Source organism: Erythrolamprus reginae, chromosome 1 (assembly GCF_031021105.1).
Source record: "Erythrolamprus reginae isolate rEryReg1 chromosome 1, rEryReg1.hap1, whole genome shotgun sequence".
Classification (NCBI taxonomy): Eukaryota; Metazoa; Chordata; class Lepidosauria; order Squamata; family Dipsadidae; genus Erythrolamprus; species Erythrolamprus reginae.
Genome location: NC_091950.1, coordinates 27552483 through 27666590, shown reverse-complemented (window position 1 = coordinate 27666590; position 114108 = coordinate 27552483). Strand labels below are relative to the sequence as shown.

Here is a 114108-nt window from a genome sequence, read left to right as displayed (position 1 = left end):
CAACCACGTCTGCTGGAAGTTTGTTCCAAGGATCTACAGTACTACTCTTTCAGTAAACTAATATTTTCTCACGTTGCTTTTGATCTTTCCCCCAACTAACTTCAGATTGTGCCCCCCTTGTTCTTGTGTTCACTTTCCTATTAAAAACACTTCCCTCCTGAACCTTATTTAACCCTGTAACATATTTAAATGTTTCGATCATGTCCCCCCTTTTCCTTCTGTCCTCCAGACTATACAGATTGGGTTAATTAAGTCTTTCCTGATACGTTTTATGCTTAAGACCTGGAAGTGACTTATAACTGCAATTGAGCCCAAAATTTCTGTTGCTAAGTGGGTAACTGAGTTTTTGTCCTATTTTTCAACCTTCCGTGTTATTAAGTGAATCACAGCTGTTAATAACATGATTGAAATTTGTCAAAAGATTATATGATACCGTTGCAACCATCATAAATATGACACAGTTGCCAAGCATCCAATTTTGATCATGTGTCTCTGGAGAGGCTGTAGCAGTTGTAGGTGTGAAAAATGGTCATCAATCACTTTTTCAGTGCCGTTGTAACTTTGAATCATCACTAAACGAATGGTTGTAAGTCAAGAACTACCTGTATATAGATTTTTCGCCAAAGCTGATTCCCAGAAATTGTACAGGGAAGAAATAAATAAGCATTTGATAGATGTAAACATCTGGAAAGAGCTTGAGGAGAACATAACCCGTAATTCACTGGGAAATGACCAAGTAATCAATAAAACATAATTTTGGCAAAAATCTACTGTCCTTATCTTCCCCTCCCTCCCTTCCCCTCTCTCACACTCACACCTACACACCACCACCATGCTACACTTTATCACAGAGCTCTTCAAACTTGGCAACTTTAAGGCTTGTGGACTTCAACTCCCAGAATTCTCCAGCCAGCCATGGGAATTCTGGGAGTTGAAGTCCACACATAAAGATGCCAAGGTTGAGAAATACACTGGTGTAGGTGATGGAATTTCCATCTTGATTGAAATATGGGTTACAGTACAGTGGTACCTCTAGCTAAGAATGCCTCTACTTACAAACTTTTCTAGATAAGATCCGGATGTTCAAGATTTTTTTGCCTCTTCTCAAGAACCATTTTCTACTTGCAATCTCGAGCCTCCGAAACTGTAACTGGAAAAGGCAGGGAGAAGCCTCAATGGGGCCTCTCTAGGAATCTCCTGGGAGCAAACAGGACCTCCACTCTCCCTGTGGTTTCCCCAATCCAGGAGTAGGCAAAGTTGGCTCTTCTATGACTTGTAGACTTCAACTCCCAGAATTCCTCAGCCAATCATGCTAGCTTAGGAATTCTGGGAGTTGAAGTCCACATGGCATAGAAGAGCCGACTTTGCCTACCCCTGCCCCAATCACATGCATTATTTGCCTTTACATTGATTCCAATGGGAAAAATTGCTTCTTCATAAAAACCTTTCTACTTAAGAACTTGGTCACCGAACGAATTAAGTTCGTAAGTAGAGGTACCACTGTATTAGCGACAAACTGCATTGTGATCTCAAAGCTAATGTGTAGCAGATTATTATTATTATTATTATTATTATTATTATTATTATTATTATTATTTATTAAATTTGTATGCCGCCCCTCTCTGCAAACTTGGGGCGGCTCACAGCAGTAACAGAAAAACAATGTACAATACAAATCCAATAATTAAAACTAAAAACCCATAATTTAAAAACATGCACACAACGTGGACCATCCCTGTCCTCCAGCAACGCTACACATGTGGGATGAGCCTCCCACAATGGCTAACCTAACCCTTGGACCATGGAGAAACAGGAAATGTAACAGCTAGCACTAGGGAAGGAGAAGGAACAGGGAAAAGAAAGACGGAAAGTAGCTTTTTCCTTCCCTCATGTCAGTGCAGCACCCAGGATTCACTTCGATAGCGGGGTGGCGGTGATTAACAACTGTCTCACAACAGCTGAATGCCACCCCTGTCTATGATGATGCATTTCACCCAATTGAAAGTTGCAAAGTATCAAATAGTCACAAGAGTTTTAATAGCATATACTAGCTTTATTTTAAAAATAAATAATAATAGAATAGCTTAAAAACAGGGCATGAAATGACAATAACAGAACCAATAAAATCCCTGCCATTTATATTGCTATTTTCATCCTCAAAACCCCTTTTTATTTACTTTTCCGGATCAAGTGAAAAAGACAGAAGAAATGGGTGAAATGGAGAGCAGATTGCAAATGATAAAACAGGTTTGTTTCCAAAACAGGGTCACAAGGCTTCTTGTTGATTTAGAAAAAAAAACAAAACAACCCATCAGAGTGGATCCTGGATCTCACAATAAGCCTGGGTTACAGGAGTGGTAGCTCCCATCAGGCCTCCCTCTAACCCAGCACAGCTTGGGACCTGCATCATTGGCTCCATCTCTTCTCCAGCCCTACACAAGGCTTTTGTTTTGTCTGAATCATGAGTTTGTCCTGTTGTTTATTTTATTCTTAGGGGCCTGGCATTCCTAGAGCGCCCATCCCTGTGGCCCATGAGCTGTACGAGGGCGCCCTCTAGTGACCATGTGACTCTCCACTCCCCAGAGAGGGTAGGTAATCTACCATGAGAAACCTCACTAAGTTGGGATGAATCCTCTCTTCCGTGATGCCATAATTCATAAAGCTCTGTTCCATTCTGGAATGTTAGAACTCATCAGAAAACAAAGCCATGTCGGATTGACTCCAGCAGCATCCAAGAGAGAGTGCAAAGATTGGATTCGTGATTCCTTACTGCCCTCTACACCACACACACATTCCTAGAAGAAAGCTATTTTTCTTCTACACATTTTTTAAAGAGAGATGTATAGCTTTTACTTACCTAAACAAAAATCCAGAAGCGATAGACATTCTAAATTTGTGCCTCCTCGCCAAAAATAGAGATTTTTAGGCTTCTAGTTTTATCTTTCCTCCTGTTGCCCTTGGCTGCTACCTGGTGGATTGTACAATGGCCTTGCCGTCCTTCCAAAAAATCCAAACTCCCCTGGCCTCCGAGTCCTTCCTGAAGGCTTCCCATTTCAAGCTGGGCTATGACCACAGGCCCGAGGGTAGCACAGTAATCTCCCCTTATCGTATCGATTACCCTCCGAGATGGGGGTCCTACCAGCGAGAACCCATTATGCCTCCGAAATGTGCGGATGTCCTCAACCAAGAGATGGGCGATGCCTGGGACACTTGCTCAGAGACGTATCTTTCCTATCCGGCCTGGCCTTTGGGGGTGAAATCTGCTATTATTCCAGATATAACCAACTTCAAAATGCACGCGGATCCCCGCCACAGCATCCTGACTTCCATCACCCGAGAAAGCTATTCTTATCCGCCTAGCCTCCCGCATGCCACTCCCAACCGTGTAGACAAGTGGGACGACAGTTTTCCCAGCGGGGACAAAGAGAAGGAGCCCCTGCCAGAGACCCTTTACCAGGAGTCCTACCCAGCCTACAAAGAGGTGGTACCTGCGGTCAAGGCTCCAAGCCAACACCTGGGTGCGTTTGCCAAACCTACCTGCAAGTTCAAACCTTCTAAACAGTGGCTCACTAAGGCAGTTTACGTCCACGAAGACATATCCCAATGGTGATATTCCCCTAGAACTGCACCTGGATAGTTTTGGAAATTGCTTTTAATTTTCTAAATACGAGGGTCACCCAGAAAGCAATGCACCACATATTTTTTCTCAGCCTACAGCAGTGATGGCGAACCTATGGCACGGGTGCTACAAGTGGCACGCGGAGCCATAACTGCTGGCACATGAGCCGTTGCCCTAGCTCAGCTCCAACGTGCATGTGTGTGCTGGCCAACTGATTTTTGGCTTGCAGAGGCTCTGGGAGGGTGTTTTTGGCTTCCAGAGAACCTCCAAGGGGATGGGGGAGGACGTTTTTACCCTCCCCTGACTCCAGGGAAACCTTTGGAGCCTCAGGAGGGCAAAACACGAGCCTACTGGGCCCATCAGAAATTGGGAAACAAGCCGTTTCCAGCCTCCAGAGAGCCTCCAGTGGTGGGGGAAGCTGTTTTCGCCCTCCCCAGGCATTGAATTATGGGTGTGGGCACTTGAGCATGCGTGATAGTGTACGCACATGCTCTTTCGCCACCCGAGGAAAAAAAGGTTCGCCATCACTGGGCTACAGTAATGGTACGAATGCAAAACTTTAGATATACGTTATTTGAATTGTCAGGAGTGCATGTGTAAATTTTGCATTTCTTCAGACAGATTGCGTAGCTGCAGCAGAGTTCTGAAATGGTGTCTGTAAGTGATGTATGTTATAAGCAGCATGTCATTGTATTTCTCACTGTGGAGAAAGAAACTGTTGGCAACATTCACAAATGTTTGTGTATGGAGAATCTGCAGTCGACAGAAGTACGGTTAGTCGCTGGGCACAGAGAGTGAGGCCATCAGAAGAACAGAACAGAAAAATAGAGAGTGAGGCCATTAGAACAAGGTGCTTGTGTCTTGCTGGAGGAAGGTCATAGAACAGGACGGAGATTATGTCGAAAAAATAGGGAGTGTAGAAGAAACATCATTCTTTCTTGTGTGTAAGTTTCATTGTGTTCAGTAAATAATTGTTGAAGAAAAAAAATGTGGTGCATTACTTTTTGGGCGACCCTCATACTTAAAGAGTGTTTCCACATTTCTGCAGTGGGCTTAGACTGAATCTTTAGACCTGGGCTACCAGCCAAGTGCCACTGATCATATCAATAGGTAAAATGGGCAGGCAAAGTTCAATCTCTGAGCTGTAGCATCCTTTTTGGCATGCGGGCGACCTCAGGTTCTTCAATTAAAATATTGGGGAAAAGGAATCCTCAATCTGAGTATTGCATTGGCAGTTCTGTGTTAGCAAAAATGTCAGAAGAGGAGGATTTAGGGGTAGTGATTTCTGACAGTCTAAAAATGGGTGAGTAGTGTGGTCAGGCGGTAGGAAAAGCAAGTAGGATGCTTGGCTGCATAGCTAGAGGTATAACAAGCAGGAAGAGGGAGATTGTGATCCTGCTATATAGAGCGCTGGTGAGACCACATTTGGAATACTGTGTTCAGTTCTGGAGACCTCACCTACAAAAAGATATTGACGAAATTGAACGGGTCCAAAGACCGGCTACAAGAATGGTGGAAGGTCTTGAGCATAAAACGTATCAGGAAAGACTTAATGAACTCAATCTGTATAGTCTGGAGGACAGAAGGAAAAGGGGGGACATGATCGAAACATTTAAATATGTTAAAGGGTTAAATAAGGTCCAGGAGCATAGTTCCCTCTAAACTGAGCAGTGAGCAATCGCTCACTTAAAAATCATCATCAACTCAGTGTTTTCCAAACCTGCCCAGAAGCCGAGAGGGAAAGAGTGAGAGGGAAGGAGAGAGAGTGGAAGAGAGGAAGAGAGAGAAACAGATAGGAAAAAGAGAGGAAGGAAAAGAGAAAGAAAAAGAATGGAAGTAAGGAAGAGAGAAAGAAAATCAAAATCTAGTTTGAAACTAGCTCAAGTATTTAAGTGGCATTTTGATATTGATAGAGTTGCCCTATTATGAGCTCACTGTTATAGACACACAGTACAGTATTTTATTTTGAAATTCTCTGAGGCAAAATAGGGTGGGTTTTTTATTTATTTGTTTGTTTGTTTGTTTGTTTATTTATTTATTATTTCTGTGCCGCCCAGTCCCGAAGGGACTGCCGCTCAGACACTATATTTTTCCGCCCCCCCCCCAAAAAAAAATTAGAGGGAACACTGTCCAGGAGGGAAGTGTTTTTAATAGGAAAGTGAACACAAGAACAAGGGGATACAATCTGAAGTTAGTTGGGGGAAAGATCAAAAGCAACATGAGAAAATATTATTGTACTGAAAGAGTAGTAGATCCTTGGAACAAACTTCCAGCAGACGTGGTTGGTAAATCCACAGTAACTGAATTTAAACATGCCTGGGATAAACATATATCCATTGTAAGATAAAACACAGGAAATAGTATAAGGGCAGACTAGATGGACCATGAGGTCTTTTTCTGCCGTCAGTCTTCTATGTTTCTATGTTTCTATTCTCGGCCAAGTTTGGAAAAGCTGCCGCCAAGGAAAATAAATAATATTAAGCTAGATGGAGCAGTGATGTGCAAAAACAGTGCCGGAGTTCAATCTCTGTTAATATTGGCAGAAGCTTCCTTCTTCCAGACAGATTGTGAAGCTATTGCTGGTGGGTTGGCTGTACGGTTGGATGGTTAAATGGCTGGATGGATTTTAGCATATGGTAGTTGACTCAACCACACTGGAAGAAGACTTCACTTGCTGAAGTATAATGTATATTTGTGCCACACAAACATTCATATAAGGATCTGTTGCCTTTATCCTTCTGATCTGGCAAAGGGAGAGTGGAATAAAAGCCTGGTTAGTGTTGTGGTTCAGCCTGAGTCAGATGAAAGACCAGCTGCGTCTCTGCTGGCTCCATGCCCGGGGGAGGATGAGAGCGGAGAGGAAAGTGACGAGGAAGAAAGGCCTGGGAGCCCTGGAGTGGGGCTCTCTCAAGCCAGTAGCTTGGACTCTCTGGAGTCATTGGATGACGAAGCGCAAGCTGTCATTAGTATCCGACAGAGACGCATAGATCAAAGGAGGAATCAATTGAAGAAATATTATCAGCATTGAATGAGGAACACCAGGGGGTTGGGTGTGGTCCTCATTAGCAGGGAAGGGTTTATAAGGCAGGCAAACTCTTTCAGCAGTGTGGAGTGTTATCAGAGTGGAGTTGCTGTTATCTGCCTTGTCTCTCAGCGTTTCTGTTCCTGGCTCGTGGCCCAGCAGTCTTGAAGACCCATGAGAGGTGTATGTCTGTTATCTACAGCCTCATCTTGGCATTAAGGATCCTGTGTTTCTGTATGAACAATTGCCTTCATGTATCTATTTGGAGTTCCAGTGTTTTCTTGATTTCTAAGGAGATTTTCTGTCGGCTTCTTTTCTCTTTACCATTATAAAACTGTGTTTGGATTCTACCGGTGTGTCTGGCTTATCTTTTTGGGTTGGTCATAGCTTCCGGAGTGACCCAGACAGAACAGTTAGATACCTTTTCTGATTGATCCACCATGATGGACTTTCCTATCTTCTTTGGCAGGAGGCCGCTTTACCCTGAAAGGCGATGGCCAAAACTATTTCAAATCTTGTTACCAAGCAAACTTCACAGGTGAGTGGGCACCTCCAATCAAGTGCTGCAATGAGGTAAGTGTATGTCGGGTCTCTTGACCTCTGACCTGTATTTCCTAGCTACCAATTTAGGCTTAGCTAATGGAGGGGATGTACAAAGTTTTCACTCCCACATCAGGAGGAAAGGGGAAAATGCGGCTAAATTAGACAGAAATGCTCCATGAATAATCAAACAGGGAACACAGCCAAAAAAAAAAAAAAAAAAGGTGAGGTAAAGATGCATTATGAGGAATTACTTTATTTTATTTTATTTATTTATTTATTTTTGTCCAATACACAATGAGAGTTTTAGTGGGTATATATATCTATATACACATAGTAAAATACATGATGAAGGTTATAGAGGAGACACTCATAGTAAAATACATCTAAGAAATAATAGAAAAGAAGATATAGTAATAGAACATATCAATGAAAGAATAGAAGAAGAGATATAGGAATAGAAGAAAGGTACAGGAGATATAGGAGAGCAATAGGACAGGGGACGGAAGGCACTCTAGTGCACTTGTACTCGCCCCTTACTGACCTCTTAGGAATCTGGATAGGTCAACCGTAGATAATCTAAGGGTAAAGTGTTGGGGGTTTGGGGATGACACTATGGAGTCCAGTAATGAGTTCCACGCTTCGACAACTCGGTTACTGAAGTCATATTTTTTACAGTCAAGTTTGGAGCAGTTAATATTAAGTTTAAATCTGTTGTGTGCTCTTGTGTTGTTGTGGTTGAAGTTGAAGTAGTCGCCGACGGGCAGGACCTTGCAGCATATGATCTTGTGGCCAATACGTAGATCATGTTTAAGGCATCTTAGTTCTAAACTTTCTAGGCCCAGGATTGAAAGTCTAGTCTTGTAGGGTATTCTGTTTCGAGTGGAGGAGTGAAGGGCTCTTCTGGTGAAGTATCTTTGGATATTTTCAAGGGTGTTAATGTCTGAGATGCGATATGGGTTCCAAACAGATGAGCTGTATTCGAGGATGGGTCTGGCAAAAGTTTTGTAAACTCTGGTAAGTAGTGTGAGATTGCCAGAGCAGAAGCTACGTAGGATTAGGTTTACAACTCTTGAAGCCTTCTTGGCTATGTTGTTGCAGTGGGCTTTGGCACTTAAATCTTTTGTTATTACCGTAGTATACCGAGGTCTTTAACCGAGTGGGGATTATCTGTGATAATTTGATTATTCAGTTTGTATTTGAAGTTCAGATTCTTCTTCCCAATGTGTAGGACAGAGCATTTGCTAGTTGAGATTTGGAGTTGCCATGTGTTAACAGTTGTAACAGATCCTGAGAAATATCGATGAACAAACTGGCCTGTACAAAGTAGGGTGGTGGTGGCTTATATTAAACCAGAATTGGACGAGATTGCATTTTTAATGTCAAAAAATTAATAACGAAAATGTTCATCTGAGCACTGGTAGAAAATCAACAGAAGCTGAAAATGTTCTGAATTAAGTGTTCCTAGGCAAAGACGGAGGAAAAATGTTGACCCCCAAACTGTGGATAAAATACATCTTTACAAAACCTCACAGAACCCAGAATTAATCTAAGAAAGATGGAGAAATGTCCAGTCTTCTTTGACAGATGAGAAATGACCGTAACTGTTAGTTAGAAAAACTAACTAGGACAGACTGTCAGAACAGAGAGAGTGCTTCAGGCTCGTAGTTAATTATTATTTATTTTTATTTAGTTATTTGCCAAACGATTACAGGATGGTAATTTGTACAAAAAAGAATTAGATAAGTAATGGTAAAAGTAATGATAGAGGACAATAGGACAGGGATGGTAGGCACAATGGTGCACTTATGCACCATAAAAAGCCATCCAGGATAGTGAAACAGTGCTATAGTTATTTTTTTATTTATTCATTTGTCCAATACACAAATACATAGGAAGAAAAATAGACATGTGGTAATATATATAAGGGTACAAGTGAACTTAGAGGAGAGGATATATGAAAGAAAGAGAATATATATGATAAGTGAGAGAAAGGAAAGACAATTGGACAGGGGACGAAAGGCACACCAGTGCACTTATGTACGCCCCTTACTGGCCTCTTAGGAACCTGGAGAAGTCAATCGTGGAGAGTCTAAGGGAGAAGTGTTGGGGGTTAGGGGTTGACACAATTGAGTCCGGCAATGAGTTCCATGCTTCGATAACTCGATTGTTGAAATCATATTTTTTACAGTCAAGTTTGGAGCGGTTCGTATTAAGTTTGAATCTGTTACGTGCTCTTGTGTTGTTGCGGTTGAAGCTGAAGTAGTCATTGACCGGTAGGATGTTGCAGCATATGATCTTGTGGGTGATACTCAAATCGTGTTTTAGGCGCCGTAGTTCTAGGCTTTCTAGGCCCAGGATTGTTAGTCTGTTTTCGTAGGATATTCTGTTTCAAGTGGAGGAGTGAAGAGCTCTTCTGGTGAAATATCTTTGGACATTTTCAAGGGTGTTGATGTCTGAGATGTGGTATGGGTTCCAGACAGAGGAGCAGTAGTCTAGGATGGGTCTGGCAAAAGTTTTGTAGGCTCTTGTGAGTAGTGTGTGATTGCCTGAGCAGAAGCTGCGTAGGATCAGGTTAACAACTCTAGAAGCTTTTTTGGTGATATTGTTGCAGTGGGCTTTAGCACTTAGGTCATTCAATATTAGTATTCCAAGGTCTTTTACTGAGTGTGGGTTGGCAGTGAGAGATTGTTTATTCAGTTCGTATGTGCGGTTTGGATTCTTTTTGCCGATGTGGAGGGTAGAACATTTGTTGGTTGATATTTGAAGTTGCCAGGTGTTAGACCAGTCTGAGACAAAGTCCAGGTCTTTTTGGAGAGTCAGTGTGTTATCAGTGGTGTTGAAAAGTTTCACATCGTCGGCAAAAAGAACACAGTTGCTTTCGATATGGTCACAGAGATCATTGATGTAGAGAATGAAGAGAGTAGGGTTATAGATTTATAGATATCAAACAATCCAAAGCTCTTTTGGGATCTAAATTGACATTACCCCTGCCTTGTCCACCTAAGCCATACCACTTCTAACCTGGCTATATAATTTTAGTTCCAATTTTATATACCGTACTTGGCTTTTGTGGGCTAAGGACTTCACTCAGTCTATTAAAGATAGCATTAAAATTTTACAAACCCAGTAGTCCATTTTCTCCAATTTGAAGATTGCCTAATGGTGGGGCAATTTGTATTTCAGTATCATTGTAAAGAAAGACACGTTATTATATTACAGATGTAAATACCAAAAAGAGAGAGAGACAGAAAGAGAAACATAGAAACATAGAAGATTGATGTAGAAAAAGACCTCATGGTCCATCTAGTCAGCCCTTATACTATTTCCTGTATTTTTATCTTAGGATGGATATATGTTTATCCCGGGCATGTTTAAATCCAGTTACTCTGGATTTACCAACCACGTCTGCTGGAACTTTGTTCCAAGCATCTACTACTCTTTCAGTAGAATAATATTTTCTCATGTTGCTTTTGATCTTTCCCCCAACTAACTTCAGATTGTGTCCCCTTGTTCTTGTGTTCACTTTCCTATTAAAAACACTTCCCTCCTGAACCTTATTTAACCCTTTAACATATTTAAATGTTTCCATCATGTTACATCATATCAATGACTGTAACACTCTATTATCAGGATAGATTAAAACGTGGAGGGCTTTTTAACTTAGAAATGAGGGGGACATGATAAGAGAGCTAGTAAAGCATGTGTAGGGTAGACGTTGTGGATAAGGGCAAAGTTTTCTCTCTGTCTCACTATATTGAGTTACTTGCATAGCGAGATAGGTGCCATACAAATTTAATAATAAACAGATAAACAAGAGCATTGGCAGCAAAAAGCCCTTGATTACACAGCATAAAGTATGAAATTGATTGTGGTCAAACACCGCCACCAGGGTTGGGTTCTGGTTTTCTTCACTGCCGCTTGGCTCAGCGATGCAACGCACAGGCTAATGGGCGCGTCACACATGCACAGCACTTTTAAAAAGCTTCTGCGCATGCGCCAAAGCAAAAAACAAATTGGCGGAAGAACTAGTGTTGGGACATGGCAGGCCTGGGTCGCTGCTGGTTCTAGCAACCCAGGCTGCCAGGTTACTACTGGATCTATAGAACTGGCCCGAACTAGGAGGAGCACCATCTGCTAATGGCACTGGACCAGAATATCTCCGGGACTGCCTTCTGCCACACGGATCCCAGTGACCGATTAGGTCCCACAGAGTTGGCCTTCTCCAGGTTTTGTCGACGAAACAATGTCATCTGGCGGGACCCAGGGGAAGAGCCTTCTCTGTGGCGGCCCCGACCCTATGGAATCAACTCCCGGAGATCAGGACTTCCCCCACCCTCCTGGCCTTTCACAAATTCCTAAAAACCCACCTCTGCCACTAGGCAACGGGAAATTGATTCCCCCTGGCCGTTCCGTTTTATGTATGGTATGTATGGTTTATTTGGGAGGTATGACTGTTTTATATTAAGGGGTTTTAACCATTTTAATCATTGGATTTGTACTGTGCTTTGCTGTTGTGAGCCGCTCCGAGTCTTCAGAGAGGGATGGCATACAAATCTAATTAATAATAATAATAATAATAATGGCACCACTATACAAGATGGAAAGACATTACTTGTAACATTGGGTCACTTCACGCATTTTCCTATTTCAGAATGTGGTATCTATAGTTTTTGGTGACCCTCGGCACGCCAAGGCAGTGAGTGAACAGAGGCATGCATATATTGCCCATAAACCTGAAGGTCAACGGTAAGCGATGTAACACTTGTCTCAGAAAGGGATGGCTGAATGGACAAAGCAATAGTCTCTTGTGTGTCGTGCTGATATAATGCATCTCAAACCTCCTAGAGCCGTGATAGTGAACCTGCGGTATGTGTACCGCAGGTGGCACACGGAGCCATATCTGCCAGCACATGAGCTGTTGTCTTAGTTCAGCTCCAGTGCGCATGTGCATGTTGGCCAGCTAATTTTCTGCTTGCGCAGAGGCTCTGGGCATTTTCGGCCTCTGGAGGGCCATTTTTGCCCTCCTGAGGCTCCAGGGAATCCTCTGGAGCCTGGGGAGGTGAAAAATGAGCCTACCTGGCCCACCTGAAGTCGGGCAATGGGGGAGCAGGGGAGTGGGGGTTAAGGCTGTTACCTGTCCACTCTGGTTTTTTTTTTTAAAAAAAATCCATTTGCAAAATTACAAAGGAAAATTATTTTTGACTCAAGCTTGACTACTGGGGATTGATTGATTGATTGATTGATTTGATTTGTATGCCGCACCTCTCCGTAGACTTGGGGCGGCTAATAACAGTAATAAAAACAGCATATAAGAATCCAATATTAAAACAGTTAAAAACCCTTATTATAAAACCAAACATATTTGTTTAGATTTACATGGATGTTTTCTTAAACAATATGGAAATAATTTACCTTTGCCTTTTTCCTGGCATGTATGTTGGGGGTGCATATATACAGTGGTACCTCTACTTAAGAACTTAATTTGTTCCGTGACCAGGTTGTTAAGCAGAAAAGTTTGTAAGTAGAAGCAATTTTTCCCATAGGAATCAATGTAAAAGCAAATAATGCGTGCAAACCCATTAGGAAAGAAATAAAAGCTCGGAATTTGGGTGGGAGGAGGAGGAAGAAGAGGAGGACACTCGCTGCCAAAGGAAGGAGGTGAGGTGAGGGGAATCAAAAAAATCCAAAACTTTAAGGCTTAAAAAAAAAGAGGGACTCTGAGGCGGCGAGGAGGAGCACGCGCCTCCCATACACCTGGCGCGTGGCTGCCTCCCATACACTGCACCAGAGAGAGAAACCCAGGGGAAATGGCAGGAAACTGGCCGGGCCTTTGTGCCACTCTCAAATTTCCTGGGAAATTTTTTCGGGCTCTGGTTCTTAAGTAGAAAATGGTTCTTAAGAAGAAGCAAAAAAATCTTGAACACCCGGTTCTTATCTAGAAAAGTTCTTAAGTAGAGATGTTCTTAGGTAGAAGTACCACTGTATCTGGCCTAAAGTCTAAAATCTATTCATTTTATCAAATAGCCTTTGGTGTCCCAGATACTTATGGTACTATAGTCTGGTTATAGTATCTCCCACCTTAACCAAGGTCAGCTAAATGGTGCCACCTACTGGTAATTAAATCATCATTATTATAATATCACCATTGTCATTATTATCATCATAATCATCATCATTTGTTTTTATAGAGCCTAGCATCTCTTGAGATTTGGCCTTTTAAAATTTATACAATTAAAAGACTTTGCTGTAGCCGTTGATTACGATTATACCAGCTTTCCCCCATTCTCAAATGCATTGGGATCTCATTATATAAAATTCCCTGCCAGCAAAATTAACTGGAACTGTTGTTCTTAATTTGTTAAAGCCTGTTTTAGATTGAAACATGTTTAAGGATTTAACCAAGTCTGGTTTTTTTAATTAGTTCCTTTTGGAAAATAATGTACAGTATATATTTGGAGAATGCTATTGAAGTTATAGTTAAACTAATTTGTACTGTATATGTACGTTTTGTTGTGTCATTATGATAGATTGCGGGGGAACAGTTTTGTGTAGAAAGATTCATCCCTTATTCTAGTATTTCTCAAATGTGGCAAATTTAAGATGGGGGGGGGCTTCAGATCCCAGAATTCCTCAGCCCATAGTAACATCTTAAAATTGCCAAGATGGACAAACACAGCCTTCTTCAATGCTTAATAGCCATTTGTGACACTCCAGGTCTGTGTAAGCTTTGTCTATCTTGCAGATTTCACAACTGCAAGTGTATGATACATAAATCAATTGACTGAAAAAATTATTGAAGTCACAAAGTATACTTAGCAAACAATTGCCCATTTTAGAGTAAATGTTTATCTGCTATGCAAACAACTGGAAATGATCTTTCCACGCACCACATCCCATCTTTAAGTCTTCCTCTTTGAAGCTGCAAGTAATACAGAGCTATAAAATAAACCTATCCCAGTTATATCAAGTCCTTTAGCAATGTTAAATATTAGGATTCAGAATATAATTACAGTAATTATGATTTCAATTTTTGTGTACTATCTTGATTTTTCTTTGATTTGCAAGCTTAGTAATCTAATAGGTATTAAGTTCATTATTTTTAATCACTGGTAATTCAAGTTTTATCCCACAGCTATGACTCACATATTGCTTCTGCGATGATGCACCGTTCAAACATTCAGCCTGGAGATGGACAGCAAAGGTTTTCTACTATCATGTCTGAATCCTACCCATGGAAGCAATCTGGTATGGTGAGAGGGAGGAAACCAAGTTTACAACGACTCAGGCCATGTCTCCAACTCTGTTAAATATGCAATAGAATAGAATTCTTTATTGGCCAAGTGTAATTGGACACACAAGGAATTTGTCATTGGCGCATATGCTCTCAGTGTACATAAAAGAAAAGATGTATTTGTCACGAATCTTGAGGTAGAACACTTAATGATTGTCATAGGGGGTCAAATAAGCAATCAGGAAACAATATTAATAAAAATCTTAAGGGTACAAGCAACAGACTCAAACTCAACCCTGATAAGACGGAGTGGCTGTGGGTTTTGCCTCCCAAGGACAATTCCATCTGTCCGTCCATTACCCTGGGGGAGGGAATCACTAACCCCCTCAGAGAGGGTCCGCAACTTGGGTGTCCTCCTCGATCCACAGCTCACATTAGAGAAACATCTTTCAGCTGTGGCGAGGGGGGTGTTTGCCCAGGTTCGCCTGGTGCACCAGTTGCGGCCCTATTTGGACTGGGAGTCACTGCTCACAGTCACTCATGCCCTTATCACCTCGAAGTTCGACTACTGTAACGCTCTCTACATGGGACTACCTTTGAAAAGTGTTCGGAAACTTCAGATCGTGCAGAATGCAGCTGCGAGAGCAATCATGGGCTTTCCTAAATATGCCCAACACTCCGCAGTCTGCATTGGTTGCCGATCAGTTTCTGGTCACAATTCAAATTGTTGGTTATGACCTATAAAGCCCTTCATGGCATCGAACCAGAATATCTCCGGGACCGCCTTCTGCCACACGAATCCCAGCGACCAGTTAGGTTCCACAGAGTTGGCCTTCTCCGGGTCCCGTCGATTAAACAATGTCATCTGGCGGGACCCAGGGGAAGAGCCTTCTCTGTGGTGGCCCCAACCCTCTGGAACCAACTCTTCCCAGAGATCAGAGTTGCCCCCACCCTCCTTGCCTTTCGTAAGGTCCTTAAAACCCACCTCCGTCGTCAGGCATGGGGGAATTGAGATATTCCCTTTCCCCTAGGCTTATAAAATTTATGCTTGGTATGTCTGTATGTATGATTGGTTTCTCAAATTAGGGTTTTTAAATTTAACTTAAACTTAAATATTAGATTTGTTATTATTGTTGTTAGCCGTCCCGAGTCTACGGAGAGGGGTGGCATACAAATCAAATCAAACCAAACCAAACCAAACCAAACCAAACCAAACCAAATCAATCAATCAATCAATCAATCAATAAATAAATAAATAAATAAATAAATAGTAAGTAATTTACAGTCATAAAGTCATAAGTGCGAGGAGATGGGTGATAGGAATGTTGAGAAAAAACTAGTAGTAATGGTACCCATTAAAACCCTCATTGTGTATTAGACAAATAAATAAATAAAATAAATAAATAGTGCAGACTTAGTAAATAATTTGACAGTGTTGAGGGAATGTTTTTTTTGGTTAACCCTGCACAATGTATATATTAGAGATCTAAATTCAGCAGAATCCCTGTAATAAAATAAGTGAAATGTAGATATTCCTCAGCTTATTGCTACAGCTAAGCACAACATTTCTGTCACTAAGCGACAGATAGTTGTTAAGTGAGTGGCCTTACTTGCCACAATTGTTAAGTGAATCCTTGCATTTTTAAAGTTGGTAACAGTTGTTAGAAACATAGAAACATAGAAAACTGATGGCAGAAAAAGACCTCATGGTCCATCTAGTCTGCCCTTATACTATTTTCTATATTTTATCAGAGGAAATAGTATAAGTGCAGACTAGATGGACCATGAGGTTTTTTCCTGCTGTCAATCTTCTTTGTTTCTGTTTGTTAAGTAAATCTGACTTGATTTTCTTGTCAAAAGGTTGCAAATGATGATCATGTGACCACGGGACAGTGGCCACGAGTCATTTGTCAAGCGTCCAAATTTTGACCCCTGGAGACGTTACAATGGCCGTAAATGTGAAAACAGTTGTAAGTCCCTTTTTTCAGTGCTGTTATAACTTTGAATAGTCACTAAACGAGCTGTTGTAAGCCGAGAACTCCCTGTAATACTGAATAGCACAGCGTACCATGTGTGTGTGTGTGTGTGTTGTGTGTGTGTGTGCATACAATACACGTGGGTGGGTGGATGGATGACATAGACGGATCTCGAATGCAAAGCGTGCTCGTCGCCCATCTGTTAATGAATGCTAAAAGAACATTTGTGCCATTTGAAGGGAAAGGAACATTAGATGTAATTGAAATCATACATTAAGACATTCTATGCATCTGGATGAAGCCCATGAAAGCTTATGCTTTTTACTAAACCTTGTACAAGTGACTTATGATCACAATTGGGACCAGGAGTTTCCATTGCTAAGTGAGGCAGTTGTTGTGAACGACCTCCCAATTTTATTAACTTTTTCCTGCGTCCATCCATGAATCATGAAGTTGTTGCATGAGTCCAGCTTATTTATTTATTTTATTTATTGGATTTGTATGCCGCCCCTCTCCGTAGACTCGGGACGGCTAACAACAGCAATAAAAACAGCATATAACAATCCAATATTAAAACAGTTAAAAAACCCTTATTATAAAACCAAACATACAGACAGACAGACATACCATGCATAAAATTGTAAAGGCCTAGGGGGAAAGAGTATCTCAGTTCCCCCATGCCTGGCGGCAGAGGTGGGTTTTAAGAAGCTTACGAAAGGCAAGGAGGGTGGGGGCAATTCTAATCTCTGGGGGGAGTTGGTTCCAGAGGGCCGGGGCTGCCACAGAGAAGGCTCTTCCCCTGGGTCCCGCCAAGCGACACTGTTTAGTTGATGGGACCCGGAGAAGACCCACTCTGTGGGACCTAACTGGTTGCTGGGATTCGTGCAGCAGAAGGCGGTCCCTGAGATAATCCCCCTCGCTGACCTCTCTTATCATCTGGGAAGGTCACACAAATAATGATAATGTGACCCTGGGAGCAGTAAAGGGCTACCAAACTTTTTACTACCACGCTGTGGGCGTGGTTTATGCAGGGCGCCCTGCATTTTCTTTCAACATCTTTCAGTGCAAATTGGGTGCTCTGGGTCGGAGCTCCATTTTTGCTAGCCCACTGCGTTCCCTCCCATTCGGGCAGCAGCCTGGGAGGCTGCAACTCCCTGCCTGGGAGGCTGCAACTGTTATGTCCTCGGAAGCTGGGAAGTTTTCACTCCAGTCCGACAAGGAAGTGGAGCAGGGAAATTCTGATTGGCTCCTTCCCAAAAGGGCTCCCTATTTAAACCCAGCCCAAAGCAGGCAGAGGCTGATGTTTGCTCAATATAACCCATAAAGAGCTGAAGTCTTGGGTTCCTACCTGGATGGGGTGGGTGGGCATTACAGTAGGGAAAATGGCAATGCACGGGCAGCTCCGGGGGACCAATGGGTACATGCATTGGAGCGAGATATGGCTTCTGCACATGTGCAGGAAGCAAAATCTTGCGAGAGGCTCATTTCATCCCCAGCGCTTGGATGAGGCCAATGTAAGTCATCCTTAGCTTACTGGTATTAAACCCTGGTGTTCTGTTCGGGTCTGTGAAACCCGAAATCAAAGTTTGAGACCCTGTAAAAAATTTTCCCTGCATATCTGAAACTTGAAATTTCATGACTTTGCATCATTTCAGGGGTGGGGGGCTTCTTTCTTGCTGAAAAAAAAAGTCCCTAAAATTCTGTTCCTGGGTCACCCTGACCCAGACCGAAAATCCTTCATTTTAGGTGCTTATGTTTGGTCAATTTGAAAACGTTTTTCGCTGGAAGGTAGCCTGAACATTTCTGCACACAATGATATGAAAATTGAACTGACAAAAATGATGCTTATTGGTTTTTTTAATCAGAAAAAAGGCCTCCCCCCAACTGCTTGCAACCATTTTCACTTTACATTTTTTTGAGTATAAGCCTATTTGAGTATAAGCATGGGGGCCCTTTTAAGAGCAAAATAAACCATAAGCATCATTTTTTTCAGTTCAATTTTCATTTCATTGTGTGCAGAAATGTTCAAACTAGTTTCCAAGTGAAAAAAGCTTTCAAAAAGACCAAATATGAGTACAGAAGATTAGTGAGGTTTTTTGAACAGCAGGGTTTTTAAAGAGGGTATTTTCTTTAAGTGGAGAGCATCCAACAGTGGCCTCAAGCTTGTAACCTTGGAATGAGGTCAGGTGATTGGGAAGAAATGTAATGGTAGAAGGAGAGAAACCAACAAGAGGATCTGCTGATCGTGCCTCTGAACAAACCAACACTTTTATTTATTTTTTTATTGATTGATTGATTTTGTCCAATACACAATGAGAGTTTTAGTGGGTATACACATAGTAAAATACATGATGAAGGTTGTAGAGGAGATACTCATAGTAAAATATATCTAAGAAATAATAGAAAAGAAGATATAGTAATAGAACATATCAATGAAAGAAGAAATAGAAGAAGAGATATAGGAATAGAAGAAAGATATATGAGATATAGGAGAGCAATAGGACAGGGGACGGAAGGCACTCTAGTGCACTTGTACTCGCCCCTTACTGACCTCTTAGGACTTCCTCTGAAGGAGCAGATTTGTGACAATTGTACTAATATGATTACAATTCACAGTGTTGGCATTAGAACCTAAGAACCTAATCATGCTGAATCAGGGCAAAGCCCATCAAGTCCAGCATTCTGTGTCCCACAGTGGCCCACCAATTGTCCATGGGGATCTTGAGCAGAAAGAGAAGGCAAAACCCTCCCTTTCCCTTGACCCCCAAGAAATGGTACCCAAGGGAATCCTACCTGCCTCAACCAACATATTTATTTATTTATTTATTTATTTATTTATTTATTTATTTATTTATTTGTTTGTTTATTTGTTTGTTTGTTTATTTATTTATTTATTTATTTATTTATTTATTAGATTTGTATGCCGCCCCTCTCCGTAGACTCAGAGGCGGCACATGGACAGCTGTTTCAATAACCACCGATACACTTGGCATCCATGAATCTGTCTAATCCTGCCTTGAACCTATCCAGGCTGACAGCTGTCACGACCTCTTCTGGAAGTGAATTCCATAAACCAAGGACCATCTGCATGAAAAAATATTTCACTTGATTTGTCCTCGCTTTCTTACCTATGAGCTTTAGGGAGTGCCCCGTTGTCCTAGTATTGTGTGATAGAGAAAATAATATTTCTCTATCCACCTTTTCTATCCCATGCATGATTTTATACACTTCGATCAAGTCACCCCTTAAACGCCGTCTTTCAAGGCTGAAGAGTCCAAGGCGTTGCAACCTGGTTTCATAAGGGAGGGGCTCCATTCCCTTGATTGCCCTTTTCTGCACCTTTTCCAGTTCCAGTATGATTAGCAATGGAAATTTGGGGTTCTGTTGTGGCCATACATTGAGGACTACCTGAACTACATTTTTCATCCAGGTGGGCACGAGTGGGATCAGGGGAGACTGTGGAAGGGTCAAAACATCAGGAAATTGTGATCAAAATCCTGCAGGTGAAATAGCTTGCCTTCTTGGCTCCTCCTCTCTATGTACACACCTGAGTGAGGAATGGGATGATTGCAATGGAAAGATGTGTGTGGGAAAGGTGAGATAGGGATCAACAGACTTTGGATCCTGGCTGCTTACCATTTACATTTTTTAACTCCTCGGACACTAAAAAAAAACCAGGCCTGACCACAGTTCTGATTAAGTCTTCATCTATTATTTGTCTTTGTGGATTTTGCAGGCCCTCCATTCTATTCTACCTCCAGAAAGAATGAGTCCTTTGTTGTCATAGGAGAACACAGTGAGGACAAAAAATGCACCGGTATGACCAACAGCCAAGCTTCCTACAAAGAGGTAATTCCCAACTCTTCTTCTCATTGCTAAGAACTTAATCTAGAGTCTAACTTAGTCTAGCTGTGGAATTCAGCTCCCAGAATTCCCCAGCCAACCATCATGATGTGTGTAAACTTCAATTCCCAGAATTCTCCAGGTGGCCATGATGACATGTGTAGACTTCAGCTCCCAGAATTCCCCAGCCAACCATCATGATGTGTGTAAACTTCAATTCCCAGAATTCTCCAGGTGGCCATGATGACATGTGTGGACTTCAGCTCCCAGAATTCCCCAGCCAACCATCATGTTGTCTGAGGAATTCCAGGAATTGAAGTCAACACATTTTCAAATGGTCAAGGTTGAAAAACACTGCTCTAGGAAAGATCAAAAGCAATGTGAGGAAATATTATTTCACTGAAAGAGTAGTAGATCCTTGGAACAAACTTCCAGCAGACGTGGTTGGTAAATCCACAGTAACTGAATTTAAACATGCCTGGGATAAACATATATCCATCCTAAGATAAAACACAGGAAATAGTATAAGGGCAGACTACATGGACCATGAGGTCTTTTTCTGCCGTCAGTCTTCTAAGTTTCTATGTTTCTATTTTATTTTTATATATGTTTTATCTTACAACTTCATATTTTTAGGCTATTTTTTATCCCCAGCTGCTGTCAAGGAAAAGAGGTACCTCACACAACCCAGCGACTGGTCAGAGCCCATAGGGTTGGCCTTCTCCAAGTCCCGTCAGCCAAACAATGTCGGCTGACGGGGCCACAGGGAAGGGCCTTCTCTGTGATGGCTCCAGTCCTCTGAAACCAACAACCGCTGGAAATTTGCATGTCCTCTACCCTCATGGCCTTTCAAAAGGCCTTAAAAATATGGCTTTGCTGGCAGGCCTGGGGCCATTGAACGTTATACTCTGCTCTGGTCTGTAGCTATGAATGAATGATGTATGAATGTTCATATTGGGGTTTAAAGCTATATTTTTATTAATTGTATTTTAATTGTTGTATGCTGTCCTGAGTCTATTTGAAGAAGGGCGGCCTACAAATCTAATTAAAGAAATAAATAAAAATAAATGTATAAGTTAAGAGCCTAAAGAAATTCCTCTGGGTCAAACTTAAAAGCTATCTAAACAGTAAATCCTATAGCAATGAAATTCACGTTTTTACTATGACATCTGCAATGTTAAGAAAACAAAGAGAAGAAAATAGTTTTCTTAACGTGCTTTTAAATTCAGGATTATTGAACGGAGCTCAATGGGGAGAGATTAAAACGCATAAAAATATTTGTGTCTCCTCTCTACTCAGCCAACCGCTAAGGACTTTGTGACCCAGCCACGGATTCCCCCAGCAAGAGAGCTGTGCTTGGGAGATAAAAAATTGACGTCATTTCAAAGTGTCCAACATTCTGACTATCAGCCACCTCCCGAAATACACAAATTGGATTCCAAACACAAAACTTCAGCTGGTAGCCACGCTTTCTTCGACTATGAAGGTACAATCCTATTCATTTCAGGTGGGGTCATGAGCTAAGTCTTGCAGGATTCTCATTCACACACAATTAGTCCTCGACTTACAACCATAGTTCCCTCTAAGCTGAGCAGTGAGCAATCGCTCACTTAAAAATCATCATCAACTCAGAGTTTTCCAAACCTGCCCAGAAGCCGAGAGGGAAAGTGTGAGAGGGAAGGAGAGAGAGAGGAAGAGAGGAAGAGAGGAAGAGAGAGAGAAACAGATAGAAAAAAGAGAGGAAGGAAAAGAGAAAGAAAAAGAATGGGAGTAAGGAAGAGAGAAAGAAAATCAAAATCTAGTTTGAAACTAGCTCAACTATTTAAGTGGCATTTTGATATTGATAGAGTTGCCCTATTATGAGCTCACTGTTATAGACACACAGTACGGTATTTTATTTTGAAATTCTCTGAGGCAAAACAGGGCGGGTTTTTTATTTGTTTGTTTGTGTGTTTGTTTATTTATTTATTTAATATTTCTGTGCCGCCCAGTCCCGAAAGGACTGCCGCTCAGACACTATACTTTTCCGCCCACCCCCCAAAAAAAATTAGAGGGAACACTGCTTACAACCCGTCAATCTTGGAGCTGATCTGACCGAAGCCATATTGGAGCTTCAGTGCTACCATATTGGAGTTGAGGGATAGGGAGGGGGGATTAAAGAGAGATGGGTTTGTGTCAAACTGGATATCTTTTTGAGGGCTGGATCAGCATTGAAGTTCTCTGTGGGCCAGCTGGCCGGTGGGAAGATGGGATGGATGCCTCTTGCAGCACCCTGCTGGCCAAAATTTATTAACTGGACTTTTATACCGCCCCTCTCTGAGGACTCGGGGGCCAAGTGTGGCTCTGTGTGCCCTGCTTTCAACCTGGATGGCCTCTGCAACACTTTGCCAGCCAAAATGGAGCACCATGGGCCTGTCCTTTGCTATTTCCGGGCCAGATTTCAACCCTCCCCCAGGCCTTGAGTTTGACACCCCTGGTATAGTCGAAACAAAATACTTTCTCTTGAGAACCAAGGACATTCCCACACATGGACTGTGGAAGGACAGCATCTTGATTGGGCCACGTGACTCATTGTTTGGGCTTGTGGGAAAACTTTCTCTTTTAACTAGATGAAAACTGTGGGAACCTTTAGAGTCGGTTTTCACCAGCTATGTGCCAATATGATCTTTCCAATAAAGCTGCTCCTTGAGGAATCTACCTGCCTTGGAGTTTTGCTTGTTATGGTTCTATTACTTGGGAACCTGACATTAAACCGACTCTAAAGTTTCCTGCAGTTTTCACCGAGTTAAAAAAGAAACGTTGATTAGTAGCAGAAGTTACAAGAGCAAAAAAGTGACTTACGAGGATTTTTCACAATTACGGCCAATGCACAGCACATGATCTAAATTCTGATGCTTGACAACTGGTTCATACTTATGATGATTGTCCAGAGATCATGTGATCACCTTTTGTTACCTTTTGACAAGCAAAGATAATGGAGAAGCTAGATTCATTTAGCATTTGTCTTGCTAAGGTAGCAACCGCAGTGAGTCACTGTATTCCTTAGTAGTACAAATTTGGGGCTCAGTTGTAGTTGTAAGTGGAAGGCTACCTGTAATCAGCACGTAGAAATTGCCAGGGAAGAAATTGGCTGCTAGACCTCCCTTTGAAAAACATGAGATGAAATACATAAATACTTACGTTTAACAACATACAGTGATACCTCATCTTACAAACGCCTCGTCATACAAACTTTTCGAGATACAAACCCGGGGTTTAAGATTTTTTTGCCTCTTCTTACAAACTATTTTCACCTTACAAACCCACCACCGCCGCTGGGATGCCCCACCTCTGGACTTCCGTTGCCAGCGAAGCACCTGTTCTTGAGCTGCTGGGATTCCCCTATTCGGATTCCCCTACAGCATTGCAAAAACACAGAAGTCCAGAGGTGGGGTTTCCTATGGAGGGGAGCCTCAAGGGAATCCCAGCAGCGCAAAAACGGGCGCTTCGGCTGGCAAAAGGAGTGAATTTTGGGCTTGCACGCATTAATCGCTTTTCCATTGATTCCTATGGGAAACATTGTTTCATCTTACAAACTTTTCACCTTAAGAACCTTGTCCCGGAACCAATTAAGTTTGTAAGACAAGCTATCACTGTAATTTCATTTTATTTTTTCATTGATGAAAGTAACTAACCAAACTTGAAATTGTTGCATATTGATTCAGAAATGGGTTATGATTTGCATGTGTATATGTTTTCTCTTTTTATTGTATTGCAAAATTTAAATAAAGGGTTTTTTTTTTAAAAAAGAAAAACATGAGATGGCACCACATTTAGTTTTACAGATATGAAGAATGATGAAGTTGCAAAGTTGTCTTCCAATACTTGACGGGCTGGCGTAGCAAAGAGGAAACTGACTTATTTTCCAAAACACCAGAGGGCAAGACAGGAAGTCAGGGTGGAAGCTTGTTAGAGAGATCTAACCTAGAAATAAGGATATATTTTCTGGCCATGAGAACAATTAAACAATGCAATAGCTTGACTGCGATGGTATAAGGTCTCCTACACTTCCGGTTTTCCCATTGTGCTGTTTTTTGCACTCCGGGGCTTAAGGAAGCTTCCCTGAACCCTCTGGATTACAAAAAACAGCAAAACAGGCAAACCAGAAGTTCAGAAAATGCACAGAAACAATTGTTTTCTAAGGGGGGAGGAGAAAATTAACAGGAAATACATGTCCCTAATATTTCCATATGAAAAAGATAAAGGTGATATTTATCATGACCTCATAATAATGACCTAGGTATTCTTATGTATAGTTGTGGTTTAGAATTATTGTAGGAGAAGAATTCATGAGATTCCCCCGGGCATGTACAATTTATGTTTGGTATGTTTGTGTGTGTGCTTGTTAGTATATTGGGGTTCTTTTTTAAAACTTTTTTAAATATTTAAATTTATTTGAATCTATTTGGATTTGTACGATTTGTTTATGCCTTGTTGTGAGCCGCCCCGAGTTCGCGGAGAGGGGCGGCATGCAAAGCTAAATAATAAATAAATAAATAAATAAATAAATAAATAAATAAATAAATAAATAAATAAATAAATAAATAAGAAAAATAACTAGTAAGCATGCTTACATAATGCATTTATTCAGGTCAAACCTAGTGACTGCATTCATTCAACAGATTAAGTTCAGCTATTTTTAACCTGTATTTTGTGTGGCTGCGTGTGTTCCTTGTTTGCTTGGGCAACGAACCGTAAGTCAGTTTATGTGTGTGAACATGACAATTTGTTCTGAGAGGAGATAATTTTCATCCCGTTTTGGTTCCATTCTAGATGTATCTTGGCATAACCCTTATGTAATCTTTGGGAGTTTTTGTAGGAGGAAAAGCAATGTTTGATTCTCAAATACAGTGTTCCCTCGATTTTCGCGGGTTCGAACTTCGCGAAAAGTCTATACCACGGTTTTTCAAAGATATTAATTAAAAAATACTTCGCGGTTTCCCCCCCTATACCACGGTTTTTCCTGCCCGATGACGTCATATGCCATCACCAAACTTTCGTCCGCCTTTAATAAATATTTTTTTAAATAAACTTTAATAAATAAACATGATGAGCAATAATCTAAATGGTTGCTAAGGGAATGCAAAATTGTAATTTAAGGGTTTAAATTGTTAAGGGAAGGCTTGTGATACTGTCCATACCCAAAAATAGTGTATTTACTTCTGCATCTCTACTTCGCGGAAATTCGACTTTCGCGAGCGGTCTCGGAGTGCATCCCCCACGAAAGTCGAGGGAACACTGTATTCTGTTTTCTAAGAGGCTGGACAACCGCTTCTCTGGAATGGACTCCTGCTTGACTAGAAGACCTCTAAGGCCCCTTCCAACTGTTATTCTGGTATTCTGTTTTTCTGTTTTTCATTCAGGATCTGGAGTGTCCAACGTCAACACCACTGCAACTCAAGATATGCTTGTTCCCCACCAAGGGAGGAAGTATGAGCTGACAGAAGAAGAACTGCAAAGGGTTAGGAAGATTCTTATTGTTTTGAACGCCCTACAGAAGCATGTGATATCTCTCCCACCCACTTTGGCATTGTCAAGTGGGCCAGGTCATGTTAAATCAGTACACCGGAGACAGCTTCAACTCGATCCTTAAATTTGCATTTGGTTAGAACGGTGCGGAGACGGGTGGCGAAATCGTTTGTGGATTCGCCTTCGGCTTCTCACATGAGCGCGAACTGATGGCAGTAGACACACACTGGAGTCGTGGGTTGGAAGTGAGTGGCTAGCTTTGCTTGGAGAGTGGACCAGGTGATGGTTTCTACGGTGTCAGGGTCAACCAACGTGGAAGCTAAACTGTAGATTGTCGGGCCGCAGTAATTGAGGAATATGGCTCCTTTTCTGTCGTCTTTAGCGTCATGGAGGTTGCTGGCTTGCAAGAATATGTGGAATTTTGACATGTACAATATCCATGGTTTGGTATCAGGATTGTAAAAAGCGGGCGCCTGAGCCATGACCGAGTTCATGTTTGCTCAGCGGGAGTTTGACCTCCTCGCCGCCACTATTAAATCAGTACACCGGAGACAGCTTTAACTCGAACAGGTTTTGTTCGTAACAATAGAATGACAGCGAACAGTTCCTCTCTAGCTCTAAATCTCAACAAGGGCAATGGCTAGTCCGTTGCCCTATTTATACTTTTTCTTTAAGCGGGAATATTTTGACAATCGTTTATTTTTGGCGGCATTCTCAGGCTAGTCGCGTCTAAACAATCAGCGATTCTTTATTCCCTTCAAGCAGACATGACAGGTCAGATGAAAAAAAAACACCCTTTCTCATTGATGCTATACTTCCTCTAATCCTCTTTCAAATCACACATTATATCTGATGATTCCAACTACATACACATCAGTGTAGGTTTTTTGACCATAGTACAAACCCTTCCTAGTCTATTCTACTTTTCTGAATTCTTGTAAGACTTCTGTCCAAATACTAAGCAATTTGGGTGCTGCCTAGCTTTTTGAGGCCAACCGGAGTTGACTAACTACTTGAGTTAGGTGATAGCAACTGGTCCCAACTACAGCAGAGGTCTCCAAACTTGGCAACTTTAAGATTTGTGGATTTTAACTCCCAAAACTCCTCAGCCAGGCATTGAAGAACACTGGGGGTTGAAGTCCATAAGTCTTAAAAGTTCCTGTGTTTGCAGATCCCTCTTCTACAGGATAATAGATCTCCATCTTTAGTAACATCCTTTTTCTCTCTCCATCTTTTCAACTTGTATCTCTGTCTCCAAATTCAAAACTAGCCAGCTCTTCTTTTTCTGCCTCCCTTCCCTTCCCTTGATAGCTCTGTTGGATATTTCAGATCGTGTGATCAGGAACTCACTTTTAAGCAAGAACTTCCATTGAAGAAATATTAATTGGATATTAACCAAGGCCCAAACGACCCAAAGAACAATCTCATTTCCTATTAACCAATCGCTCCAAACTAATTAACTAATTAACTAATTGCTCCAAACTATCAGTTTTCAGTCACAATTCAAAGTGTTGGTCATGACCTTTAAAGCCCTTCATGGCATTGGACCAGAATCCCTCCAGAACCGCCTTCCACCGCACGAATCCCAGCGTCCGATAAGGTCCCACATAGTTGGCTTTCTCCGGGTCCCGTCGACCAAACAATGTCGTTTGGCGGGCCCCGGGGGAAGAGCCTTTTCTGTGGCGGCCCCGGCCATCTGGAATCAACTCCCCCTGGAGATTAGAATGGCCCCCACCCTCATCTTTCACAAGTTATTCAAGACCCACCTATATCACCAGGAATGGGGGAATTAAGATATCTCCCCCAGGCTTTCTTATATTTTATGTTTGGTATGTATGTGCTGTATGGTTTTTAAATTGTTGGGAGGTTTTATATAATTTTATTATTAGATTTGTTCCATTGTTATACTGTTTTTTATTACTGTTGTGAGCCGCCCCGAGTCTTCGGAGAGGGGCGGCATACAAATCTAATAAATTGAATTGAATTAAATATAACAAATACTAACTAGGTTGGGGGTCTCCCTTTTTGAACATAGGGATAACCATGGCTAGTAACTATAGTTTGGGCAAGGAGCTGGTCCTGAAAGATTTTGAAAGATTATGCTTAGTCATTCTGCTATGGCGGTTGACCTGCCCATCCTGTAGGCTGCAAATATAACAAGGAGGGCAGGATTCGAATAACCAACCACGTTGTAAAAGATTTCTTCTTTGACTTTCTTTCTGCCTTTCCAGATTAAATATTCCCATTTGGTCCACCCATGGCAGGAGAAACGTTGGTTCAGCACCGAAAACAGAGATGCCTACACAAACAAGTACAGTGGACCAATCACACTTGCAACAGCAGACTTCCAAGGAAGCAGTATTCCCCTTGGCACCATGACCAAGTATCTACCCAGAAAGAAGCCTGGTTCTTGAAAAAGGTCTCTGTAACTGAGATGTTTGAATGAATAAATCAGATGCCTGTTGGTTGACTATTGAAAAATATCCATGTGGTGTGGAAGTCATCAAGATCTTCCCTCCCTCCTTTAAGTCCCATCAATCTTCACAGTCTTGGCTTCATGATAGAGTTGGTTTCACAAATTATTGATGGAATAGAATAGAATAGAATAATCTTCTACATTAACAGAATCTTGTAAATCTTGAAGATAGAATAGAGTAGTGTAGAATAGAATAGAACAGTACAGAAGAGAAGAGAATATTCTTCTACGTGAACAGAATCTTGTAAATCTTGAAGATAGAGTATAGAGTAGAATCAAGTAGAGTAGAATAGAACAGAACAAAACAGAACAGAATATTCTTCTACATGAACAGAATCTTGTAAATCTTGAAGATAGAGTATAGAGTAGAATCAAGTAGAGTAGAATAGAACAGAACAAAACAGAACAGAATATTCTTCTACGTGATCAGAATCTTGTAAATCTTGAAGATAGAGTATAGAGTAGAATCAAGTAGAGTAGAATAGAACAGAACAAAACAGAACAGAATATTCTTCTACGTGATCAGAATCTTGTAAATCTTGAAGATAGAGTATAGAGTAGAATCAAGTAGAGTAGAATAGAACAGAACAAAACAGAACAGAATATTCTTCTACGTGAACAGAATCTTGTAAATCTTGAAGATAGAGTATAGAGTAGAATCAAGTAGAGTAGAATAGAACAGAACAAAACAGAACAGAATATTCTTCTACATGATCAGAATCTTGTAAATCTTGAAGATAGAGTATAGAGTAGAATCAAGTAGAATAGAATAGAACAGAACAGAACAAAACAGAACAGAACAGAATATTCTTCTACATGAACAGAATCTTGTAAAACGTGAAGGTAGAGAAGAGCAGAACAGAACAGAATTATTTATTGGCCAAGTGTGATTGGACACACAAGGAATTTCTCAACCAATTTTAAGTCATTTCTAGCTCTGTCCTTTCTGATAATGGTCACAGTGTTTCTCAACTTTGGCAGCTTGAAGATGGGTGTATTTCAGCTGCCAGAATTCCCCAGACAGCCATGCTGCCTGAAAAATTCTGAGAACTGAAGTCCACCCACCTTACAGTGGCCAAGATTGAGAAGCACTGCCTCTAACACATACATAGCTAGACCACAGCAGAAACATCTGTGGTTTGAAGACAACATCGTTGGCTTAATTACTAATGAGAACTGTTAAATCAGAGGCTGGAGGCCGATGAAGAGGATAACAGCTCTTTATTTAATAATCAGGAACATCTAAAGTGACCAGCTCGCAGGCAGGTAGCGACTTAAAGAAACAAGCGGCCAAAACAGCACCTTATATACATTGTTACTAGCGCAGGGATTGGTGACAATGTTTCAAGACTTCGCGCTGGAGCTTCCTATTGGTTGAGCCCGGAGGCTCCTTATTGGTCGCGCCCAAGCTTCCCATTGGTTGCGCTAGCAGGCTTCTTATTGGTTGCCCTGCTCCAATCAGCGATCACCTTTATTCTAACAACTTGCAAACATAGCAAGAACTTTAAAAAAAAGCTTTAGTCTCTTCAGAATTTCTGAGATTTCATTTCATTTCATTTTATTTTTTACTTTATTTAAAACATTTATGTAGCTTCCCATCTTGGAACAGCTGTGAGTGGCTCCCAATGAAACAAGATAGGTAATATGTCATATTAAAGCTCTAAAACTCAACTGAGAACAACATTAAAACCAACAAGAGCCTGGCACAAATCCACTCTAAAGCGTGGTGATCTAGTTTTCTCCCAATGCTTGGGGGGAAAGACTGGTCTTCAAAGCTTTATGGAAAGCTAAAAAGGTGGAGGCCAACTGAACTTCATAGGAAAGAGTGATGATCTGTAAGGCAAGGACTGCCACAGAAAAGGCCCACTTCTTAGAAACATAGAAACATAGAAGACTGACGGCAGAAAACTTAGCTTCTATCAGGAGACAATATTTGGAGGAAGAAGCCAGGAACATGCCTACCCTATCTGACTTGATAAGACAAGGTTTTTTTCCAAATAGAAATTTTATTTTTCTTCAACATAGAATAAAAAACAATACAAAAGTACAAACACTAAAACCATGCTTAAAGTAAAACATAAATAAACATTTCCTTTTTCTTTTTCTATTAATCATTCAGTGGAGGCTTATTTTATTCCAATATAAAAAACATCCTGTAGAACTTATGTAATACAGTGTTCCCTCGCTTTTCGCGGGGGGATGCGTTCCAAGACCGCCCGCGAAAGTCAAATTTCCGCGAAGTAGAGATGCGGAAGTAAATACACTATTTTTGGCTATGAACAGTATCACAAACCTTCCCTTAACACTTTAAAACCCCTAAATTGCAATTTTCCATTCCCTTAGCAACCATTTAGATTATTACTCACCATGTTTATTTATTAAAGTTTATTTTTTAAAAAAATTATTAAAAGCAGACGAAAGTTTGGCGATGACATATGACGTCATTGGGTGGGAAAAACTGTGGTATAGGGAAAAAACCCGCAAAGTATTTTTTTAATTAATATTTTTGAAAAACCATGGTATGGACTTTTCATGAAGTTCGAACCCGCGAAAACCGAGGGAACACTGTATTATCAAAATAAGGAAAACCTCAAAAGACAACAATCTTTTTCCTGCCTTACATTGAAAAATTACATTACATCAGTGTAAACAATATCAAACTTTATATTATGCCCATCTTAATTCAAACTTTCATTTCTACATTAGATTAATTAATTCAATATCAACTCATCCAGTAATTACCAGAGGTTCTATATACATAGAACAAAAATACTTCTTTTCATATATCACATAAACTATATTAGAAAATTCTAATAAATTCTTATTAATAAAATTAATTTGTGTTATATCATTATATAGTGCTACTACCAATTCTTATCTTGCCATCTGGCTAACAATATTTGATTCCATTTTCATATCTCATCTTTCCCCAGAATAACTAAGTATTTAGCTTTTAATTTTCCATCCAGTCATAAAATTTTCCCCAAATTTTATAATAATCAGAGTCCTGTCTATCTTTCATTTTCAAAGGACAGGTTGATGTCCTTAGAGAAAGGTGGTCCTGTAGATAGCCGGTTGGCAACTCTTCATCAACAGCAAAGATCTTTCCCTGGATCTCCCAAAGGTCTTTTCAAAAAGTCAACTGCACTTTCTTGATTTTTCTCAAAGATGTTTCAGGTCTTATCCACGAAGCCTTGTTGAACTCTTGAACTGCAAAAACCTCTGGGATGGGAAGTGAAACATCTTCAAGAAAAAAACCAAGGAAGTTCAGTTGGTTTTTGCAAAAACATCTTTGGGACAAACATGACCTGGATGACTGAGAATCTCCATAGAAAATTTGCCCTAGAGATTGTGCTCATTGTCCCAATTACCATAGAAAAGGGCTGTACCAATGACCTCTTAGGTGCAAAATTGGCAGCCAGAGTAGCATTTTGTCTTATATCAGCAGAATAATAATATAATCCTTTTCCTCACTATTTCCCTTAATATTAACACCATATGACCTGCTGAACAAAGTAATTAATATTGTTGCATACTTTCTCATTTGCTTTATGCTTTTTTAAAAAAAATCAGCAAAATAATGCAATTTCAAGGGTTGCAAGCTTTGTATTATTTTATGTCATAGTTGAGAAACTAAACTCTTTTTCTCATCCATAGTCCTGGTATGATGCATTTGTCTGAAATTAGTAGGAATATAGAATAACAGAGTTGGAAGATATCCTAGAGATCTTCTAGTCCAACCTCTGCTCAACAACCCTCTCAACAAATTATTATTTTTATTTTATTTTATTTATTTGTCAAACAATTATAGGGTGATAATTTGTACATATTTAACATTAGATAAGTAATGATAAAAAGTAAAAAAAGAAGACAATAGGACAGGGACGGTAGGCACAATGGTGTGCTTATGCACACCCCTTACAGACCTCTTAGAAAGGAGGAGAGGTCAATTGTAGATAGTCTATAAGGTTAAACATAGAAACATAGAAACATAGAAGTCTGACGGCAGAAAAAGACCTCATGGTCCATCTAGTCTGCCCTTATACTATTTTCTGTATTTTATCTTAGGATGGATATATGTTTATCCCAGGCATGTTTAAATTCAGTTACTGTGGATTTATCTACCACATCTGCTGGAAGTTTGTTCCAAGGATCTACTACTCTTTCAGTAAAATAATATTTTCTCATGTTGCTTTTGATCTTTCCCCCAACTAACTTCAGATTGTGTCCCCTTGTTCTTGTGTTCACTTTCCTATTAAAAACACTTCCCTCCTGGACCTTATTTAACCCTTTAATATATTTAAATGTTTCGATCATGTCCCCCCTTTTCCTTCTGTCCTCCAGACTATACAGATTGAGTTCATTAAGTCTTTCCTGATACGTTTTATGCTTAAGACCTTCCACCATTCTTGTAGCCCGTCTTTGGACCCGTTCAATTTTGTCAATATCTTTTTGTAGGTGAGGTCTCCAGAACTGAACACATTATTCCAAATGTGGTCTCACCAGCATTCTATATAGTGGGATCATAATCTCCCTCTTCCTGCTTGTTATACCTCTAGCTATGCAGCCAAGCATCCTACTTGCTTTCCCTACCGCCTGACTGCACTGTTCACCCATTTTGAGACTGTCAGAAATCACTACCCCTAAATCCTTTTCTTTTGAAGTATTTGCCAACACTGAACTGCCAATACAATACTCAGATTGAGGATTCCTTTTCCCCAAGTGCATTATTTTACATTTGGAAACATTAAACTGCAGTTTCCATTGCTTAGACCATTTATCTAGTAAAGCTAAATCATTTACCATATTACAGACGCCTCCAGGAATATCAACCCTATTGCACACTTTAGAGTCATCGGCAAATAGGCAAACCTTCCCTACCAAACCTTCCCCTATGTCACTCACAAATATATTAAAAAGAATAGGACCCAGAACAGATCCTTGTGGCACACCGCTTGTAACCTGACTCTGCTCAGAATACTCGCCATTAACAAGAACTCTCTGATGTCTACGCTTCAGCCAGCTGCAAATCCATTGAACTATCCAGGGATTAAGTCCAATCTTCACTAATTTATCTATCAGCTCTTTATGTGGAACCGTATCAAAGGCTTTGCTGAAGTCCAGGTAGGCAATATCCACGGCACCACCTTCATCCAACACCTTTGTGACATAGTCAAAGAAATCAATGAGATTAGTCTGACATGATTTGCCTTCAGTAAAGCCATGCTGATTTGGGTCTAATAAGTTATTGTTTTTTAGGTGCTGATTTATCCTCTTTTTGAGTAGAGTCTCCATCATTTTAACTACAACTGATGTCAAGCTAACTGGCCTGTAGTTACCAGCTTCTTCTCTACTGCCCTTCTTGTGAATAGGCACAACACTGGCCATTCTCCAATCCTCAGGAACTTCTCCTGTTAACAAGGATTGGTTAAACAAATCAGTCAGGGGGGTAGCAATGACAGATCTGAGTTCTTTAAGAACTCTGGGGTGGATGCCATCTGGACCCATTGCCTTATTTATCTTTAATCGTTCAAGTTCTTCTAAGACATCGGTTAAAGGTTTTGGGGTTAGGAGTAGAAACCACAGAATCAGGTAGTGCATTCCAGGCGTTGATTACTCTGTTGCTGAAGTCGTATCTTTGCAGTCAAGTTTGGAGCGGTTGACATTTAGTTTAAATCGATTTCGTGCTCGTGTGTTGTTGCGATTGAAGGTGAAGTAGTTGTTAACAGGGAGGACATTTTGATATATGATTTTATGAACTATAATTAAGTCGGAACGGAGACGATGGAGTTGCAAGTTGTCTAAACCAAGAATTTCAAGTCTGGTGGAGTAAGGTATTTTGTTGTGAGAAGAGGAATGAAGGACTCTTCTTGTGAAATATTTCTGGACTCTCTCAATTGTCTTGATGTCAGATATGCAATGTGGGTTGCAGACACTTGGCTACTTTGCTACCAAATGAGATCCAATCCCATAATTTATCTAGTAATCTATCTAATTTTGTGTTGTCTACTTGGATAAATTCTCCAGAAGGATTCTGGCAACCTTTTCTCACTAACCAAGTTTATTCAGAGGATTAATTAGCTGTAGCTGCTTTCACTAGATGCACTGAATGGCTAAACTCAAGTAGGATTTGCACTTGGATGAACTGCTAAATTAGACAACTGCTGGATTAAATCTAGATTCCATTACATCCCAAGTACCTAATCTTACATTTACAAGTGCCACAATTTGTTTAGGGACACACAACAAATGTCAGCTTTTCAACAGTCAATATCCTTTTTTCTTATAACTTATCCCTTTTCACTTATGACTGTATGACTGTCACTTGTTGCTTGTATCCTTACAATTTATATTAATATTAATATCCTTACAGTTTATATTAATATTGTTTCCTGGTTGCCTATTTGTACCTTATGATAATCATTAAGTGTTGTACTTCATGATTCTTGACAAAAGTATCTTTTCTTTTATGTACACTGAGAGCATATGCACCAAAGACAAATTCCTGGTGTGTCCAATCATACTTGGCCAATAAAACATTCTATTCTATTCTATTCTATTCTATTCTATTCTATTCCATTCCATTCCATTCTTCTTCTCCCTCTCTACTTCAGTTCTAATCCTAACTCTTAGGCTTTGAATGGAATCATAGGGAGAATTCCTGAGGGCTCTTTTTCCACTCAGAAAAATGAGGATACCCAATAAAATCCTCATCATATACATGGAGCATTGAGGCTGACCCTTGGGTTCAAGAATTGAATGTGAGCCCAAGCAACACTTTTGATACACAAAACAGATCTGCACTGTAATTAGACAATGCTGCCATAAGCATACAATTTCTAAATTAAGTTGTTTCTAAACCATTCAATCATCTCTAAAATAAGTGTAAGAGCAATTGTACTAATTCAAAACCTATAGATAAAAGTGCAACAATCAAATCACAAACCGTGGGTAACATGGGTATGCGATTCAAATTAAAATAGGTTTCTTTATACCGTAATACTTACAATAGCTGGTAATTACAATCTTACTTTTTTTATTTTGGCAGCCATATCAATTATTTAAATCAGGCATCTCCAACCCATAGGTTGCACATGACCCTCAACAACAACCAGCCTCACAAAATTGTAAACTTTTAAATATATTGTGTGATTTATATACACTAACTATATTTTATACTTTATATGTGGTCCATGCCAAATTCTGTCCACTCAGTGTGGCCCAGCTAAACCAAAAGGTTGGATCTCTATGTTTTAAATAAATATATACAAACATGCATATATACTTTGTGGAGTTGGTTGGTGATATATATGAATCTTCTCAATAGATAAAACTGCAATCTTCCAAATAGAAAAATGCACACAAACACACACATATGCAAATACAAATAAATGCACAGGAACACACCATGTGTACAACTGGGCATATCCCTCCGTGTCCAATTAACAGTTTTCTGCTCAACTTTTCCAAATCAAACCCAATGATCAATGAATAAACAATGGAAAATTAAATTAGTGGAAAAAGATTCATGACTGGTTACAACAGATTACAGAAAGACAAATAGAATACACGCCAGAATTCTTCCTATTAGGATAATAAGGAAAGAGCAGCCAATGGATATACAATACCTATCACTACATAGAAGCATAGAAACATAGAAGACTGACGGCAGAAAAAGACTTCATGATCCATCTAGTCTGCCCTTATAATATTTTCTGTATTTTATCTTAGGATGGATATATGTTTACACCCAGGCATGTTTAAATTCAGTTATTGTGGATTTATCAACCACGTCTGCTGGAAGTTTGTTCCAAGGATCTACTACTCTTTCAGTAAAATAATATTTTCTCATGTTGCTTTTGATCTTTCCCCCAACTAACTTCAGATTGTGTCCCCTTGTTCTTGTGTTCACTTTCCTATTAAAAACACTTCCCTCCTGGACCTTATTTAACCCTTTAACATATCATCATAGCAGCAAGAATCGCTTATGCTCAATATTGGAAAGATGACATACAGTATATAGATGTGCAGAAATGGACAAATTGACAATAGAATTAAAGGGACATAAATGATTCGAATCATTATAAAGTTTGGACTAAATGGTACAAATGGACCAAAGACACAGAGAGAGAGGGAGAGAAAGACTGAGACAATGTGGAAAAAAGACCAAGAAATGAAATAATGAAAACATACAAAATATTGTAAATAGAGATGTAAATAACAATGTATGAGATTTGAGTATAGATCTGTGTAAAAATGATATGATGTTTAAAGACAAAAAATCATTTTAAAAACTTGAAAAAAAGTGGGGGGGGGGAATAATTAAGCACCCCAAACAACTTAAAAATATTAAATAAGTTAGGTAAATGTGACTGTCAAGTGTGCAGATGCATGCAAACACCCACCCACCCACAAGTATAATTAGCAGCATTTTATATACAATATCAGCTTTGAATAGCATCATAAAAACCCTAGAAATAGTTATTAATTGGTAATGAACAAAATATCCAGAATGGGAGCACTTTGCCCACTCCAAATATTTTATTATTTATTTGTTTGTTTTGTCAAGTATCTATTGGTGGTATGCAAAGATATAAAATGTATTATTATTATTTTATTATTTATTAGATTTGTATGCCGCTCCTCTCCGAGGACTCAGAGAGTATAAACATGATACTAGAAAAAGAGAAACATTAGGACAAGGGATGGAAGCCACTCAGCTGCACTTATGCATGCCCCTTACTGACCTCTTAGGAATCGGGAGAGGTCAACAGTGGATAATCTAAAGGTAAAATTTTGGGGGTTAGGAGATGATACTACAGAGTCTGGTAGTGAGTTCCATGCATCAACTACTTGGTTACTAAAGTCGTATTTCCTGCAGTTGAGTTTAGAGCAGTTTACTTTAAGTTTGTATCTGTTGTGTGCTCCTGTGTTGTTGTGGTTGAAGCTGAAGTAGTCGTTGACAGGAAGGACGTTGTAGCAGATGATTTTATGGGCTATGCTTAGATCATATTTAAGACGATGTAGTTCTAAGCTTTCTAAACCTTGAATTGTGAGTCTAGTTGCGTAGAGTATTCTGTTGCAAGTGGAGGAGTGGAGGGCACTTCTAGTAAAGTATCTGTGGACATTTTCTAGAGTGTTTATGTCAGAAATGCCGTGCGGCTTCCAGACAGATGAGCTATATTCAAGGATTGGTCTGGTGAAAGTTTTGTATGCTCTGTTTAGTGGTGTGAGATTACCGTAGCAGAAGCTACGTAGGATTAGGTTAACAATTCTTGAAGCCAATTTTTGGTCATGTTGTTGCAGTGGGCTTTGGCACTTAGGTCATTTGATATGAGTATTCCAAGGTCTTTTACAGAGTGGGGGTTGTCTGCAAGGTCTGGTTTATTCAGCTTGTGTTTGGTGTTGCATTCATATACGATACCAGCTTTTAACATCATCATAAAAACCCTAGAAATAGTTATTCATTGGTAATGAACAAAACATCCAGAATGGGAGCAATTTGCCCACTCCAAATCATTCCACTCGTCCAACAAACCAAACTCACCACCAGATTCTGTAGTATCATCTCCTAACCCCCAAAACTTTTCCCTTAGACTATCTACTGTTGACTTCTCCCGATTCCTAAGAGGTCAGTAAGGGGCGTGCATAAGTGCACCAGCCTGATTCACCTGGGCCGTTTCCACTTTATGTATGGTCTGTATGAGATGTATGATTGTTTTTATGTTAAGGATTTTAAACTGTTTTAAATATTGGATTTGTACTGTTTTCTTGTTGTGAGCCACTCCGAGTCCTCAGAGAGGGGCGGCATACAAATATAATTTAAATAATTTAAATAATAATAATAACAACAACAACAACAACAATAAGTGTTGTACCACATGATTCTTGACAAATGTATCTTTTTCTTTTATATACACAAAACAAATTCTTTGTTTGTCCAATCACACTTGGCCAATAAATTATTCTATTCTATTCTAAATAAATTCAAAAGCGGGCCATCCCTAATCGCAAAAGGGGTAAAACGCAAATATGCAAAGTATCCAAACAAATGCACAGCGGGGAAACCACCGGCTCGAAGTTCTCCACCTCCAGCCCGCGCGTATTGTTATCTGCGCGCAATGGGCAGAACGGCGTCTTTTTTTTTTTTTTTGCACGCTGCACTTGCAAGACGCTCCCTTAAAAGAAAGAGTGGCGGGTGTGTGTGTGTTGAGAAGCAGGAGAGGGAGGCGTCTCTTGCTGGTGACGCTCCTCGCCTGTTGCTGTCAGTTGTTGCAGTTGAGGCCAAGCGCGATGCACCTAATAAAGTCAACAGGAAAGAGCTTCGGCCAGCCAGTCGCCCCTCGTGCCATGGCAGATAGCGGTTGGAGGCAAAGCTCGGCTCTTCCCTCTCCAAACCCTGGGCCCTTCGACTGAGATCGGGACGGGAGCATCATCTCCACACCCGCGGATCCTGCACCACACCTGCATAGCGCGAGGCCTGATCTTTCTCACACACACACATCAGTTGTGGCTGTGTGGAGCACAGCTCGGGGCTACGTGCCTGAAGAGCAGTTGCGCGCACACGCACACAAAAGAGACACCCTGCTATCCACACCGCGCTCCTGCTTCCCAAGCAGCCGCCTCCGACCTGCCGCGCTCTCCGGCTTGGAATCGGAGGTCCCCGCAGCTCGAAATGCAGCATTTCAGCAGGATCCGGACTTTCGTGCTGGAGCTGGACGCGGGACTCGGTCCCGGAGTGGCCTACCGGGGTGGAGAGCTGCTTTCCGGCCGAGTAGTGTTGGATGTAGCCAAAGGACTCAAAGTCAGAGCTTTGGCCGTCTGCGCGCGAGGCTTGGCTGCTACGCACTGGTTGGAAAGCAAGAGTTTTGGCATGAACACGGTCTACAGCGACTACACCGCCTACGAGACCTACCTGCGAAGACGGCAGCACCTGATCAGAGGTGAGGGGGGGTCTTTTTCCCCCCACCCACGCCCCTGTTTTCCTCCTGGTGTTGACTTTCTGGCTCGCCCTGGGCGAAGTAGCAGCTTCATGATCTTGTCTCTTTGGTCCACTCCCACTATTTGGGGAGGGGGTCGGGGTCCGAGGCGTGGAATGTGCACCAAAGCACCCCTTATCTAAGCAGGTGACCATTCTGCTAACTAAAACAGAACTTAATGATTGACAGCAATTTAACCGTTTGCCTAATCTATCCAATCCCTGACCTTATGTGGGAGGAGAAGAAAAGAAATACATATCTTACTTTCAGAGACATACTACAGGGTGAGTTCCAGAAGTAATGCAATTTTTTTTAAAAAAGTAATTTATTGAACAGATTTGCACAAACACTTAAAATTCTTCAAAGTACTGTCCTTGGGCCTGTACACATTTTTTCTAGCGACTCTGACATGACCGGTAGGCGCCTTGGAAGGCGTCTTCGGGGACCTCTCGCAAAGCCTTCGTCACGGCTGATTGGATCTCTTCTATGGACGAAAAATGGGTTCCTTTCAGGGCTGGGAACAAAAATAAGTCTTCTAAGGCGACATCAGGACTATAGGGGGGTGGGGCAGCGTTGGCACCTGGTGCCTGGCCAGGAACTCGCGGACTTGTAGTGCACTGTGGCTTGGCACATTTTTCGTCCATAGAAGAGATCCAATCAGCCGTGACAAAGACCTTGCAAGAGGTCCCCGAAGATCCTTCCAGGGCACGTACCGGTCATGGAAGAGTCGCTGGAAAAAATGTGTAGAGGCCCAAGGACAGTACTTTGAAGAATTTTAAGTGTTTGTGCAAATCTGTTCCATAAATTAGTTTTTAAAAAATTGCATTACTTTTGGAACGCACCCTGTATAAGGAATTCGTTATTGGCAATTTGGGAAAAGGTAAAAGAGAAATGTTATTCAAAAGTTCCATTTTGGATTTCGACAATAGAAGCTTTATTCACCCCAACAGACTAGACTGGTCTAATATCTTAAGGTATAAAGATATATTGACACAGTCATTGAAGTTAGTCGTTTCAAGAGATAGAAAGGCAAGGCATAAAAATAATCTGTCTAATCCCTGATCTACCCCAAAGAAACAACCCTGCCTTTTTTTTAAAGATAAAATGTGCATCAAAGACTTTATTACAATATTCCCAAAACTGGGCAGGTTTCTTTTTCTCAGGATTTTGGACCAAAAAAAAATCCGGGTGAAGAGTGTCCCATTGATGTCCAGGTTTTCCACTTCCTTTTGTTTATGGTTATGCATGTTAAGCACTTTGCAAGGGAAATGTTGCTTCATAACCGGTACATTTCAGGAAACCATTTGTCAAATGTCAGCAAAACACAGAAACTAGGTTTCCAAGATACTGCAGGGACTTGAGAAGAGTTGACATTTAAATGTCTGAGAGGTTATTGTGAAAACTAGTGCAGGCATAATCTTGTCAGTTTTACAGTGGGATTTGTTTGCGTGGGTTGTTTTGATTTTGTTGCATTGACGTTGTTTTTCCTTAACTACTTCAGGTTTGAGCTGGAAGAGTAGAATGTAGAAATAGGAAGGAAAGGAGGGAGGGTGGGCAGAAGGGAGAAAGGAAGGAAGGGTTTCTTCTGGCCAAAGCAGCGCAAAAGCAAGAATTCCATTGGGAGAATTAATTAATTCTTACATTGATGCCAACAGGCTGCTACACAGGAGTGGCAGCAATTCTTTGTAGTTAATGAGGACTACAGACAAGCAGAGAATTTGTAGGCAGCTGGGTTCGCTAATGTGCTGGAAGCGCAACAGGGCTTTGAAACACCCATGTGCATGCTGGAAAGTGCCTTGGCGCAACTGGTTTGTCATTTTTGCTGATGAATACTGAAACATTCATTGTTCTTTGCTCCCAAAGTTGTCAAAATAGCTAGACTAAATAGCTATATTTTATGCTTTAATGGTGGCTGAATACCAAAGGAATTTCTATTCTTCACATTTCATTTAAAATATTTGAATCTTTGGGTCCCACCTATTGACCAAAGCAACTGGTAAAAACATAAAAAGACTTTGCAAAGATTTTTCACCGATAAAAGCCAAGAGAAGTGGAAGGGGAAAAAAGATAAATGCAAGGGAAAGAGAAGGTGAAAAAGGCTTTATTTTGTTTGAAAATGTGCCAGATCTTTAACTTTTCCAGTGTTGTTTCTGTTTAAATTTGGATGAGAAAGGTTTCTGTATTTCTCTCCTCATTTCTATGAGAAAGTTTAAAAAAATGTGCAATGATGAAAAATATGACATAGATAGTTCCAGAGTTCTGGGTTCTCTTAAGGCAAAAAAAATATTTCCTTTTTATACAGTTCCAGGCTCTAGGCCAGTGCATGGCTGGTTGAGGAATTCTGGGAGTTGGCATCCATACATTTTAAGTTGGCCTAGGTTGGGAGACACTGTTCTAGACAGTGACAGTATAAGCAGCTGAAAATGGCAACTACACACCTCTGTATCAGAATCATCATGGTCACGGAGGTAACTTTCTCCAAAGTTTCTAATAAGCCTCTAGTAGGTTGAAACACTTAAAATTTGTCCTTTGCTGGATTTCTCTGTTGGGTTCTTTGCTTTGGTAAATAAATGGAACTTCCATGTTCAGAAGGAAGTTGATACATTCAACTGAATAACAACAGAAATGGCAACTGCCTTTCATTTTCTGTTTGTAGACTTCCTGAAGACATCTTGCTGGTCTAGATGGACTTGATTTGGACTCAGCATAGCTTGTTTTCTTCTTAGGGTTAAGAAGGGTGCTTAAGAACAAAGGGACCATAAGCACTCTTAATAAGCAAGGGAATTTACACAAGGATTGATTGCTCCAGGTTTTGTACACAAAGCATAAATGCAAGATGAATGCAAGTTCTGTTTTGGTGAAGAAAAGGCCAGACCTTATCTGTTTATTATCGGTACACAGCCTGGTTTGCAAAACAATGAACAATCAATGAAATAACTCCCCAATCATTGTAAACTACAGGGTATATATTTATGTTTATTATTCATAAATGTGTATCACAAAATACAATGTGATTGAGTCTTAAAACAGCAATAAGGCGATTGCAAAAGAATGTACAGTACATTCAAATCAATCAAATTTAAATCACATTCTATAAAAAAAGGTGGAAGAAAACAAAAACAATTTTTTTCACTTTAACATTTAAACACTGTTAACATAAGAACAAGTTGGAAGATTGCCTGGAGAAATATCAACAACCTCAGATATGCAGATGATAACCACTCTAATGGCAGAATGGCAGGATGGAGTCAGCTTAAATGGACTCCAGGGGATGATAGAGGATGATAGAGGATAGGAAGGCCTGGAGGGATGTTGTCCATGGGGTCACTATAGGTCGGATATGACTTACAACATAATTAACAACAACAACATAAGAACCTCCCAGTGTAAAGATCTGTTCCAAAGACATGTTCCATCATAGACAAGATTCTGTCTGTAGTTTTTGCCCTCCATAGCAGATGCAAAATTGGGGACAATTAGAGAAGGAACTTAACAGTAGTAGAGTGGCTGAACAAACACTCCTGAAATTGCTGCATTCAAAAATTAAAAAAAATTTAGAAATCTTTAGGAAGAGCATGAAACCAGAGAGTGAGAACGGCTTCTAATTCAGCACTCCTCCATTGTGTTTGCAGAATCTCCTGGTGCATTTCTTATTTTCTTTAGTTACAATTTTCAGAAATCTTCCTGGCACCCAGGATATCAAGCCTGGAGTTATTTGCACAAGGATGTGTAAACATCAAAAGCTTTTTCTAAGATTTGACTAGGAGCAATTAACTAGCTTGGTAAACAACACCCCTCCTTAAGCAATTCATATCTTGCCTCAGTTTATGAATCAGCAAGGCAACAGCATCCAGGAGCTCATGATAGGTAACCTTCTTTTCTCTCAAAACAGCTGATTAATCTTCCTACTTTATATATTGGCAATGCAGCTCATGTAGAAACATGCCTAATCTAGTTTCGCTGCCTAAAATCCATTAGCTGGAGGTCTGGTAGAACTAGGCCTAATATTTGCATACAAATCAATGGCTCAGTCACTATAACTTCTTGTGTCTTACTGATTCTGCTAAGTGGTCCATCTAATCCACTCAAGACCAGGCAATCTTTGGGGGCCTATTTATAATATTAAAACACATTCCTAAAATGGCTGTTGTGGGAGATTACCTCATTTACAAAATGGCTGCCACAATACACGCAAAAACAGCCATAAAGCCTCCATTTTCCATGAAGCTAACGAATCCTAATACAGTATACTCTGTTTTGCACAAGCTGATATTGCATGGAATCCAAAGATATTTCTAAAAAGAAACACGATGGTAAAGATTGGAGATTTGCCTGGCAATTAATTTGTTTTAATTTATCAAATCATTGTAAAATTTCGGATGGACAGAGAGTTAGGGTAGAACATAGAATCATAGGGCGGGAAGGAACCTCCGAGATCTTCTATCCCAGTGATGGCGAAGCTGTGGCACGGGTGCCACAGGTGCCACACGGAGCCAAATCTGCTGACACGTGAGCCGTTGCCCTAGCTCAGCTCCAACATGCACGTGTGTGCCGGCCAGCTGATTTTTGTCTCTCACAGAGGCCCTGGGAGAGTATTTTTGGCTTCCAGAGAGCCTCCATGTGGATGGGGAGGCTGTTTTTACCCTCCTCTGGCTCCAGGGAAGCCTTTGGAGCCTGGGAGGGTGAAACACAAGCCTACTGGGCCCACCAGAAGTTGGGAAACAGGCCGTTCCCAGCGTCCAGAGGGCCTCCGGGGGGGGGGAGGTATTTTTGCCCTACCCAGGGATTGAATAATGAGTGTGGGCACTTGCACATTTGCGATAGCGCATGCCCACGTTCTTTCAGCACCCGAGGGGGAAAAAGGTTCGCCATCACTGTTCTAGCCTAACCATCTGCTCAAGGCAGAAGACTTTATACCATCTCTATCAAATTGTTATCCACTCTATTTGAAAACCTCTAATGATGAAGCACCCGCAACTCCATCACTAGAGGTATCCAATAAATTCTGATTTCTAATTACGAGATGCTAGTCTATTAGTGATTCCAGAACAAAAATTACTGCACCATCAAGATATCCCTCAATGCAGGGGTCCCCCAACTTGGCAACTTTAAGACTTGTAGACTTGTAACTATGCTGGCTGGAGAATTTTGGGAGTTAAACTCCACAAGTCCTAAAGTTGCCAAGTTTGAAGATTTCTACCTTAATGGATGCCATCATTATCATCTCTATAGGAGTTTTGAAGGGCCTAAAAGATCCCCCCTTTTTATTTTTCATTCTTTCTCTAAGAATACTTGGCCTTAATAAAAAGGCTAGCATATTCCTTTTTTTTTTGGCATTTATTATATTTTTGTAATAACAAACCCCTTTTGTGGTTTAACAAAAAGCATACGACTTAAAAAAAATTCAACTGGAATCATACATGATTCATTAAGCGCCAATTGCTGATTTCCAACCAGCCCCTTATTCCCAAAGAATTGGCTCATTTCCATTAAGTGATGTGCAACAGGACTGAATTTCCATCGTAATGTAAGCTTGATTGGAAATTTAGTTTTAATCCAAAACATTTAGAGGATGTACTACATTTTTATGTTTATAAAATAAATTAGAGGAGACTCCCTTCAAATATTAAATATTAACAGAGTGGTAACCAACCTTTGTTTTTTTTTCAGGCATCAAGGGGGAAATAAAAGCAACTCTGTACTTTTAATCTGGCAGAAAATTCTCATTAAACAGTCTTTGATTGGCTGTTATCTTTAAGGGACCACAAGGAAGTACATATTTACAGGGGGCCTTGTTCTTTGGAATTTGTGCTCAACTTGGATCCATTTAGGAATCTATTTTATAGGAGGGCCCTCAGTTGGATTCCTGCATTGGGAGATTCTGTTCATTACATATGAAATAATTTGCTGGATGATCTACAAGGCTACAAGAATGGTGGAAGGTCTTAAGCATAAAACGTATCAGGAAAGACTTAATGAACTCAATCTGTATAGTCTGGAGGACAGAAGGGAAAGGGGAGACATGATCGAAACATTTAAATATGTTAAAGGGTTAAATAAGGTTCAGGAGGGAAGTGTTTTAAATAGGAAAGTGAACACAAAAACAAGGGGACACAATCTGAAGTTAGTTGGGGGAAAGATCAAAAGCAACATGAGAAAATATTATTTTACTGAAAGAGTAGTAGATCCTTGGAACAAACTTCCAGCAGACGTGGTTGGTAAATCCACAGTAACTGAATTTAAACATGCCTGGGATAAACATATATCCATCCTAAGATAAAATACAGAAAATAGTATAAGGGCAGACTAGATGGATCATGAGGTCTTTTTCTTCCGTCAGTCTTCTATGTTTCTATCTACCAGTGTTGCCCCTTTATTGAAAAAAAGTGCAGTTTATGAATGCGCATAAGAGCATAATTCAATTCAATTTATTAGATTTGTATGCCGCCCCTCTCCTCATTAATCCATTCCCAGAATTGTTTTGCTTACTTATGATTATTTATTTCTGGGCCATTAAATATAACCCAACCAAAAAAAATAATTACCTCATGAAAAGCACACTTGTTATTCCCCCTGGTCCCCATATGATGGCAGTGCATGCCAAAAGTTGCAAGACGTTTCTTTTTTCTCTGGCATGACCATGCCTTGTGAGCAAAATATGGGTGTTTTTATGCTCATCAAGTGACTGCTTTGCCAGAACGCTTGTAATTTTTCCTGGTATTCAGGAACCTCCGTGTCCTTAGGTTGTTTACTTCTGAATACCAGATGTCCAAGATGAGAAGATTGTCGCCTTCCCTTTTTTATTGCTAAAGTTCTATAAAAATATGGACCAAAATTATTAAGAAGGGAAAAAAAATAGGGGAAGGAAGGAACAAAGAAAATTGAAAAGAAATAAAGTGAGAGTAACGTCCAACTTTCTTTGACGTAAATATAAAATATATTAACTTTTTGATCGAAAATTCAACAATACCCAGTATTTCTATAATCATGAACATTTTTAATTGTAAAATTCGCAAAATCAATGCTCTGTTTCTTTTGGTCTCTATCAAAAACTCTTGGTTTCCACCTAGAAATAAAGTCACAGAAGGTTTTTTCTTTAATCAAAGTAGTCAAATTTGCAATCTCAACCAGTTCCTTTAATCAAAGTACTGTAGTCAAATTTGCAATCTCAGCCAGTTCCTTTAACTTCACCTATTTTTCCACTGTGGGAATCTTTCTGTCTCTGTGAATACAAAAATCTCATTGTATATTGTATATAACCTCTGGTTTTCATTGTTCATTTTTTATAAGAATTCTCTGAGTTAAAGCACATGTTTGAGCCCAATAACTCTTAGCCTTCTTATATGTCCCCCTCAAGGGGATAAAAGATGTCCTCAGAATGTTACCCTCCCCTTTTCCTTCTAATCCTCCACTGGCAATTTTTCAGTTCTTCTTAGACATAGAAGCTAAGCAGGAGGAAATCTCTAGTATTCTTGCCATCCCTCTCTATTACAATTCTATACACTGCTTTTAAGTTGCAGGTATCTTCATAGCCCAGGTGAGCCTGCCAAAATTTTGAAGTGAGAGAGAGAGAGATTGTACCATTCGGCATACAAATCTAATAAATTATTATTAATTATAATAATAATAATAATAATAATAATAATTATTATTATTATTATTATTATTTACTTTTTTTACTGGGGAAAAGTGTATAGGAACAATAGTGCCAAATTTCCAAAAGGTAATGATGATTTTTATTTTTATTATTTATTATTATTATTATTATTTATTGGATTTGTATGCCGCCCCTCTCTGCAGACTTTACCTGAAATCTATGGCTGTGTGAATGAAAAGACACCCTTTTGTCCCAGATTCAGAGCTAGGTTTGATACCGTACCTTGCAAAAAAAAAAAAAAATTATTTCCTTGGATCAGGCAGCCATTTCTATTTTTTCAAGTCCTTGGATTTCTCAAACTAGTGCTGGAAAACCCCTGGCTGCACCTGGGAGCTTAGAAGGAAGGCAGGCTCCAAAAAAATCAGTGATGGAAAAAAGGTGTATCCAGCCTTTTTCTACAGGGACCAGAGTCCAATTCTTCCCCAGCCAACTAAGGTTATTACCCAGAGAATGAAAGAAATGACATTTGCCGGGGAAACTAGATTTAAGTCAGTTCTGAAATGGAAAAGCAGATAGAGAAAGGACTTTCCAAAGTTAATTTCTCCTGGCAAGAAAAGGAAGTATCCATAAAGGTATGTGTATTGGTTCAGCCTCAGGGCAAGATAGGGCACTACAGTTGCACTTTCGGTTGACTGAAATAGAAATTCCAGTCAGATCTGGTCTAGAGAATGTCCACTGTAATGATAGAAAGATGCCGAGAAAAACAAGGCACCGGCATTTAAGGGGAAAATCAACGGGGAGGGTGCCAGAGAGAGGGGAAAAAATCCCAGATCCAGGAGCACAGTGGCATTTAATTGAACGCCACCTTCCTTCCTTCCATATCCTGAGACAGATGCATTGTGAGAGAGGGGAGAAGGCGGAAAGTCATAACAATAAAACAACCCATGATACTTGACAAACAAACTTATCTTTTCTTTTATGTACACTGAGAGCATGAGATGAGTGATGGACGAATGCCTTTTAATAGTTTGGGGTTTTATAGTGTATCTTCGTTTTATCTTTGTACGCCGGCCTGAGTCTACTGGAGAAGGGCGGTTTCTAAACTCACATAATAAATAAATAAATAATAAATAGATATGCACCAAAGACAAATTCCTTATGTGTCCAATCACACTTATAATTATTATTATTATTATTATAACAACAACAACAGGAAGGGACCTTGGAGGTTTTCTAGTCCAATCCCGTTTGGGTAGGAGATCCTAATAAAGAATTTATGAGAATAAAAATCAATAAAGAATTCTGTTGTTCTGTTCTGTTCTATTCTGTTCTGGTTTGTAGGTTAGAATAGAATAGAATATCTATTCTATTCTAACCTACAGTGTTGTTTTTCTGGCATGGAGCCATTTCAATTCTCCTTGGTTCTATTCTATTCTATTTTCTATTCTAAACCACAGTGTTGTTTTTTCTGGCATGGAGCTCTTTCAATTCTCCTCAGGTTTCCTAAAATCGCAAGGCATTTTTATTTTTTTATTTTTAAACCTGGCCGGTTTACCAAGCTAACTCTTGCCCAGTGGAGGAAAGTTTATCTCTCTCTGGAAATTTCAGCCCCCCCCCCCCCCAAATACACACACCCGTTTGCAAACTTGAGAGGAAAGCGAGGAGGGGGGGCGAGGAGAGGGGGGCGAGTCAAACGGGCAGCCGAGCGGCCCCGTCATGCCAAACTTTTTCAAAAGGAGCAGCTTGTTGACTTGTTTTTCCAAGGGCTTCTCCTCGCCCCGCCTTCCGACAGCCAAATCTTCCCCGGATTGGCCGCTCGGCTGCTGGGGGCGCGGCTATCACCCGCGGAGGGGCGCCGGGGGGGTGGCGACTGAAACCATTTAAAGGGGCCGTGCGCTGAGGAAGAGCCAAAAGTGCTACTTGTGCCTCGCTTGATCGCACGGTCTGTTTTCCTTCCGAGCGAGTTCTTAATTTTTATTTTTTCCCTCCGACCATGCTGTTCGATCGGCTGAAGCGCTTCTCCATCGCGCTGGACTGCCCGGAGTTGGCGTCCCCGCCGGTCTTCAGCTCGGGTGAGAGCGTGACCGGCCGCGTCGTGCTGGAGCTGTCCGGCGAGGCGCGCTTGGGCTCCCTCCACATCCACGCCGAGGGCTGCGCCAAGGTCCACTGGACCGAGTCCCGCAGCGCCGGCTCCAGCACAGCCTACACGCAGAGCTACGGCGACCAGGTGGACTTCCTCAACCACCGCGAGACCCTCCTCGCCCCGCCAGGTAGGGACGGAGCGGACCCCGATCGCAGCCTCCTCCCCGGGCTTCTTCATCTCTTTCTCTCGGGAAAGCGGCGGAGCTGCGCGACACGCCTGCCCAGCTTCGGGCTACTTGCTTGCGAGAAAGAAGGAAGCGGACCGGGTGCCGCGGTTTGTTTTGGAGCAGCCGGGCTCGGTCTGATGGGGAAGGCTAATTTGCCCGAGAGAGAGCTGGGTTTTATTTTATCCGCATTTGTTCAAATCCCAGGAAGGAGACGGCTACCCCATGACAGCAAAATAATAATGATAATAATAATAATTTATTAGACTTGTATGCCACCACTCTCCGAAGACTCGGAGGGGCTTGAAAATAGATCTATACTAGTCTCCTAGTCTCCCTTCCTTTTCATTGTCAGCAGAAATATGTCTCTCTCTCTCACACACACACACACATACACATATGTATACATGTAACATTTTTGCTGATAATGAAAAGGAAGGAAGGAAAATTTGTCAGAAAATGTGTATGTCTTTAATAGGAAAGGGAACACAAGAAAGAGGGGGCACAATCTGAGGTTAGTTGGAAAGATCAGAAGCCAAGTGAGAAAATATTATTTTGCTGAAAGAGTAGTAGATGCTTGGAACAAACTTCCAGCAGACGTGGTTGGTAAATCCACATTAACTGAATTTAAACATGCCTGGGATAAACATAGATCCATCCTAAGATAAAATACAGGAAATAGCATAAGGGCAGACTAGATGGACCATGAGGTGTTTTCTGCAGTCAATCTTCTATGTTTCTATATAAGTATATATATGTGTGTGTGTGTGTGTGTGAGACATGTTTTTGCTGATAAGGGAAAATAAGTGAAAGGTTTTGACAGAAAAACAAGTATACAAACATACACACATGCATACTATATATATATATAGTTACATATTTTTGCAGATAAGTGAAAAGGAAAAGGAATCCCCATATTTGGAAATACCAGAGTTATTTTGTCAGAAAATTAGCTCTGTTTGTGTGTATGTGTGTGTGTTTTTGTAGATTTTCACAGGCATAGATATGTAGGTCTTGGCATATTCAGGTCTTTTCCCGTATAAGGTTGATAGAATCTGAATCTGAACCTGAAGATGACGAGTGGGACCTCATCAAAACGTCGCCAAGATTCTATCACCCTTACACAGGAAAAGACCCGAATATGCCAAGACCTACATACATATAAATTCATATACCTTGGCTTAAAATATATCAATAGCAAACATAATTATATAGTTTTATCCAGTCAGTCATAATTCAACATCCTGTTTTGCACCTAATTTATGCTGTGGCTTGTCCGATCTGTGTGCAGCTGCCCTCTCCAGAATTCTTCCATCGGGACTGGTTGTCCGAGCTCCATGCCAGATGGGAGAGGAGGCAACTGGCAAATTTGGATCAGCCAAGTTGTCTTCTTGGAAATAACATTTGGGGAAGTGGGGACAGCGGGGAAGAGAAGGGCCACAGTGACTGGGATTTTAGGCACTGCTTTCTTTGAGGAGCGAGTGACTTGCTCTTGAAGTCTGTAGTTTTATGAAGCAAGTGAAACACGAGTTTCGCAAATGCCTCTTCTTGTAAGCCGGTAAGAATTCCGGTTGTAGCTTCGACCTGCTCCATTGACAGGTATATCAAAATATTTCCCTTGGGTGTTTTGATGTTGAAAGCGGACTGATACGTTTATTGTGGAAAAAAATTGTAAATAACCCTGTTCTGTAATCTCTTTGATGACTTGAGGCTTTGTTTGCCTTTAAAAAAAACCCGTTGTGGTTAATGTACCTGGACGATTCTTGGTTGCCTTTCTCCAGGTTGCTATCTCTTGGATTATTATTATTATTATTTATTGGATTTGTATGCCGCCCCTCTCCGGAGACTCGGGACGGCTAACAGCAATAATAAGACAGCGTATAACAGTAATCCAATACTAAAAACAATTAAAACCCATTATAATAAAAAACCAAACATACCGACAGACATACCATGCATAAAATTGTAAAGGCCTAGGGGGAAAGGGAATCTCAATTCCCCCATGCCTGGCGGCAGAGGTGGGTTTTAAGTAGCTTACGAAAGGCAAGGAGGGTGGGGGCAATTCTAATCTCTGGGGAGAGTTGGTTCCAGAGGGCCGGGGCCGCCACAGAGAAGGCTCTTCCCCTGGGTCCCGCCAAGCGGCATTATTTAGTTGAGGGGACCCGGAGAAGACCCACTCTGTGGGACCTAATTGGTCGCTGGGATTCGTGCAGCAGAAGGCGGTCCCTGAGATAATCTGGTCCGGTGCCATGAAGGGCTTTATACTCTTGTGTTTAATTTCACTTAATTTCTGTTGGCTTGGCAGAACTTTATACCAAATATATACTGTGTGTGTATATATATATATATATTGAAAAGGGCTTTTGTTCTTTCTTCTGTTCCCTAACAGACAATGGAGATGTCACTGTCCTTCAGGCAGGAAGGCATGAATTCCCTTTTACTTTCCAGCTCCCAGGGTAAGTCCTTGTCTCTTGCAGATACATTATGGGTTCATAATAGTGACTATTTTAGGCTTTTTCTAGCTGGAGCGGGTGACACCGGCCTTGTTCTAAGTCGCAATATTTCTTTCCCCCCCCAAAACAGGACCTTGGCCACCTCCTTTGAAGGCAAACATGGCAGTGTCCGCTACTGGGTGAAGGCCAAATTACACCGGCCTTGGTCTTCCATCAAACGAGCCAAGAAGGAGTTCACCGTCATTGAACCCATTGATATCAACACACCAGCCTTACTGGTAAGCTGAGATAGGATGTCGAAGGACAGGCATTCATTCCAGATTATTCCCAGGAAGCTAACCTGGATCACACTAGCATTTTACAATGGATGAAAGGTCATCTTAGTTAGGAGGTAGTTTGGTCGCAGGTAGTCCCATATAGTTTCGGCATGCATACAGCAGTGGTTTGCAGCTGCCTTTTCCCAGGCTGTTGTTAAAGGTTTCCTGTCTTGGTACAGCCATAGAATTCTTTGGCGATACTTAAACAGGCCTAATCTAGATCAATCAGGAGCAATCTTAAACTCTGCTTAAAAACTACAGCTGCTTAATGGCCTTGTCCAATATCACCAGCTGTTCTATTCTCGTGCCCCAAATAGTAGGTTATAATTGTCTATAACTTATTACTTAAATACTAGAAAGTATAAATGTTTCTTTTTTAATCAGGGCAAACTGGTCTCCCCAAATATGGGACGGGACATACTATTTCTGCTTTTGCCTTCCAGCCCCAATCCAGGAGCTTTCTTTACAGGCAGTTGCTTTCACAACAAACAATTCTTATGCTAAATATTTACCGACAAAGAAATAAATTAAATTAATATTCACCGAGAAAGCTCTCGCCAGCTAGACATACCTTTCTGGGATTCAAACCCGGGTGTTGTGGTGTTAAATATAAATTTAACACCAGAATGTGTAGTATTTAATTCAGTAGCATTAAATACAGGCTATTTAATTGAGGTGTCTCGTTTATCAAAACCATTCCCATTATATTTGCCTCTTGTGATTCTCTGCAATATCCTGGTGAAATGTTGAGGGTGAATGGTGACAATATGAACAAACTGAAGTCTTTTCAAGATTTCTGTCATGGCAAAACTTATTGCCATGCTTTTATTGAATATCATCTTGACTATCATAACCCTGCCTTCCCGAACTTAGAGCTGTCCAGAATTTGCAGCCTTAACACATTTGTCAAGTATGTCTGAGCTGCTTATTTCATCACCATGGTTTGTATCTCCTAATACCATAGGCGATAGTTCCTAGGTAACCCAATCATAACCTTGTCTAATTCATGCTGTAGGATTAGCAGACTCTAATTTGTCACACAGTGGTTCATTTATTTTTAAACTTCTGAGGGTCTAGAAATAGGGATTTATCCAGTACCCGAAAAAAACATTAAAAAAATATAATTCTTTATTGGCCAAATGTGATTGGACCCACAAGGAATTTGTTTTTGGTGCATATGATCTCAGTATACATAAAATAAAAAATATATTTGTCAAGAATCAAGAGGCAGAACACAATGATTGCCATAGGGTACAAATAAGCAACCAGGAAACAATCAATATAAATTGTAAAGATACAAGCAACAAGTTGTCCTACAGTCTTAAGTGGTAGGAGACAGGTGATAGGAACAATGAGAAAACCCCATCATTCTCAAGGTGCTTTGCTAGAAATAATCTGCTATTGCCTGTGAACCTTTCTTCAAGTTTATTCTCTTCCTCATTGAAACATTTTTTGATTTGGGAAAAGCAACTCCGGATTTTTCTTCTCCTGCTGCTAACGTGTCTGTCTCCTTTTTATATTTCCCCTCAGACTCCTCAGGCTGGTGCCAAAGAAAAACTGGCGAGAGCGTGGTACTGTAACCGTGGCCAGGTTTCCGTGTCGGCCAAAATTGATCGGAAAGGCTACACACCAGGTGATCTTTTAGGCAATTGTTTAGAAGGGGGCTGCAATATGTTTATACGTTGTGAGCTGCCCCGAGTCCAATAAACAAGGAAGGAAGGAAGGAAGGAAGGAAGGAAGGAAGGAAGGAAGGAAGGAAGGAAGGAAGGAAGGAACAAGGAAGGGAAAGAAGGAAGAAAGGAAGGAAGGAAGAACAAGGAAGGAGGAAGGAAGGAAGGAAGGAAGAACAAGGAAGGAAGGAACAAGGAAGGAAGGAAGGAAGGAACAAGGAAGGAAGGAACAAGGAAGGGAAAGAAGGAAGGAAGGAAGAACAAGGAAGGAAGGAAGGAAGGAACAAGGAAGGGAAAGAAGGAAGGAAGGAAGGAACAAGGAAGGGAAAGAAGGAAGAAAGGAAGGAAGGAAGGAAGAACAAGGAAGGAGGAAGGAGGAAGGAAGGAAGGAAGAACAAGGAACAAGGAAGGAAGAACAAGGAAGGAAGGAAGGAAGGAAGGAACAAGGAAGGAAGAACAAGGAAGGAAGGAAGGAACAAGGAAGGAAGGAAGGAACAAGGAAGGAAGGAAGGAAGAACAAGGAAGGAAGGAAGGAACAAGGAAGGAAGGAATAAGGAAGGAAGGAAGGAACAAGGAAGGAAGGAAGGAAGGAACAAGGAAGGAAGGAAGGAACAAGGAAGGAAGGAAGGAAGAACAAGGAAGGAAGGAAGGAACAAGGAAGGAAGAACAAGGAAGGAAGGAGAGGGAGGGAGGGACAATTCCATTTTTTGTCTTTACCTCAGACGTGTGCCCCAAAATGCAGAATTTTGGGGAGTAGCTTGTTTTTATACAACTGCAGTCACTCAAATGCCAAAGCTGACATGGGGATTTGAAAGTGACCTGCAACCCTAGGGGTGGTTACTGGTTTTATGGTATTCCTTCCACATTTTTTATCATCTAATCCTATTTTTATTCTCCGTTTGTGTCTTTTGTATATGGTGGTATGGGTTATTTGTTTATTTGTATTCAAGCTTTTATTATTTTTTACAAATAACCCAATACACCTTCCTCCTCCTCATTTTCCCCACAATTCTGTGAGGAGAGAGTGACTGGCCCAGTGTTACCCAGTGGCTATCATGGCTAAAGTGGGACTTAAATTTGTGGTCTCCCACCTTCTAACTAGTGTCCTAATCACTGGACCAAATTGAGTCTCTTTCTTTTTACTTGTAAACCACCCAAAGTCGCTTATATGAGACGGGAAGTGTATACATTTGACAGCTATATGAATATAGCATTAGGTAAAATGTTCTCAAAGCTCCCTCATGAAGAACTAGGCCAGAGGCCTTCAAACTGGGCAACTTTAAGACTTGTGGACTTCAACTCCCAGAATTCTCCAGCCAGCTATGCTGGCTGGAGAATTCTGGGAGTTGAAGTCCACAAGTCTTAAAGTTGCCCAGTTTGGGGACCCCTGAACTAGGCCATCAAAATTCTTGGGGTGAGGGGAAGGGAGAAGTATTGCCATCAAACACACGCATGCCCTTGCCAAAAATTTCAAAGAGCAGCAAAAGGTTAGAGAAAAAGATTAAAAGAGCAGACGAGTAACTCTCGTCTAATACCCGCCCCTCTTCCATTCTCTTGTGCAGGTGAGGTCATTCCCATCTTTGCTGAAATCGACAACTGCACCAACCGTTCCATCGTACCAAAGGCTGCCATCATCCAGACACAGACATTCATTGCCCGGGGCACTAAAAAACAGAAGAAATGTGTAGTGGCAAGCATTGCGGGAGACTCCATTATCGCAGGGACGAGAGAGGTGTGGCACGGCCGTGCGCTCAAGATCCCACCGGTTGGGCCCTCCATCCTGCAGTGTCGCATCATCCACGTTGAATATGCATTGAAGGTGAGGTGAAGGAGGGCTTCCATGTAACAATAACAGTGTTTAGAGGTTTGGGGATTGTCTGGTGGATGAACACTCCTCATCCCAGAAAAACCTCGTTTTTATTTGTATTTGTATTTATTAGATTTGTATGCCACCCGTCTCCGAGGACTGGGGGCGGCTAACAACAATATAAAAAAACAATGTAAACAAATCTAATATTAAAAATAATCTTAAAAAACCCAATTCAAATAACCACTCATACATACAAGCATACCATGTATAAATTCTATAAGCCTAGGGGGAAGGGAAAATTTCAATTCCCCCATGCCTGACGACAGAGGTGGGTTTTAAGGAGCTTGCGAAAGGCAAGGAGGGTGGGGGCAACTCTGATATCTGGGGGGAGCTGGTTCCAGAGGGTCGGGGCCGCCACAGAGAAGGCTCTTCTCCTGGGTCCCGCCAGACGACGTTGCTTAGTCGACGGGACCCGGAGAAGGCCAACTCTGTGGGACCTAACTGGTCGCTGGGATTCGTGCGGCAGAAGGCGGTCCCGGAGATATTCTGGGACCGCGGTACCGGAGATATTCTGGAGATACAGTATTATTTGCTCATCCATTTAGCCTTCCTCTTCTTTAAAGAGCTCAGGCTATTCATGTGAACTATACCACTTCAAAAAATAAAGGGAACACTCTAAAGAACACATCCTGGATCTGAATGAATGAAATATTCTCATTGAATACTTGGTTCAAAGTTCAATGTGCACAACAGCAGGTGAAATTGATTGTCCATCAGCGTTGCTTCCTAAGTGGACAGTTTGATTTCACAGAAGTTTGATTTACTTGGAATTATATTGTGTTATTTAAGTGTTCCCTTAATTTTTTTTGAGCAGTGTATTTCAAACCATTTGTTTTAATCTGGTACTTGAACAGCAGCCAAAGTTAATCATTTACAAGCTGGATAGAGTCAGTGAAATTAACAAAACAAATGGAACGGCCAAAATCAGTTGGGTGAAATATTTCTTTTTTTCCCCCCTTCACCTAAACATGTCTTGAAACGAGATCTAATCCTGCCTCGGACGCTACTGCATCAGTTGCCTTTTACTGTATGTAGCTGACATTGGGCCAACCTTCATTTCTCAGCTCGGGAAAAACACAAAGGCAAACCACTTTCCCCAAAAAAGTGTGGCCAAGAAAACTGCATGAACTTGTCCATATAATCTCCAGAAGTCAAATTCCAGACTTGAAGGCACATTATCTAAATGAGATTTCTCCTATCTCAGACCTGGCCATTTTAAAACTTTAACATCCAACCTTGCCCACTTTAAAATTTGCAGCATGGGGAATTCTGGGAGTTGAAGTCTACATGTCTTAAAATTGTCACGGTTGGACAATCATAGTCTAGACTCCTTTTAGGGCAATAAAAAGAGCTTCCCCAGGGAGAATATTCCAGTCTTTGCCAGCCACACTATCAGTTCAGCTGTGGGTTACTTCTGGGTCAACCCAGTTATAAGAACCGGTAACGCCGCTGGCCGGAAGCTCCCGCCCACTTGCCTGGCATGCTTTTCAGTTGCCTTTTACTGTATGCAAATATGCTTGAGTGTTCATTGATCCATTTGGGAAAAATAGAAGCCAAACATCCTCACTCTCAGACACATAGGATTTGCCCCATATTATTATTATTATTATTTATTATTATTTATTAGATTTGTATGCCGCCCCTCTCCGTAGACTCGGGGCGGCTTGCAGCAATGATAAAAACCATATATAATGACAAATCTAATAGTTAGAATCTAAAATAACAATAATACATTTAAAAAGTCTAAAAAACAAGAAACTCCAATATATAAAAAACGTACATACAGTCATTTCATACACAAAAAACTACATAGGCAGGGGGAGATGTTTCAGTTCCCCCACGCTTGACGACAGAGGTGGGTTTTAAGGAGTTTACGAAAGGCAAGGAGGGTGGGGGCAGTTCTAATCTCTGGAGGGAGCTGATTCCAGAGGGTCGGAGCCGCCACAGAGAAGGCTCTTCCTCTGGGTCCCGCCAAACGACATTGTTTAGTTGACGGGACCCAGAGGAGACCAACTCTGTGGGACCCGGAGGAGACCAACTCTGTGGGACCTAACCGGTCGCTGGGATTCGTGCGGCAGAAGGCGGTCCCGGAGATACCCTGGTCCGGTGCCATGAAGGGCTTTATAGGTGATGACCATAATATTTCTCGTTGCCTTTTCCCCTGTTGCAATTAAAATCCTATTTAAGGCATAGTGTCCAGAACTAATATATATATGTGTGTTATATATAGAAATGCAGTCTTAGCTTTTGAAATGTAGAACAAAGGAGCCCGGATTTGCTTTATTTAGGGCAAACTGGAAATGTTGGATGAGATAGTGTCTTTTCCTCTCTCTCTCTCTCTCTCTCTTTCCCCTAAAAGCTAATGGTGGACTTTTTTTTTTTAATGGCAGGTCTGTGTTGACATCCCAGGGACTTCCAAGCTGCTCCTGGAGTTGCCACTAGTGATAGGCACAATTCCTTTGCACCCATTTGGCAGCCGCACTTCCAGCATCAGCAGCCAGTACAGCCTCAATATGGATTGGCTACAGTTGGGGATCTCGGAACGCCCCGAGGGTAAGCGGCTTAAGGTTGAAATAAAGAGTGAAATGAATTGGGAGATCTATGGCAGAGGTCTTCCATAGGTCTCTATGGATTGAGAGTCCATGGCAGAGGTCTTCAAACCTGGTAACTTTAAAGACCATAGTTGGCTGGAGAATTCTGGGAGTTGAAGTCTTAAAACTTGCCAAATTTGGGGACCTCTGGTCTATGGAGATTTTCAATCATCCCGATTCCAGGTCATGGTTATCCCAAAGGTGCATGGTTATCCCAAAAGGCAACTGGATTTTCTTGGGGGGGTTTTCCTTTGAAAATGTTTTTACTTCTTACCCAAGAAGCGTCTTCAGTTCTAATTCATCTAGAACTGAAGAAGTTTCTTCCAGGAGAAACAATACTTTTTCAAAGTATTAAGCAATAACATTTAGACTTACCGGTATGTACCGCTTCACAGTGCTTTACAGCCCTCTCTAAGTGGTTTACAAAGAGTAAACATATTGCCCCCAACAATCTGGGTCCTCGTTTTACCGATCTTGGAAGGATGGAAGGCTGAGTCAACCTTGACCCTACTGAGATTCAATTTGCCAAGCTCCTGGCAGCGGGTGATCAGCGGAAGTAGCTTGCACTCTAACCACTCCACTACTGAGCTTCTTGGAAAAGGGGGGAAAAAATTCCAGTAGCGTGCTGGAAAAAGCATCTTTTGGGACCTAGTGATTGAAAATAGGGAAAGGAATTCTCTTGTTAATGGTCCTTGAATTAGTAGCATCTCTACTAAGAAGGCCTGCCTCAAGCAGAATTCCAAAAATTGTGCTTTTGTAAAAAAAAAACACAAAATATTTCTAAAATATTAAAGTTTGTAATAGCTTATCGTGTGTGTGTGTTAGTTAAAGGTGGGTGAATTCCTGAGGTCCGTGGCTAGAGCATGCATTTGTGACATTAAAGTTTTCTCAGTGTAGCAAGTTGCAATCTTCTGTAATTTTAAAACTAGATACCATCTTTCTTGGGATGTTTAAAATAATAATAAGTTTGCTAAGTTATGACAAATGTTGTCCTTAGATAATGTTTGGGATAATTTATGTAAAAACATAGTGAGGGGCTGCTGATAGCATCATCTAGATTTTAAGCCTAGAAATCATGTTAAGAGGCACTCAGGTTAATCTACTGTGTTTCTCCTTAGCTCCCCCAGAGTACTCTTCGGTAGTGTCTGGTGAAGAAACCACTGAGAACTTGTCTCCTCCTCGGGATGAATGTCCTGCCTTACTTGAAGGACCTTTCTTTGCCTACATCCAGGAATTTCGTTTCCGACCACCTCCTCTCTACTCTGAGGTGAGCACAAGAGAGTAGTACACGACATATTGTTTTGGTGGAAAAGTTGTACTTTTTGTTGCCCTTCTTATCCTAGCTCGGGGGTTGGCAACCTTAAACGCTGAAAGAGCCACAAAGGCCCCAACCAAAAGCCCCCCCCCCCTTCAATTCTGGACCCACCGGAAGTTCAGTTCCCTCCCCCCCACCATCCCAATACCATAGAGCCGTGATGGCAAACCTATGGCACGAGTGCCACAGGTGGCACGCAGAGCCATATTGGCCGGCACCAAGTCGTTACCCTAGTTCAGCTCCAGCTGATTTTTGGCTTGTGCTGAGGCTCTGGGAGGGGGGTTTTGGCCTCCAGGAGGGCGGGGGAGGCCGTTTTCACCACCACCCAGGTTCCAAGAAAGTCTCTGAGCCCACTGGAAGTTGGGAAACGGGAGCAGGAGATGTTCTGCACAGAGGCAGGGCAGTGAGGGTTAAGCATGCATGGGTGCAGTTTGGGGGCATTGAATTATGGGTGTGGGCACGCAGACAAGTGCGATAGCGCCAGGGGCGCACGCTTTCGGCACTCGAGGAAAAAAAGGTTCACCATCACTGCCATAGAGTCTTTTTACCTCTGCCGACCGGAAGTCCACTTCCTCCACCATAGAGCCTCCTTCTAGTGCAGTCCTTTTTCCTCTACCGACCGGAAGTCCACCTCCACCATAGAGTCTCCTTCTAGTACAGTCCTTTTTCCTCTACCGACCAGAAATCCACTTCCTCCACCATAGATTCTCCTTCTAGTGCAGTCCTTTTTCCTCTACCGACCGGAGGTCCACCTCCACCATAGAGTCTCCTTCTAGTGCAGTCCTTTTTCCTCTACCGACCAGAAGTCCACTTCCTCCACCATAGAGTCTCCTTCTAGTGCAGTCCTTTTTCCTCTACCGACCGGAAGTCCACCTCCACCATAGAGTCTCCTTCTAGTACAGTCCTTTTTCCTCTACCGACCAGAAATCCACTTCCTCCACCATAGAGTCTCCTTCTAGTGCAGTCCTTTTTCCTCTACCGACTGGAGGTCCACCTCCACCATAGAGTCTCCTTCTAGTGCAGTCCTTTTTCCTCTACCGACCAGAAGTCCACTTCCTCCACCATAGAGTCTCCTTCTAGTGCAGTCCTTTTTCGTCTACCGACCGGAAGTCCACTTCCTCCACCATAGAGTCTCCTTCTAGTGCAGTCCTTTTTCCTCTACCGACCAGAAGTCCACTTCCTCCACCATAGAGCCTCCTTCTAGTGCAGTCCTTTTTCCTCTACCGACCGGAAGTCCACCTCCACCATAGAGTCTCCTTCTAGTACAGTCCTTTTTCCTCTACCGACCAGAAATCCACTTCCTCCACCATAGATTCTCCTTCTAGTGCAGTCCTTTTTCCTCTACCGACCGGAGGTCCACCTCCACCATAGAGTCTCCTTCTAGTGCAGTCCTTTTTCCTCTACCGACCAGAAGTCCACTTCCTCCACCATAGAGTCTCCTTCTAGTGCAGTCCTTTTTCCTCTACCGACCGGAAGTCCACCTCCACCATAGAGTCTCCTTCTAGTACAGTCCTTTTTCCTCTACCGACCAGAAATCCACTTCCTCCACCATAGAGTCTCCTTCTAGTGCAGTCCTTTTTCCTCTACCGACTGGAGGTCCACCTCCACCATAGAGTCTCCTTCTAGTGCAGTCCTTTTTCCTCTACCGACCAGAAGTCCACTTCCTCCACCATAGAGTCTCCTTCTAGTGCAGTCCTTTTTCCTCTACCGACCAGAAGTCCACTTCCTCCACCATAGAGTCTCCTTCTAGTGCAGTCCTTTTTCCTCTACTGACCAGAAGTCCACTTCCTCCACCATAGAGTCTCCTTCTAGTGCAGTCCTTTTTCCTCTACCGACCAGAAGTCCACTTCCTCCACCATAGAGTCTCCTTCTAGTGCAGTCCTTTTACCTCTACCAACCAGAAGTCCACTTCCTCCACCATAGAGTCTCCTTCTAGTGCAGTCCTTTTACCTCTACCAACCAGAAGTCCACTTCCTCCACCATAGAGTCTCCTTCTAGTGCAGTCCTTTTTCCTCTACCGACCAGAAATCCACTTCCTCCACCATAGAGTCTCCTTCTAGTGCAGTCCTTTTTCCTCTACCGACCGGAGGTCCACCTCCACCATAGAGTCTCCTTCTAGTGCAGTCCTTTTTCCTCTACCGACTGGAGGTCCACCTCCACCATAGAGTCTCCTTCTAGTGCAGTCCTTTTTCGTCTACCGACCAGAAGTCCACTTCCTCCACCATAGAGTCTCCTTCTAGTGCAGTCCTTTTTCGTCTACCGACCAGAAGTCCACTTCCTCCACCATAGAGTCTCCTTCTAGTGCAGTCCTTTTTCCTCTACTGACCAGAAGTCCACTTCCTCCACCATAGAGTCTCCTTCTAGTGCAGTCCTTTTTCCTCTACCGACCAGAAGTCCACTTCCTCCACCATAGAGTCTCCTTCTAGTGCAGTCCTTTTACCTCTACCAACCAGAAGTCCACTTCCTCCACCATAGAGTCTCCTTCTAGTGCAGTCCTTTTACCTCTACCAACCAGAAATCCACTTCCTCCACCATAGAGTCTCCTTCTAGTGCAGTCCTTTTTCCTCTACCAACCAGAAGTCCACTTCCTCCACCATAGAGTCTCCTTCTAGTGCAGTCCTTTTACCTCTACCAACCAGAAGTCCACTTCCTCCACCATAGAGTCTCCTTCTAGTGCAGTCCTTTTTCCTCTACCGACCAGAAATCCACTTCCTCCACCATAGAGTCTCCTTCTAGTGCAGTCCTTTTTCCTCTACCGACCGGAGGTCCACCTCCACCATAGAGTCTCCTTCTAGTGCAGTCCTTTTTCCTCTACCGACCAGACGTCCACTTCCTCCACCATAGAGTCTCCTCCTAGTGCAGTCCTTTTTCCTCTACCGACCAGAAGTCCACTTCCTCCACCATAGAGTCTCCTTCTAGTGCAGTCCTTTTTCCTCTACCGACCGGAGGTCCACCTCCACCATAGAGTCTCCTTCTAGTGCAGTCCTTTTTCCTCTACCGACCAGACGTCCACTTCCTCCACCATAGAGTCTCCTTCTAGTGCAGTCCTTTTTCCTCTACCGACCAGAAGTCCACTTCCTCCACCATAGAGTCTCCTTCTAGTGCAGTCCTTTTTCCTCTACCAACCAGAAGTCCACTTCCTCCACCATAGAGTCTCCTTCTAGTGCAGTCCTTTTACCTCTACCAACCAGAAATCCACTTCCTCCACCATAGAGTCTCCTTCTAGTGCAGTCCTTTTACCTCTACCAACCAGAAGTCCACTTCCTCCACCATAGAGTCTCCTTCTAGTGCAGTCCTTTTACCTCTACCAACCAGAAGTCCACTTCCTCCACCATAGAGTCTCCTTCTAGTGCAGTCCTTTTTCCTCTACCGACCAGAAATCCACTTCCTCCACCATAGAGTCTCCTTCTAGTGCAGTCCTTTTTCCTCTACCGACCAGAAATCCACTTCCTCCACCATAGAGTCTCCTTCTAGTGCAGTCCTTTTTCCTCTACCGACCAGAAATCCACTTCCTCCACCATAGAGTCTCCTTCTAGTGCAGTCCTTTTTCCTCTACCGACCAGAAATCCACTTCCTCCACCATAGAGTCTCCTTCTAGTGCAGTCCTTTTTCCTCTACCGACCAGAAATCCACTTCCTCCACCATAGAGTCTCCTTCTAGTGCAGTCCTTTTTCCTCTACCGACCAGAAATCCACTTCCTCCACCATAGAGTCTCCTTCTAGTGCAGTCCTTTTTCCTCTACCGACCGGAGGTCCACCTCCACCATAGAGTCTCCTTCTAGTGCAGTCCTTTTTCCTCTACCGACCAGACGTCCACTTCCTCCACCATAGAGTCTCCTCCTAGTGCAGTCCTTTTTCCTCTACCGACCAGAAGTCCACTTCCTCCACCATAGAGTCTCCTTCTAGTGCAGTCCTTTTTCCTCTACCGACCGGAGGTCCACCTCCACCATAGAGTCTCCTTCTAGTGCAGTCCTTTTTCCTCTACCGACCAGACGTCCACTTCCTCCACCATAGAGTCTCCTTCTAGTGCAGTCCTTTTTCCTCTACCGACCAGAAGTCCACTTCCTCCACCATAGAGTCTCCTTCTAGTGCAGTCCTTTTTCCTCTACCAACCAGAAGTCCACTTCCTCCACCATAGAGTCTCCTTCTAGTGCAGTCCTTTTTCCTCTACCAACCAGAAGTCCACTTCCTCCACCATAGAGTCTCCTTCTAGTGCAGTCCTTTTTCCTCTACCGACCAGAAATCCACTTCCTCCACCATAGAGTCTCCTTCTAGTGCAGTCCTTTTTCCTCTACCGACCGGAGGTCCACCTCCACCATAGAGTCTCCTTCTAGTGCAGTCCTTTTTCCTCTACCGACCAGACGTCCACTTCCTCCACCATAGAGTCTCCTCCTAGTGCAGTCCTTTTTCCTCTACCGACCAGAAGTCCACTTCCTCCACCATAGAGTCTCCTTCTAGTGCAGTCCTTTTTCCTCTACCGACCGGAGGTCCACCTCCACCATAGAGTCTCCTTCTAGTGCAGTCCTTTTACCTCTACCAACCAGAAGTCCACTTCCTCCACCATAGAGTCTCCTTCTAGTGCAGTCCTTTTACCTCTACCAACCAGAAGTCCACTTCCTCCACCATAGAGTCTCCTTCTAGTGCAGTCCTTTTTCCTCTACCGACCAGAAATCCACTTCCTCCACCATAGAGTCTCCTTCTAGTGCAGTCCTTTTTCCTCTACCGACCGGAGGTCCACCTCCACCATAGAGTCTCCTTCTAGTGCAGTCCTTTTTCCTCTACCAACCAGAAGTCCACTTCCTCCACCATAGAGTCTCCTTCTAGTGCAGTCCTTTTTCCTCTACCGACCAGAAATCCACTTCCTCCACCATAGAGTCTCCTTCTAGTGCAGTCCTTTTTCCTCTACCGACCGGAGGTCCACCTCCACCATAGAGTCTCCTTCTAGTGCAGTCCTTTTTCCTCTACCGACCAGACGTCCACTTCCTCCACCATAGAGTCTCCTCCTAGTGCAGTCCTTTTTCCTCTACCGACCAGAAGTCCACTTCCTCCACCATAGAGTCTCCTTCTAGTGCAGTCCTTTTTCCTCTACCGACCGGAGGTCCACCTCCACCATAGAGTCTCCTTCTAGTGCAGTCCTTTTACCTCTACCAACCAGAAGTCCACTTCCTCCACCATAGAGTCTCCTTCTAGTGCAGTCCTTTTACCTCTACCAACCAGAAGTCCACTTCCTCCACCATAGAGTCTCCTTCTAGTGCAGTCCTTTTTCCTCTACCGACCAGAAATCCACTTCCTCCACCATAGAGTCTCCTTCTAGTGCAGTCCTTTTTCCTCTACCGACCGGAGGTCCACCTCCACCATAGAGTCTCCTTCTAGTGCAGTCCTTTTTCCTCTACCGACCAGACGTCCACTTCCTCCACCATAGAGTCTCCTCCTAGTGCAGTCCTTTTTCCTCTACCGACCAGAAGTCCACTTCCTCCACCATAGAGTCTCCTTCTAGTGCAGTCCTTTTACCTCTACCAACCAGAAATCCACTTCCTCCACCATAGAGTCTCCTTCTAGTGCAGTCCTTTTACCTCTACCAACCAGAAGTCCACTTCCTCCACCATAGAGTCTCCTTCTAGTGCAGTCCTTTTACCTCTACCAACCAGAAGTCCACTTCCTCCACCATAGAGTCTCCTTCTAGTGCAGTCCTTTTTCCTCTACCGACCAGAAATCCACTTCCTCCACCATAGAGTCTCCTTCTAGTGCAGTCCTTTTTCCTCTACCGACCGGAGGTCCACCTCCACCATAGAGTCTCCTTCTAGTGCAGTCCTTTTTCCTCTACCGACCAGACGTCCACTTCCTCCACCATAGAGTCTCCTCCTAGTGCAGTCCTTTTTCCTCTACCGACCAGAAGTCCACTTCCTCCACCATAGAGTCTCCTTCTAGTGCAGTCCTTTTTCCTCTACCGACCGGAGGTCCACCTCCACCATAGAGTCTCCTTCTAGTGCAGTCCTTTTTCCTCTACCGACCAGACGTCCACTTCCTCCACCATAGAGTCTCCTTCTAGTGCAGTCCTTTTTCCTCTACCGACCAGAAGTCCACTTCCTCCACCATAGAGTCTCCTTCTAGTGCAGTCCTTTTTCCTCTACCAACCAGAAGTCCACTTCCTCCACCATAGAGTCTCCTTCTAGTGCAGTCCTTTTTCCTCTACCAACCAGAAGTCCACTTCCTCCACCATAGAGTCTCCTTCTAGTGCAGTCCTTTTTCCTCTACCGACCAGAAGTCCACTTCCTCCACCATAGAGTCTCCTTCTAGTGCAGTCCTTTTTCCTCTACCAACCAGAAGTCCACTTCCTCCACCATAGAGTCTCCTTCTAGTGCAGTCCTTTTTCCTCTACCAACCAGAAGTCCACTTCCTCCACCATAGAGTCTCCTTCTAGTGCAGTCCTTTTTCCTCTACCGACCAGAAATCCACTTCCTCCACCATAGAGTCTCCTTCTAGTGCAGTCCTTTTTCCTCTACCGACCGGAGGTCCACCTCCACCATAGAGTCTCCTTCTAGTGCAGTCCTTTTTCCTCTACCGACCAGACGTCCACTTCCTCCACCATAGAGTCTCCTCCTAGTGCAGTCCTTTTTCCTCTACCGACCAGAAGTCCACTTCCTCCACCATAGATTCTCCTTCTAGTGCAGTCCTTTTTCCTCTACCGACCAGAAGTCCACTTCCTCCACCATAGAGTCTCCTCCTAGTGCAGTCCTTTTTCCTCTACCGACCAGAAGTCCACTTCCTCCACCATAGAGTCTCCTCCTAGTGCAGTCCTTTTTCCTCTACCGACCAGAAGTCCACTTCCTCCACCATAGAGTCTCCTCCTAGTGCAGTCCTTTTTCCTCTACCGACCAGAAGTCCACTTCCTCCACCATAGAGTCTCCTTCTAGTGCAGTCCTTTTTCCTCTACCGACCGGAGGTCCACCTCCACCATAGAGTCTCCTTCTAGTGCAGTCCTTTTTCCTCTACCGACCAGACGTCCACTTCCTCCACCATAGAGTCTCCTCCTAGTGCAGTCCTTTTTCCTCTACCGACCAGAAGTCCACTTCCTCCACCATAGAGTCTCCTTCTAGTGCAGTCCTTTTTCCTCTACCGACCAGAAATCCACTTCCTCCACCATAGAGTCTCCTTCTAGTGCAGTCCTTTTTCCTCTACCGACCGGAGGTCCACCTCCACCATAGAGTCTCCTTCTAGTGCAGTCCTTTTTCCTCTACCGACCAGACGTCCACTTCCTCCACCATAGAGTCTCCTCCTAGTGCAGTCCTTTTTCCTCTACCGACCAGAAGTCCACTTCCTCCACCATAGAGTCTCCTTCTAGTGCAGTCCTTTTTCCTCTACCGACCGGAGGTCCACCTCCACCATAGAGTCTCCTTCTAGTGCAGTCCTTTTTCCTCTACCGACCAGACGTCCACTTCCTCCACCATAGAGTCTCCTTCTAGTGCAGTCCTTTTTCCTCTACCGACCAGAAGTCCACTTCCTCCACCATAGAGTCTCCTTCTAGTGCAGTCCTTTTTCCTCTACCAACCAGAAGTCCACTTCCTCCACCATAGAGTCTCCTTCTAGTGCAGTCCTTTTTCCTCTACCAACCAGAAGTCCACTTCCTCCACCATAGAGTCTCCTTCTAGTGCAGTCCTTTTTCCTCTACCGACCAGAAGTCCACTTCCTCCACCATAGAGTCTCCTTCTAGTGCAGTCCTTTTTCCTCTACCAACCAGAAGTCCACTTCCTCCACCATAGAGTCTCCTTCTAGTGCAGTCCTTTTTCCTCTACCAACCAGAAGTCCACTTCCTCCACCATAGAGTCTCCTTCTAGTGCAGTCCTTTTTCCTCTACCGACCAGAAATCCACTTCCTCCACCATAGAGTCTCCTTCTAGTGCAGTCCTTTTTCCTCTACCGACCGGAGGTCCACCTCCACCATAGAGTCTCCTTCTAGTGCAGTCCTTTTTCCTCTACCGACCAGACGTCCACTTCCTCCACCATAGAGTCTCCTCCTAGTGCAGTCCTTTTTCCTCTACCGACCAGAAGTCCACTTCCTCCACCATAGATTCTCCTTCTAGTGCAGTCCTTTTTCCTCTACCGACCAGAAGTCCACTTCCTCCACCATAGAGTCTCCTCCTAGTGCAGTCCTTTTTCCTCTACCGACCAGAAGTCCACTTCCTCCACCATAGAGTCTCCTCCTAGTGCAGTCCTTTTTCCTCTACCGACCAGAAGTCCACTTCCTCCACCATAGAGTCTCCTCCTAGTGCAGTCCTTTTTCCTCTACCGACCAGAAGTCCACTTCCTCCACCATAGAGTCTCCTTCTAGTGCAGTCCTTTTTCCTCTACCGACCGGAGGTCCACCTCCACCATAGAGTCTCCTTCTAGTGCAGTCCTTTTTCCTCTACCGACCAGACGTCCACTTCCTCCACCATAGAGTCTCCTCCTAGTGCAGTCCTTTTTCCTCTACCGACCAGAAGTCCACTTCCTCCACCATAGAGTCTCCTTCTAGTGCAGTCCTTTTTCCTCTACCGACCAGAAATCCACTTCCTCCACCATAGAGTCTCCTTCTAGTGCAGTCCTTTTTCCTCTACCGACCGGAGGTCCACCTCCACCATAGAGTCTCCTTCTAGTGCAGTCCTTTTTCCTCTACCGACCAGACGTCCACTTCCTCCACCATAGAGTCTCCTCCTAGTGCAGTCCTTTTTCCTCTACCGACCAGAAGTCCACTTCCTCCACCATAGAGTCTCCTTCTAGTGCAGTCCTTTTTCCTCTACCGACCGGAGGTCCACCTCCACCATAGAGTCTCCTTCTAGTGCAGTCCTTTTTCCTCTACCGACCAGACGTCCACTTCCTCCACCATAGAGTCTCCTTCTAGTGCAGTCCTTTTTCCTCTACCAACCAGAAGTCCACTTCCTCCACCATAGAGTCTCCTTCTAGTGCAGTCCTTTTTCCTCTACCGACCGGAGGTCCACCTCCACCATAGAGTCTCCTTCTAGTGCAGTCCTTTTTCCTCTACCGACCAGACGTCCACTTCCTCCACCATAGAGTCTCCTTCTAGTGCAGTCCTTTTTCCTCTACCAACCAGAAGTCCACTTCCTCCACCATAGAGTCTCCTTCTAGTGCAGTCCTTTTTCCTCTACCGACCAGAAGTCCACTTCCTCCACCATAGAGTCTCCTTCTAGTGCAGTCCTTTTTCCTCTACCAACCAGAAGTCCACTTCCTCCACCATAGAGTCTCCTTCTAGTGCAGTCCTTTTTCCTCTACCAACCAGAAGTCCACTTCCTCCACCATAGAGTCTCCTTCTAGTGCAGTCCTTTTTCCTCTACCAACCAGAAGTCCACTTCCTCCACCATAGAGTCTCCTTCTAGTGCAGTCCTTTTTCCTCTACCGACCAGAAATCCACTTCCTCCACCATAGAGTCTCCTTCTAGTGCAGTCCTTTTTCCTCTACCGACCGGAGGTCCACCTCCACCATAGAGTCTCCTTCTAGTGCAGTCCTTTTTCCTCTACCGACCAGACGTCCACTTCCTCCACCATAGAGTCTCCTCCTAGTGCAGTCCTTTTTCCTCTACCGACCAGAAGTCCACTTCCTCCACCATAGATTCTCCTTCTAGTGCAGTCCTTTTTCCTCTACCGACCAGAAGTCCACTTCCTCCACCATAGAGTCTCCTCCTAGTGCAGTCCTTTTTCCTCTACCGACCAGAAGTCCACTTCCTCCACCATAGAGTCTCCTCCTAGTGCAGTCCTTTTTCCTCTACCGACCAGAAGTCCACTTCCTCCACCATAGAGTCTCCTCCTAGTGCAGTCCTTTTTCCTCTACCGACCAGAAGTCCACTTCCTCCACCATAGAGTCTCCTTCTAGTGCAGTCCTTTTTCCTCTACCGACCGGAGGTCCACCTCCACCATAGAGTCTCCTTCTAGTGCAGTCCTTTTTCCTCTACCGACCAGACGTCCACTTCCTCCACCATAGAGTCTCCTCCTAGTGCAGTCCTTTTTCCTCTACCGACCAGAAGTCCACTTCCTCCACCATAGAGTCTCCTTCTAGTGCAGTCCTTTTTCCTCTACCGACCGGAGGTCCACCTCCACCATAGAGTCTCCTTCTAGTGCAGTCCTTTTTCCTCTACCGACCAGACGTCCACTTCCTCCACCATAGAGTCTCCTTCTAGTGCAGTCCTTTTTCCTCTACCGACCAGAAGTCCACTTCCTCCACCATAGAGTCTCCTTCTAGTGCAGTCCTTTTTCCTCTACCAACCAGAAGTCCACTTCCTCCACCATAGAGTCTCCTTCTAGTGCAGTCCTTTTTCCTCTACCGACCAGAAATCCACTTCCTCCACCATAGAGTCTCCTTCTAGTGCAGTCCTTTTTCCTCTACCGACCGGAGGTCCACCTCCACCATAGAGTCTCCTTCTAGTGCAGTCCTTTTTCCTCTACCGACCAGACGTCCACTTCCTCCACCATAGAGTCTCCTCCTAGTGCAGTCCTTTTTCCTCTACCGACCAGAAGTCCACTTCCTCCACCATAGATTCTCCTTCTAGTGCAGTCCTTTTTCCTCTACCGACCAGAAGTCCACTTCCTCCACCATAGAGTCTCCTCCTAGTGCAGTCCTTTTTCCTCTACCGACCAGAAGTCCACTTCCTCCACCATAGAGTCTCCTCCTAGTGCAGTCCTTTTTCCTCTACCGACCAGAAGTCCACTTCCTCCACCATAGAGTCTCCTCCTAGTGCAGTCCTTTTTCCTCTACCGACCAGAAGTCCACTTCCTCCACCATAGAGTCTCCTCCTAGTATAGTCCTTTTTCCTCTACCAACCAGAAGTCCACTTCCTCCACCATAGAGTCTCCTTCTAGTGCAGTCCTTTTTCCTCTACCGACCAGAAGTCCACTTCCTCCACCATAGAGTCTCCTCCTAGTGCAGTCCTTTTTCCTCTACCGACCAGAAGTCCACTTCCTCCACCATAGAGTCTCCTCCTAGTATAGTCCTTTTTCCTCTACCTCTCCTAACCAAAAGCCCTATCAAGTGTGGAGACGACCGGCGACAGGAAGAGGCAGCAGGGGGATGAAAGAGCCACATGCGGCTCCAGAGCCGCGGGTTGCCAACTCCTGTCCTAGCCGCTATCAAGATCTTGCTAGTAAATGTATTTTATCCAATCAAATTTCCTGGAGGATCTGTGGGTAACTTTTCTCCGTTCTTGCTCTCCTTGAAATCTAGGTGGACCCCAACCCTCCATCCGACAACAGCATCCGTCCACGTTGCATGACTTGCTGAAGGAAGCACTTGCCTGGCTTGAGATGAAAGGAAATCCTTTAAATGAGAGAGATTACCGCAGCGGAAGCTCAATAGTGGGGCGAGGAAGGAGATCTTTGCCCCAGGAGAAACGCAGGTGCCCATTCTTCTTCGGCGCGCTACACAAAACGCCTTCGTTGGACTCTCTCCGCAACAGAGCGAGCGAGCTCGGCGTTGGTGAGGAAGAGCGAGCAGAGAGCTCTTCCTTTAGCGCATAAAGTGGTGACTGCTCAGGATCAGCACAAAAGCCTTTTGAACTGTAAAACGATCTCTGTGCTTTCCTTGAATGCGTTTCACTATGTCCTTCCAACACCTACAGAGGGGTTTTTCATTCTGTGTAGACTGAAGCTGCAGAAGGAACCCATTCACCCCGAGAATCTGGGAAGACGCTTCTCCTCCATTGCCTAGAATTCCACAAATGAGACAGAAGGTGGCTGAAAGAATTCCTCACCTTATGACACTGTGTCACTGTTAACACTTCTGACATTTTTTGGGATTTACCCAGCTGGGTTTCACTTCTAATTTCATCCAAAAAGCAGACCCATGTGGGAATGGTCAAGGGGTTGAGTGGATAAGAGTCTCCAGTCTAAAAAATATTGTTGATAAAGGGCAAAAGGGCTGCACATCTGTTTCTCCCTAACATCAGGGGAGAGATTTGTTTTTTGATTAATGCAACAGAATTGCAATTTGTACTATCAGGGAATAGCAGTGACGTGGTTGTAAACAGGTGGTTGATTTTGCAACTTCATTTATTAGTGGGTCTAAATTTCTCAAAACTAACACTTTGAGTTATGGAATTTAGAAAAATATATATATATATATATATATTTGGATTTTGCTGGCTGTATGAATTCCACCGAAATGGAGAATAGAAATGGATTGTATGAAACGTTATTGGGAGCCTGCTTTCCCCCATTTCAAAATGGGTCTTAATTAGACTCCCAAGAGAGGTGGGGCGGGGGCAGTGAACCCCCCCCTCCCTCAAATGCATTCCGGATGCTTCTAAGCATGTAAACATCCTGCTTCTGCCCCACGTGGGGCTGGTGGCCTTGTTTTTGTACCTCTTTTCTGTTACTGTATACTCTGGTTTGATAATGACATAAACCTATTTCTAGGTTTGCATTTTATAACCGTGGTCGCCTTTAACTGTTGAAAAGCAATGTTCCTAGTTTTGTATGAGGTTTGCAATTAAATTACTCAAAACTTTTTAATCGCTGGGATTTTCTTTCCTTTTTTTTTCATTCAAGCCGTCTTAACTTGCTTAGCTTTCACCTGTCTCCCAAGTAGAATGCCAGAGTTTATGTGCCAGTGAGGGTGAACTTTTATTCTCTCATGTGCTGAAAAATCATGCACATGTGCTATCACGCATGCACGAATGCCCACACCCATAATTTAGTGCCTGGGGAGGGCAAACACAGCGCCACCCACCCCCTGGAGGCTCTCTGGCGGCCGGAAATGGCCTGTTTCTCAACTTATGGTGGGCCCAGTAGGCTCATGTTTTGACCTTCCCCAGGCCACAAAGCAGACCTGGGCAAAGTGCGGCCCAGGGACTGGATGCGGCCCGCACGCTGTCTGTGATCGGCCCGCGGAGGTAAGAAGGAAGGAAGGAAGGAAGGAAGGAAGGAAGGAAGGAAGGAAGGAAGGAAGGAAGGAAGGAGTCCAATAAATGCTCATTTTTTAACTGTTCATTGGTTTCATCGGCCTTTCCAAGAAATTTAAAGCAAACCCCCACCCCACCCCACCTCTCAGAGGGAAAAAAGGGAGGAGGAAGAAGAAGAGGAATCCAAAGCTACTTTCAGGCAAAGTCTCCACTATGTTTTCTCAACTGACATCGTAGGTCAGTTGAAGAGAGGCAGCTGAAAGGAATATTTTGAAAGAGAAGTAAAGAACTGCCCAAAAGCAGAAATAAAAGGCAGAGAAAATCAGAGAGACAGAAGCTTCTCTCCATCTGGAGAAGGAAGGAAGGAGAAATGGAGGGAACAAGGAAAGAAGGGGTGGGCAATTAATTTATAATTATATAATTAATTATATATTATAATTGTAATATAATTATAATATATAATTTTATATATATATATATATATATATATATATATATATATAAATATATATATAAATATAATTATAATTTATAATTATAATATACTTAACTCAGTTCTACCCAATAATATATAGTATTGGGTAGAACTGAGTTAATTATATTAATCCGGCCCTCTAAAACAATCTCAATTTCTCATGCAGCCCCATGGCAAAATTATTTATTTATTTATTTATTTATTTTATTTATTAGATTTGTATGCCGCCCCTCTCCGCAGACTGGGGGGCGGCTAACAACAGTGATAAAAACAGCATGTAGCAATCCAATTAATAAAACAACTAAAAACCCTTATAATAAAACCAAACATACACACAAACATACCATGCATAACTTGTAATGGCCTAGGGGGAAGGAATATCCTACATATTATTGGGTAGAACTGAGTTAATTATATTGGCGGCATAAATGAGTCTTGAGTAGTTTACAAAAGACAGGGAGGGTGGGGGCAGTTCTAATCTCTGGGGGGAGTTGGTTCCAGAGGGCCAGGGCCACCACAGAGAAGGCTCTTCCCCTGGGGCCCGCCAAACGACATTGTTTAGTCGACGGGACCCGGAGAAGGCCAACTCTGTGGGACCTTATCGGTTGCTGGGATTCATGCTGGGATAATTGCCCACCCCTGCTCCAAAGGCTTCCCTGGAATCGAGAGAGGGTATAAACACCCCCTCCACCCCCCGGAGGCTCTCTGGAAGCCAAAAACGCCCTCCCAGTGCCTCTGTGTCAGCCAAAAATCAGCTGACCAGCACACGCATACACGTTGGAGCTGATCTAGGGCATCGGCTCGCGTGCCAGCAGATACGGCTCTGAGTGCCACCTGTAGCACCCATGCCATAGGTTCGCCATTGCTGTTATATGCCATGCTTCAGATTGCTAACTGAATCCAATAAATGGAACTTCTGTGTCGAATTCAGAGGGTCAGGAATCTGTGTCTTATGCCCTCTCGAACACCAAGGAGAGCACAAAGCCAAAATGCTACCATAAATGGACAATGTTATGACATATCCATGTGCTCTCTCTCTCTCTCCAGAAATAAGGGTGGGGATGGGAACACCACAAAACTTTCTCACCTAATTGCAGGCGTGAGAATTGGGCTGCCTGATGTCCCAAAAGGCTTCAGACGGGTCTCGGCTATGACCAAGCACTTGCTATTTAGGGAAGGCTTACACAGGCACGAATTACAGTTTTGACATTCTGAGCTTTCCAATCATTGAGGCCTGGGTGTCCCTGCCTAGTTACTCCCATCTCTGCTCTGCCTTAACATTTGAGGAAGGGAATATCTTCTATTGAGTGGATTGGTCAGACGTCCAGACATCTGGCGCATGCCTGCTTCCAAATGGGAACATATATATATATATAAAGAACAGCAGTCCTAGGACAGGAAGTCTCGCCTCCATAATCGCTTACATTGTCCTGCCAGATTGCAACCTTAATCCTCCACTGTACTGCTACTCAGTGTGTTCAGAAAATGGGACGTTCCCCTGATTGCGTCAGACACCTCCATTCATGGTTGTCAAAGTCCACCCCTCCTCCAAACTCATGGGGCTCAAACTACAGGGTCAATTTGGAGAAGATGCATTCTCCCTTTTCACTATAAGCTGTTCTGTCTGGGTCACTCCGGAAGCCAAGACCAACCCAAAAAGAGAAGCCAGACACACCGGTAAAAGGCAAAGGCAGTTTATATAATTCAAGAAAAACACAGGTAACAGAAAATGTCCTTACAAACAGGAAAATGCTGTATCTTCAAATATATCCACGAAGGCAAAAGTCCATGCAGCAATACAGGATTCTTGCTGCCAAGACGAGGCTGTAGATAGCAGACCTACACCTCCCCCGGATCTTCCAAACTGCTGGGCCACAAGAGACATCGAGAACAAAGCAGGACACTGTAACTCCAACTGATAACAGTGCACATGGCTTCAAGGGCTTGCCTGCCTTTTAAACCCTGCTAAGGAGGACCACACCCAAGCCCAGCTGTTCCTAATTCAGTGCTGATAATACTTCTTTAATTGCTCTTTTCTTTGATCTGAACATCTCTGTCGCATGTCAATGACGGCTTGTGGCTTCATCACCTAATGACTCCAAGCTACTGGCTGGGGAGAGCTCCCCCCCCCCCGGGCTCTCATGCTGTTCTCCTTCGTCCCATTCCTGACTTTCCTCTCCCCCGTCCGACTGCTCAGCCCCCTCCTCTTCGCTGTCCTCCTCCTCCGGGCATGGAGCCAGCAGAGACACAGCTGGTCCCTGAGCAGCCTCAGGCTGAACCACAACAATAAGCGTTACAATTTATTTATTTAGTTGTTAGTTGGTTAGTTAGTAAGTTAGTGAGTGAGTTAGTTTGAATAGAATAGAATAGAATTTTATTGGCCAAGTGTGATTGGACACACAAGGAATTTGTCTTGGTGCATATGCTCTCAGCGTACATAAAAGAAAAAGATACATTTGTCAAGAATCATGGGGTACAACACTTAATGATCGTCACAGGGGTCAAATAAGCAATGAAGAAACAATCAATATTAGTAAAAATCTTAGGATACAAGCAACAAGTTACAGTCATACAGTCCTAAGTGGGAGGAAAAGGATGATAGGAATGATGAGAAAAACTAGTAGAATAGAAGTGCAGATTTAGTAAAACATCTGACAGTATCGAGGGAGTTATTTGTTTAGTATAGAATGATGGCGTTTGGGGAAAAATGTTCTTGTGTCTAGTTGTCTTGGTGTTAGTTAGTTAGTTAGTTTAGTTAGTTAGTTGGATTTCTATACCGCCCTTTTCTGCAGTCTCAGAACGGCTTACAAAAATGGGAGCACCTACAACTTCTGAAGGCAATCTCTTCCAGTGTGACTTGTTTTAGAAACATAGAAGACTGACGGCAGAAAAAGACCTCATGATCCATCTAGTCTGCCCTTATACTATTTTCTGTATTTTATCTTAGGATGGATATATGTTTATCCCAGGCATGTTTAAATTCAGTTACTGTGGATTTATCAACCACGTCTGCTGGAAGTTTGTTCCAAGGATCTACATTACTCTTTCAGTACAATAATATTTTCTCATGTTGCTTTTGATCTTCCCCCCAACTAACTTCAGATTGTTGTTGTGTTCACTTTCCTATTAAAAACACTTCCCTCCTGGACCTTATTTAACTCTTTAACATATTTAAATGTTTCAATCATGTCTCCCCTTTTCCTTCTGTCCTCCAGACCAGTGTTTCCCAACCTTGGCAACTTGAAGATATTGGGACTTCAACTCCCAGAATTCCCCAGCCAGCAAATGCTGGCTGGGGAATTCTGGGAGTTGAAGTCCAAATATCTTCAAGTTGCCAAGGTTGGGAAACACTGCTCCAGACTATACAGATTGAGTTCATGAAGTCTTTCCTGATACGTTTTAGGCTTAAGACCTTCCACCATTCTTGTAGCCCGTCTTTGGACCCGTTCAATTTTGTCAATATCTTTTTGTAAGTGAGGTCTCCAGAACTGAACACAGTATTCCAAATGGGGTCTCACCAGCGCTCTATATAGCGGGATCACAATCTCCCTCTTCCTGCTTGTTATACCTCTAGCTATGCAGCCAAGCATCCTACTTGCTTTCCCTACCGCCGTTTTCACTGCCAGGAAATTTCTCCTTAGTTCTAGATTGCGTCCCTCCTTGATCATTTTTTATCCATTGTTTCTTGTCTTGCCTTCTGGTGTTTTGGGAAGCCAGCAGCTGCTATCGCCCCCACATCAAATTCACAAGCTGTTAGTTGGAATGGCCCAAGTATGTTGAACATGCGCTTCTGTGTGTTTCTGAATTGCTGTTTCAAGGATTAGAAAAAGAGCAAAACATGGATTCTAATAATGTTAGGGAAAGGGAAAGGGCGGTAGGGAAAGCAAGTAGGATGCTTGGCTGCATAGCTAGAGGTATAACAAGCAGGAAGAGGGAGATTATGATCCCCTTATATAGAGTGCTGGTGAGACCACATTTGGAATACTGTGTTCAGTTCTGGAGGCCTCACCTACAAAAAGATATTGACAAAATTGAACGGGTCCAAAGACGGGCTACAAGAATGGTGGAAGGTCTTAAGCATAAAACGTATCAGGAAAAACTTAATGAACTCAATCTGTATAGTCTGGAGGACAGAAGGAAAAGGGGGGACATGATCGAAACATTTAAATATGTTAAAGGGTTAAATAAGGTCCAGGAGCGAAGTGTTTTTAATAGGAAAGTGAACACAAGAACAAGGGGACACAATCTGAAGTTAGTTGGGGGAAAGATCAAAAGCAACATGAGAAAATATTATTTTACTGAAAGAGTAGTAGATCCTTGGAACAAACTTCCAGCAGATGTGGTAGATAAATCCACAGTAACTGAATTTAAACATGCCTGGGATAAACACATATCCATCCTAAGATAAAATACAGAAAATAGTATAAGAGCAGACTAGATGGACCATGAGGTCTTTTTCTGCCGTCAGACTTCTATGTTTCTAATGTTGGAGCACATGTTTCTACTTGAAAAACAGAATGTAAGTCTGGGTTAACCTGCTTTGTAGAGTTACATGTGGAAAAGTACCAGGGAAATTATATCTTCAAGTCTGAAAGCAAAGATACCACTTGGGGATGTGACATCCACTTAATCCAGTTTTGGCCCACTCGGCAGATTACTGCCTTGGCTGGGTTGCCTATTTTGTTTGCTATTTTTGTGATCACAAGGCAAGGTAGGACCTAGCCAAGGGACATATTTGGAATTTCAGAGAAGTGGTAGATTACCAGGCAGGAACACAGGTGGAGAGGAAAGGCAATATTTATTCAATATTTCCTTTGCTGATAGGAATGTAGGTAGGCCAAAATTCCATCCAGAGTCGAAAATTCCCAGTCTTAAAATATATACAACCCTTGAACTAAGCAAACATTTGAGAGATCCAGGGCAGATGTAAAGAAATACTTCTTCTTACAATGTGTAACTAATGTTGGGATTTAATTTTAAGCCCCATGGAGCATCAGTTTGAAATCAATTAAAATTTGCTGTTACCACCTACATGATTGGCTTTAAAAGGTAACAGGCAAGTTTCGTAAATGAAAGTAATTCAGTAGTTACTAGGCTTGATGAATGTGTAACTATATCGGAGGCAATCTAAAATGAAAAAAAAATAGCCTTTCAGGTGTTGTGGTTAGCTCTGGCCCAGCTCCTGCCCCAAGGACTGTGGATGTGGGGGAGACATCCACATGCTGCAGGCCTGTTTTGCCCCCGGTGGAATCTGTTGATGAAGGCTCCTCTGACCAAGAAGACATGAGTGACAGGAAGGAGGAGAGTGGGGCAGACAGCTCAGAAGGAGATCAATTATCTAGCTCCTCCTTGGATTCAGAACAAGAGTTAATGATACAGCCACGCATGCGGAGAGCGATGCATAGGCAACAACAACTGAGAGATTATTATCAAAGAAAATGAGGCCACCTGTGGTTGGGTGGGGCTGTGGTAATTAGTGAGGCTGCTATAAATAGCAGCCTGTGGGTTTGTCCATTGTGGAGGATTATCTGATCCTTGTGTTTCATGACTGCTTTGCTGACTTTGACTTTTTGTGTGCTGATTTTTCCCCGCTTTGAAACTAAACCAGGGCAAAGTGTGTTTCACTTTGTGAAAGAAGAAGGACTGTGAATGGCCTCACAGCTGCAAGCTAAGTATCACAGAACTGATAAGGGACTTGTACAAATTACCAGTTTGTTTGGAGACGAGTGCTCTTTGCTATACCAAAAGAGGGCTTGGTTTAAGTGCATTTTCATTATAAAGAACATTGTTTTCAATTTTTAAACATGTGTGTGTCTGAAATTTGTACCTGTGAATTTTTGGGATGATTCTACCAGAGAGCCCGACAGAACAGGATGATAATTCAGGAATGGGCTCCTATGGGTACGGTCAGGCACACAGAACTGGTAGAAAAATTTTGATTTTTTTTTCTTTGAGAGATTGATGGGATTGAATGTGTATAATTTTAGAAGAGCTGTGTATGTGTGTGTGTACATACACATACAGTTTATATAGTAGATAATGTATAGTTTTGTGTGCCTGTGTGTAATACCTATGTACACATATGGCATATAGATATAGAATTAAATAGTATATTTTGGTTGTTCAGTAATAGTAAATAGAGAGGGAAATTGGATCTCTTTGAGGGAAGGAGAGGCCAGGCACCCTAACCCAAACACTTGATGTGAGTGACGTCAAGTTGGCCACCTTTCAGCCAGTCACATGATCTTTAAGCCACCCCCTTACATGATTGTCAAACCACTCCCACCTGGTCACATGGCTGGCAAGCCACACCCACAAAATAAGCCACACCCACAGTGTGGTAGTAAAAAAATTTGCCGCCCTTCACTGTTAGAGTTTGAATTTGAATTTTATTAAATGTATAGGCCACCCAACTCCTGACGGACTCTGGCTGGTGAACAACAGTAAAGCAACAATACAACAGTTTAAAACCCAATATAAAAGCATTCATCACTTCTAGGCCAGAGCAGAGTGTTATGGCTCAATGACCTCACTCTCGGCGGCAGAGCCATGTTTTTAAGGCTTTCTGGAAGGCCAGGAGGGTGAGGGCGGTGCGTATCTCCAGGGATAGTTTGTTCCAGACTGCCGGTGCCGCCACAGAGAAGGCCCTCACACATGGTCCTGTCAGTCAACATTATTTGGCCGAACGGATCTGGGAAAGGCCAACCCTGGTCACAAGACATGTAAGGCTTTATAGGTCATAACCAACACCTTAAATTGCATCCAGAGACCGATTGAAACCCAGTGCAGCTCACAGAGTGTCGGAGTTGAGTGGGTGTGCGTTCTGGACTAATTGTAGCCTCTGAATGTTCTTTAAGGACAGCCCCATGTAGAGGGCATTATAGTAGTTGAGCCACGAGGTGACAAGGGCATGAGTGACTGTGAGAATATCATAGAGTGACTGTGAGAATATGAATATGTGAGTCTACGGAGAGGTGCGGCATACAAATCTAATAAATGAAATAAATGAAATCTGTCTGATGTCTTCCCCTCGTTGATTAGTTCGCTATCTATCTATCTATCTATCTATCTATCTATCTATCTATCTATCTATCCATCCATCCATCCATACATACATACATACATACATACATACATACATACATACATACATACATACATACATCTCGGGGCGGCTTACAACAGTTCAATAAAAAATACAATATATAAAATACTTCTGAATCCAATTAACAAAACTATTAATTTAAAATAATTTTTTTAAAGCTAAGCGTTAAAAAACCAATCCGGTTGTTGGCTGGGGAATTCTGGGAGTTGAAGTCCACACACTTTCAAACTGCCAAAGTTGAGAAACACTGCGAAGGGGCTGAAATCCAGAGGCGTTTTAAATTGCACCTGGAAAGACATTTTCTCGCGTGTTTCAGAAGAAGACAAAAACAGTCCCCTTTTAAGAGAGCATTTGGATTCATTTTATATTTGCTAAGGCTTTCCTTACAGTTGTAAAAGCTCCGATTAATTATCGGTTTTACAAATGGATCTTCCGAGTTTATTAATTGCCTGCGTTTTAAACCTCCCGGAATTGGAAAAAAGTAAGGGGCGTATCTATTTTGGCAAATAAATAAAAAGCTTGAGAAAAGAAAGCCAGTACTTCTTTTAGGAACTTTTGAGGAGCAGCTGTTCTTAATATGGTTGTGGGATTTGCCTGCAGATGCAACTGAAAATATAGTATAAAACAGAATTCCAAGTACAGTAGAAACTGTTATTGTCCAGCTTAGCTCACTTGAGTGACTTTGGGCTTTTTTGGCAAAAGGGCAGTGTTTGTGGTCAGCTACCTCTAAGTAAACTTTGCCAACTCTAGGAAAAAGGGAGGTATTGTCATTTTGTAAGAGGCCTCCAGATACACACGATAAGGCTAGAGCCAAATAGGATCCATGCTGAGAACCTTTGTGCTTTAGGACACATCCACAGCCTTTGGCCTGGATAGAGAACTGATTTGGGACAAGGTTCACTGATGCAGGAGTGGGGATTTAGTCAAAAATAGTACAGTGGTACCTTTACCTACAAACGCCTCTGCTTATGAACTTTTCTAGATAAGAACCGGGTGTTCAAAAACCATTTTCCACTTACAAACCCGAGGGATCTCCTGGGAGGAAACAGGGCCGGAAATGTCAGGGAGAAGCCTCCGTGGGGCCTCTCTAGGAATCTCCTGGGAGGAAACAGGGCCGGAAAAGTCAGGGAGAAGCCTCCGTGGGGCCTCTCTAGGAATCTCCTGGGAGGAAACAGGGCTGGAAAAGTCAGGGAGAAGCCTCCGTGGGGCCTCTCTAGGAATCTCCTGGGCCGGAAAAGTCAGGGAGAAGCCTCCGTGGGGCCTCTCTAGGAATGTCCTGGGAGGAAACAGGGCCGGAAAAGTCATGGAGAAGCCTCCGTGGGGCCTCTCTAGGAATCTCCTGAGAGGAAACAGGGCCTCCACCCTCCCTGTGGTTTCCCCAATCGCACACATCATTTGCTTTTACATTGATTCCTATGGGAAAAATTGCTTCTTCTTACAAACTTTTCCACTTAAGAACCTGGTCACAGAACGAATTAAGTTCATAAGTAGAGGTACCACTGTACCTCTGAACATGTGTAATGTATAGCCCAAACTTACTCAACCTGGGAGTAAAGGTGAAGAACTCAGGTGGATATGAAACCCAATCCAAGTGGTTCTCGACTTACAACATCACTCGAGCCCAACATTTTTGTTGCTAAGGAAAACAGTCGTTAAGAGAGTTTTGCCCCATTTTATGACCTTTCTTGCCACAGTTGTTAAGTGAATCACTGTAATTGTTAAATTAGTTGTATGGTTGTTAACTAAATCTGGATTCCCTGTTGACTTTTCTTGGTTAAAAAAGATGATCAAATAACCTTGGGAGCAGTACTGGGTCTCTGCCTGGATGGGGGAGGATGGCGTTCTGGTAGCGAAAATGGAGCTTCGCGCACAGCTCCGAGTGACTGGCAGGCACCCGGGCATGCCTGAACAAGATTTGCTTCTGCACATGCGCAGGAAGCAAAAACTGGCGAGGGAATGTGCGGGCGTGTGAGAATCTGGTGATTTTGGGTGATCTGAAATCTGCTCGTGTTCCCTTTGCCAGATTTTGCTCCTTGCGTATGCGCAGAAGCGAAATCTTACTTGGGTGCACCCACCCGCCGTAGACACAGAACAGCGCATGGAGCACACCAATAGCAGTGGGAGCCGGCAACTCTTCACTGCTCAGGACCCTGTTACTGTCATAATCCCATGAAGAGATTCCGGGGGCAGAGCTTTGACATCACGTATACCAGAGGTTGCTAAGGACGCCAAGGTGATCACTTCCTGGATTCCGGGAGCGGCCCTAGAATAATGGAGAGAGGATGGAATCCAGGAAGTGATCACCTTGGCGTCCTTAGCAACCTGCCGGTATACGTGATGTCAAAGCTTCGCCCCCAGAATCTCTTCGTGGCATTCCCCAGCTCCTTTTGCTTGCGACGCCGGAAGCAAAGGGAGGTCTTTTCATGTAAAAATAAAAAAAAATATTTTTACATGAAAGGACGCCGCAGCAGCACCGCAAGCAAAGGGAGGTCATGAAAGGACCTCCCTTTGCTTGTGGCGCCGCTGCGGCATCCTTTTTCGTAAAAGTAAAAATAAATAAAAATAAAACATCTGTAAAACCGATGGGATTCCGGGCGCAGAGCTTTGGCGCCATGGACCGTTCAGGTTCAGGTTCGGCCGAACTTTGCATAAAGTTCGTCCGAACTTGCTGAACCTGAACACCGTTGCGTTCGCCCATCACTATCTATAAACCTAATAAATAATAATAATAATAATAATAATAATAATAATAATAATAATAATAATAAATACTTAATTGTCATTGTATGTATATTCACAGTATACCCATGCAACAAAATTCACATGACGCCAAAGACCAATCTCAACATACATAACAATCCGAAAGAACATGCTCAACTCGTCACAATTTCCCACCTGAACCATCCAACATCCACACAACAGACCAAGTAGTATTGCCCAGCAGTTCATTGATGGTGACCCCCTAGTACATTGTTAAGTGCAATTATAGCTCTGGGATAAAAACTGTTCAGAAAATGTGTGGTGCGAGTTTTAACTGTTCTGTATCTTCTGCCAGAAGGCAGCAGTCCAAATAGATTGTAAGCAGGATGAGAAGAGTCTCTGAGAATGTTAGGCACCTTCCTAGAACAGCGAGATGTGAAGATATTATCCAGGGCTGGTAGCTGGAGCCCATTGATATTCTGGGCAGTCCTTCGGGATTGAGTGACATAGAAGTCGAATAAATAAATAAATAAATAAATAAATAATGATGCTCTCTAAAGCTTTTTTATCTGTTACGGAGCTGCTCCCACACCATGTGAGAATGCCATATGTAATAGTAATAGTAATAGTAATAGTAATAGTAATAGTAATAGTAATAGTAATTACGAGTTCACGGAGAGGGGCAGCATACAAATCCAATAAATAAATAAATAAATAAATAAATAGTAATAGTAATAGTAATAGTAATTACGAGTTCACGGAGAGGGGCAGCATACAAATCCAATAAATAAATAAATAGTAATACTGTAGTAATAAACCAGTACAGATGGTTCCAGTAGCAATTGGCACATTGGGTGCTGTGCCAAAAGACCCCATTTAAAAACAGTAACAAAATCACGATTTGTCAGTTGCAAAAGGCCACCGTATTTGGATCTACGTGCATCATACGAAAATATACAACACAGTCCCAGACACTTGGGAACTGTTCGACTTATGATATTGTGATACGAAATTCAGCATATGAATCTCATTTGTTGTGTATTATTGTTTTGGTGAATAAAATAATAATGATAATGATGATGATGATGATGATCATGATGATGATGATGATGATAATTATTATTATTATTATTATTATTATTTTATATAATTATAAATATTATAAATATAGTTATAATTATAACAACAACAACAACAACAACAACAACAACAACAACCTCAACAACAATAACAAAGCCTCTGGCCTTTCCCTTCTCATTCCATCCATCACAATTTCAGATTCTTTGAGCATCTCCAGTTGAGACACTTTCCTTATCTTTAAGCCGGAGGTGCTGAATAATATTATCCCTTAGATCAGCAGCCCCCAAACCTCTGTGTGGTTTCACAGACTGCCTGGATCCCACACATGCGTGGATGGGTTTTGCTCGCTTATGTGGCCCAATTTCTGGTGAGAAGCAACCCTGTGCTGGTCCACTGCCCAGGGGAGGGGGTTGGAGACTTCTGTCTTATTTGGTTTTCCAAAGCTGCTGGCCCTGGACTTCAACATCTTCTATTCTAGAGGTACTACTTACAGCTGTGTCTTCAGCAGTAGCGGGTTGCTACTGGTACGGGCCACACCATAGCTCCGGTAGTGAAAATGGAACTGCGTGTGCAGCTCTGTGTGACCGGCGCGTGTCCAAGTGAGATTTTGCTTCTGCACATGCACAAGAAGCAAAATTTTGCAAGGGGACACACACGCATGTGAGATTTCAGTGGTTTTTTGATACCACACATGCTGAAATCATGCTCAGACGTGCAGGCAGACACCGGTCATGTCGGAACTGAACGCAGAGCACACCGATAGCGGCAGTAAATAGGAACCTTCGCCTGCTCTGCAGGGGTAGAATGAATAGAAACATAGAAACATAGAAGTCTGATGGCAGAAAAAGACCTCCTGGTCCATTTGGTCTGCCCTTATACTATTTCCTGTATTTTATCTTAGGATGGATCTATGTTTATCCCAGGCATGTTTAAATTCAGTTACTGTGGATTTATCAACCATGTCTGCTGGAAGTTTGTTCCAAGGATCTACTACTCTTTCAGTAAAATAATATTTTCTCATGTTGCTTTTGATCTTTCCCCAAACTAACTTCAGATTGTGTCCCCTTGTTCTTGTGTTCACTTTCCTATTAAAAACACTTCCCTCCTGAACCTTATTTAACCCTTTGACATATTTAAATGTTTCAATCATGTCCCCCCTTTTCCTTCTGTCCTCCAGACTACACAGATTGAGTTCATGAAGTCTTTCCTGATACGCTTTATGCTTAAGACCTTCCACCATTCTTGTAGCCCGTCTTTGGACCCGTTCAATTTTGTCAATATCTTTTTGTAGGTGAGGTCTCCAGAACTGAACACAGTACTCCAAATGTGGTCTCACCAGCGCTCTATATAAGGGGATCACAAACTCCCTCTTCCTGCTTGTTATACCTCTAGCTATGCAGCCAAGCATCCTACTTGCTTTTCCTACTGCCCGACCACACTGCTCACCCATTTTTAGACTGTCAGAAATCACTACCCCTAAATCCTTCTCTTCTGAAGTTTTTGCTAACACAGAACTGCCAATGCAATACTCAGATTGAGGATTCCTTTTCCCCAAGTGCATTATTTTACATTTGGAAACATTAAACTGCAGTTTCCATTGCTTTGACCAATTATCTAGTAAAGCTAAATCATTTACCATATTACAGACCCCTCCAGGAATATCAACCCTATTGCACACTTATAAATAAATGGCAAGAGGGCAAACAGCTACATCTGCGAATACAAAACAAGATCCTTTTACGCAAAGTAGGCAGCTTGCACGGATTTCATTAATCGAATTGAAATCCAAAGGAAATGAATTTGTTTTCTCCAACTCCATCCATATCCTTGGACCGTTGCCCTGAGTAGCAAAAGCAAAAATACTGAAAAGCGAAACACTTGGCTTGGGAGCGGGGAAAAAAATTGCAAACATCTGTCGTCTCGCCAACTGTAGATTTAAAGAGCTGCTGGAAGAATCTGAAGGGGGGGGGATACTCCCTTTTCCCCCAGCCACAAGTTTTTCCCACAGCTTTTGAAATGAAAAGATCCAGGTTCTTCCACAGTTGGAAGTCGTAGCCGATTCTCCAGGGAAAGACGGGGAAAATAAGTAACAAACAACCTTTTGCTTCCAAAAGAGGCTGAGTCCTTAAGGAGAAATGACAGCTACAAGAGAAAAAGAGAGTTGTTTGCACACTGGATGTGGAGAGACAACCGACAGCATCATAGCTGGACCAGAATAATCAGCGTCATTTACCCTGGGCGTGTTTCCTGTTGTTGTTTTTTTCAACTGTTTTCTTTGCAAAAAGTCTGTTTATAGAGAAAACATGTCAGACTCGAAGAAATGTTTTTCAGTGTATGAAGGTGCCTTTACAGTAGGCCAGGCTACTAACCCTTGTAACACAACACAGAGGGTTTTCCCAGTCTTCACTTTGTATTGTTGTAGGCTCAGTGAAGAGCTACCATTTTTTTTACTACCACACTGTGGGCGGGGCTTATGCAGGACGCCCTCCATTTTCTTTCAGCATCTTTCAGTGCGAATTGGGTGCTCTGGGGTGGAGCTCCATTTTTGCTACCCCATTGCGTTTCCCGCAATCCGGGCAGCAGCCCACCCCTGCGTACGCTCGTATTACAAGGGTTCGTTTAGCAACCGTTCAATGTTACAACGGCACCGAAAAAAAGTGTTTTTCACACTTACAGCACGAGCATTGTGCGTCCCCAAGTTCACGTCATCAAAAATCATAAATATAAGCTACTGTAATAATAATAATAATAATAATAATAATAATTAATAATAATAATTTATTAGATTTGTGTGCCGCCCCTCTCCGAGGACTTGGAGCGGCTCACAACAAATAATATATGAGATACAAATCCAATATTAAAAACAATTAAAAAAACCCTTATAAAAAACAATCATACAGTTCAGACAAACCATACATGTATGTCAGTTTCCACAAGCTTGGTGAAAAAGGTGGTTTTTCAGAAGTTTGCGAAAGGCAAGGAGGGTGGGGGCAGTCCTGATCTCTGGGGCGAGTTGATTCCAGAGGGCCGGGGCCGCCACAGAGAAGGCTCTTCTCCTGGGTCCCACCAGATGACATTGTTAAGCCGACGGGACCTGGAGAAGGCCAACTCTGTGGGACCTAATCAGTTGCTGGGATTCATGTGGCAGAAGGCGGTTCCAGAGGTATTCTGGCCCAATGCCATGTATAGCTTTATAGGTCATAACCAACACTTTGAATTGTGGCCGGAAATTGATCGGCAGCTACCGTGTTTCCCCGATAGTAAGACACCCCCGATTGTAAGACATATGGGGGGTTTCAGGGGGGTTGGCTAATATAAGCCATACCCCGAAAGTAAGACATATGTCTTACTTTCGGGGAAACACGGGGGTATTGCGGGGGGGGAGCCCTGGGTCTTCCCCGCTGCACACGCTTTCTCAACGGGGAAGGAGGCTGAACCGCAGATATAACATTGGGAAGAAGGTGCAAGGAATCGCGCGAGGGGGGGATAGCGGCGGTGGTTTGGATTAAGCGATCGTAATCCCCCAAAAGGACGAACTCCAGCCTCGGAAGGCCAATGAACCGATGGCTATGAAATTAAGGCTTTTCTTTGAGAGAGAGAGAGAGAGTGGGGGATAGTCGTCGTCGGAGCGCTAAAGACCAGGGCAGAGAAAGCGCGAGCTGCATGCGGGAGAAGCGGAGGAGGAATCAGGCAAGCCGAATGGGAGCCTGTTCTGTGTGAGTCCGTTCCGGGTTTTGCTTACAGCCCCGGGCATTAGCAATAGCAGCGGCGGCAGGAGAGGCAGCCCTTTGCAATGTGGTCCGCCTGTCTCGGCACTTGCAGAGCGAGGATGTAGAGGTGGGTTTGCGGAGGAATTGCTGGCGGGGAATGGAGCGAGGGAGGGCAGGGGAGGGATTCCCATTCGGCTTGCCTGATTCCTCCTCCGCTTCTCCCGCATGCAGCTCGCGCTTTCTCTGCCCTGGTCTTTAGCACTCCGACGACGACTATCCCCCACTCTCTCTCTCTCTCTCTCAAAGAAAAGCCTTAATTTCGTAGCCATCGGTTCATCGGCCTTCCAATGCTGGAGTTCATCCTTTTGGGGGATTACGATCGCTTAATCCAAACCACCGCCGCTATCCCTTCCCTGGGTCTTCCCCGCCGCCCACGCAAAGGGGAAACCCCGATCTTCGCCTCCTCGCTGCTGCGCCGCTAAAAGGACCCTTTCAATTTTTTTTTCAATGTAAGACATACCCCCATAGTAAGACATAGGGGGGCTTTTGGGGGTTAAAAAAAAGTAAGACACTGCCTTACTATCGGGGAAACACGGTATTGCAGGCCGCGGAGTGTTGATGAGAGATGGGCATGGAGAGGGGGCGGCATACAAATCAAATCAAGTCAAATCAGATAAATAGATAAATAGATAGATAGATAGATAGATAGATAGATAGATAGATAGATAGATAGATGGATGGATGGATGGATGGATGGATGGATGGATGGATGGATGGATGGATGGATGGATGGATAGGTAGGTAGGTAGGTAGGTAGGTAGATAAATAGATAAATAGATAAATAGATAAATAGATAAATAGATAAATAGATAAATAGATAGATAGATAGATAGATAGATAGATAGATAGATAGATAAATAGATAAATAGATAAATAGATAAATAGATAAATAGATAAATAGATAAATAGATAAATAAATTATTGCTCTCGTGGCTGCATTCTGCACGATCTGAAGTTTCCGAACAGTTTGGAGTTGTAACTGGGAGAAAGCAGATATGGATGGGGTATTAATCATAATCATTAAATGGGGTCTTCATAGATTGCGGCAGTATTTATCTCTAATTTTAGGGACTAAAGAACAAACCGATGGCCATGACACTCACTTTTAAAACCCGCTGTGAACTCTGCCAAGTTAATCATTGCTGGAAGCAGAACTGTGGGCTAAGAGAAATAGTCCGACTCAACAGGACAAGGAGCAGCCATCCTCCAAACAAGAGGTCGTCTTTCTGAGAAGCTGGAGGAGATTCCTAAAGCACCATATGACAATTCGAAGAATGTGCACTAATAAAATCAAGGGTGGGCCAACCCCAGAATGGGGACACACACCACTTTGGTAGGATAAATGGAGCTGTGCACGCAGTTCCAGCTTACCAGCAGCCGTTCACGCAAAAATTGGCGATTTCTCGCTTGTGCAAGGAGACTCACATGAGATTTTGATTGCTGCGCATGGACAGCAGCCAAACTCGTCCCATGCCTGAGAGCTCAAGCCGGCAGCAACAGGCTCCGGCCGCTTGGCCTCCTCCCTGCGCCGCAGTTTAGTTTAGTTTAGTTTATTTAGATTTGTATGCCGCCCCACTCCGAAGACTCAGGGAGGCTAACAACAATAAAAAACAATGTAACAAATCTAATATTAAAAAGTAATCTAAAAAACCCCAATTTAAGAGACCAATCATACCAACAAACATACCATGTATAAATTCTATAAGCCTAGGGGGAAGGGAGAAAAAAATTTCAATTCCCCCATGCCTGACAACAGAGGTGGGTTTTAAGGAGCTTGCGAAAGGCAAGGAGGGTGGGGGCAATTCTGATCTCTGGGGGGAGCTGGTTCCAGAGGGTCGGGGCCACCACAGAGAAGGCTCTTCTCCTGGGTCCCGCCAAATGACATTGTTTAGTCGACGGGAAGAGGATGAAGAAGCATTAGCAAGCAAGGTGAAAGATAGGGAAAGAAGGGACCAGGCACCGGGGTCGCCAAGGGGAATGGGTGGGAGCGGCCAGAACAAGTGGCGGGGATGCAGAAGGAAACGGGTGAGGGTAGGGGTGGCCAGAATGAGCGGCAGGGACAGGGAGAAGCGTCCGGAGGTCTCATACCTATGCAGGCAGGGGGGGGCCAAGAGGGAGAAGGCTCTTCTGCTCCCCTCTTGTCCTCCGAGCTGCAGTAGCAGCCATTTGTCACCGGTTTTCAGGTATTTTTTGCTTCTACACATACACAGAAACAAAAAAAAATACCAAAAACTGGCGAACTCTCATGCGTGCATGTTTCCTTGCAGGAGATTCGGCTTCTGCACATGCACAGATGCTCCTTCAATATACCAGGGTGATCCAACAGAAAAAAAACATATAGCCCCTCCCTGGTACAAAGCTGAAGGGAGCAGATCTGGTGGCCTAGAGGTTAATTCTCGGCCTTACAAGGCAGAAGCCCCAGGATCAAATCCCAGTAAGGGTATGGCTAGCTGATGAGGCCATAACAAGGCTGAAATAGCGCTATCCTAGTTTCCGTTAATTAAAAAAAAATTCAGCAAAAACATGTGATATATACAGAACATAGTTTATTGGCTATCAATAAATTATCTGCTTTGAAACAGGCAAATTGAAAGTTCGGGAATACGCACTTCCTGTTTGCCTGTTGTGCTTCTTTTTTGCACTCCGGTGCTACAGGAAGCTTCCCTGAACCTTCCGGAGTGCAAAAAACAGCACAATGGGCAAACCGGAAGTGTGTTTTTCTGAACTTCCGGTTTATCCATTGCGGGATTTTTTCTGCCTCCGGGGCTTTAGGGAAGTTTCCCGGAACCCACCAGAAACTTCCCTGAAGCATCCGGAAGGGGAATGGCCTTTACCAAAGTCGAAAATCCAGTTGGCCAGTGCGCGAATGCACGGCTGGAGCTGTGACAGGCAAAGTCTCGCATGCCCTCTAATATGGCTCCACGTGTTCCGTAGGTTCCCCATCATGGCTCTAGGAAGATACTTAGTAGTCTGCATTCATCCACTGCTCAAGCTGCCTTTTCAAAACCCAATATCTTGCGAGCACTATGAAACTCAATAACAAAAAAGGGACATTTTTAGAAACATAGAAGAAAAAGACCTCATGGTCCATCTAGTCTGCCCTTATACTATTTTCTGTATTTTATCTTAGGATGGATATATGTTTATCCCAGGCATGTTTACATTCAATTGCTGTGGATTTACCAACCACGTCTGCTGGAAGTTTGTTCCAAGCATCTACTACTCTTTCAATAAAATAATATTTTCTCACGTTGCTTCTGATCTTCCCTCCAACTAACTTCAGATTCTGTCCCCTTGTTCTTGTGTTCACTTTCCTATTAAAAACACTTCCCTCCTGAATCTTATTTAACCCTTTGACATATTTAAATGTTTCAATCATGTCCCCCCTTTCCCTTCTGTCCTTCAGACTATACAGATTGAGTTCATTAAGTCTTTCCTGATAGGTTTTATGCTTAAGACCTTCCACCATTTTTGTAGCCCGTCTTTCGACCCGTTCAATTTGATCAATATCTTTTTGTAGGTGAGGTCTCCAGAACACATCTTTCAGCCTGTCGGCATCATCCAACCAGCTTCCAGCCGCCAGGCACAAGGCAATCGTGTGGCTAGACAAGCACCATGTCATCACCTTCAGTCCCCATTCAACAGTGCTGTCAAGTTTCAATCCGAGCCACAGTAATGGAAACTCAGTCTGCGCTTACTCAGGATCACAGCCCAAATGAACTGGGTTGTGGCAGAAACATGTACGGATTGGATTACATCAACCCACCGGGGCCCATGAAATACATGTATTTATAGCTCTCGGGTCTTGACAAGAGAATACTTTTGAACCCACCTGATTAAAAATAAACTGTAAACATAACTCCCTGTTTCTGTTCCTTCTTTTTAGGTGGTTGCTTTGGGGAAAGCTTTGGCAGCCCTTGGGAAATTGATTTTATTTTTTAAGGACAGAGCATACAAGGAGTTGTGGTTACATTGGCTATAGCTATGGGTTGATAACAGCTTCATTTGCAAAACTGCTGACTTTGCTGCTGAGGAGCAGGAGGAATAGAGGTAGTCCTCAGCTTACAACAGGGCCTTTACTGACCGTTCAAAGTCACAATGGCACTGAAAAAGTGACTGTACCTGTAGGAGCCCATCACTGCTTCTCACTTTCAATATTCTGTATTCATAAGTAAATCAAGGGTGACACAGTGGTTGGAGTGCAGCACTGCATGCTACTTCAGCTAACTGCCAGCTGTAGTTCAGCAGGTCAAATCTGACTACCATCTCAAGTTTGACTCAGCCTTCCATCCTTCCGAGCTGGGTAAAATGAGGACCCAGATTGTTGGGGGCAATAGGCTGATTCTGTAACCACTTAGAGAGGGCTGTAAAAGTGTTTTTAATAGGAAAGTGAACACAAGAACAAGGGGACACAATCTGAAGTTAGTTGGGGGGAAGATCAAAAGCAACATGAGAAAATATTTCACTGAAAGAGTAGTAGATCCTTGGAACAAACTTCCAGCAGACGTGGTAGATAAATCCACAGTAACTGAATTTAAACATGCCTGGGATAAACATATATCCATCCTAGGATAAAATACAGAAAATAGTATAAGGGCAGACTAGATGGACCAGGAGGTCTTTTTCTGCCGTCAGACTTCTATGTTTCTATGTTTCTATATAAAAGCACTACAAAGTGGTATATAAGTCTAAATGCTATTGCTAAAAGCTTCACTTCTCTTTGTGTTCATCAACCTATTTCAACAAATCAGAATTATCACATCCATCCCTTCGGGCAGTTTCACATTCATTCATTCATTCTTCATTCATTCATTCATTCATTCATTCATTCATTCATTCATTCATTCATTCATATAAAGCCCTATGTGGCTTAGGGCCGGACTATTTTCAGCACCATCTCTTGTCATATACATTAAGGGGCGTACATAAGTGCACTAGTGTGCTTTTCGTCCCCTGTCCAATTGTCTTTCCTTTATCTCATATATCATATGTATTTTCTTCCTTTCATATATCTTCTCCTCTATTTTTATATATTTTCTTTATATATATTACTTCATGTCTATTCGCTTCTATATGTATTGTGTATTGGACTAAATAAATGAATGAATAAATGAATGAACGAACAAACAAACAAACAAACAAACAAACAAACAAACAAACATTCCAGAGACCTACAAGAGCAGACAGAGCTGGCCTCCTCCACGTCCCATCAGCTAAGCAATGCAAGTTGGTGGAACCACGGGGAAGGGCCTTTTCTGTTGCCGCCCCGGCTCTATGGAATCAACTCTTCCCCGAGGTCTGTACTGCTCCCACCCTATTGGCTTTCTGTAAGACGACGAAGACCTGGCTTTGCCGACAGGCCTGGGGGTTGTGAACCAACAACAACCATGACCAAACTGTATGCATGTTGGGTTAGTTTATCTTGTTTATTAGGGTTTTTAATTAATGGTTTTATAACTTAGTTTCATATTTGACTTATTTGTATTGTCTTGTATTTTATCCTGTTATAAACTGCCCCCCTGAGTCCTTCGGGATTGGGCGGCATAGAAGTCGAATAAATAAATCCTGAGATAAAAAACAGAAAATAGTATAAGGGCAGACTAGATGGACCAGGAGGTCTTTTTCTGCCGTCAGACTTCTATGTTTCTATGTTTCTAAATAAATTTAAAAAAAATACATAAGTTCATTCATTCATTCATTCATTGGTTTATTTAATAAATAATATTCATTTATTCTTTAGCATTTTCAGCTCTTACATTTCACTGTTACAGTCTTGTAATATCTCCCTAAATGGGGGAATCTTCATAATAAGGAAAGAACTTTGCAGAAAACCTGGGATACAGGCGGAAAATATTAACCGCTCCAAACTTGACTGTAAAAAATATGACTTCAGTAACCGAGTTGTCGAAGCGTGGAACTCATTACCGGACTCCATAGTGTCATCCCCAAACCCCCAACACTTTACCCTTAGATTATCTACGGTTGACCTATCCAGATTCCTAAGAGGTCAGTAAGGGGCGAGTACAAGTGCACTAGAGTGCCTTCCGTCCCCTGTCCTATTGCTCTCCTATATCTCCTATACCTTTCTTCTATTCCTATATCTCTTCTTCTATTCTTTCATTGATATGTTCTATTACTATATCTTCTTTTCTATTCTTTCTTAGATATATTTTACTATGAGTATCTCCTCTATAACCTTCATCATGTATTTTACTATGTGTATTTTACTATGTGTCTGCCCCAGCTCCTGCCCCAAGGACTGTGGATGTGGGAGAGACATCCACATGCTGCAGGCCTGGTTTGCCCCCGGTGGAATCTGATGATGAAGCTCCTCTGACCAAGAAGACATGAGTGACAGGGAGGAGGAGAGTGTGGCAGACAGCTCAGAAGGAGATCAATTATCTAGCTCCTCCTTGGATTCAGAACAAGAGTTAATGATACAGCCACGCATGCGGAGAGCGATGCATAGGCAACAACAACTGAGAGATTATTATCAAAGAAAATGAGGCCACCTGTGGTTGGGTGGGGCTGTGGTCATTAGTGAGGCTGCTATAAATAGCAGCCTGTGGGTTTGTCCATTGTGGAGGATTATCTGATCCTTGTGTTTCATGACTGCTTTGCTGACTTTGACTTTTTGTGTGCTGATTTTTCCCCGCTTTGAAACTAAACCAGAGCCAAGTGTGTTTCACTTTGTGAAAGAAGGACTGTGAATTGCCTCACAGCTGCAAGCTAAGTATCTCAGAACTGATAAGGCACTTGTACAAATTACCAGTTTGTTTGGAGGCGAGTGCTCTTTGCTATACCAAAAGAGGGCTTAGTTTAAGTGAATTTTCATTATAAAGAACATTGTTTTGAATTTTCAAACGTGTGTGTGTCTGAAATTTGTACCTGTGAATTTTTGGGAGGATTCTACCAGAGAGCCCGACAGAACAATGAGTATCGCCTCTATAACCTTCATCATGTTTTTTACTATGTGTATACAGTAATACCTCATGATACGAACTTAATTGGTGCAAGGAGGAGGTTCGTAAGACGAAAGGTTCGTAAGACGAAACATTGTTTCCCATAGGAAACAATGTAAAGTCAATTAATCCGTGCAACCAAAAAAACCTCCGCAAAAAAACGGCTTTCGGCGACTGCTGGGAAGCTGCGCGGCTGTTTTAAAAGGTGACAGTCGGCCTGGGGGGCTTCCCAGCATCCCCCCGAACCCGGGTTTGGGGTTCGGGGGGTGCTGGCAAGCCCCCCAGGCCGGCTGCGACCTTTTAAAATAGCCGCGCCGCTTCCCAGCTGTCTCCCGAAGCCGAACGCGGAAGTTCGGCTTTAGCGTTCGGCTTCAGGAGACAGCTGGGAAGCAGCGCGGCTGTTTTAAAAGGTCACAGCCGGCCTGGAGGGCTTGCCAGCACCCCCCCCGAACCCAGGTTCGGGGTTCGGGGGGTGCTGGGAAGCCCCCCAGGCCGGCTGCAACCTTTTAAAACAGCCGTGCCGCTTCCCAGCTGTCTCCCGAAGACGAACGCGGAAGTTCGGCTTTAGCGTTCGGCTTCAGGAGACAGCTGGGAAGCGGCGCGGCTGTTTTAAAAGGTCGCAGCCGGTCTGGGGGGCTTCCCAGCAACCTCCCGAACCGAACCCGGGGTTCAGAAAAAATTTGCCTCTTCTTACGAACTTTGTTCGAGTTACGAACCGGTGTTCGGGTGGCTTCTGGGAAGCCCCGCCGCCCGGCTGTCACCTTTTAAAACAGCCGCGCGGCTTCCCAGCAGTCTCTGAACACCGGTTCGTAACTCAAAAAAAGTTCGTAAGAAGAGGCAAAATTTTTCTGAACCCCGGTTTCTTATCACGAGTTGTTCGTAAGATGAGGGGTTCGTATCTTGAGGTACCACTGTATAGATATACAGTGGTACTTCATCTTACGAACGCCTCTTCTAACGAACTTTTCAAGATACAAACCCGGTGTTTAAGATTTTTTTGCCTCTTCTTCCGAACTATTTTCCCCTTACGAACCCAAGCAGCAGCTGCTGGGATGAAGGGGTTTCTTTTTTCCCCCTTTTTTGAAGAAAGAAAAGGGAGGGGCTGCTTGGAGTAGGAAAAATTTTGCAGAGAACAACGTGCTTGCAAAGGAACTGAAAGGGTGTCTTTTTAAGAAAGAAAAGGGAGGAGGGAGGGGCAGCTTGGGGGAGGAAGAATTTTGCAGAGAACAACGTGCTTGCAAAGGAACTGAATGGGTGTCTTTTGAAGAAAGAAAAGGGAGGAGGGAGGGGCAGCTTGGGGGAGGAAAATTTTTTGCAGAGAACAACGTGCTTGCAAAGGAACTGAAATGGTGTCTTTTGAAGAAAGAAAAGGGAGGGGCGCCCCCTTGCCTTTCTTCCTTCCCACTCACCCTTTAGCCTGGCCTTGCTTCTTCCACCCACCCCCTTTAGCTGCTCCTCCCTGCCCTCTGTTCGCCTCCCTTCTAAAGTTTGGGATTTTCCTGAAGGATTTGCACGCATTATTTGCTTTTACATTGATTCCTATGGGAAACATTGTTTCATCTTACAAACTTTTCACCTTACAAACCTCCTCCTGGAACCAATTAAGTTCGTATGATGAGGTACCACTGTATACCCACTAAAACCCTCATTGTGTATTGGACAAAATAAATAAATAAAATAAAATAAAAATAAAATAAAATTGGGGAGGGTGGGGAGACTAAAGATCCGATCCAACCAGAAGTCTTAAGATTACTGGATGTGCTCTCTGTGGGCCGTGCCTGGGAACAGAATGTGACAGGTGGTGGTGTGGGGAGAGAGAGAGAGCTGAGTAAGAATATCTACTCGCTGTAGCTGACTTGTTGATTTTCCGCTGCACCATCGATTCCTAAAGGATAGATCTGGAGGGCTTCCAATTCCCCTGCCTGAGATAAACAAGGAGCCCGGGCCAGACAGAGCAGGAAAGACCAAACTGGTAAACACATAAGCCAGTTGTCCTTGGGCTTGACTGGGCTGTGTACTGTTTTTACATTCAGGCTTACAGTGTGGGAGAACTTGCCTTCATCCCAAAAAATGCGAAAGGCAGAGTAGGCAGACTAGACAGCAGCTAAAAATAGTCTCTCTGTTTAAGAATTACTTCGGATCCGAGTTCTGCACGTCCTGTCCTGAGAAAAAAAAGAAAGAAAGTTTCGTTCAGTCGTTCTGTGTATATTTCCGTTACCTGGATATGTGAAAGGCAGATGGTGATTCAGCCAAAAGGAAGGAGAGTGGACATAGCAACAGAGCACCTGCTATGTGAGCAAATAGCCCCAGCTGTATAGTAGTCCGTGACATCCATAACTAAGAAAATGAGGAAACAGGCAGATTAGGGAAAGAAGAAAATTATGTCGAAACCACAGTGTAAGAGGTGAATTTATAATAATAATAATTATTATTATTACAGTGATACCTTGTCTTACAAACTTAATTGGTTCCAGGACGAGGTTCTTAAGGTGAAAAGTTTGTAAGACAAAACAATGTTTTCCATAGGAATCAATGGAAAAGCGATTAATGCGTGCAAGCCCAAAATTTACCCCTTTTGCCAGCCGAAGCGCCCGTTTTTGCGCTGCTGGGATTCCCCTGAGGCTCCCCTCCATGGGAAACTACACCTCCGGACTTCTGTTGCCAGCGAAGCGCCTGCTTTTGTGCTGCTGGGATTCCCATGCTAGGAGTCCCCTGCAGCATCACAAAAATACGGAAGTTCAGATGTGGGGTTTCCCATAGAGGGGAGCCTCAGGGAAATCCCAGCAGCACAAAAATGGGTGCTTCGCTGGCAACGGAAGTCCGGAGGTGGGGCATCCCAGTGGCGGCGGTGGGTTTGTAAGGTGAAAATAGTTTGTAAGAAGAGGCAAAAAAATCTTAAACCCCGGGTTTGTATCTTGAAAAGTTTGTATGACGAGGCGTTTGTAAGATGAGGTATCACTGTATTATTATTATTATTATTATTATTATTATTATTATTGTTGTTGTTGTTGTTGTGGTGGTGGTGGTGGTGGTGGTGGTTGGCTCTGGCCCAGCTCCTGCCCCAGGGAATGTGGAGGTGGATGCAGGGGAAAATTCAACATGTCACAGGCCTGTGTTATTGCCAACAGAATCAGTTCAGAGTTTAGTTTCCTCGGACGAAGAAGAAGGTGGGAGTGACTTGGCAGAGGAGGGCTTGGCACACAGCCCAGGCAGTCACTCTCCCTTATCTTCCCTTGATTCAGATGATGACATTTTGGACCCACGCAAGCGCAGAATTATGCGTAGAAGAGACCAAGTAAGAACATATTACAGGAAATAAAGGAGGCCATCTGTGTTTGGGTGGGGCTCCAGTAATTAGGGCTGCTGTTATAAATAGCAGCGTGTGGGTTTGGCCATTGTGGAAGAATATCTGATCGGAGTTCGTCAGGAATCTTGTGTTGCTGGACTTCGTTGCTTTTTCATACCTTTGAAACCAAAGCAGAGCAACGTGTATGTGTGTGTGTGTCTCACTTAGTTGGAAGAAGAAGGGGTGTGAAGTTTCTTCACAGCTGCTAGCTAAGTACTTAATGACTACTTAAGGGAAATTGTACAGACTATCCGGTTGTTTTGGGAAGAGTGCTCTTTGTAATACAAAAAGAGTGCTTTGTTTCTTTTGAATTTTGTGATAAAGAACATTGTTTTGAATTTTCAAATGTGTGTGTGTCTGAAATTTGTACCCTTGAATTTTCGTGAGGCTCCTATCAGAGAGCCCGGCAGAACAATTATTAATTGGATTTGTATGCTGCCCTTCTCCAAGGACTGGGGACAGCTCACAACATATATAATTGATCCAATTAATATAATTAAAAATCTTAAAAATTCTAAAACACTTTAAAACATTCCAGAGGGCCGGACCCCCACAGACAAGGCTCTTCCCCTATGTCCCACCAGCCAGCATTGTCTGGCTGATGGGACCCTGAGGAGACCAACTCTATGGGACCTCACTGGGCATTGGGATTCGTGCAGCAGAAGACGGTCTCAGAGATAATCTAGTCCTATGCCATGTAGGGCTTTATTGGTCATAACCAATACTTTGAATTGTGTCCGGAAACCGATCGGCAGCCAATGCAATTTTACCTACATCTGCTGAAAACAAGCTATACTGCTCAAAAAAAATAAAGGGAACCCTCAAATAACACATCCTAGATCTGAATGAATAAAAAATTCTCATTGAATATTTCATTTGCACAACTATTCCATTTGCACAACAGCATGTGAAATTGACTGTCAATTAGTGTTGCTTCCTAAGTGGACAGTTTGATTTCACAGAAGTTTGATTTACTTTTATTTATTTTATTTATTTATTTATTTTGTCCAATACATAATACACATTGAAGAGAATAGATATGATGTAGTAATATAAGTAAAGAAAAGAATAGAAGAAAAGATATAAAAGTATAGGTGAACATATTTGAAAGGAAGAAAAGATAAATGAGATAAGGAGAGACAATTGGACAGGGGACGGAAGGCACACTGGTGCACTTATGCACACCCCTTACTGACCGCTAAGGAACCTGGAGAGGTCAATCGTGGAGAGTCTAAGGGGAAAATGTTGGGGGTTAGGGGTTGACACTACTGAGTCAGGTAATGAGTTCCACGCTTCGATAACTCGGTTGCTGAAGTTATATTCTCGGTTATATTCTGTTTTTTAAGTGTTCCCTTTATTTATTTTTTTGAGCAGTGTATTTCTTTACATCTCTTCTCCTTTCTGTTCTATGTTTATTTTACTTCTTTCTCATTTCTTGGACATTCAGCTTTCTCTTTCTTTTTTACTGTATAAGTTTTTAATCTTCCTTTTAATTTTTTTAAAAATTAAATTAAGTAAAAGAAGAGAAAATGAGGAGATGGATGGCAGGAAAAGGTTTTCTTTTCCCGTATTCACTACTGTGCAAAAACATTGCCAGTCAAAATAATTAGGACTAGGTTAGTTAATTAGATAATTAATCTGACTTGGCATGAGACAGATGTTTCCTAAATATTATTTTTTTGAAAATTGATGAGCTACAACTGTGCAGCCTGGACAGTCCTAGCAACATTAGTAAAAGCAATTATAAAATGGCAGATGGCAGTAACTATCTTAGAAAAAGCAGCCTTTTATCTAAATGCTCTCCTCCACAAATATGCATAGAAGCAAAATACTTCAAAGAAGAAAAGCACTAGGGACCGCTCTCTGAACTTGGTTGTTGTTGGGTTTTTTAAAAGAGACCTTTATTACCCAACAAGATAATACAGTGGTACCTCTACCTAAGAACGCCTCTACTTACGAACTTTTCTAGATAAGAACAGGGTGTTCAAAGTTTTTTCCCCCCTCTTCTCAAGAACTATGTTCCACCTACAAACCTGAGCCTCCGAAACTGTAACCGGAAAAGGCAGGGAGAAGCCTCTGTGGGGGCCCTCTAGGAATCTCCTGGGAAGAAACAGGACCGGAAAAGGCAGGGAGAAGCCTCCATGGGGCCCCTCTAGGAATCTCCTGGGAGGAAACTGGGCCGAAAAGGCAGGGAGAAGCCTCGGTGGGGCCTCTCTAGGAATCTCCTGGGAGGAAACAGGCCCAGAAAAGGCAGGGAGAAGCCTCGGTGGGGCCTCTCTAGGAATCTCCTGGGAGGAAACAGCCAGAAAAGGTGGGGAGAAGCCTCCGTGGGGCCTCTCTAGGAATTTCCTGGGAGGAAACAGGCCCGGAAAATGCAGGGAGAAGCCTCCGTGGGACCTCTCGAGGAATCTCCTGGAAGGAAACAGGGCCTCCACCCTCCCTGTGGTTTCCCCAATCACACACATTATTTGCTTTTACATTGATTCCTATGGGAAAAATTGCTTTTTCTTACAAACATTTCTATTTAAGAACCTGGTCACGGAACGAATTCAGTTCGTAAGTAGAGGTACCACTGTATCTAGACGTGGGTTCTTCCTGGTTTGGACCAATTCATTTGAACTGGTAGCAAAGCTCTGCTTATGTGACGATGACCTCACAGAACCGGTTTGGCCGGTGCTGGTCTGTGGGCACCACCATCTTTAAGACGGGGATTTTTGGGGTGAATTTTTTTTGGGGGGGAATTGTTTTTAGAATTTTTTTCTAGTCTTTTTTTTTCTTCTGCACATTCCCAGAAGCCGAGTTTCCAGCACTGTGCATGCGTCACCATCTTGGGTTTTTATTTTTTGATACTGCACATGCACACAGGTGCAAAGTGAATGCGCGCCCACATGGCACGAGAGGAAGCAAACCAGCAGCAGGTAAGTTAGAACCCATCCCTGGTGATATCATCAATATCAGGCATGGGGGAACTTTGCCGTCAGGCATGGGGGAACTGAAACATCTCCCCTGGGCATGTTAATTTATATATGGTATGCTTGTGTGTATGTCTGATAGTATATGGGGTCTTTCTTAAATCTTTACATATTTTAAATTGTCAGATTATTTATGATTTGTTTCCACGTGTTGTGAGCCGCCCCGAGTCTTCAGAGAGGGGCGGCATACAAATCTAAGAAATAAATAATAAATAAATCAATATCTCCGGGACCGCCTTCTGCCGCACGAATCCCAGTGACCAGTTAGGTCCCATAGAGTTGGCCTTCTCCGGGTCCCGGCAACTAAACAATGTCGTCTGGCAGGACCCAAAGGAAGAGCCTTCTCTGTGGCAGCCCCAATCCTCTGGAACCAGCTCCCCCCAGAGATTAGGATGGCTCCCACCCTCCTTGCCTTTCTCAAACTTCTTAAAACCCACCTCTGCCGTCAGGCATGGGGGAACCGAGACATCTCATAGAAACATAGAAACATAGAAACATAGAAGACTGACGGCAGAAAAAGACCTCTTGGTCCATCTAGTCTGCCCTTTCACTATTTCCTGTATTTTATCTTAGGATGGATATATGTTTATCCCAGGCATGTTTAAATTCAGTTACTGTGGATTTCCCAACCACATCTGCTGGAAGTTTGTTCCAAGGATCTACTACTCTTTCAGTAAAATAATATTTTCTCATGTTGCCTTTGATCTTTCCCCCGACTAACTTCAGATTGTGTCCCCTTGTTCTTGTGTTCACTTTCCTGTTAAAAACACTTCCCTCCTGAACCCTATTTAACCCTTTAACATATTTAAATGTTTCGATCATGTCCCCCCTTTTCCTTCTGTCTTCCAGACTATACAGATTGAGTTCATTCAGTCTTTCCTGATACGTTTTATACTTAAGACCTTCCACCATTCTTGTAGCCCGTCTTTGGACCCGTTCAATTTTGTCAATATCTTTTTGTAGGTGAGGTCTCCAGAACTGAACACAGTACTCCAAATGTGGTCTCACCAGCGCTCTATATAAGGGGATCACAATCTCCCTCTTCCTGCTTGTTATACCCCTAGCTATGCAGCCAAGCATCCTACTTGCCTTTCCTACCGCCCGACCACACTGTTCACCCATTTTGAGACTGTCAGAAATCACTACCCCTAAATCCTTCTCTTCTGAAGTTTTTGCTAACACAGAACTGCCAATGCAATACTCAGATTTAGGATTCCTTTTCCCCAAGTGCATTATTTTACATTTGGAAACATTAAACTGCAGTTTCCATTGCTTTGACCATTTATCTAGTAACGCTAAATCATTTACCATATTACAGACCCCTCCAGGAATATCAACCCTATTGCACACTTTAGAGTCATCGGCAAATAGGCAAACCTTCCCTACCAAACCTTCCCCTATGTCACTCACAAACATATTAAAAAGAATAGGACCAAGAACAGACCCTTGTGGCACACCGCTTGTAACCTGACTCTGCTCAGAATACTCGCCATTAACAATAACTCTCTGATGTCTATGCTTCAGCCAGCTTGAAATCCACTGAACTATCCAGGGATTAAGTCCAATCTTCACTAATTTATCTATCAGCTCTTTATGTGGAACCGTATCAAAGGCTTTGCTGAAGTCCAGATAGGCAATATCCACGGCACCACCTTGATCCAACACCTTTGTGACATAGTCAAAGAACTCAATGAGATTAGTCTGACACGATTTGCCTTCAGTAAAGCCATGCTGATTTGGGTCCAATAAGTTATTGTTTTTTAGATGCTGATTTATCCTCTTTTTGAGTAGAGTCTCCATCATTTTAACTACAACTGATGTCAAGCTAACTGGCCTGTAGTTACCAGCTTCTTCTCTACTGCCCTTCTTGTGGATAGGCACAACACTGGCCATTCTCCAATCCTCAGGAACATCTCCTGTTAACAGGGATTTGTTAAACAAATCAGTCAGGGGGGTAGCAATGACAGATCTGAGTTCTTTAAGAACTCTGGGGTGGATGCCATCTGGACCCACTGCCTTATTTATCTTTAATCTTTCAAGTTCTTCTAAGACATCGGCTTCTAAGATCACTGGAGCTGAATCCGTACAGCTGGAAGCAATGCTATATCCCTCTATAGTATTATTATTATTTTGTAAGGTGTCTTTTGAGAAAACTGAACAGAAGTAGCTATTGAAATGGTCAGCGATCTCCTTATTCCCATCAATGTATGTATTATTCCCGGTACTAAGCTTTGTGATGCTGCAGTTTTTCTTCTTCCTATCACTAATATATCTGAAGAAGGTTTTATCCCCCTTCTTTACAGATTTTGCTATTTCTTCCTCTTTTGAGGCTTTAGCAGCATATATTATCTGTTTCGCCTCCTTCTGTCTCATTTTATACACCTCTCTATCAGCTATACTTCCAGACTCTTTATACCTCCTATAGGCAGCCTTTTTTTCATTGACTATAGCCCTTACATCATTGCTAAACCATAGCGGTTTCTTCTTCCTTTTACCTTTAGTTACTTGCTTTACATAAAGTCTTGTGGCTTTTAAGATGGCCTTTTTTAATACAGTCCACTGGGTGCTTGCTCCTGCCATTTTATCCCTCCCCTTTAATTCATTATTTAAATATCCCCCCATTGCATTAAAATTTGTTTTTCTGAAATCCAATACTTTGGTTGCAGTATAGGATTGCTCACCATCAGTTTTTACATCAAACCACAAACATAGATGGTCACTGCAACCTAAATTTTCTCCCACCTTGACCTCTGAAACCCGATTCCCATTGGTAAAAACTAAATCTAGAATATTCTCCCCTCTAGTTGGTGTCTTAACTAGCTGTGCCATAGCTGCTCCTGTAAAGGCCTCTACTATATTCTTACTTTTGCATGTAAGGGCACTGGGGATATTCCAGTCAACATCAGGCATGTTGAAATCACCCCTAACCACAATATCTCCCTTTACTGCCATTAGGGTAATCTCATCCACCATCTTGTTGTCATGTTCCTCAGATTGCCCTGGAGGCCTATAGATCACCCCAATTCTAATGACAGAACCGTCTTTATTTTGCATGCAAATCCAGAGGGTCTCCAGATCTTTACATGTATTTTGAATTAGTATTGTTTTTAGACTTTCTTTAACATAAATGGCTACTCCACCTCCCCTTCTCTCTATTCTATCCTTCCTATACAGTGTATATCCTGGTATGGATATTTCCCATTCATTAGAATCCCTAAACCATGTCTCAGTTATGGCAACCAGATCCAAATTATCTCTAGATATTATGGCCATTAACTCACAGAGCTTGTTGCTCAAGCTTCGAGCATTTGTGTACATTACCCGAAGAACATTATTTTCATTATTAGTTTGCCCCTTATCATCAGCAACTACATCTATTTTATTTACAGCTCCCTTTTCATAAGCTTCCAGAAACTGATTTATCCTCATTGGTCGGGGACAGAAATCCTCCACATCTGGTACATCTCTGTCCCCTTTACCTAGTTTAAATGCCTGTCCAAAAAAGTTCTGAATTCCTCACCGAGCACCTGGGCACCTCTGTATGATGGATGCATCTCCCCCTGGCCTATATAATTTATGAATGGTATGTTTGTGTGTGTGTCTTGTTTTTTCAAATACTGTAAGGGGTTTTTAGAGACTTTTTAATATTAGATTTGTGATACATTGTTTTTTGTTATTGTTGTGAGCCGCCCTGAGTCTGCGGAGAGGGGGGGCATACAAATCTAATAAATAAATAAATGAATGAATGAATGAATGAATGATGAATGAATAAATAAGTGTGAGAAGGGGGTGAAGTTCACTCTATGTTTATATTCAAGTGGCTTGTCCTGTCCAAATGTTGGAGGGGATGTTTTTTGTGTTCCTCGATTAGGCTGTGGTTTACTGACTTCGTAGTTCCATGACTGAGCGAAAGAAGAAGAAAGAGAAGCATGTCAAAATAGCAATACCACTTAGTGGTATTTCTGGGTCGCCAGAAATGCACCACATTTTACCCTCAATGTTCTGAGTCCTCGTTTTACCCATCTTGGAAGGATGGAAGGCTGAGTCAACCTTGAGCCTGGTGAGATTTAAACTGCCAAATTGCAGGCAGCCTTCAGTCGGCAGAAGTTGCCTACAGCACTGCATTTTAACCAGTGCGCCACTGCAGCCTCAGTATAACCCCTGCCCTCCTCTGTCATGAGTATACAGTGAGTACTCAGACATGCATTTAGAATACCGGTAATATAATCACAAGATACCAATAGGAGAAAGTAGTAGAAAAGATGGGAAATAGTAATACAGCCATACTACATCCATTGTATTTGGAATAGTAACTTTCTACAATGCTCAAAAAAAATAAAGGGAACACTTAAACAACACAATATAACTCCAAGTCAATCAAACCTCTGTGAAATCAAACTGTCCACTTAGGAAGCAACACTACACTGATTGACAATCAATTTCACATGCTGTTGTGTACATTCAACTTTGTACGGAACTTATTCAATGAGAATATTTCATTCATTCCGATCTGGGATGTGTTCTTTGAGTGTTCCCTTTATTTTTTTGAGCAGTATATAATTCTAACATTAGAGAGAGACTGACACTCCATTAACAGGTTTCCACCCTCTCTTCCATCCAGCAGCCAGTGTAATTGCAACCAAAATGAAATTTATAAGTCTTATCCAGTGATGGGCTCCTACGGGTACGGTCAGGAACGTAGTACCGGTAGCAAAATTTGGAGCTCCACCCCAGAGCACCCAATTTGCACAGAAAGATGTTGCAACAAAATGCATAAGCCATGCCTACAATGTGGTAGTAAAAATTTTGGAAGCCCATCACTGGTCTTATCAAAGAAACATCATCAAAATAACATTTTAGACAACAAACTCCTTCTGAATAAAGTTAGCAGGGCTGCTTGGAAAGCTATTTTTATTGTCTGCCAGCTTTTTCCAAAACTTTCTCTTTAATTGGCCTGCCACTTGGCTAAAGAAAACCCTGTTTTTGTAACCCTTGAATCCTAACTTCCTCAGCCAAGAATCATGATTTTTTTTTTTTACTTTACAGGAAGGAGAAAGACTCAACCATACTTCCTGTTGTTTAGGTCCATTTCCTGGGACCCAGAACAGCGAGTCAGTTGTAATGTCTTTCCTTCTGAATCTCAACCCCTTGGGAAATAAACAGGTGCCCTAGAGCAGTGTTTCCCAACCTTGGCAACTTGAAGATATCTGGACTTCAACTCCCAGATTTCCCCAGCCAGGTTGGGAACACTGCCCTAGAGTAGTTGGGGATTCTAAAACCCTTTGCTACTGGTTCACACACTCATGGTTCACGCACTCTGTGCATACACAGAACTGTTCCAGGTGTGTGGGTAGAGTCTACTGCCGCTGGCATAAACTGGTTTTTAGAACCGGGCCTAACCAGGAACAACCCAACGTTTCCATAAAATTATCAAGGGAAGAGTCAGGGGTGGGCAGCAAGCAGGATGGGGTGGAGCGCAGTTCCACCAGCGGAAATGAAGATGCGTGCACAGCTCCAGGTGATCACCTGCTGTCACTTTCTGGATTACTTGTTTTGTATCTCTTTGAGACGAGGAGAGGCCAGGCACCCAAACCCTTGACGTGAGTGATGTCAAGTTAGCCACTTTTAAGCCAGTCACATGACCTTTAAGCTGCCCCGTCACATGATCATCAAGCCACTCCCACCTGGTCACATGGCCTGCAAGCCACACCCACAAAATAAGCCACGCCCACAGTGTGGTAGTAAATTTTTTTTGCAGCCCTTCACTGGTGTGCGCACACACATCCCAGCGTGTTTTGGTTTCTGCGCATGCACAGGAAGCAAAATCGTGCGAGGGGGCATGTGTGCGTGAGAGAGATTTTGACGATTTTTTGCTTCTGCGCATGGGAGCCCAATGAAGAAGCTCGATCTGGTTGCTATAGTGACAGAGAACCAGCCACCTCTGCTCCATTCTAAATCCGTGGGGGATTTTTTTAGTTTGGATTTACCAGTAATCTTTGGCAGTTTTAATTGGGTTTATATTTATTGGTTTTCTTATCTCTATTTTCAGTTTATTGCAAGCCGCCTCGAATCGCTTTGGATAGTGAGATGGACAGTGTAAAAACTGGAATAATTAAAATAAAAATAAAAAGGTGACCCAGTACATTTGGTTCCACCAATTACTGCCCACTGAGACATTTCTGGCCTTAGTCACAGGAATAAAACCTTCCTGAATTTTTACAGCTTGCTTATTCTTGGTCTATATCCGTCTGCCTAATATCATATGCTCTCCAGGGTTCAAACACCTAATTTCCTGCCTCTGATTCTACTTAATCAGCTCAAGCTTCTCCATAAGGCTTAGTCAGGCTCTCACAAAAGAGAGAAAAGCACTCAGGCCTTTGCCCACAGTCCTTTATGCTGTTTTTGTGAAACAGTCCAGATGCCATCATCCGTTCCACAGAAGTTGTTGCTTTTTCATATTCTGCGCAGGGGGGAGAAACACCAAGCTGGAGAGAGTTCAAGGTTTAAAAAAAGAAAACAGGTGAAAGAAAGTCTGTCATTGACCATATCTCCCTTAACCATTTTATTGCTGATAATTTTTTAAAAATAAAAAAAATTAATATACAAAGCCTATGAAGAACAGTTACAAAATTGAATATGCCTAATTTAGTAAAAAGGAGGACCAGGGGTGACTTTCTTTCTTTCTTTCTTTCTTTCTTTCTTTCTTTCTTTCTTTCTTTCTTTCTTTCTCTCTCTCTCTCTCTCTCTCTCTCTCTCTTTATTTTTTTATTTTTTTATTTGTTTGTTTGTTTGTTTGTTTGTTTGTTTATATTTGTATGCTGCCCCTCTTTGTAGACTCGGGGTGACTCACAACAATAACAAAGACAATGTAAGAACAAATCTAATAATTTAAAAAACACTAAAAACCCCATTATTAAAAGCAAACATACACACAAACATTCTCTTTCATATGTATTGTATATTGGACAAAGAATAAATAAATAAAATAAAAAAATAAATAATAAATACCATGTATAAACTATATAGGCCCGGGGGAGATGTCTCAGTTCCCCCATGCCTGACAGCAGAGATGGGTCTTAAGAACTTTACGAAAGGCAAGGAGGGTGGGGGCAGTTCTGATCTCCGGGGGGAGCTGGTTCCAGAGGGTCGGGGCCACCACAGAGAAGGCTCTTCTCCTGGGTCCCGCCAAACGACATTGCTTAGTCGACGAGACCCGGAGAAGGCCAACTCTGTGGGACCTAACCAGTCGCTGGGATTCATGCGGCACAAGGCGGTCCCGGAGATATTCTGGTCCGATGCCATGAAGGGCTTTATAGGTCATAACCAACAGTTTGAATTGTGACCGGAAATTGATTGGCAACCAATGCAGACTGGGGAGTGTTGGTGTAACATGGGCATACCTAGGGAAGCCCATGATTGCTCTCGCAGCTGCATTCTGCATGATCTGAAGTTTCCGAACATTTTTCAAAGGTAGCCCCATGTAGAGAGCATTACAGTAGTCGAACCTCGAGGTGATGAGGGCATGAGTGACTGTGAGCAGTGAGTCCCGGTCCAGATAGGGCCGCAACTGGTGCACCAGGCAAACCTGGGCAAACGCCCCCCCTCGCCACAGCTGAAAGTTGTTTCTCTAATGTGAGCTGTGGATCAAGGAGGATGCCCAAGTTGTGGACCCCCTCTGAGGGAGGTCAATAATTCCCCCCCCCCCCGGGGTTATGGGCGGACAGATGGAATTGTCCCTGGGAGGCAGAACCCACAGCCACTCCGTCTTATCCGGATTGAGTTTGAGTCTGTTGGCATCCCCCGGCTTAGCAGCTGACATTGATAACAATGTTCCAATATCTCAGAGGCTGCCACAAAGAAGAAGGAGTCAAGCTATTCTCCAAAACACCAGAAAGCAGGACAAGAAGGAATGGGTAGAAACTAGTCAAGGAAAGAAGCAACCTAGAACCAAGGAGAAATTTCCTGACAGTTAGAACAATTATAGAACCTATAAAGCCCTACATGGCATCGGACCAGAATACTTGCGGGACCGCCTTCTGCCATATGAGTCCCAGCAACCGATTAGGTCAACCAGACAATGTCATTTGGCAGGGCCTAGGGAAAGGGCCTTCTCTGTAGGGGCCCATCCCTCTGAAATCAGCTCTCCCCGGAGATTTGCACTGCCCCCACCCTCCTTGCCTTCCATAAGGGTCTTAAGACCCCCCTATGTCGCAAGGCCTGGGACAATTATGTCTCAGCCCCCTGGCCAATGAAATGAGATATATATTGTATGACTGAACTAGTATGATTGTTTTTAAATATTGGACTTTTAAAGTGTAATTTTAAATTTAATTAGATTTGCCTTTGTGTTGTATTGTTACATTATGTGCTGTGAGCCGCCCCGAGTCCTCGGAGAAGGGAGGCATACAAATGTAATTAATTAATTAATTAATTAATTAATCAATCAATCAATCAATCAATCAATCAGTGGAACAACTTGCCTCCAGAAGTTGTGGGTGCTCCAACACTGGAAGTTTTAAAGATGAAATTGGACAACCATTTGTCTGGAAATGTTATGGGGTTTCCTGGTTGAGCAAAGGATTGCTTTGTTTGTTTGTTTGTTTGCTTGCTTGCTTGCTTGCTTGCTTGCTTGCTTGCTTGCTTGCTTGCTTGCTTGCTTGCTTGCTTGCTTGCTTGCTTGCTTGCTTGCTTGCTTGCTTGCTTGCTTGCTTGCTTGCTTGCTTGCTTAGTTAGTTAGTTAGTTAGTTAGTTAGTTAGTTAGTTAGTTAGTTAGTTAGTTAGTCCAATACACAATGAGGGTTTTAGTGGGTATATATATATACACACACAGTAAAATACATGATGAAGGTTATAGAGGAGATACTCATAGTAAAATATATCTAAGAAATAATAGAAAAGAAGGTATAGTAATAGAACATATCAATGAAAGAATAGAAGAAGAGATATAGGAATAGAAGAAAGGAATAGGAGATATAGGAGAGCAATAGGACAGGGGACGGAAGGCACTCTAGTGCACTTGTACTCGCCCCTTACTGACCTCTTAGGAATCTGGATAGGTCAACCGTAGATAATCTAAGGGTAAAGTGTTGGGGGTTTGGGGATGACACTACGGAGTCCGGTAATGAGTTCCACGCCTCAACAACTCGGTTATTGAAGTCATACTTTTTATTTAACATTAATTAACATTAACTATTAATTTCATTATTCAGTTCGTATCTGGAGTTCAGATTCTTCTTTCCAATGTGTAGGGCAGAGCATTTGCTAGTTGAGATTTGGAGTTGCCATGTGTTAATGTTACATATTTTGGAACCCCCCAAAAAAGTTGAAAACTTATTTAAGTAAAAACTGATTGACTGGTCCAGAATCCATCTATTCTAGTGTTTTGTGGGAATCACGACTCAGGAGACAGCCTTTCTGGACACTGCTTTATTAACAACCAACAACTTGCAGTCTGACAGCTAGCCCATTTATAGGGAACTGTCAGATGCCCTAACCCAGTGTTTCCCAACCTTGGCAACTTGAAGATATTTGGACTTCAATTCCCAGAATTCCCCAGCTGGCTGGGGAATTCTGGGAGTTGAAGTCCAGATATCTCCAAGTTGCCAAGGTTGGGAAACACTGCCCTAACCAATAGCATTTGAGCATTCTCCTGCTCAATGCTGGACCTAGGTGAAACCATATTCAACTGTGATATTTTTCGCCAATAATGTTGTGTCAAAATATTGCCCACCAGCAATGCCCACAAGCAGGCAAAAAAAACCAGCAGCCATATTATTTAATAATAATAACAACAACAGAGTTGGAAGGGACCTTGGAGATCTTCTAGTCCAACCCTCTGCTTAGGCAGGAAACCCTATACTACTTCAGACAGTTATCCAACACCAAATGTTTGGAAACTTCAGATCGTGCAGAATGCAGCTGCGAGAGCAATCATGGGCTTCCCTAAATATGCCCATATCACACCAACACTCCGCAGTCTGCATTGGTTGCCGATCAGTTTCCGGTCACAATTCAAAGTGTTGGTTATGACCTATAAAGCCCTTCATGGCACCGGACAAGATTATCTCAGGGACCGCCTTCTGCCGCACGAATCCCAGCGACCAGTTAGGTCCCACAGAGTGGGCCTTCTACGGGTCCCGTCAACTAGACGATGTTGGTTGGCGGGGCCCAGGGGAAGAGCCTTCTCTGTGGCAGCCCCAACCCTCTGGAACCAACTCCCCCCAGAGATTAGAATTGCCCCCACCCTCCTTGCCTTTCGTAAGCTCCTCAAAACCCACCTCTGCCATCAGGTATGGGGGAATTAAGATAATCTTTCCCCCTAAGCTTCTACAATTTGTGCATGGTATGTTTGTATGTATGATTGGTTTTATAACAAGGGTTTTTAGCTGTTGTAGTATTGGATTTTTACATTCTGTTTTTTGACACTGTTGTTAGCTGCCCCGAGTCCACGTAGAGGGGCGGCATACAAATCAAATCAAATCAAATCAAATCAAATCATAGATAGATAGATAGATAGATAGATAGATAGATAGATAGATAGATAGATAGATAGATAAATCTTCTTAAATGTGCATCCTCCAATAAAGCAATTCTGGTACCACTGGTAAAGCAGCTTTCCTTTGCCTCATACTCACTAGAGACGTTACGACTGCAATGCCCATGGTGCTGTATCATATTTTGTGGCAAAAGGATTTGGGAGTTGCAATCTTAATACCTTGGGCAGCTGTCAGGAAAGAGGAGGCATAATTATATAATCATCGTCAACAACAACCGTTAATAGAGCTCTGCTCTTCCAGAAATATTTCAGCAGACAAGCTCAGGGCAGTGGTCAACATGGTATCAAGTGGCCTGGTTTTTAAGCCGCTTCCTTTAACAGCGCCATCGGGTTAACAGATCCTTCAACATCCAGACCTTTGGAACACAATTTCTAGGAAAAGAATCAACAGAGCAATTAAAAATAGAAGATGAAACGACTCGAGGTGAATGGAAGCGAAAAAATCCCACGTACAACGTTCGAAGTGGAGCACAAATATTTAAGTGGTGGTTGGCTATCGTGGGGAAAAAATGGCCCACCCACAAATATTTCTGCTGGCACTTGAGTCATTCTGACCTCAGCTCCTGCCCTCAACCCGCCCACCCCATTCTCAGATTTAAGGACAGTTTGTGCTAAACAATCTATAGCGTTGCAGGGTTTGACTGCTCATCCCAGAATTAAGATCACTTAGCACCTTCATTTCCTGTAGTGTGAATAATCTGGGATTGGTAGACTTCTATTTTCTTAATGATTAAAAGAAAGACATGATGTGGTATGGATGGGGAGAAAAGACGGGGTAGGCGAACATCTCCCTTCCCTGACTTGCGCTCAAAAATAACTATGCTACTCAAAAAAATAAAGGGAACATTCAAAGAACACATCCTAGATCTGAATGAATGAAATATTCTCATTGACTACTTCCTTCTGTACCAAATTGAATGTGCATAACAGCATGTGAATTTGATTGTCCATCAGTGTTGCTTCCTAAGTGGACAGTTTGATTTCACAGAAGTTTGATTGACTTGGAGTTATATTGGGTTGTTTCAGTGTTCCCTTTAGTTTTTTGAGCAGTTAATGACAGAGAAATTTAGAGGTTTATGGCTCATATAAAATGTTCTATAGGTGGCATCTACCACCGGCAAGGTTAGCAAAGGTGTTTAAAGGTATGCCCATCAAATGTTAGAAATGTAACCAAACACCGAGGATGTATTATCACAGGGATGGCGAACCTATGGCACGGGTTTCACAGATGGCACGCGGAGCCATCAGTGTTTCCCAACCTTGGCAACTTGAAGATATTTGGACTTCAACTCCCAGAATTCCCCAGCCAGCAAATGCTGGCTGGGGAATTCTGGGAGTTGAAGTCCAGATATCTTCAAGTTGCCAAGGTTGGGAAACAATGCCCTAGCTAACCTCCAACATGCATGTGTGTGCCGGCCAGCTGAATTTTGGCTTGCACAAAGGCTCCAGGACAGTGTTTTTGGCTTTCATAGAGCCTCCGGTGGGGTGGAGGAGGGCATTTTTATCCTCCAGGGAAGCCTTTGGAGTCTGGGGAGGGTGAAACATGAGCCTACTGGGCCCACCAAAAGTTGGGGAACAGGCCGTTTTTGGCCTCCAGAGAGCCTCTGGTGGGCAAGGGAAGCTGTTTTTGCCCTCCCCAGGAATTGAATTAGGAGTGCAGGCACTCATGTAAGCATGATAGTGCGCACACACGCTCTTTTGGCGCCCGAGTGAAAAAAGATTTGCCATCACTGTATTATCATATGTGGTGGACATCAGTGATGAGTTGCTACCGGTTCATCCTGGTTTGAGCAAACCGATAGCAGTGGGGGGGGGAGGCTCCGCCCACCCACCCAGATGTCATTACAGATAATTTGCACATGTTTCTGTACATGTTCAGAAGTGCCAAACACAAGTTCTGAACCAGTAGCAAAGATAAGTGGACATATGTAAAAGCAAATGAGATGTTGGACCATAATACATACATGGTTGGAGAAAATGTTAAAACCACACATAGATTACAAACCAGAAATATTCTTGCTAGGCGTAATACCTGAAAAGTATGATAAAAGGACTCTATATTTAATAGTGCATGTTTTGACAGCAGCGAGAATTGTATATACACAGCACTGGAAAAAGGAGGAAACGCACACGGAGGATGACATAATTTAAAAAATTAAATTGTGCAGAAATGGATAGATTGACATTAACAGTAAAAGAAGATACTGAGTATTTTCAAACATGGGATTTCTTTTATAAATGATTGGACAGTAGAGGTAAAAAATAGGAGTGAGAAAAGTATTACAGTACAGTGGAACCCCGACATAAGAGCTGCTTGACTTAAGAGCTACTCGAGATAAGACCTGGGAGAGGAGAGACATTTTTTTATTTTATTTTATTTATTACTTGGATTTGTATGCCGCCCCTCTCCGCGATACGAGCCGAGAAGAGCCGGGCTGGCTTACTTTCCTTCCTTCCCGCGCTGATGCAGAGCCACTCGAACAAAGCGTCGCGCCCCTCTGATGCTTTCGGCGGCTTCCGAAGCGACGCTGGGCTCTTTTGCCGCCAAAAGCGTCAGGGGGGCGTGACGCTTTGTTCAAGTGGCTCTGCATCAGCGCGGAAAGGAAGGAAAGTAAGCCAGCCCGGCTCTTCTCGGCTCGTATCCCGGCACTTGGTGAGTGGAGAGGCGGTCGCCTCCCCTGCCGCCCCACTCTGGGGGTCCTTGGCTTCTGCTGGGGGTGGGGGGATCTGAACGCTGTTTTGAATTTTACATTCCGAGTGGCCCAAACGCCAAAGGCGAACTTCCGCACCTCAGGAGTTAGCTCGCAAACGGCGCGGCTGTTTTAAAACATCGCTGCCGGCCTGGGGGGGAGAGGGAAAGGGGGGAGAGGGGGGAGAGAAAGAGAGAGGGAGAGAGAGAAAGAGAGAGGGAAAGGGGGGGAGAGGGGGGAGAGAAAGAGAGAGGGA

General features: G+C 42.8%; 2 protein-coding genes across 3 annotated transcripts; both read left to right on the top strand.

Moving 5' to 3' along the window:
• The first annotated feature begins 2983 nt into the window (after positions 1 to 2983).
• Positions 2984 to 28223, top strand: SAXO5 (stabilizer of axonemal microtubules 5). Its single transcript, XM_070732848.1, has 8 exons — positions 2984 to 3518; positions 7111 to 7214; positions 11836 to 11930; positions 14317 to 14429; positions 20128 to 20240; positions 21534 to 21720; positions 25637 to 25734; positions 27974 to 28223. The coding sequence occupies exons 1-8, from the start codon at positions 2984 to 2986 to the stop codon at positions 28154 to 28156; spliced, it is 1428 nt and encodes a 475-aa protein (XP_070588949.1). The 3' UTR covers positions 28157 to 28223.
• Positions 28224 to 38426: 10203 nt separating this feature from the next.
• On the top strand, positions 38427 to 71808 carry ARRDC2 (arrestin domain containing 2). 2 transcript variants are annotated; one of them, XM_070748117.1, is made up of 8 exons: positions 38427 to 39161; positions 51490 to 51556; positions 51684 to 51831; positions 53401 to 53503; positions 55103 to 55359; positions 57801 to 57963; positions 59120 to 59268; positions 70523 to 71808. In XM_070748117.1, exons 1-8 carry the CDS (start codon positions 38894 to 38896, stop codon positions 70577 to 70579), a joined length of 1212 nt encoding a protein of 403 aa, XP_070604218.1. In that variant the 5' UTR covers positions 38427 to 38893; the 3' UTR covers positions 70580 to 71808. The 2 variants fall into 2 exon arrangements, with proteins under 2 accessions (XP_070604218.1, XP_070604209.1); XM_070748108.1 differs by lacking the exon at positions 38427 to 39161 and adding an exon at positions 48709 to 49064.
• The last annotated feature ends 42300 nt before the right edge of the window (positions 71809 to 114108 follow it).

Excerpts from the sequence above, each read along its gene's own strand:
- SAXO5 (XM_070732848.1), top strand. The coding sequence starts at position 2,984 with ATGGCCTTGCCGTCCTTCCAAAAAATCCAAACTCCCCTGGCCTCCGAG. Across the intron at positions 7,215-11,835 it reads CAATCAAGTGCTGCAATGAG|AATGTGGTATCTATAGTTTT; the intron begins GTAAGTGTATGT and ends TTCCTATTTCAG. Across the intron at positions 21,721-25,636 it reads CGCTTTCTTCGACTATGAAG|GATCTGGAGTGTCCAACGTC; the intron begins GTACAATCCTAT and ends TTTTTCATTCAG.
- ARRDC2 (XM_070748108.1), top strand. The coding sequence starts at position 48,788 with ATGCTGTTCGATCGGCTGAAGCGCTTCTCCATCGCGCTGGACTGCCCG. Across the intron at positions 53,504-55,102 it reads TCGGAAAGGCTACACACCAG|GTGAGGTCATTCCCATCTTT; the intron begins GTGATCTTTTAG and ends TCTCTTGTGCAG. Across the intron at positions 57,964-59,119 it reads GATCTCGGAACGCCCCGAGG|CTCCCCCAGAGTACTCTTCG; the intron begins GTAAGCGGCTTA and ends GTTTCTCCTTAG.